A 144,179-nucleotide genomic window follows, 5' to 3' on the forward strand; every position below is an offset into this window, starting at 1 on the left:
AGATTGGTTTTCAATGTTGAAAACTATAAATAGTAAAGAAAGGTTGTATGCCATTGTGCAAGAAGTGAATACTAAAAAAAAGCCTTGATTTGCATAGTTATTTTTAGTCATACATAAGACTCTAGTAAAAAAAAAAGTAGAAAAAATAAGAGATAATATAAACTGCGAGACAGAAAATAATTTTAAAAGTTAAAGTTCCAACAACGTACACCTTCTTTTAAAGGATTATTTTTAAAATTTTGCTGGCAGAAATTATTTCGAAATGACCACAATTTGGGGGTTTGTCCTTAAATGTGGACAAAAATATTTAAAGTGGCTGCTTATACAAAATGGGCAGAGTTACTTTTGATGTATCCAAACACTTTTCTTATGTTTCAAAAACATTTATACGATCAAAAAAAATAAAGGATAGAGCTAAGCTTTAAATATGTGAAGGTAGCTTGTTTAGACTAGAAAACTGCTATTACACTGATCAGCCTAAAAGAAATTAGTATGTGGTACACATACAATTTTCCTATATATTATACATTGATATGATTATGTATAAAATCATTTTTTAAAATAAAATACTTCAGACGGAGAAGTTAAAAGTCCATCCATCAGTTTTTAGGTTGCCACTTTCCATTTATAAATGATAGAAAAATAATACTGCTACTAATTTTTACACAAACTTAAGATGGAAATATTTTCAACAGAATGAGACACCACAATGAAGGCTTCATGAATAATTTATTCCATTTGAAGTTTTGTTTTTTTTTAAAAAGTATAAACCTTTTCATATCCTCAATCACAATTTGTACAACTCAGTGTTATGGCATTCGGCAGCAATAGTGTTTGTTCCTTATTCTTTTTTTGTCACGTTAAAAAAAAAAAGCAACTGGACCATATTAAATGTCACTGCTAAACAACAACTTTAAAACGCCCCTTCATAAAGTGACCAAGCTATTTTGAGAGAGTTGATGCTGACATGTCCAGTAATGACATTACAATTTGTAGTTTCAACTCAGTAACTTTAAGGTCCACAAATCCAGTTTACTTTGAAAATTAAAGCTATTTTAAAACTTTATGAACACATCAACCTGAGGAGTACTTTAGGTCCCAAATCCAGTTTTCTAATTAATACTCCACAAAAAAGAAAACACATATATAAAAATTTAAACCACAGTTCTGGGCCCATTAAAACACCAAGAAAAACCGAAAGGTTAAGATTTCCAGCTGATTTTGGGGGGGGGCAGGGGGGAGGGCAGGCAAAAAAAAAATGTATGTCAGAAACATTTTTCCTTAATTTAGACAAACCAAAATCTCAAGAGGAAACCCAGACCAAAACAGCACTCATGCAACATTAAATGTATTAATAGACTGATATGCGATGCCATAGTGGATAAGTAGCAAATTATATGATGCAACAGCATTTAAAAACTTCCTTTTAATGTATTCAATTTGAACATTTTAAATAATGCAACATAGTATTTTGATATTACAGTATTAACATAGTGCTTGATTAAAGATCTGCAAATCTTTGTAGTACACATTAAGTTAAAAAATTACCTCAGAAGGGTAAATATGAAGACAAAAGGAGAATATTTTAATACAGTAATCTGTGCCATACTGACAATTGAGTACGAATACAGCTGAGGATAGTTGACTAAGTAGTAAGAGCTTAATTTTAGTGGTTTAAGAAAACTTTAGAAAGATTTAAAAATTACAGCTACTTTAAAATTTAAAGATTACATATAAGTACACTTGGTGGCCTTCTGGCCAAACAATAAGGTGTACAGAAATTTATTCATACAGTGTTAATTCACAGTCCTGATAACTGAATGGCTTGCATAAGAAAGGTATGGCTAGATGTTTCTCACTGGTTGGAAGCAGACATTATATAACTAATCTTTTAAAATGCCAAAATACTGAACTTCCACCCTGCTTTGTAATGGATAACTGCACAAAAAAAAAAAAAGACATTAGCACTGTAGCAAAGAAGTCAAGGTGTTGGTCATCAACTGGTATAAGGTGTTGGTCATCAACTGGTATAAAGTATATTATTTTGCTTACCTATTTAAACAAAACAAAACTACCCATACTTGTCTGTGACAGTACATTAGTAAGTCAGATCCATCATCCTGCATAAAAGGCTTAAATTTTTTTTTCTGAAATAAGTCTCCTGACCTTTTCTAATGGCTATTTAATAATTTTCTATTTGAGTGTGAACTGACATGAAGGGAAGAAAAAAAAAAAAAGCTTATCAGTCAATCCTGTCTATTTGGGAACTACTCCCTGATTCCCAGATAAAAAGGAATTGTATACTAGGTTCCTTCCTATGGCTCCATATAAAAGAAACTGTCAGGGAATAATTTTTTAAAAATCTATTTTCGAACTGAGGTGTGGTTACTATAGGCTAGTGATTTTAAACAACTGAGAATATAGCTTTTATTTAAGTCACTATTGAGCTAACTATATAAAAATGGTACTCTTTATATAGAAATTCCAAATAAGCATCTTTTCCCTCAAATCTCAGACAAGTTTTTTTAAATAAGTACAGAACATCTGTAGTGTGTTAGCATAATTAAAAATGAATGCAGAGATGTGATCTTTAAATTTTAACTTCAAAATATGCTGACCATTGGGATTGCATTATAATTTTGAAAAAATGATTGAAAACTTTTGTCACCAATTGTGTTTTCTTTATAGAAAAAACAAGACTTGCTAATGTTTCAATATACACAATTTGAAGTTATATTGTTCATAAGAAAGTGATATTTAAGCCAAGCATACAGTATTTACAAAACAAGGTTCAGTAAACAAAACAAAACAAACAATACCAAATTACAGTTTTGTAAATACAATTGATTTTGTCCTTGTAGAGAATTAGTGAACGTACAAAATCAGAATTTTGCTAGACTGCTTCCAAGAAAGATAGGTAGACTTGGTGACTGTGAATTCAAGTCAGCAACACAGATAGGAGGCTAACTTGGACTCTCTTGTGAGCAGCACTGTAGAAAGGATTTTTCAAGGGAGTAAAGCCTGCATAAAAGCAGTTATCTTGGCATGTGCAAACAAGAAGGGGGAAAGCTGTATTGAAGGAAGGGGTGAATTAAAGTCCCTAAAATTCAAGTCCCTTCTTTAGGGAGGTGAGAACCTCCTTGGCATATGCCCTGCCTTAATCTGAGCTGTGATACAGAAAAGTACAGACTCTGGTGTTTGGGACTGCCATCTCCAAACCAAGAAAATTAAATAAATAAAAAAGGCAAAAGGGAACAGGTTAAGTTTAGAAAATGGTTCTTTAACTAGTGGAATAGAGTCTGAATACCAGAATTCACTGAGAATCTATTTACACCACAGTTTGATTGCACACACACACCCATACATATGCATACTCTCACATACATTCCCAATCTTTAATTTAAAAAAAAAAGTCAAACAATCAAGAGTGACTGCTCTTAAAATAATTTGTAAAATGCCTAGAGCCGGGCTAAATTTCAACCTTAAAGCAGATCCTGAAGATAATTTTCATAATTAATAATATTCCCATGCCTAAATGTGCCACTGTTAAAACTGAAAACATTTTAAGCATGTAACATTAAACAACAAAATTAGTTTAAGCATTCAGTAGCAAATGTTTTTCTTGTAAAACTAAGTTTCTTTCACTGGAAATGGCCTGAAATATTAGTCATAGCCCTAAACCATAGTACAAAATATAACTGAAGAATTCTCATTTTATTCTAAGTTAAACCAACTAACAATATCACTTGTATATTGCCATCATGTTATTCTGTAAAGGTGTGATATATAAAATGCTGTAAGACCCAGTACCTTTTCGATTTATAAACACAGTGAACTTCATTACTGTACATGTACTCTGCAACTACAGCTTAGCTGTAAATCCTCCACACACAATGGTATGGACATTATTCCCCCTCTATCCCCATTAAACTGTACATCAAGACAATACAAATTTACTGTCCCACCCACCCCCTTACAAAAAAATAATACTCTAAAAGCAACCCTACTGCAACTTTTTAATTAAGACGATTACATATATTTTAGACCAATTGCTTTAAAGCAAGAAGGCAGTATAAACCTTCTAGGAAAATTTTTATAAAAGAGGTTAAGAAATATAAGACAATTTATACATTTAAAAACTTACAATAAATAAGAGATGCAGGCATTTTTGAATACTAGATACTATAATCCAATACAAGAACATCTTGATGTTCTGAAGCCATATGTTGAAATTCATTGTTCCTCATGTTTCCTCTCCATGCTTTTAATATTCATTTAACATGACTGGGTACTATGGCTCATTACTTTTCACAAATACTGTGACTGGAAAAAAAGGTTAATTTTGCTACGAAAATGTTATAATACGTTTTGTATGATCAGTCATCATCCTAAAGAGTTCATATAGTCAATGAAAAATAGCAGAGTTATAGCCCCCCCAAGTCAAAACAATATTTGCTGAAGTAATAAGAATTAGACCCATCACAAATGACTTTCACTGAAAAGATAACTGTAACTTAATCTTGCAGTGAAATATCTTTTTTCCTTGTTCTTTTCTTGCACAGTTCCATCAAATGAAGATCACAGCATATTCATGATAAAGTTATATAACTGATTCAGCACCACAAAATGAATTGGGAGACATGAGCGTCTGTCCTGGATTGCAGGGTCACAGGTTAGCCAGGAGAGTGCATTGTACTGTTCCAAAACAAACCTGAAAAGCAAATAAACTGTATAAGTCATGTATTTATTTACACTGTAGATTTTGGAAGCAATTTCCAATTATGGCATCTAAGAGTCAAAGTCACTTAGGTATAGAATAGAGAGTCCTTGGGGAGATTCAAGACAACTAATTTTCATAAAAATTATTCTCAAAAGTATATTACATCTGAATAGACCAATCACAAGTAAAGAGATTGAAAGAGTAATCAAAAACCTCCCAAAAAATAAAAGTCCAGGACCAGATGGCTTCTCTGAAGAATTTTACCAAATATTCCAAGAAGATTTAATACCTATCCTTCTCAAACTATTCCAAAAAATAGAGGAACATGGAACACTTCCTAACACATTCTACAAAGCCAACATCACACTGATACCAAAGCCAGACAAGGACAACACAAAGGAAAATTACAGGCCAATATCGCTGATGAACATAGATGCAAAAATCCTCAACAAAATGTTGGCAAACCAAATACAGCAATACATTAAAAAGATCATACACCATGATCAAGTGGGATTTATACCAGGGACACGGGGATGGTTCAACATCCGCAAATCAATCAATGTGATACACCACATTAACAAAATGAGGAATAAAAACCACATGATCATCTCAATAGATGCAGAGAAAGCATCTGACAAGACACAGCTTCCATTTATGATAAAAACTCTCAACAAAATGGGTATAGAAGGAAAGTACCTTGACATAATAAAGGCTATTTATGACAAACCCACAACTAACATCACACTCAGTGGGGAAAAACTGAAAGCCATCCCTCTGAGAACAGAAACAAGACAAGGGTGTCCGCTCTTGCCACTCTTATTCAACATAGTACTGGAGGTTCTGGCCAGAGCAATTAGGGAAGAAAAAGGAACAAAAGGAATCCAAATAGGCAATGAAGAAATGAAACTCTCGCTTTTGCAGACGACATGATTTTATACATAGAAAACCATGAGGAATCCAATGGAAAACTATTAAAAATAATCAACAACTCCAGCAAAGTTGCAGGGTACAAAATCAACTTACAGAAATCAGTTGCATTTCCACACTCTAATAACAAAATAACATAAAGAGAACTCAAGAAGACAATCCCATTTACAATTGAAACAAAAAGAATAAAATATCTAGGAATAAATTTAACCAAGGAGGTGAAAGACCTATATACAATGAAAACTACAAGACATTATTGAAAGAAATCGATGATGACATAAAGAAATGGAAAGATATCCCATGCACACGGATTAGAAGAATAAACATAGTTAAAATTGCTACCTAAAGCAATCTACAGATTCAATGCAATCACAATCAGAATCCCAATGACATTCTTCACAGAAATAGAACAAAGAATACTAAAATTCCTATGAGGCAACAAAAGACCCTGAATAGCTAAAGCAATACTGAGAAAAAAGAACAAAGCTGGAGGCATCACAATCCCTGACTTCAAAATATACAACAAAGCTATAATAATCAAAACAGCATGGTACTGATACAAAAACAGACATACAGGTCAATGGAACAGAATTGAAAGTCCAGAAATAAAACTACACATATACAGACAGCTAATCTTTGACAAAGGAGCTAAGACCATACAATGGAGAAAGGAAAGTCTCTTCAATAAATGGTGCTGGGAAAACTGGACAGCCACTTGCAAAAGAATGAAAGTAGACCATTATCTTTCGCCATACACAAAAATTAACTCAAAATGGATCAATGACTTAAAGGTAAGACCTGAAACTATGAAACTCCTAGAAGAAAACATAGGCAGAACACTCTTTGGCATTGGTCTTAGAGGGATCTTTTCGAATTCCATGTCTACTCGGATAAGGGAAACAAAAGAAAAAATAAACAAGTGGAACTTCATCAGACTAAAGAGCTTCTGCAAGGCAAAGGAAACTAGGAGCAAAATTAAAAGACAACCCACCAACTGGGAGAAAATATTTGCAAATCATATATCTGACAAGGGGTTAATCTCCATAATATATAAAGAACTCACACAAATGAACAACAAAAAAACAAATAACCTGATCAAAAAATGGGCAGAGGATATGAACAGACATTTTTCTAAGGAAGAAATACAGATGGCTAATAGGCACATGAAAAGATGTCCAACATCACTAATCATCAGCGAAATGCAAATCAAAACTACACTAAGATATCACCTTACACCCATTAGAATGGCTATAATCAAGACAAAAAATAACAAATGGTGGAGAGGTTGTGGAGAAAAGGGAACCCTCATTCACTGCTGGTGGGAATGCAAACGGGTACAGCCTCTATGGAAAACAGCATGGAGATTCCTCAAAAAATTAAAAAGAGAAATACCTCATGATCCACCTATCCCACTTCTGGGTATTTATCCAAAGAACTTGAAATCAACAATCCAAAAAGGCTTATGCACCTCTATGTTCACTGCAGCATTATTCACTATAGCCAAGAAGTGGAAGCAACCCAAGCGTCCATCAACAGATGATTGGATAAAGAAGATGTGGTATATATATACAATGGAATACTACTCAGCCATAAAAAAGACAAAATTGTCCCCTTTGCAACAACATGGATGGACCTGGAGGGTATTATGTTAAGTGAAAAAGCCAGACAGAGAAAGACAAACACTGTATGACTTCACTCATACGTGGAATAGAAACTAACACACGGACAGAGAGAACTGTATGGTGGTTACCAGGGGGAAGAGGGTTGGTGGTGGGCACAAGATGTGAAGGGGTGCATCTATATGGTGACTGACAAACAATAATGTAAAACTGAAATCTCACAATGTTATAAACTATTACGACATCAATAAAAAAAAAGAGAGAAAAACAAACCAAACCAAAAAACAACACAAAAAAAGTAGATTACATGTTAGAAAGAAGATCACTCATTCTGAATGATATAATTCATGCAGAGATCCAAGGGTACCCAACTGTAAACTACTGCCAAAATAAGAAAAATATATAAGGATCAACATATTCTTTCAAAGTTGTAATGGAGAACCCTTAATGGTAAAAAGAGCCGTACCTGAGGACATCTGAAGTCTGATTTGAGTCAAGTGGGTGGGAGTGTTTACTGTGAAGCAGCTCGTCAGATTGCACTGAAGGCACGTGGAGGTGCAAAGAGGCCTACAAAAATAACAGGTAATCAGTCAGCCAAATGGAAAAAACTTATTAGTTTTACGTTATTCTCCCAAGGTTTCTTCCTTGATGAAATACGTTTTAGACCTATGTAACGAATAGGGGCCACTATAAAGATGCTTGTTCTCGTTTAACTAATTCACAAGTAATTTTTAAGTGTGTAACTTATATTGAATCTTACTTCCTTTTCTTCAGCTTTATTGGTTTTGAGACTACATAATAATCCTAAAAAAAGAATTTCCAATTATTTTCTAAGCGTAACCTGCCTAGATGTGTAAAATAAATGTTTAAGGAAGCACTGAACTGATAAATCTGAGTACATCCTTCTCTAGGTTACACAGAACTTAGACTATGCAGATATACCTATGTCTAGCACTGAAAAAAGCAAGAGGAGTAAGCATATGCAAATATTTTACTTATAAAGCTATAAATCTTAAAGCTACTTTTGGTGGAATTGTGAGCACTCTAAGTAACACAGTGCACAGCTGCCTTCTTTTGCCCACTCAATTTCATAATGGAGGTTTAGTAACAACTGGCAAACCCATTTAGGTATGGCAATGAAGAGTAGAAGAAAGGAATGTGGTACACTTCTCCACATTTGAATTAAAGAAAGTAAATCATTTTGTTTATAAGTCAATATATATAATAATATTAAAAAGCTAAGACAAGAGCCAGCCCCAGTGGCCTAGTGGTTAAGTTCAGCCTGCTCTGCTTCAGCAGCCCAGGTTCGTTTCCCAGGCATGGACCTACACCGCTTGTCTGTTAGTGCCATGTTGTGGCGGTGGCTCACATACAAAAAGAGGAAGACTGGCAGCAGATGTACCTCAGGGCAAATCTTCCTCAGCAAAAAAAAGCTACAACAAGATGGTGGTATTGACTGAAGAAACTCTTGGTAGATCTCATTCTGTATACTGTAAAAGATGCTACAGTCATGTGTTGCTTAATGAAGGGGATACGTTGTGAGAAATGTGTGATCAGACGATTTCATCCCTGTGTGAACATCATAGAGTATACTTACACAAACCTAATACACACCCAGGCTATATGGTACTAATCTTATGGGACCATCATTGTATACTTGGTGTGTTGTTGACCGAAACATCCTTATGTGGAGCGTGACTGTATTTTATATTTAGGTGCTCTCTCCTCCACAGCTGAAATATATGTATAAACTCTTGAGTTGTATATTCAGGAATATAACCAAAGATATATATGTTTCAACTGCCCATAAACTCTATGAGTTATAAGCAAAAGTCTCATGTGGCAGATCACTACAAATTAAATGAATGTAATCAGTACTAGTGCTCTAATTTCTTCGATAAAAAGATTTTTCAATCATCTAGGTAACGATCCATTATTTTTCTAAGCAAAGAGAAACATTCCAGGTGGTTTTATTGCCTATGGTATAGAAATAAAATGAGATGTATGAAAACAAAAAGTGAACAAAATTATGGTAAGTTATGCCTTACCTGGTAATTCAGACTAGAAGTCCTAATCTTGTTACACTGTATCTGAGGGTGAATGCCCACTTTACACTATCCTCTCTGCAAATAAATATTGAGTAGAAAAGAATCTGGATAGTCTCTTGGACTTTCTGTAAAGTGGTGTTTCCTAAAAAAATGTTCCGTGAAACACTAAGGTCATGAACTATTAATACGTGTTACACAATCCTTTTCTTATGTATTAAAGCAAGTTTGGGAAATGGTAGGTAAACAATGTATTTGCTGCTGTTTTTCAGAGTCTTTAATGTGCATACATGTATTGTAACAAAAAAGGGGACAGAAAGCATATGCAGCACTTCCCAAAGGACCAAACAACCCTTTGTTTTGTAGAAACTCCAAGGGCTACTATTCTGAAGAAACCGCCCTGGGAATACATTCTCGGAATGAGATCTGTATAGACCACTGCACATATATTGGAAGGGGAAGACAAGTCATGATTAAACTATTACCTTGGCTGACACTCTCTAAATATATTATCTCATTAATAGTCAATTCAGATCAACAGCTTTTGTATTCTTCATGAATATGCTACAGAAGTTCATTGCTTAATGTCAAATGTCAGATGTCATTGACTCAATGGTATGTAGGCCAAGGGTATCAAGATTTAATAGCAACAGGCTTAAAAGATACCAACAAGCCTATGTGTTGAAGTACCCACTAAAATATAACCCCAAGAAAGTGAAGTATACTATCCAACTTTTACCCTACAAATAAAAATAAATTGGCAAGTAGTTAGGTTAGCATGACTAATGGAATAAAACAGTTAACTTCTGGTGGGTTTATATAAGAATAAGTGAATCAGAGCCGAATTTATTTTGGAAAGTAGTAGCAGCAGCAGTAATAAACTCTGGACAGGGCTTTCAAATCTCATTTTACCATTTTATGATTTATCTCAACCTTGTTATATCACTTGCTAATGAATTTGTCTTGATAAAATAAGTCACTATGGGTCTAAGAATCTCATTACTTGAAAACCACTCAATAGTTTTAATACAGCAATTTACACAAAGCTAGAAAGCTTTTTTAAGGAGGTAGTAAGTGGATCTAAATATCAAGTATTCTTACAAAGATTATGAATCCTTTAATCCTCCAAATAATGTGGCATAATAGGAGTACAGTATGATGTAATTCAAAGAATAACATTATAATCATTAAAAGATCCAGGTTTTAATCTTTAGTCTACTACCAATTTATGACTTCAGACAAATGAGCTTTTCTGAACTTGAGTATGAAAAGGTAGACTAAAGGTTATATAAGGTTTCTCCCAACTCTAAACTTCCATATGTGCAGCTGAAAATAATAAGAGCAAGGGTCCCAGGAATTTGACTTAAGATTAATTAAAAGTTCAAACTAAATATGAATTTAAAAATTAGAGTTGTTTCATAATTAGATAATTCTCTTTGTGATGTAATCTAGAGAGTCTTTTTTTTTTTTAAAGATTTTATTTATTTCTTTTTCCCCCCTAAAGCCCCAGTAGATAGCTGTATGTCATAGCTGCACATCCTTCTAGTTGCTGTATGTGGGACGCGGCCTCAGCATGGCCAGAGAAGTGGTGCGTTGGTGCGCGCCCGGGATCCGAACCCGGGCCGCCAGCAGCGGAGCGCGAGCACTTAACAGCTAAGCCACGGGGCCGGCCCAATCTAGAGAGTCTTATGTGGCAAAGCATTTAAGACCTTTGACAAAAGCTACACACTTCAAAAAACCACTTCTATATTTCTTAGGACTTAAGTCATCAATTAGCATTATTCAAGCTAGGAACTGGCATAGAAATGGTAATACCTTAAGAAAGAGGGGACACTGATATTGTGCTTGAGGACATGCTGACCAGAACCAGTCAGGTAACGGACCCGCTTTGGCAGTTGATACAAAGTAACCAAGGGCCAATGGTTGCTGAAGAATATTAGTTACTTCATCATGAGATTCTGTTGAAAGGAGCCGATCAGTACCCTGACCCTTAAAAGGCAAAATTAAAAGTGTGTTAGTTCATTTGACATATCTAGGCAATAGATATAAACACAGAATGGTTTATGACAATCAGTCTCATTATCTTATGACTTCAATTTAAAAAATTACTGAAGGATATTGAAAAAAATCAATTGCTACCTACTTAGAAGAATATCACATTAGTAATAGCATTAAAAGAATGAGTTTTAAGAGTTGCATGAGGAAATGAATATAACTGTTTAACAAGTTTGTACTATGATGCCAAGGCTACGTTCAGTGGGGGGTGGGGGGGGTGGGGTGTGTGTGTGTGTGTGTGTGTGTGTGTGTGTGTGTGTGTGTGTGTGTGTAAACCTTTGTAGCTGACTGAAAAATACAAAACGTCCAATTAAATTTCTAGCTTATTTCCTAATACTCTCTCAACTAATTCCTGAACACCACACCCCAATCTAAAAGGTAGATTAAATTTAGCTTTGTTCATCTAGCAATATCTATAAAATGCAGTTAACAATGTTTTAGAAAGCATTATGGCAACATGAAGGGACAACTATTAAGTGATGCTCACATCCTTTGGATTAATCAATGTATTTCTTGGTATGTATTTCAAGGAAATTGATAAAAAGAAGAAAAATGATATGTATGGAAATGTTCATTGCAACATTACCTATAACAGAAAAAAAATAAAATACTTTAATGTCTAACATTTCGGGAATAATACAATAAATTATGGTAAAACAACAACGCAATATTAAAAAGCTGGTTATACTTATTGAAAGCTGCAATATAAATACATCTGGAAGGAAAGTAATTTGCTAAAAGTAAAAATGGTTTTACTAAAGTGGTCAGATTATTGGTGTTTTCCATATATATATATATAATAATTTCATTTCTTTCCAGTTAAAAAAAGGAGGCAAGGATGCAAGGTAAGATTGGACAAATAATTTTCCTTATCTTAAAAAGACAGGTTCTAAACATATGCATACTACAATAATCAAATAACCACTATATATAATTTCACTCAAATAAAGATATTATTCAAATGAAGCCCAATTAGTTTTGAGTTCAAACAGAAGGACAAGATGGCTTGCTTCTATAACTGCTAAAAACAAAAGGGGAGGGGTGGTCACTGTTTTTTCTGTACTTATGAGAAAATTAATGTTTTTATTATGTTCCTTGTCACAGCCCTGATATGAACGGCAGCACTTAGCACAATACACCGATTCTCAGATAATCTGATCCTATACCTGAGTAGAAGCTATGGTGAAGTGGCAGGAAAACGACAATGGCAAGTAGTCTAGAAAATATGAAGTCAGGTAAAATAGCATCTTAGAAACCCTCTTAATAATGTATAATTCAAAGTATTGATGTCTATAAAGCAGAAGTGCATGAATGTATTATTAATCGCACTTATTGCCAATTTCCAAGGAAAAAAGTGTTCTATTTCATGTATCAATCCATTACTAAGTTAATGAAGGACATTTAGATAAACTGAACTTTTTATAACAGGGTTACCTTGCCAGCATCACCTCCATGGGGGTAATGAGATCCCGGAGAATGTACAGGAGACCCCGTTGGAGATGCAGGAAGAATATTAATGATATCAGGGTCAAGATCATCTCCTGTATCTAACAAATCAAAGATACCCATTCCATCTGCTCCATCTATAGAGGAGAAAGAAAAAAAATTAAATACTCCATTTTTCATATCCCATGGTCATTTACAGCAGAGGGTTAAAATAAATTAATGAGGGCCGGCCCCGTGGCTTAGCGGTTAAGTGCGCGCGCTCCGCTGCTGGCGGCCCGGGTTCAGATCCCGGGCGCGCACCGACGCACCGCTTCTCCGGCCATGCTGAGGCGTGTCCCACATACAGCAACTAGAAAGATGTGCACCTATGACATACAACTATCTACTGGGGCTTTGGGGGAAAACATAAATAAATAAATAAATAAATAAAATTCTAAAAAAAATAAATTAATGAACTTTAACCAAAATGGGTTAATTTAACAACATCTACTGAATGTCTACCATGTGCCAAGTACTGTGCTAGGAGCCATATAAACAATTATGCATAAACGAGCATGTGGTAGTCTGAATAATGGCCCCCCCCAAAGATGTCCCTGTCCTAATCCCAGGAATCTGTGAATATGTTACCATAAAGAACTTTGCAGATGTGATCAAGCTAAGGTTCTTGAGATGGGGAGATTACTCTGGATTATCCAGGTGGGTCCAATGTAATCACAGGGGTCCTAATAAGAGGGAGGCAGCAAGGTTAGAGTCAGTGAAGGAGATGTGACAATACTACACCGCTGGCATTGAAGATGGAAGAAGGGGCCTTTGAGCAAGAGATGCAGGTAGTCTCTAGACAAGGAAACAGATTCTCCCTTAGAGCCTCTAGAAAGAACCAATCCTGCAGACACCTTGACTTTAGCCCAGTAAGACTGAATTTGGACTTCTGACTTCCAGAACTGGAAGATAATTAATGTGTATTGTTTTACGCCACTAAGCCTTTGGTAATTTGTTACAGCAGCAATAGGAAAATAATACAAAGCAAACACACTACGCTGGAAACGAAAATGTATTTAAAATGAGACTATTCACAATTAACGCCAAAATTCCTTATTATTAAGTAAAATATTCACGTTATTGTATAACACACTAAAATTAATTAATTAATTAAAAAATTAATACCCATACTTGTGACTTTAGAGATGTGCCATTTTCTAAGGTTACTTAGAACAACAGTGGAATATCATTTATTTTCTCGTCTGCTTAAAATGCAATCTGTAAGTTCATCTAGAAAAGTTACATCCCTACTCTTGCAGTTTGTATAAATTACTATATTATTTTGGTAAATCAAGATAGATAAAAATATAAAATGAGCTGCAAAGTTTATTTATAGGTAACTCAACAATACAGGCACAAACCTGTACAAACGTTTTATGATCAATGATGCCTTTTAAAACAAGTAAATATTTATGGGATAACTCATAGCACCAGTTCTGATATTATTAAGGTAGAAGAATGGTTGTATTCGTTTCCTGTTGCTGCTTTGACAAATTACCACAAATCTGTTGACTTAAAACAACACACATTTACTCTCTTATAGTTCTGGGGGCCGGAAGTCCAAAATCAGTTTTACTGGCCTGAAATCAAAGTGCAGGTCATTAGGCCAAAATCAAGGTATCGCCAGGCTACTCTCCCCTCTGGAGACTCCAGGAGAAAATCTGTTACCTTGTCTTTTCCAGCATCTAGAACTGTATTCCATGCATTCCTTGGCTCATTGCCCCTTCCTCTATCTTCAAAGTCAGCAGCGTAGCATCATTTCTCTCTGACTTTGCTTCACACTGTTTCCATCACAGGGCCTTCTCCTTTTTTTTTTGCGTAGTCAAACTTCTCTCTGCCTCCCTCATACATATGGATACATATGATTGCATCTAAGGCCCACCTGCATAACCCAGGATAATCCCTCCATCTCAAGATTCTTAACTTAGTCACATCTGCAAAGTCTTTTTTTGCCATTTAAGGTAACATTCACAGGTTTCAGGGACATTCACAGGTTTCAGGGACATTCACAGGACATGGATATGTTCTGGGGGGGCATTATTCAGCCTACAATCTGCCACCATCATCAAGACTTATATTTGTACACTTTTAAAGAACAATTCACCTACCATTGTTGGGATTGAAGGCTAAGTCCAAATTTTCAGTGGTATAAGTAGCTGAAGCTACTTGCACAGAAGCAGAAGTAGGGAACACAAGTATATGAGTACATGATGTATCCTGTGGGGTATTTAACTGAGACGTCTGCATGTTTAGAGTGGTGCTTCTTCCAAATACAGAACCAGTTGACACAGAATCTGAAAAGAAAATGAAAGGTATTTTTTTCTTTTAATAAATGAAGAATCAATTTTACATACTACTTCGAAACTTAAATGCATGAAGAATTAAATCTGATATAAACTAAAGACAGCTAACCTGGCATAATAATAAAAGAGCCTTGGGGTTCCATTGCTACCAAGCAAGCACTGAGAATGCTGGGAGAGTCTGCAGCAGATATACCACACATTCTACACATGTCTTTGAGCCTTTTACTTAGAGACTGCAAGTTTCGACGACTCAGCAAACAGCTCCAATCTGTGGGTATCAACAGTAAAAAAAATAATATCCAAAGTAACACCCTTAGAACCAAAGTTAAAACATAATGATTTTAAAATTGGTGTATTCCTCAAATAGAAGTCATCGTTAAGCCAAAAATCTCTTACTGCTGATGTTACTCACCATCCTTTATCCCTCTAACTTGAACATAAGCTAATAATAAGTACTATCTGCCGAATAGAGGATGAGTTGAATAATAAGCAGAAAAGGGAAAAAATGCAAGACGACACAAGAGAATAGTAGTAATAACACTGATATTAAAGTTGCAATATATGTAAAATGTCCTTTTAAAACTTGAATTAAGCCATTTGTGGCCTAGACATAGGTGGTTTCTCTTTAAAAATGAAACAAAAAACTACTTTTTATAACCTTTACATTTTATTCAGTACATATACCTAGATGTGGTCCGAACAGTGTACGAATTAACATACAACAGAAATTTAAGTACTAAATAATAAAACTACAATTTTACCTTTCAATTCGCCATGACCAATCCTTCCTAGACGGCCAATTACAACTCTCCATGGTAATGAACTCATTTGTACAAGTCCTAAGCACCACTCCCAAAGTTTCTGTAGACCAAATCTTCTAGCAGATCCTTTTTTCCGACGAGCCCTGTATGGAATAAAGAGACAGTCATAAATATTTCTAAAATTCATATGATGACATTTCAAAAGAACTCAAATTTGTGGAAAATTGGTCCCTTAATTTTAATGCTTAACACTTTTTTTATAAGCAAGACTATATACAAAACCACAGTTTGGCATACTAGTCTTTTGTGTTCTTTTAATACTCATTAAAATATATACTTAGAATGAAAAATTGTTTATGAACCACCAAAATTCACCAGAAACATTGCTCTATACCAGAGATTGGCAAACTTTTTCTTTAAAGGGCCAATATTTTAAGCTTTGCAGGCCATCAAGATTCTACTGTAACAATTCAACTCTGCTGCTGCAGCATGAAAGCAGCCATAGATAACACTTAAACAAATGGATGTGACCAGATTTGGCCCATGGGCTACGGTTTGCCAACCCTTGCTCTATACTTGACGTTGAAGAATATTAAAACACTACACTTTCTCAGACCAAACAACACTGCTGTGTCTTTTGCATGCACGTCCTTTATTAGGCAAGTACGTAACATAAGCACTCTGTGGCTGAGCAACAGTAGCTACCATTTATTGAGTACTTACTACATACCAAGCATTATGCCCAATCCATTTACATTTATCTCATTTCAACCTAACAACCCTATGAGGCAGATAAAATTATCCTCACAATTTTACAAACAAGTAAGCTGTAGCTCAGCTGGCTAAAGTAATTTTCTCAAGATCACACAGCCAATAAGTGGCAGAGTTGGGATTTGAACCCAGGTCCCTATGACTCGAGAGTTAGACCTCTTAACCATTATCCCACTTCAACTTTCAGTAAAATGGCAATACTGTCTCATCTGTTGTGACCCATAGCCTTCATAAATAACTGGCCAATATCTAGAAGAAGAAATCTAAAAAGGCCACCATTTCCAGAAGACACTTCAACATTTAATTGGTAAAATCTTCAGTCAACAATTTGAGTAGAGGAAGTTAACTCACTGAGTTAATTCGGGACTATATCTTAGATGGTACATGAGAAAAGTAAATGTTCTAGGATGCTTTACTAGTTTTTTTTTTAATTGCAGAGGACTTTCTAGTTCCATGTCTCAAAATTCTTCAGGCTAAAATCATTGCCTCAAGCTTTAATACACAGAATTTAGGGACTTTAATCTCTTTTGTCTGTGTAATCGAAATTATTTTTAATTCTCTTAATGCTACAATATAAATATACACTACAAAAAAGTGAAAAGCACCTAAAATCCAAGACTTAATATTTTAATATATACAACCTTCCAGTTTTCTATTCATTAAAAATAAAACATAATATGTGTGTGTTTATCTGTGTGTGTATGAATTTTTTAAAATGGGATGATATAATGCTACATTTAAGGAAATAGAAGTACCTATTTGGGACATCGATGTTAATGATACAAGTTTCTAAAAGTTCTCCATATAGATCTGTGCAAGATGCAAGAATCCATCTTTGATCATGAGATAAACAGTAGCCCACGAAAAGAACATTATATTTCTGTCCAGCTTCTCCAAATGTTTCTCCTAGCTCTGTCTGTTTATCCTTCACTGGAGCCAGAATAAAAGGAGGTGTATAAAGTCGAATACACTCTGGTCTCTGTAAAATAAAAAATTAAGGTACTATGGTACTTACACAATCATAGAAAAATCTTTTATTGAAAATGTGATATATTATCTCTACTCAATTATAAGATAATTGAAAAATGAGAGCTAAACAGAAAACTGCACTTAGTTTTGCATAAAACCATAAAATGTACAGTCATTCAATAACTTTGGTCATGGAAAACATACTTACATCAGGACTGCTAAGAGCAGTTTCCATGGCTAAACCTGGACCAAAGCCAGTCAATGTTTTCACATTGGTTGATGTTGGAAGTGGTCTCCGACACTGGGTAAAGGCCGAAAAAGCCAGGGATTTTAAATGCTGGGTATAGATTTGTCTATCTTCATGCTTCACAGGTTGTAACAGGTACTGACAAGGAACAATCTAAGAATTATAGGAAAATATTACAACTGTTAAAATTCCAACAAGAGAATAAAAAGAACTGTGAGTCCAACACTCTCAAAAATTACTAGAAAACTTAAACAAAACCTAATTAAAACAATCGAAAGAATTATATTTTCTTATCTATTATACAGGTTTTCGATAAAGTCAATTTTATCAATGGCTATGTAAAAACCTTTAAAACTTTCTACATAACAGTTATATTAATTAATATTGCCATTGACTAGTCCTGTTGTAGTCTATAAAGAAATAATTCAAAATCTCTGCAAACAACTTAATATGGTTAATTTCTTCCTACTTTTACTTGCAACCTTGACTTAATTTAGAACTCTAGCTTATATAGGTCCATGCTCTATTTTTCTATTTAAGCTTATGAATTTAAAAACTGGCTTATAAAAGTAACACAGAAAAAATACTTAATGTACTTAATGCAATCTTTTAATTCTCCATTATTACTGTGGTATGATTGTAAAGTTTATCTTTTATAAACTAAGATTTCTATCCTAATATCACTTAAAGTAAAATCAATATAATAGAACCTGCCTTTTTGAAAATCAATTTTAACACAGAATATTATCTTTGAAACTTCTGTCAACATCAAACTGTTTTATGTAAATTTAACTTGCAACGTTTATCAGTCTTACCTGTACAGAAACAGTACTCTTAATATGAGAAGGAAGAGTCTGGACCATCTCCAGAAAGCATCGAAGTAACCCCAAAGTCCATACATTAGAAGAATTAGTGCTCTCATCTTTATTTTCATATGTAAAAGGATCAATTATATAAACGACAATAGCAGGTGGGTACGTGATTGCATGTGAATCACCATCTGTGGGGATGCCCACTTTATCCCGATCCATTGTGCTAAAATTTGAGGTAGAAATAAGACAGTTAGAAAAAAAGTTGTCCTGTACATTTCCCGGGGTAGCATCAAAGCAGGTTCTTAATATCTTTTATCTTTTTTTGGTGGGGGTTGTCACAGAGCCTCTCTAAAAATGAGGGATATCTCTCTCCAAAGAGAACCGTAAACATTGTACACACAATTTCACAGTGTATAAAAACCCTTCAGTTAAGAGGTCTTGCACGAAAAAAAAAATTCTTAAAACCACAGAGTCAGAAATGCCAGAGAGGGGGCTGCTCTGGTGGCGTAGGGGTTGAGTTCGTGTGCTCCGCTTCTGCAGCCCAGGGTTCCTGGGTTCAGATCCCAGGCGCGGACCTACGCACCACTCACCAAGCTATGTTGTGGCAGGCGTTCCACGTACGAAAAAAGAAATAGAGGAGGATTGGCACAGATGTTAGCTCAGGGCCAATCTTCCTCACCAAAAACAAAACAAAACAAAATTAAATTAAAAAATATATATATATAAAAAAAGAAATGCCAGAGAGGTTAGTGTTTAAGTGATAAAACTGAGACACGTAAGTTAAATGAGCTGCCCAAGATCACAAAGCTGGCTAGAAGCAGAGCTAGACCAGAAAGAAACGAGGTTTCCAGACTTAGTCAATGTTCTACTACGTTGTTAGAATATACACATTCATTTTATACTTTATAACTTCAATGATGAATAATAAAATTCATTCTTTGATAGTGATATGATTTTTTTAAAACTCCAAATCTATTTAGACGTTCAAGATGAACGGATCAATCTGGGTGATTAATAGTTTGTTTTTACTCACATAAATGAGTGTAACTTGGGGCAAAACTGCATCTGGGTAGCTGAAAGATATAACCAAGGGCAAGCTAACCTAACCTATAAATCAAAAGAGAAGCTCACTCAATACCTTCTTCATAAAATGAATAAAGAGAGCTGTCATCATCACTGTTGTCATTATAAATAACTCAAGTGTTTGGAAGCATTGTGTGAAGCAATTAACGTACATTATATCCTACTGCTCCCATTTTACAGACAAGAAAACATGCTCAGAGAAGTCAGATAACTTTTCCAAAGTCACATAGCCAGTAAATGGCAGGGCTGAGATTTAAACCTTGGTATGACTCTTATTAAACTTCTGAATAGGCTGGTTCGATAGTGACTTCTAAATCGCTGGAGTGATGTGCTTAAGCAAATCTGCTTTACACTATGTCACAGAACAGATTCAAATATCATAAAATAGTTGGACTAAATGGTTTTCAAGGTCTTAATTCCTACCCTGAGATTCTGGGATTCTATGATAAAGACTTTACAAAGAGCCTTTATTATAATTTTATAGGTAAAATATTCAAAATTATAAAAACTAAAATTTCAGGGATAAGACCAAAAAGCTCTTTATGTTCATTCACAATGACTATCTTATTTAGACAAAAAAAAGCATCATATATTTATATTTCTGCAAAGACTAGTATATTTAAAGGTACCTTTCAGCCACATCAGGATGTGGCTGAGTGGGAAGTGAAGACGACTCTCCAGAAATTCCAGCTGTTTGTAGAGCTGAAGACTGTTGCCCTCCTAACTGGCCACTCTGAACTGTACTCGCTTGCGTAGACATGGATCCTGCAGTACTACCATTCATACTGCCAAAGGGTGGAAATGAAGGTAGTTTATTTGATGATACTCCACTATTCAAGTTGGAGGATGATGAAGATGAAGTTGAAGTTGTGGTCAAAGTTGAATTAGCTGCAGCAGCTGAAGAAGACATGGCAACACCTGAAGACACTGTCATAGTGCTGCTTGCTGCAGATGCTAGGGTTGCAGATGGAGTATTAGCATTTCCAGTATTTGTCATCTGAGGTGGAGTAATCAAAGACTGACTTGTAGGGGCAACTAAATTTGGCTGGGAAAGTAGAGAGCTGTCCAATGGCTGGGAAGCAAGATAAGGACCTAAAGATAATAAAAACAGTCAGGATATTTAATTCTTTATTTCACTGATTGGTTCTTTTTTTATTCTACCATATGATTAATAATATCTAGTTGATGCTTTTTTGGTAATTACCCTCCCCAAGTTGCTTGCTAACAGTGTAGCAGATGCTAGCTTTCTATTTCCCCTAGAAACTGAAGAAACAAATTTTAAATGGAATTGAAAAAGTAAACTAGCATTTTCATACAAAATTAAGAAATGGTTTCCATGAGAGTATAATAAAATTTTGTTTCCTAGGCATAATTAATTAAATGTAAATAAGAGTATCTAGCAAATTTTCATCAAACCATTCAAAGCGTTCCTAAATCACAAGTTGAATAAATACTGATTACACCAGGAGCTAATTAAATATAAAATGAAAGAATGTTACCATGGGATTCAAATTACAGGAATGTCTAAGGAGATTCAATATTTTGGTTCTGTGTTTCTTTGGATTAAGTCTAAATTCAGTCCACTGACATTTAATTCAAGGGTGTTAAAAGCAAGTCTTAAATAGTTGTCATTTTTTTTTTCTATTTTGTGTGTGTGTGTGTGTGTGTGTGTGTGTGAGAGGAAGATCAGCTCTGAGCTAACATCCATGCCAATCCTCCTCTTTTATTTTTGCTGAGGAAGACCAGCCCTGAGCTAACATCTATTGCCAATCCTCCTCCTCTTTTTCACCTTTTCTCCCCAAAGCCCCAGTAGATAGTTGTATATCATAGTTGCATATTCTTCTAGTTGCTGTATGTGGGACACCGCCTCAGCATGGCCGGAGAAGCGGTGCGTCGGTGTGCGCCCAGGGTCCGAACCCGGGCCACCAGTAGCGGAGCGCGTGCACTTAACTGCTAAGCCATGGGGCCGGCCCCAGCTGTCATTTTCTTAGTTCCAACAAAGAACTGTTTCTTGGTGTTGTAGAGGTAACTGCAAGTTACTTCATCTCTGAACCATTAACAAATCAAGAATCTTAATAAACTTAAATAAAAACATAAATTCATCAGATCCTACAGAAGCAACAGAAAATTGTTTATAACCCACAATTTCTTCCTACCTAGTGAGACCCCTATTGCAGGGATCAGCAAATTTTTTCTGTAAAGGGCCAGATAGTAAATATTTTAGGCTTTGCGGGTCATATAGTTCTCTGTCACAATTACTCAGCCTGGATCTTGCAGCACAAAAGCAGCCGTAAACAATACGTAATTAAATGAGCATGGCTATGTTTCAATAAAATTTTATTTACAAAAACATCTGGTGGACTGGGCCATACTTTGCTAACACTGGCCTTATACAATAAATACAAATTCAATACCTAGGTCATATCTGCAGACTTGTGCATAAAGCTTGAGTTTAGAAAATGCTTCATTGTTACCATCAGCTGCCTGAGAAAACCATTCTGCTACCAACTTTTCTGATAGTTTCTTTGATGCAGTAGATCCAACTCTCATGATCCCATCTGTCAACAGTCGAGAAATAGGTCTATGTTGACCTAATCGACAGGACTACAATATACATATAGAAAGCAGAATTAGTGAATTTCTTATAGTATTTAAGTACGTATTATAAAATAAAGCATTTAAGCTATTTAAAATAAGCTTTATCATTTATAATTAACATTTGGGATAAAAATGTCAAGGGTGAAATGGTGCCATAGGTCTTTTTCCTTTTTACATTAGAAACCTAATAAATTTCTTTCAAAATTAAAATATCTCCAATGAAATAAAACACCTAGATAATAATAATGGCACTAGAACCATGTGGTCTGAATAATGAAAACCCGCAGAATACAGAAATAACTGAGCATAAAAATGCAGTCATTTTAAGTTGTACATCTACCCCAATTCATGTATATAAATACATGTATTACCAAGTCAAATCAAAATAAAAATTGGTATATAAAGACACTATATATATGCCAGCTCTCCCTCCAATTCTGTGGGCCACTGATGTTTGTTACAAGAAGCCCAATATCAAATAAGTTAGCAATACTGGATTAAGAAAATTTATACAGTGGATTTCTTTACTGTAAGACTTTCAAAGGCTTTAATAATACAATATGAATAGCGAATTTCTAAAAGGTAATACAATACCCAATGTTTTCCCAAAGCTATTTAACTATGGACTTTTTTCTGGGAAGATTTTGTAGGACTAGTGTTCCAAACAACACTCTTTGGGAAATATTTATTTCTACAAAACACACTACAGATATCTTGTAATTAAGTGGAACATTTATAAGGAGCTAAACCAGCACAAACTAACAACTCAGATTGTAAAAGAAATTACATTTTGAAGACTGAGTTTCCAAGCATTTATGGGAAAAGGTATAATGAAATAAGACTTTATGTCTCATAGCACTTAAAATTTGTAATCACTGCATTCAGTGATGGATACAACATGAGAATTATAACTTAGAAGATCAGTCAAATATTTCAGAAATGAAATGGATCTTAGAGAGATCTAGCATAGCTTTATTTTACATATGCGAAAAGTGAGGCCTAGTGTCAGTACCTGAGGTCCTAGAGAATCAGGACCAGAATTTTTATAAATGTAATTTTTTCCTGGCTATTTAATAATGCCACCCTTTGTTTCAGAAAAAGATTATCTTAAATGGGACATACATATATGCTCTCAATGTTTTTTCTCCAATATGGTGATTTCCACTGTGACCCGTGGCACATACATCTAACAAAGGGTCTGGGTCAAAGGCTAGTATGAGAACTAAATATCTAGTCTGACATCATTATTACACTGTCCCAATCAACTGAACTGCCCAGTATAAAACATACAAATCATAAGGTAGTTTTAAAATGCCACCTCTTTTTAAACACCTACCTCATATATTGCAGTAAGATCTCTAAAAAAGCTTTTGGCTCCATTTAACAAGGCTTCATTTTCTGGACATAGTACAACATAGGCTATATCTCTTTGAGATCCATAAGGTTCCAGCATAAGTCTCTCCCAATAAGGGAGAGCAAATGGAGAAAGCACCAGAAAATCATAATCATAACCCAACAAAAACGTGGGGATTGGCAGTGGTTCTGGGGATTCATCAGTTCCTAAATAAGAAAGATATAGTTTAAGAAAACATTTAAGAGCAGTAAATGTCTTTTTATTTAAATGTCAAAGGTTACTAAAGTCATTATTAGTAGTAAAAGTATTTGATTAAAGACAAAAATAGCTAAAGACAGTGATTGAGACTTCTCCACAGTTAGAAATTTGCTAAATGGTCTTTATAAAACCTATGACTTACACCTTCACTTAAATGTAAAAAACTTAATTTGAATGAAAAAACTCAGAAGTACAAAAGAAAACACGGAAGGGGAGTTTTATTTTATTTTTAATAAATTTGGATTGGGGAAAGCCTTTCTAAGCATAACATAAAACCTGTTCATTTAAAACCTGATTAATTTGACTATATAGATTTAAAATTTTGGCATAAAAAACCACTACAAACAAAGCCAAAGGATTAAAAATTGGAAAAAAATTGCAATGTATATGAGAAAAGATTGATTTCCTTACCATCTATAAAAAGGACCTATTAATCCATAAGAAAATGATCAAAAACCTAATAAAAAATGGGTAAAGGATATGAACGAAGTTGACAGAAACAGAAATACCTCATATATAAAAAGATTCAAGAGAAAGCAATTTAAAATAATTAATAGTAAATTATAACATTTACTATGTGCTAGGTATTGCTCAAAGATCTTTACATATATTAATCCATTCAATCCTCACAAAAACCTTATAAGGCAGATACTAACATTAACCTCATTTTAGAGATGAAAAAGTAGGAATGGAGAAGTTAAGCAACTTGTCCAGTATCACACAAGAAGTGACAGAGGTGGGATCAGAACCCAGGAAATCTACCCTCACAGTATGCACTATTCTCTCTCTCAAACTATAACGAAACAACCATTTTCACCCATCTACTCAGCACCTTACTGGCACGAGTGAGGAAACAGGCATTTTACTGATGGGAGTTTAAACTGATACAGTATCGAGTAACATGGCAATATTTTTTTTTTAAATACACACATGCTTTAAGCCAGGGATGTGTGCATTACAGAAAAATAGTTGTAATGATAATGATAGAAACAATCTACATGTCCATAAACAGTAGACTAGTAAATAATATCACATGTAAACAACAATGGAATATGTGCAGCCATTGAAAAAAAAGGAAGATAGCGCTATAGGTACTGATCAGTAAGGTGCAGAATAGAGTGTGTGTGTGTGTGTGTGTGTGTGTGTGTGTGTTTACTATTTTGGTTGTAAAAAGAATGTAAAAATATTAGAATTAACCTACAATTTTCACTGTTTTTATGAGATTTAAATAATTTAGCCATTTAATAAAAGTAGGAAAAGGAAAATATGAGCAAATCTACTACTTCTGTACATAATGTATTCTAAAACGATGCACAAAAGTCAAAGATTTCAATGTTAAGAACTATTATTCCAAATATATTTTAAAAGCTCCATTACATCCCACCTTTCAGAGCTAATCTTCAACAGAGAGTTTAAGCATTTTGAATGTTCTTTTCCATTACAGTTGACCATAAACCTACTGTGCACCATATTGAGAGTATCCATTTGCTACTCTTGTCCTAACTACCAAATTTCTGTCACTGTTATTTTTTTTTAAGGGTAGACCGTAAAGCCTTTTATCATTAGTATTACCCTCTCTTTTATACCCCATTTTTCATTCAATTATGTAAAATGATAATTTACAACAAAAGTGGTGTTGAGTCTTCTTGAAAACTTTGGCATTAAGATTCTTTCTTCACATAAAATCTTACTGGTCAGTCTAATACATAAAAATGGATCTAAGTGAAGCTGTTCTTTCTGAAGTGGGGTTGGAAAACCTAGTAAATTGAATGTTGGAAATGTCGCAAGTAAGAAAAGCTAGGATTGATCACACTGACCTTAAGTCAAGCATATGCCACAAAAATATTTAAGGAAGACAAACGTGCTTATTCAAGTTGGGCAAAGAAACTGAGGACTGATATAAAATCCGTCAATACACATTACTATAAATTACTTACCATAAGAGCCTCGGCCAGCCATTTTATGAAATTGTTGCCAAGTGAGAGGACCTTGAACCCCCCAAGGTCTTACTGTTCTTTTTTTCTGAATAGCATCCTGAAGAACTGGCTGAAGGGACAGGAGCATTCGAAGTATATCCTGTGAGCACTGCATACTCACATCTACAACATGAAAAAAAAAATGAATAAGAATTGCTAATGCCAGCACAAAGAAATAAAATTTTAAGATAAAAAATACATCTAGGCAAGTTCAGCTCTTCATTATTAAGATTAAGCATTTGCTTGTGCAGAAAACTGCATTAAGTTCTATTTAAAATGATCTGTAGAGGGGCCGGCCTGGTGGCACAAGTGGCTAAGTGCATACGCTCCGCTGCTGCGGCCCAGGGTTCGCTGGTTCGGATCCCGGGTGTGCACCGACACACCGCTTGTTAAGCCATGCTGTGGCGGCGTCCCATATAAAGTAGAGGAAGATGGGCATGGGTGTTAGCCCAGGGCCGGTCTTCCTCAGCAAAAAAATAAAGAGGAGGATTGGCATCAGATGTTAGCTCAGGGCTGGTCTTCTTCACAAAAATAAATAAACAAAAATGATCTGTAGAAATGGTTCTTCTAGTACTTAAAACTAAGCAAGAGATATAATAACAAAATTGTAACTCGTCTCCATAAAAAAGTTATTCATTAGCTCATTAACCAATTTACAAATTAATCAAATAAATTTCTTCCTTTTTGCATTTATTTTGGTTATTTTTGGTACTTACAGGTATTCTACCAGAAAGAACTCTGTCTCACACTGAAATGAGTTATAAATTATCTTAATTACCACCACTATGGTAAAATAATCAGATAAGACTGGTTACAATGATTAAAGTTTAATTTGGGAAAAACAGTAGACTATAACAACTCTGAAATATGGAACTTGTACAGTAACAGATAAACTTGATCGCACTGCTAAAAAGTGTTGTAATATCCACAGATATTTTATACACCTAGATTTATAGATTATCAAATTACTATGACCTGCATTTCTGACCAACTATCAGAATGGGTATGAAAGGTGCTGCTGCTAAATGTCAAATGGCTAAAAAAAAAAAAAAAAAAAATCACCAAATGTTACTGATATAATTAATCTGCCCCCCAGTATGGTTCAGTTGTACCATTAAACCTGTTTGAGCACTGTTACATTAAATCATTCACTTTAATTCATTACTATTATAGCCTAATTTATTATTTTTGGCTTTAATTCCCTATATCTAAATGGTGTACAGAATTAGAAGTAATTTAATTTTAGATATATTACTTAATGACTATTATGCTTAAACTATTATATACATGATAGAACACTACGTAGTCATTAAAAGTGATAACACAGCTATCTGAAATGGACTAATGACTAATACACTGGTAAGTAAAAAACAGGTTATAAAACTATCTGTAGAAGATATATACAAACAGAACTATGTGTAGATTCATATATGAATAGTCACATAAAACAAAGTCTAGAAAAAGCTGTCATTGGCTAAGGTTGTTTATCATAATCACATGGGGAACTTTTAAAAAACATATATGTAGGAGGTCGGCCGGGCGGCATAGCGGTTAAGTTCACACACTCCGCTTCGGTGGCCTCGGGTTCACATGTTCTGATCCCAGGCACTGACTGACACACCGCTTACCAAACCATGCTGTGGCGGCATCCCATATAAAGTAGAGGAAGATGGGCACGGATGTTAGCTCAGAGCCAATCTTCCTCAGCACAAAAAGAGGAGGACTGGCAAAAGATGTTAGCTCAGGGCTAATCTTCCTCAAAAAAAACATATACGCAGAGCTTACCCTGAGAAATTCTGATCTGGGTGAAGCTCAAGAATTTGTATTTCGATTTTAATTCAGAGAGACTCTCGTAGATACTCTATCATTCTTTTAAAAAATATATTTATTGAAGACCTACTATGGGCAAGGAATTATGCTAGCTGCTGGGAATACTGTGTAAAACAAATTCTTATTCATGTCTTCAGGGATCTTATAATCTTGTGGAGGAGACTGACATGAAAAAGAATATAAATGTGTACTGTGACAAGTGCCAGGCCTCTATTTAAGCTAAGACCTGGATGGAAAGCAATAGTTATTATATAACTATTATATAAAAGGATATATAATGATTTTTAAGAGTGATCATGGAGGATACACATATAGATCAACAGAACAGAACTGAACATCCAGAAATAAAACCTCAGATTTATGGTCAATTGATTTTTGACAAAAGTGCCAAAACAATTTAATGGGGAAAGATACTCGTTTTCAACAAATGGACAATTGGATATCCACATGCAAAAGAATCAAGTTGGACTCCTTCCTTAATCTATATACAAAAACTAATTCAGAATGGATTACAGACCCAAATATAAGTGCTAAAACTATAAAACTCTTAGGAAAAACATAGGAGTAAATTTTCACGACTTAGGGTTAGGCAAAGTCTTTTTAGATATGATACAAAAACCACAAGCAACAAGAGAATAAATACACTGAACTGCATCAAAATTGAAAACCTTTTTGTTTCAAAGGATACCATCAAGGAAGTGAAATGAAAATCCAGAGAATAGGAGAAAATACCTGCAAATCACACATCTGATAAGGGACTTGTATCCAGAACATAGAAAGAACTCTTATAACTCAATAATGAAAAGACAAAATACCAAATTAAAAAATGGGCAAAGAATATGAAAAGACATTTCTCCAAAGAAGATATACAAATGGACAAGAAGCTCATGAAAAGATGTTCAACGTTATTAGTCATCAGGGAAACACAAATCAAAATCACAATGAGATAACACTTCACACCCACCAGGATGACTATAATCAAAAAGACACATAATGACAAGTGTTAATGAGGATGTGGAAAAAGTGGAACCCTCCACATTGTTGGTGGGAATGTAAAATAGCACAGCTGCTTTGGAAAACAGTTTGGCAGTTCCTAAAAAGGTAAAACCAAGTTATATGAACCAGCAAGTCCAGCCAAGAGTAATGAAAACATACATTCACATAAAAACTTGTACACAAATGTTCAGAGCAGCATTATTCATAATAGCCAAAAAGTGGAAACAACCCAAATGTCCATCAACAGATGAACGGGTAAATAAAATGTGGCATACTCATACAATGGAATATTATTTGGCAATAAAAAGGAATGAAGTACTAATACATGCTACAACATGGACAAACCTTGGAAACATTATGCTAAGTGAAGAAGCCAATCACAAAAGACCATATAAGGTACGATTCTATTCATATGAAATGTACAAAAGACGCAAATCTACAGAGACAGAAAGTAGACTGGTGGTTGCCTAGCACTGGGAGGGTGCAGTTGGAGGGAAATAGGGAGTGACTGCAAATGGATAAGGGTTTCTTTTTGGGGTGATGAAAACGTTCTAAAATTGATTGTGGCAATGGCTACACAACTCTGTGAATACCAAAAAACATTTAATTGTATACTTTAAATGGGTAAATTGTATCATATGTCAATAAAACTATTAAAGAAAGAGTGATCGTGGAGTGGTGTGATGATGCGGGTGAACGGAAATAGGGGCAATTTTGACGTTTACTTTTCTGTATTGTCTAGATTCTTAACTTTCTTTCCAACAAGTATGTATTTTCTTTTTTTTTTTTTTTAAAGATTTTATTTATTTATTTTTCCCCCAAAGCCCCAGCAGATAGTTGTATGTCGTAGTTGCACATCCATTCTAGTTGCTGTATGTGGGACGCGGCCTCAGCATGGCCGGAGAAGCGGTGTGTCGGTGCGCGCCCGGGATCCGAACCCGGGCCGCCAACAGCGGAGCGCGCGCACTTAACCGCTAAGCCACGGGGCCGGCCCTGTATTTTCTATAATTAGAACAAAGCTTTTTCTATCTTGAAAAAATAAATGTTACCATTAAATATACAAACTATAGTTTGTAGACTTTTAATTCCTTCAAATAAACACCTTGGACACCTACTACATGCCAGGCACTGTTCTAGGTATTTGGGATATTATCAACAAACAAAATGGACAAAAACCTTTGCCCTTACACAGAACTTGCATGGGTGACCTTAATGCAGTGAGAGACAATAATTAATCATTAAATTAGACAGTATGTTAGAAGGTAATAAGCAAACCCTATGGAAAAAAGTCCAAAAGACACAGGATGTAGAGCACGAAGAGGGGTTTGCAATTTTATATTGAGAATGTGTCTCACAAGATTTAAAGGAGACAAGCGAGTTACCCATGTAAATATCTGGGGGAAAAGCATCCCAGGCAGAGGAAACAATTAGGGCAAAGGCCCATTGTAGAAGCTTGCTACTATTTCATGATGCTGCTATAATTTAATGAAAGTATTTCAATATTGCATATTTAGGTTTTCAATTATATCCCTAGGTTATTTTGTCTTTATATTGAAAATTTTTAATTAAAATGTAAAGGCATTTCTTTTTTTATTGTTTGTTCTGAATTATTTTAATACAAGTTAGGATGAAACATCTTTATGGCTAAAGAGTTTTCTCTTTACATCAATGTTTACTGTTATACAAAAAAATATACACGAGGCAAGGCTCAATATTTTCTATTATTTGACAAATAAGTTGGTTCCTTTTTTTTTTGAAGTATAATTGATGTAAGCTGGTTGTTTTTTACAAGACCAGTGCTCTAACCTCTGAGCCATGGAGCCAACAAGTCGGTTCTTTTTTAAATTTTTTTTACTGAGGTATAATTGACATGACATTATACTAGTTTCAGGTAAACAATGTAATGATTTGATATTTGTATATATTGCAAAATGATCACCACAGTAAGTTCAGTTAATATCCATCACCATACATAGTTACAAAATTTTTTTTTCTTGTGATGAAAAGTTCCAAGATGAGTTGGTTCTTTAAAACAAATAATAATACAAATAGAGTACCACTATTGCTACTGCTGCTGCTGCTATTACTTCTATTGCTACTGCTAATATCTGAGTTCTTACTTTGTGCCAGGCACTGCTCTCTGTTTTATACATATTAGCTCTCTTTTATACGTTTGATCCTCTCAATACTATTTGAGGTAAATACTATTATTGATTATTTTAAGAAACTGAGGGCCGGCTCTGTGGCTTGGCGGTTAAGTGCGCGCGCTCTGATGCTGGCGGCCCGGGTTCGGATCCCGGGAGCGCCCGGAGGCACCACTTCTCCGTCCAACGCGAGGCCGAGTCCCGCGTACAGCAACTAGAAGGATGTGAACCTATGACATACAACTGTCTACTGGGGCTTTCGGGGAAAAAACCGAATAAATAAAATCTTTAAAAAAAAAAAAAAAGAAACTGAGGCATAGAGAGGTTAAATAACTTGCCCAAGGCCATAGTTAGTATATAGTGATGGAACCATGTTTCAAACCAAGAAATTTACTTCACAGCCTATGTTTTTTTGTGTGTGAGGGAGATTAGCCCTGAGCTAACATCCGATGCCAATCCTCCTTTTGCTGAGGAAGACTGGCCCTGGGCTAACATCGGTGCCCTTCTTCCTCTACTTTATATGGGACGCCACCACAGCATGGCTCAACAAGTGGTGCATCAGTCCATGGCCGGGATCTGAACCTGCGAACCCCGGGCCGCTGCAGCGGAGCGCAGGAAGTTAACCAATACGTTACCGGGCCAGCCCCACACAGCCTATGTTCTTAACTACTATCTATGGCTGAAAATAATCCTGTCCTTTTTTTGAACTTTGACATTTATTTACACCTTTTCTTTTTTAATTTGGTCCTGGAGTATAATGAGTTTGAAGAATCATCACACTATGTCATGAACAAAATATTAACCAAGGGTCCATGCACTGCCCTCTTATCTTATTTCACAAATTTTCATTAATAATAATATAATGAACAACTATGATCTCACTGCCCAAGAAGTAAAACACTACCAAAACAATCTTAAGTGGTTCTCCCTATCCTCTCCCTCAGCTTTTAAGAACTAACCACTATCCTGAATTTTATGTGCATCTAAAAAATACATTTAGCTTTGCTTGTTTTAGAACTTTATAAAAAAGTATCTTACTATACGTAATCTTCTGGGACTTGTTCTCTCTCCCTCCCCTCAATACTATTATTAAGATTTATCTATTCATTATATATAGTTTTATTCATTTTCAAGGTTTCTATAACATTCTATCTGTACTATCATAATTATTTATCCATTCTCCTGTCAATGGGCTTTTGGGTTATTTTTACTTCTTTCAACCCTGCACTGTAATTTTAGCTCTCTGAGTAGTCTGTAAGCAATTTAAAGGTAGGATATTTCATATCTCCTAGAATACCAAGCAAATTGTTTTGCACACGTACAAAAATGACTGAATTAGCGAATGACACGAGGACCAAATAAAAGTTATTATATGGCACATACTACCTAAGAACATAGATTCTTACCAAAAAACACATTTTGAAGGAGGCTAACTTTCTGAATAATAAAAAGTTAGAAAAGTTATTCAGTGGTATATTGAGACATCTTAAAAAAAGTATAGGTTGGCTGTGCCTGAAAGAAAAATATCTCATTGATGATTTTAATAATAATGGCAGCTTATATTAATTCAGTACTTACTAAGCCAAGCATTGTGTTAAGTACTTAGTATAGATTAACTCATTAGAGCTCTATAACTCTACACAAATATTTGACATTGTATCTGATATTTGACATTGATGATCATTCTCTCCTCCTTCAAACATTTCCTGTATGTGGCTTCCAGGACACCATCCTTTCTTGGTTTCCCTCCTACCTCCTTAGTTTCCTCTCCTGGATCCTCCTCTTCTTTCCCACCTCTAAATGTCAGTTCCATCCCTGGACTTCTCTATCTACAATCACTCTTTAGGTTATTTCATTCAGCTCCATACCTGTTTTTTTGTGTGTGTGTGAGGAAGATCAGCCTTGAGCTAACATCTGCCAATCCTCTTTTTGCTGAGGAAGACTGGCCCTGGGCTAGCATCCATGCCCGTCTTCCTCCACTTTATACGGGATGCAACCCCAGCATGGCTTGACAAACAGTGCGTCGGTGCGCACCTGGGGATCCAAACCCCGGGCCGCTGTGGCAGAGCACGCGCACTTAACCGCTGCACCACCAAGCCGGCCCAGCTCCATAGCTTTTAACAGTGATAACTCACACAAAAAAATTTTTAATCTCCAGCCCCAACCACCTCTCTGAATTTAAAACTCATATCTCCAAATGTATACTTGACCTCCTCCCTCAATGTTCCCCTCTATAATTAGCACCATCATTCACCCAGTTGCTCAAGCTATCCCTGATGTCTCATCTTTTCATATATATATATATATTCGCAAATCCTGTAGGTTCTATTTCCCACATATACCTAGAACCTACTGCTCACATCTCTATTGCTTCCAATCTTATCTAAGCTACCATCATCTTTCACCTGGACTACTGTAACTGCCTCCTAACTGATCTGCTTCTATTCTCACCTGCACAACCAACAACACAACAGCCAGAGTGTTGTTTTAAAAAATAAACAAGGAGGACAGCCCCGTGGCCGAGGTTAAAGTTGCATGCGCTCCGCTTCAGTGGCCTGGGTTCACGGGTTTGGATGCCAGGCGCAGAGCTACTCCACTCGTCAGTCATGCTGTGGAGGCATCCCACATACAAAAAATAGAGGAGGACTGGCACAGATGTTAGCTCAGGGCTGAGCTTCCTCAAGCAAAAAAAAAAAAAAAAGAGAGAGAAGATTGGCAACGGATGTTAGCTCAGGGCAAATCTTCCTCACCAAATAAATAAATAAATAAATAGAAAAAGGATCATGTTACTTCTCTGCTCAAAATTGTCCTATAGTTTCCCTATTACTCTTAGAATAAACTATAAAAGCTCTCTACATGGTCCAAAAGACCCTACATGATTTTGGTGCTTGGCCCTCTCTTAAGACTTCATCTCCTACCAGCCTCCCCATCACCCAAGTTCAGTCCATCAATACTGCCTCCTTACTGGTCCTCAAACATACTAAGCACACTACTTCCTTAGGGTCTTTGCACTTTGCACTGCCTGAAACAGTTCCCTCAGTTAGCCACATAACTCACGGTCCCCCACTTTATGTATGTCTTTGCTCAAATGCTGTCCCTCAGTAATATCCTCTCTAACCATACAGCTAAAATAGTATATTCTTATCTGTTTCCACTCTTTTATCCTGTCTTTTTTTTTTTCTTCAAAGCACTTGTCACTATCTGACAGTACATAACTATTTTTTTTTTATTTTGTCTTCTCCACTAAAGTATAGGCTCAAAAAGGGCAGGAAATACGTTTGCTTTGTTCAACACTGTACTTTACAAAACAACAGTGCCTGGCACATACTAGGTGCTCAATACGTATTTAATAAATAAAAGAATGTTGACTAAAGCAGACAACTAGTAATTTTCTGCTAATTAACACGTGCAAAGTGCCTTTTATACTCCTACATAAGTACATAATTACAGACTTACAATAATCATACTTTACTGGTGAAATTAAACTGCTAGGAAGTTCTCTCTTTAAAAATGTCATCCTTAAAGGAGTTTTAAGTTCAAATTTAAGTGTCTCTATTAGCTACAAGGGAAACTGCCTTTAATACTTTTTCCTAAGAAAGGAAAGCAAAGTCATACAACTAAATGAAAATAAACAGAAAAATTATTCCATTAGCATACCTACCATTTCTTTTGGACCAGGGGTGTAAGCATGAACTTTTCACAAGTGCTTCATCAACTTTTCCTCCTGACATATTATCCATGAACTGACGCCCATGTTCTAATGCAAGGTAGCAGTCATTGCAACAGTCCCGCTCTTCAACACGTACCCAATTGCTAATTACACCTATTTTGGGAAAAGGATCTTGGTCTGCTGCTCCAAAGGGTGAAAATAAATTAGTGCACTGATCTTGTAGCAATAATATCAACTCATCAGGCAATTTTTCAGATTCCTTTAGTCCTCCATTAACATTAACATGTTCAGCAGAAGTAGCCCTGAGAGCTTCAAAACGTTTTTCTGCTTCTTTGCCACACTCTGTGTTACGTCCTATGATATCTAGTTCATCTTCAAGAAATAATCCTGAATTGTTTCCAAATTTTCTGTTCATGACAGCACTGAAGCCACAGGTACACCTATACTGTGCTTCCTGCGTTGGATCTGGAATATAAACTCCAACATCGGCACCCTTGATATTCATGTTGCAGACACAGATACAGCAACTATCAAAGTTACAGTCTTTAAACAAATTCATAACTGATTCTGAAAGAATGAGGTTTACATAAAGACTGTGTGCTTCAGGGATGGAAGGAACAGTTGCAGGTTCAACAGAATTAAGGGGTCTGCAGGTGGATGGGGTGGAAGCTGGTGAATACAAGTCTGAATTTTCATATTTCACTGAACCTTGAGCACTAGCAGGGCCACCAGCTCCACGAGGAGTCCTTGGAGTCCTTGGAGTCCTTGGAGTTGGAAACCTAGGGGTAGATGGAGAAGGAAGAATTCCTGCTCCACTGTTACTAGGAGGTGCGCTGCTAGGAGGCATCCCAAACGAAGTATGAGTTTGAGGTGTATAAGCAGGGCCATATTCTTGATCGACAGTACTTCCATCACTAGCATCACCAGGGTAAAAGAAAATCAAACACATACATAAAGGAACATATTAGTAATGTCAAACACAACTAAAAATGTCCCAAATGTTTTTCAGTAACAGTGAAAATTATGAAAGCACAATTAGTGCAAAAATTACAAGCAGAATTAAAATGTATTTCTTGTTAATACATCCACTCTAGGTGATAATACATCCACTCTAGGTGATTATTGTGGGCTCAGAACCAACCAATTAGTTCCACAATTATAAATAAAATCTGTATACACTTAGTCACACCTAGACATCCACATTCACTATCTATACATTTTTTGTACTACAAATACTCATATCTCATTGATTCTAAGATGCCACTGATTGAAAAACAAAAATAGAAAAGAAAAAAATCCTGATTTTAGACATGTTTATGTGTAAAAAAGGGACAAAGGCAATTTTAAGATGCTACCAATTATATGACACCTAAATTTCAGAGATATTAAAATATGAAAAGTGAGTGAAATGTGGCAAATGTACAAATGGGAGTGATTTAGAATTTTAGACCAAAATAAAAGGTTCTTCTGAAGACAAATAATCAAAGCATAACGGTCTTCAGTTTTCCAATAGTTTATCCATACCCAACTAATAATATTATAATCTATTAATCAGAAAACAATTTTTAGAATTTTCAAAATCAATCTCTTTCTCCAGGTACCAGCATATCAGGTACTTCTATGAAAAAAATTAAAGCTTTTTAAGCATTCACATACTACACCAATAACATAAATCTAAATCATACCCTTCTTTGATGAATGGCAATGCAGGCCCTGAAGGAAGCAATTCCAATTTTCCAACAGTCCAACTTTGACGGTAAATACACTCTTCTGGCAATTTGATAGGAGGCAGACATTGGCTTGGTAGAGTTTTTAGAGGTGCAAACATGGAACATCCCACTAGAACTTGACAATTTTCAGGCTTATAGACATAAGAAAAATCCTACAATATAGAGACCGTGACTTTCAGCATCTTATCTTCCAAGAGAAAAAGAACAAACTGACTCGAGCCCTTTTTCTCTTTCTTTAAACAAAATAATAAAATGTAACTATAATTCTATTCTTTTCTTAAATGCATTCTTAATAGTGTCACCACAATTTAGTCTTCAAGTTTGTTAACTACAAAACTAGAATCAGTATAAAAGGATTTTTGAATATAGCCAACAAACTAATTCTATAAGAAAATATAGGAAGTGAATTATTTTTCTAGAAAAATAAAATACTTACTTTAATTTCCGAAGGTTTTGGGCTACAGAATCCTTCATCAACCTCAATTTTGAACTGTGCTCCTGCACTAGAACTATTTCCTTCTAGAACAGTTCCGCCAGGTGTTGTATCCATACTACCATATTCTTTATTATTCATATTCATTGGGGAAAATCCCATAATATGTTGTTCCAATGATGGTGGTGTCGGATACATTTTATGAAGATCTGCAGTGCCTATATTTAACAAAACACACATTTTAACATAATATCAAAAAGAAGTTAATCTGTGTTTAAAACAAAGGGGTGGGGAATTTTGCTGAGATTAAAAGTTTGCAGATTTATCTGGAGCACAGATTTGGAAAGCTTACTTATGCAAGATAACGGGTCCAGATTTCCTGTCTTTGATTCCTTGCAGCTGGATTTATCATCTGATCCATTCGCTGATTTTTTAGATCCAGGCTATTAAAAAAAACCCACATTTTTATCTGAAATTTTACATCCAATGTGATCTCAAGATAGTAATCATTCAGATGTAACTTGAAAGTAGACCCCATTCATCAAAAGTAATATTTTGAATTTGTGCTAGAGCCAAAAACATACTAGATACAACTTAAAAACATAAAACACATTTTAGGCAATGAACCCAGATTAGTTTCTCTGTCTATTTCATAATCCTCCAAATTAACAGAGGGAAAAGTTCCTCCAAAGAAAATGACCAATACTTTCAAAACACACAGCAGCAAGAATAACCTACCACTTAAAACCCGTTAAAGTAAAAAAAATAAGAAAACCGGCAATAAGAAAGGTTTGTAATTAACATCAGAACTGTTTGTAAATGATACCCATAAAGCATTTGTCCCCTTAAATAAAAGACATTAAAGTTCAGATATAATCAATCACCCCTCTGAATTCTGGTTTACACTTTAGCCTTGTTTCATAATCTCACCTCTGCAAAAATGCTACAACAGGTAAAACTTAAGCACAAACTTCAGGAAGATCTCATATGATAAAACAATAAGAGCACAAACTTCAGGAAGATCACATATGATAAAACAATAAGATCTCTAATTAAAAGTAAGTTTTAATTCATTGAACATACCAAGTTTTAGCATCACCAATCTGTCACCAATGTGTTTTGTGCTGACAACTTGGTTCCATGTGTTTTGTTAGCCACTTTTTCATAAATACATCGACTGAGCTCTGATTACAACCTTTTTACCTCAGAAGAGCCACAGCTGACATATGAATGGTAGCAAAGAGCAAGTATAAAAGAACCAAAGGATCTATTTACCTAGTACATGGCACCCTAAAATATGAAATATTATGGGATATAGAGGAAAAGTTTCTGTTTTAAGCTATAACTGTCTTTAGTCACTTAATTGAAGACACCAAATGCGCATACGTGTGTGTGTGTCTATATACACACATATATATGATCAGAGAGGATTAACGGTATATATTATATACAACAAGAAAGATCAAATGTACTATAGAAATTTCCAAGCTACCATTATGCAGATGAAAAAGGAATTCTCTTTTATGATAATGCAGCACCCAATTCATTAATTTGCCAGAGACTTGACATTCTAGGGAATCTCATTTTAAGCTTTCTTTCATTTTATCTTCACCTTTCTCTGCAAATGGGTGTTAAAGATTAAATATTACTTTTTCTTCCTCTTTCATTATTATAATATGTAGCTGTCTTATAATAATGGCTATGATGCCAAATTCAAAAGTGGTAATCCTTAATAAATTGACAAGGCATATAATTTTAATGTTAATTACTTATTATTCTCTAAACGAGTCAATTCCAGGGTCATTTCTCAAACTAGAGGATCAAAGAACAGGAAAATAATTCTGCTTCCTAAGGACTGCAGAAAAAGAACATATGGCAGAGCTCAAATTAAGCTTAATCATACGTGTCCTTCAAATATACAAAATAAAGGAAAAAACCTCAGAGTTTATAGGTGACACTTTGTCAAGACTGCTCGAACATGGGCCAGCCCCATGGCTTAGCGGTTAAGTGCGTGCGCTCCGCTGCTGGAGGCCTGGGTTCGGATCCCTGGCGCGCACCGACGCACCGCTTCTCCGGCCATGCTGAGGCTGTGTCCCACATACAGCAACTAGAAGGATGTGCAGCTATGACATACAACTATCTACTGGGGCTTTGGGGGGAAAATAAATAAATAAAATTATAAAAAAAAAAGACTGCTCGAACATAAGGTCAATGAAAGAAACCAATTAATGAAATTTTATTCCAAAACATTTCCTATTGTTCTGGGCTAAAACATGGCATTCAAGTCTGACATCACTTCCGAAAAATAAACATATAAAATCAAGAAAAACAAATTATAACCTTAATCATCAATAGAATACTCACTGTTAGTTCATCTTCATCAGAATTGAAGAGATTATCAAGGTCAGTATAAGAGACAGCCAGGTCTGAGTCATAAATCAAACTGGTTGATGGAGGACGAGCATGACCGGTAGGGCGTGGAGCATCTACACGTCAAACGGAAAAACAAAATCAAAAATTTCACTACTGACCAAACAAGTATTATCCTCTTTATTTAAGCTAGATATATAACTTTAAATTTTTTTTTATTTTTATTTATTTATTTTTTTCCCCCAAAGTCCCAGTAGACAGTTGTATGTCATAGCTGCACATCCTTCTAGTTGCTGCATGTGAGACGCGGCCCCAGCATGGCCAGAGAAGCGGTGCGTCGGTGCGCGCTGGGGATCTGAACCTGGGCCGCCAGTGGTGGAGCGCACGCACTTAACCGCTAAGCCACGGGGCCGGCCCTATAACTTTAAATTTATAAGGGTGTTATGCAATAAGAAATCATGATTTGTTTAAAATCTAGAATTTCTTTTCATAGAAATAAAGTTGTAATTAAATTGTGGTACTTTCCCCAGGAAGCTCACCAAAGGCTATGTAATCCATAACGTAGCTAAGTACTCTACATGAAAAATATGTCAAATATAAACACTATTAGGCAATAGAATTAAACACTCACATATTTTTATTTTTCTATCTTCCTTAAATGTAAAGGAAGCATAGTACAATGATTAAGTGCTCTGGCTCTTGAGTCAGACAGACTATTAATTTGAATCCTAACTCCAACACTAACTGTATGACCCTGGGCAAGTTACTTAACCTCTCTAAACCTCAGTAATGGCAAGAATTAAATGTGATAGAATGTAGGTAAAGGACTTTGTCCTGTGCCAGGCACTTAAGTATTCAATAAATATTCTCTCTTAGTTAAGCTTCATTTTAGTTCTAGAATTTTATTTTTCTTTTAACTTTTTTTTTCCAGTTTTAGGAAAAAAATACATGATTATTTAAGAAAACATATAAATGGAAGTTAAATTCCTCTTATATTCCCAGACAAGAAAAAAAAAAAACAATTTGCAGTGTGCTGTATAACCTTCTAAAGCAACCTCAAGATGTCAAATGACTTGAAATAGCCCTCACTTTCGGAAAGATGAAAGTCACTTTCCAAGTGCCTCTGAACGTCAGTTCTAAAGATTCACTAGCACAGTAGTTCTGAAATTTTAGACTGTGTAAAAACCATTTAGGTTACTTATTAAATACCAAGGATTTCCCAGCTCCACCTCGAAAGACGCTCCAGAATGTGGTAGATGGTCCACATTTGAGAAAGCCAGATCGTAGGCACAAGAAGGTGATTACACATTCCCTATATCCTAGGGTATGTAAATAGGCCAAAGAACCCAAATTGTTAACTCACCAAGCTACTTAGAACCACCAACCACTTAATTTATTTCATGAAAGACCATCTCTTTTCTATTCAGATGGACATTGGTCGCACAGAGGCTCACCCTCTCTATTTATTCCAAATATTAAAACAAAGCTTTGTCCCTAAAAAACACATAACAAAAGACGACTTCCTTTGCCTCCATCAAAAGTGAGATTTTGTAAAAGGACTAATATACTGTGTCTCTCTGTTCCATTCACAAGGAGCACAAGTCAGACACTTTCAAAGTGGAGTCTTGACCCCACTGTATCCCCAGTGACAAGAACAGTGCCTACACATCATGTGCTCAATAAATATTTGTTAAATTAACGACCTCAACAATAGTTCTTCTAACTTGTGGGGGGTGGGAGGGGAGGACAACAAAATTACAATAAAGTCTAATTTATAAATTGAGTTTTTAGATCTGAGAGGGACTTTAAGCAATGATCTCATCCAATCTCATTTTACAGATGAGAACTATTTTTATTTGTAAAAAACGAAAGAAGTTCCAATAATTGATAACAGAATTTCTATCACCTGAACTTCCTTCTCCCAGTACAAAATAAGCAATAAATCCATCATTTTAAGATAGGTCCCTTTCTATGAAACATATGAATTATGCAAAAAATGAACACTAAAAGTCCAACAATATCAGATTAGTTTATAGTAACAATCCTGGAATGTAATATTTTGATTAGGAAATAAAAGTTTTACCTTGTTTGACAGAGGGACTAAATAATGACATAGCATCTTCGTCATGTGATAACACTGTTACACTAGATGGCCCATCTTCTACCTACAAACAATATTACATATTAGGCTGAAATATATAATTTACCAATAACAAAATCTACCAATTACTGAGTAGCTATGTGTCAAGCATTCTGCTAGGTGTCCTACAGACATTATTACACCTAACCTATATGATAAGTAAGTAGTACGCTCATCTTACAGACAAAAGGTAGTTCTAAAGATAATCCAAGAAATACGGCTGCTAAGTAGTAGGAACTGGAGTTTCAACCTAAACCCATCAAATTCCAAAGTCTACATTCTTTCTGCAATACCTATAGCCCTCCCCACTACTACTGTTTTCCTATCTACAAAAGAACAAAATTTCAAGTACCTGGCACATAGTAAGGCTAAATAAAACTTTGTGAAATGAATTCCTTGTATTAAACATATTATTGGGTCCTTTTCACAGCTTTCGATTTCCCTATTTTGTATTTAAGGCAAAATTCTTATCTAGCAGAATTATCTTGCATTTAATAGACCCTAAAATATTTGATTTTTAAAATTTTAATCAAATAAATATTTCTGTGTCCCACACTATTAATATAACATTTTTCTTTTAGGGGCACTATAAGTTCTTGACTCATATATTCAAAAATAACACGTATTTTATAAACTCATCAATGTGTATTTTATTCTATTTTCGGAAACTGGTAATTCACTTACGGCATATTTTAACTCACTATCAAAACAGTTTCTCTACCTAAACGTCCTGATTTCAATATAATAGAAGTTAATGTACTCTTTCTCCAATCCAAAAACGTTTACAGTAAACAATAAAGATCTTTTCATTATCAGAGACCAGACACAGTTTAAAGTCCATACAAGCTCTTAAATTTTGTACAATGTGCCTGATTTATCTATTTAAAAAATGTTTTTCTAAGTTAAAACAATAAATCTGTTCTATTTTAAAAGAAAAAAATGAGAAGTGTGGTACTATAAGCAGTGCTACAAACAGTCAGTGACCCTTTGGTGTACTCTGATTTCTTTTACTCACCTTGTGCTTTTTTCCAGCATCTCTCTCGCTATTTTGTCTATCTTTCTTATCAGGAAAAAGGAATTCTTCATCTCCTTCAACAAATGCATATGGATCAATTTTAGGTTCTTGTTCTGCATCAGATGCTATTGCTGAAAGATACTGATTTTTAATTTGATATTGCTGCACTAATTCATCAGAAACTTTTAAAGGTTTCTTACATTGCACCATTAACCTGCATAAAAAAATAAAATCAGAAAATTAGTTATATTTCTTCTGCATACAAGCATAAAAAATTTCCAAAACGAGTTAAGTATCATAAAGTTTTTAGAATTATTTAGAGATGATCTAACCTGTAATCCCTCACTTTACAAATGAAGAAACCGAGGTATAGAAAGTTACATGATTTATTGCGGTCTCAAATTTAGCAAGAGAGAAATGGAGCTAAACTCCAGGTCTCCTATCTATAGGTTCTTTACACTAAATTATGTTGTCTTTTGGTAATCTACTCTGTTCCCAAGTCCTCAAGCACATTAACTTGTCCAAATTTATTCACTGAAAGGGACTCTAAATCTCAACTACTCCAGGACCAAAACTCTCAAAACATGGCCTATATCGTGAGACAAGACTACCTTTATACAATTTATACATTTATACAATGAAAGTGATTATCCTTTTCCTATTTCCATGAGTGGATATATTTTAAGGTAAAAAAATTTAAAGGCCCAATTTGTGTTTCGTGATAATAACATTATTACCATTATTAATTATTTAAAGATGTTTTACAAGGGCAAGTGAAATTTCAATGCAAGTACCTCAGAGGTTTTTTCTAATCACATTGGAAAAACCAATTTTTACATTATCAGTCTTCTGGTTTCACAAAGTTTAGCAGATAAACATGTTTCTCTGTACTTTCCTAAAATAACCAATAAAATGACAAAGGACAACAAAACGAGAGGAGACAACAATGAAGTTGAAAAGATCAACTAGTGGAAACACACAGACCAGAGAAAGCTGAAATCTAAGGCTAAGAGAAGGAAGCCACAACAAGGTGATCGGCACCACAGAACCCTAGAAAGCATCAGGACTTTTATCTCTGAAGACCAGTGTGCTTAGTGAGCGTGAATACAGAATTTGTTTTTGATTTGTGTAAAACACTTTTTAACTTCCAAATTCATGTTCTCTATAATTTGCAAAGCTGAGATTCCCATGCTTTCAGAACAGTGGCATCCAGGCTTCTAGTCAGATCATGCTCAAAATTGTGCAATGACTATTTTACTCTGAGTAAAAACCAAAATCTTTATAATATCCTACCAAAGCCTTCCATGATCTGTCTCCTCTTTTCCTCTCCAACTTTATCTTCTACTATTCTACTCCTCCTTCCTTCACTCACTCTGCTTCCAAGGGCTTCCTTGATGTTCCTCAAACAAGCCAGACACACTCTTGGCTGTTCCCTTTGTTTGGAACATTCTTCCTCCAAATATCTGCACGGCCAATTCCCTCACTTACTTCAAATCTTTCACTTATGAGACCTTATTTAAAATTGCAATATGCCCAATTGCCTTAAAATTGATCCCCCTTACCCTACTCTATTTTTCCCTTCATAAAACTTATCTTTTAACATACTACATAATTTGCTTATGTTCATAGTTGACTGTCACTCCAATAGAATATAAGCCCTTAAATGCCAGGGATCTTGTCTTTGTTCACTGAATTATCCCAAATGCCTAGAACAGTGACTGGCACATAGTAGGTGCTCAGTAAATACTTGCTAAATGAATACATGAAATCTAAAAGCCACACAGAATTGAGATGTTGTGCTTGCATTAATAACCCTAAAATACAGCATCCTGTACTTTGAAATAAACCATCTTTATTCATTAGCAAGTAATACTGCTGCCACTGCTTATCTGTCTTGAGTACTAAGACAAAAAATTGCTAAGGGAGGTAAGATTTGGAAGCAATTAAGGTATTTGCTAGCTTATAAATTCTTTGAATGACAGGGATATCATACCTTATTAATCTATTCACCAATGCCCAGCACTAGAAGCACTCTCTACTCTACCCTATAAACTAAGGTTGAAACAGAGGCCATCAAAAGAATAACTGTTTTCCAAACATGCTATCCAATGTCAGATATGTCACTGTTATTCCCAATATACCCCAGATTTACCCCTAAAACTAAAATCTTAAGTCTACAAAAACTTTCTTCCTTGAGAAGACACAACTGTCTAACACAACTGTCAACGGTGATATGTTTTACAATTAATTGTTAAAATAGCTCTTTTCTATAAATGAATAAACATTTATTTCTTAAGAATAGTTTTGTACCTCACCACACCAGACCCTAAATAACTGTTTGCTAAATTGTCTATCAGATACTAACATAAATCTTTTCAAAACAGTATTTCCATCTGCTTTGACATGTATTCTATTTAATACTTAACCTCATAAGAGCAAACGGAGGGTATGCTCTCTGACTTTGATGTGGAACTTACGTATAAAGAAATGGTTTCCTGAGGTCACAGAGTGGGAGAATTAGGGCTGGAAAGATTTTAAGTATTCATGTTCACATAATATTCATAGGGGAAAAGTATAAGAACCCACTACCCCTCCCCCCACCAACCGGAAAAACACTACTACTTCGTGTAGAGGTGAATAAAATAACTCTGTTTTTCATATTAAGTTGTCTTCCAGCAGAAGCATTAAAAGGACCAATCCTACTGCACAGGGCTACATTAAGAATAAATATGAGTAAACCAAATGCAATGCCTAAAGACGACTTTTTGTTATTTTATTGAATGGTTCTCATAGACATTGGGATATGCAAAGAATTTAAATGTAGTCAATAATATCAAGAGTATCACGTCACAATAAATTAAAAGATAGAAATTATTTACATTACAATCCTCCTATATTTAAAACTGATAAAAAAATTAGAAATAAAAATTGCGACTTTTAAGAGACGCCAGATTAAAAACTCAAGTTATCATTTCGTCACTATCCGATTATATAGTGTACACATACTTTTGTGAATAGGAACAACATCTCTCTTTTTCTAAGAGGAATTTTCACATATAGCCAAATAGTTAACTACAGAGATAGTTTCAATCTGATATAAAGCTAAATACAGACAAACGGAAAAAGGATTAGGTACAGCCATGAACAGAAAGTTTTGCAAAGCCCAAAGCAAATCAAAATTACCTTTTTATTATTCATTAATTATATCTCCTTCCTTTTACTATGACAACAGTAACATACTATCCTAAAATGTACTTGTAGAGAATTTAATATGGCTTTTGGTAGCATATGCCTTTATTCAATAAAAATTCTTCCACACAAGTTATGACAATATTTTAGGACTGACAATTATAAGGAGGTAAGCTATAGAAGATAATGTTAAGGAACAAATGATTTTAATAAATCTCAAAAATCCTCTTTTTTAATGGTACCTTCTCCAGTACCATCTCCAATATTCAGAATCAATCCTTAAATTGAGTCAAGCTAGCTGTCAAAAGTACAGCTTTATTGCATTAAAATAAGAAATCAAGTAAGAGACTTACTTAAATGAAAAGATTTAGAATACAATAAATCAAAACAAGTTCATTACATCATAGACTGCTATGAAACAAAGTAATCAGAAACTATCTTTTATAGATCAAATAATGCATTCTATAACTATATAAACACAATAAAAATCTGGTATATCACACCAATACAACATAGGAGCTAGTTATACTGATGAAAATTATAGTTACGATATCATGATATATCCTTACTACTGAACAAGACATAAGAACTATGCTCAAGTACAGTTCTTTCCTTGCTCAGGGTTTAGAAAGGTTTCCCTCTGAATCAGAATAGCAGACTATTGTAAACAATCACAAATTCTACTAAAACTAAGTGCTAAACCCTTGAAAAAAGATATTAAAAAACAACTTCAATGTTTCTTGGCAGAAATTTTGCTGTCTTTAAAACGTATAAGGTCTTAAGTCACTATTCTGAAATAGATACTATCATTAGCTAGTAGAGAAACTAAAAATAATTAGAAACAAAAAGAAGATAAAGGTATTTGCCACAGATGTGTATATCCTGTATGTGGGATATGCTACATTCCATCCCCAACCTTTCTCTCCTTCCAACTAAATTCTAACAAATTAGAAAAGGAATTTTGCTTTAAAGAAGCTGCTAAAAAATTTGGTATCAAATGCCACACTTGGCAGTCTACGAATAAGGGAGGTGCTTAGAAATGATGAATTCTATTACTCTGTACTAGTTAGGCAACCATCACCATCTAAAAGTGATTAGAAAATTCAAGAGTATTGCTTTCTTTCATTTATCCACCTATTATGAAAGCATAGTGCCACCATTTAACAGCAATCAGTGGAACACTTCATTTATTTATACCAAATAGAAATTGAGTTTTCACTTAACATAAATAAAACAAAGGTCTAAATTTCTCCTCCATCATTTTCTAAAAAGGCACACATCTGTTAAGTCAACTATTACAAAGAAACCACTTTTTTATTTCTACTGACACATTCTTGCCCCTCTTTGCATTCTGTATCTACTGTTTTGTCGCCTAAGCTTCAGACACATGATCACAACTGCCCGATGGAATCTGTCTAAGAAGGCACCTCAAACTGAATTCACAATTTTACAATATATATGTGTTACATGCACATAGCTAAAAGTCATATAGTATACGAAGGGATAGGTGAAATATGTAAATTTCCCAATCCCTCTCCTTGAAGGTAACAATGGCTTGTTTATACTACCTAATTAGGGTGGGGGAAAAAACTATGCATTACTGCCATGTATGTATGTATATATCATGTACCTCGTTCCTAAACTTTATAATATATCCCAGGATCTTCCCATATCAATGTACACAGACTTCCTTTGCTTTTTTAAGTGAATATGCCATTATCACTTAGCCAGCCTTTACTTCTCTAACAAGACCTTACTTTCATAAGGTACAACAACAGTTACTTCAAGGTACTTCTATTTTTGAAACGCTACTTTAAAAAAATCATAAAACTTCAGTTTAAAATTTAGTCTAAAGTGGGTAAAAAGGGTAGTAGAGAAGTCTTCAAATCTGTTTTTCCTTATCTTTCTTTTTCACGAAATAAATATGCTCGTCTTTAACTCTCCTGTTACTCCCCTACTTTATCATTCAACTGGCTGTAAAGTTCTTCAGTCTACTCGACAACACCTATAAAACTCATACTTCCCTATTACTTCTTTCTAATTTCCTAGTGAGGGCCCTGTATCACCCCAGGTCTGAGCTATTCAAACAGATGTCCACACTAATCTTCTTTCATACACATACAGCCCTTCATTTCAACAACCTTTCAATAAAGCTACTTGATTAATATTTCTAAAATCCTTATCTTCCAAAACCCTGTTATTTCATCTACCTCAAAAAACTCTCAACAGTGCCCCTATCATCTCAAGGAAAATATATAAGCTCATAAATAATATTTTGCCATTCCATTATATAGCCCTTCCCCACTCTTCAGGTCTCATTTCTCATCACAAATACCAAACTACTAAGCAGCACCCTATAATCTATCCATACCAAACTACATCAGGTTTCTGGATATCCATAAATGAAATGAAGACTCAGGCTCTCCATCCCTACTGTATTTTATATATACCTCTATTAGAGAATTTAATGTTATTTTCCATTAGACTACAATTTCATTTAGGGCCAGGACCAAATTTATTTTATACCGTAACAGTGCCTTACAGCATCTTGCACATTAGAGACACTTGAGTTTTATTCAAACTGATAAAATCTATCTTTGAGGAATATGAATTTAAGAAGGATAACCTCCCTAAGAAAGGAGAAAATGTAGGAGTTGTAACAGCCCTCTAATTAACCTCATTAGAATTAACTGCTGTACATTTAAATACACTTTCAAAACTCAAAGTATGGAAAAAGATAATAGAAATTTACAATGACTGGGTAATATGAATTCACAAATTTACTTATATAAAACAAACCAGGCTTCTGAATGGATTACTCTATGACTAGAAAAGTGTTTGATCATACTATATCTTTAAAACTATAGTATGCTTCTATAAAGTATTTAAGAAGATGGCTTAAACACCATCAAGAGAGCATAATAGTAATTCACAGAATTTATTTTAATGACAGGGGACCATTATCTGACTTTGTCAACTGGCTTTGCCACTTTCTATAAGGAGATGACTGATCCTCATGAGATCCTTTATCTCAAGTAATATTAACAGCAGGTACCTGAATTACTAAGTTATTCCAACAAGACCCTTTTAACTGTGAAAGGAAAACCTTTTGTTTTAGCATAATACAAACAATGAAGACCACAAGTCAGGTATTATACTGTGGTCTGGGGGGCTAAAATAGTATGGGGGATCTCCCTATGAAACTAATCAGTAAACATGTTTGGCCTATTTTATAACTTATTCTAGAGTTCAAATTTCTGTTAAAAGTTATTTGTGACATTAAAGCGCCTTAACGCTATTAACATTTTGGGCTGGATAATTCTCTGTTGTGGGGGACTGTCCTATATATTACAGGATATTTAGCAGCATCCATGGCCTCTACCTACCAGACACCTGTAGCACAGCCCCAGTTTGTGACAACCAAAAATGTGGCTAGACATTGCCAAATATCACCTGGGGTGTGTGTGTGGTGGAGGGAAGGGGGAGATAAGAAATTTGCCTGAGAACTAATGCCGTAGAATAGTAACTCCAGGAAAAGGATAGAACCATTCAGATGATTAAAACATAAAATCAAAAAACTTCTAACCTACCAAGTATAGAACAATTATATTCCATAAATGTTTCTTATTTCACATAGCAGCTAAGCCTCTGATGGTTGACTTCTTGTGATATTTACCATGTTCTAATTTACTGTTACAACACAAAAATGAGAATTCTATCTAAAAGTGAATTATGACACAGTACACATTTTAGTAACTAGCATAACCAAAACAATACTCACATGAGACACAGAATTAAAAAAAACCCTTTTATTCGGTCTTTTTTCTCCTTTTTATGAGGCAGAAAAAATGGTGACCAGGAACAGGTAGAAGCATGTTATTTCCTTAATTTACACAATCATGACCCAGCACCATTCTACTCTGTGTGCTACCTTTCTAATTATGCTTCTTCTTTCTCATTCTTATTCCATGAGAAAAATGTCAAATAATTTTAGAACAGATTCTAAGGTTAAGCTGTATTAACTTCTAAGAAACTTTCATTTCACTTACAGATGCTCATGCGCACAAGCAACCAATACACTTATTTAAAGTTATGGCTATTCTTGGATCTTATGAACATAATCTACCCATAAAAACTCATTCTTGAAGTTTTTAAAACTGAAAATATTCACTACATTTTTACATACATTAAATAAGAAAATATAACCTAGAAAGAAAACAAGTTTTAAAATCATAAAGTAATCTAGGGCCATACTGTTGTTTCATTAATCTAAACATTTGCCGAATGTCAACTATGTGCTTAGGATTGTTCTAGGGATGTGGATGTGTGTGTGTGTTTATGTGGGAGGAACACAGCAGTAAACAAGACAGTTCTTGCCCTCATAAAGCTTACATTCTAATAAGAAAAAAAAATACTAACAAATACATAATATAATTTCAGATAATGATACATATAAGGGAGAAAATGAAAGCAGTGTAGAGGATAGGTAGTGATTTAGGGAGTGAGGAGAGGTCACAGTTTAGATAGAATGGTCAGGGAAATACCTCCTGAGAAGGTAACTTTTGAGCAGGACCGAATAAGGCCTGTTCCCCGAATCTGCAACCCAATTCTAAAGGCCATGAGGAATGAGGGTGACTTTTTGAAGGAATAGCAAGAAAGCTGGTGTGGCTAAATCAGGAAGCAAATAGGAGAGTAGTAAACAAGAGTGAAGAACCAGCTAGGCAGAAGACTATGTAGAATCTTTCAAATGAGGAAAAAGGGTTTGGATTTTATTCTAAGTATAAAGGGAAACGACTGAAGGGTCTTAAGCAAACAAGTAACATAATATTTAACTTACAATGATCACTCTGACTGCTGTGTAGAGAACACATGTGAAGGAGAAGTACAGAAATAAGGAGACCAACAGTAGTTTCAGGCAAGAGTTGAGGCTAGCTTAGACTTTTATATTACACCCAGCACAGATAAGATTAGGATCTTTTTAAGACTTGTTTCTAAGACATCATTTGCTTTCTGGAGACCCATTAACTACTAAATAAGCTAGTTGTTTTCCATGATAGTTAGGGTATCCTGAAGTCCCTCAATTTCAAATCTATATTAATTTTAATTTAAAAAGATCATACCAGAATAATTTTAAGATTCAAAGTGCTACATGAAGCACCTAGGTTTGTCTATTAAAATAATAATCAAGGAATTTTAAAAGAGAATAAATCTCTAACAGTAGGGAAAATGAGAAAGAGGCCAAAAATGGACCATATTTTACTTACCCTCAGGGAAGCTCAAAAATCAATGAAAAGCAGCAGAGAAAGTTCACAGCCTAGAATATGCAAGAGAGGGCTATAGGCAAACTATATAACAATAGGAGAGCAAAACTGCCTAGAAAACCAGAGAAAATCTGCACATACATCTCTAGATAGAAATGAAAAACAAGAGTTAAAAAATGGAGGAACAGGAAGGGTTCCTTTTCTTAGAAAAATGAATAAGCTATATGGTGAATACCCAAAATCTGGCATCCTCTTCATTCTGGAATTTTAGGCATGAGGCCTCCCCTCTAAAACATCCCCTACCCCTTTATCATAAAGCAACATGTCTGGAACTGATACATAGTATATACTAAAATACTTATTGAATGAGTAAGGCCTGCCAATCAACAAGGCTTTGCCTATATACACAGAATTTCCAATGAGCTCCTGCATTCCGTCATTCTAAAATGTGTATGGAGAAACAATAATTATAAGAAATACAATGAGAAGCAGCACAGTAAAGAAAAAGACTAAAATAAAACAAGTAATTCTAAAGAAAAAAAAATTACAAGACATTAAACAAGAAGGGGATGGTATTAAAAAAAAAGTTTAGAAATGAAAAACCATGAGAAACAAATATTAAGACTTCAACAAAGGGCTAGAAAAAAAGCTGAGGAATCCCCTCAGAATACAGAGAAAAAAAGACAGATGGAAAATGAGAGAAAATATAGAAGCTCAACATCTGAATTACAGAGGTTACACAGAGAATGGAAAAAAACAAAACAAAACGGAGATATTATCCAAGAAAAAGAGAATTTCCCAGTAGCAGGATAAAAAAAACTTCAAGCTGAACTAGCCCTCCTCAAATGCCCAGTACAAGGACTGAACAAAAGATCACTATACCTATACATATTCTTGTGAAATTTCAAAATTTTAAGCTCAAGAGAAGATTCTAAAAGCTTTCATCGAAAACGGATTGATAGAGAAGGAAATGTAATCTCTGCACACTACTTGGCCTTGCATTGATAAACAGGCAGACAGTTTTAATGAATATAATGGTGTTTTCTTGGTTGATTTCCACCTTTTAGAAAAATCTCTAGATAAAAATGCAAAAGGCTCATGGGACAGACTAGAAATGTAATCAGAACAACAAAGAAAGTAAAGGAAGATCTGAAAAAAGCCTACTTCTGCCCAAAGTATGTCATACATAAGGTGGACAAAGAAGGCAAGCCACAAAATGAAGATATTTGTAGCACATATAACTAATATAAGATTAATAGCCAGAATATGCAAAGAATAAATCAGGAAAAGAAAAACGGACTGAAAAATATGATGTATAGGCAATTCACAGAAAAGGAAATCTAAATGTCTAGTAAACATTGTAAATGATGCTTAACCTCACTAGGAATCTGGAAAACGTGTATTAAGACAGTAAGATGTCATTCTGCAGGCAACAGATCAGCCAAATTACAAGTTTCATAATACCAAGTACTGAGGAAAATGTGGAGCAACAGTCATTCTCATACTCTGCTGGTTGATGAGGGTGTAAACTGATATAGTTTGAGGAGCAACATGGGAACAACCCTTAATGTACATACCCCATGGCCCAGCAATTCCACTTTTAGATGTATTCCCTATCTTAAACAAGTGCATAAGGAAATGTGTACAAAAAAGTTCACTGCTATATCCTTTATAATTGTGAAAAACTGAAAATAACTAACATGTCCATCTTCAAGAGAGTAGATAAACAAATTATGATATCTTTACAACAAAGAAATACTATAGAGCAATTAAAATGAATTAACTAGAGCTACATGTATAAAAACATGTATAGAAATGATAAATACCAAATTCAGGACAGTGGAAGGAAGAATGGAGGAAGAAAAATAGTACACAGGAGTTCTAATTGTATGCAAAATCCTTAAGTTGGTTGATGGACCAACTTAAATCCTTAAGTTGGTTGATGGATAAGTATTATTATTTTCTCCACTTTTTTGTGACTAAAATATTTCATAATAAAGAGGTTCCCTGAGGAAAAAACACAGTAAAGAAATTATGCAAAATTAATACTCAAAGGATTTATTACTATAAATCCTACCCTGAAACGAATTTTTGAGTCCTAATATTAAGAACTTACATCATTTCCACCCTTAAATTATAATAGTGACTATTAAAAAAAAATACATACTCTGTAACTGATGTTACACTTTCCTGTCCAAAAGGCCCAACTGGATCATCCTTGAATTTATCATTTGGAAGTTGAGGTGGTAAAAACTCTATATCTTTTTTCTTTGGGACCTTGTAATACTTCCAGGCTATATTAGCTTCATCTTCTTCCAAGTTTACTGCTGTACCAATATATATTGTAGGTTCTACAGCTTCCTGGAACTGAGCTGGGAAAGACTGGGATAAACTATCTATCCTATCTTCCATTGGTTTAGAAGGAACCAACGGATCCGGTGTTGGCATTTGATAAAAATGTTGACTTTGAGGAGTTGAAGGTGTTTTAGTCACTCCTTCATCAACCACATCACATGGGTGAGGACTAAGTGGGGGTGGTTGAGGTGAATTCGTCATTTCAGTGCCGTGCATCTGAGGAGTCTTTGCTACATCATTAGTTCGAATGTTTGAAAATCTTGCTTGACTGTCTGGAGCAGAGATCACAAGTCTTTGGCTGGCTGAATCTGTGTCCATGCCAACATCATCGCTAATAGATACACGATGGTGAAAAGGAGTCAAGGGGCGTTTCTGTGGTTTTTCACTCTTTTCTTGCTTTTCATTGGTCTTGTGCTTAGGAAGTACTTGTTGTTGCTGACTTAAAGATGGTGCCTGTCCTTGTTGTCCAGGATTTCTTGGTTTGACACTTTTGTGCCTGAAAAGTTAACAGAAAGGTTTAAGGTTTAATATTTATAGTATCACTACCATATCAAAGTACACAAGTTAACACTATTAGATATTTCAGATATCATTTGTTTTTCATATACAATCCTAAAAGTAAAATAATCTGAGGGTATAAGGAAAAAAATGGTTTCTTTAGTAACCTAAAACTAAAAGCATACAAAAAGATTCATAAAAGCCAATTCTCAACATCTCATTTAATAGCTATGTGAGCAGATGCCAAGGACGGTTTGCCTTATATAATCTAAATACCTTAGTATCTGAACAAATATAGCAGTAAGATTTTAGTTATTTTAAGATAAAAAGGTCTGAAATTTATTCATTTATGAATATACCTGATATTTCACAGTTAGTAATTATTATAAATCAATGGCTTGGCTGAGCTCAGTCATTACCTACAATCCTACAGCAACTGATAGAAAACTTATTCTACTGGACTGAAATAAGATCAGTCTGGATAGCACTGGAATTGACTGATTGATGGGCCCCACACCATACCTACCTTCCTTCTCTCAAGGCTTACCACTACAGAAAGAAACAGCTGACTGGAAAAGAAAAAGAAAATGCCTAAAAGAATTCTTTCCTCATAATGTGAAGCAATTCTAAACTGAAGAACTTAACACTATATACCTAAAAATCTAATAATTTTGTTCAGAGTTTAAGATTTCTTTCAGTGTAGTAAAAATACAGTGCATTTCTCAACTGATACTGATGTATATAGAACATTTTTTTAAACTAAAACTGGAAAAAATGTGTAGAAATATGGAGTTAAAGCATTCAATATGCATTAGGTTTTTTTAGTTTTCTTTTTAAATTTATTTTGTTAATGGTTTTGTTATATCAGCGATAACTAGAAAGAGTATTAAAAAGCAGTGGCAGGCACTTTTTCAAAGAACCTTTTCTATTGAGGAAACATGCTGAGACACTCTTTTGTAGAAAGCCTGGCACATCTTTTTGTGCAAGGGGGAAAAAAAAGCATGAAAGTTATCAAAGAAAACAGGAGTTATGTCAAAAGGACACAGGAGAAATCTACCATTACCCTGATACCAAAATCAAAGACATTATAAGAAAAGGAAATCACAGATTAATATCCCTCAAGAACACAGATGTAAATCTTAACAAAATACTAGCAATCTAGTAACATATAAAAGGATGATATATCATGACCAAATGAGATTTGTCCCAGGAATTTAAGGTATAACCTTCAAAAGAAAAAAATCAGTATTATTCATTATATCAACAGAATAAAAGAGAAAACCATATCTCTTAATAAATATAGAAAAATATATGACAAAACTCAACACCTATTCATATAAAAAGACTCAGGGAGCAAGGAATAGAACTTAATCTAATAGAAGACATCTATGAAAGACTACAACTAATATCACACTTAATGATGGAAGACTGAATAATTTCTAAGACTGGGAACAAAGCAAGAATATTAACTCAACATTTCTACTCAACAATTTTATTGAAAGTTTTAGCCAATGCAATAAGTCAAGAAAAAGAAAGAGATTAGAGATTTCAAAGGAAGAAGAAAAACTGTCTTTATTCATAGAAACATGATTAGAAACTTTACAATGAAGGGGTCAGGCTGATTACCACCTTCTCAATCTTAACATTATTAAAAGTGGGACAATAAGACATCTGTCTCTTCTGATGTGACACATTACAAAGCAATCCAGCACCATCTATGAAGTTTTCTCGCCAAAAATATTGAAACTGAATCTAATCAAAAGCCTCTAGATCAGCACTGTCCAACAGAACTTTCTGTGAGGATGGAAATGTGCTATACATGGCTACTGAGGACTTGAAATATGGCAAGCGTAATTGGGGAACTGAATTTTTAAACCAATTATTTTAAATAGCCACTGGTGGTTACTAACACAGCTAGTATTAGACAGCACAGCTCTAGAGCTACTTTCCATGTACAGAAATGCAAGGGATAAAGGAAGAAGTTAACACTAAAAGAACAAGTTAAAATACATGACAAATTGAAAAATCCAGAATGTGGGACATTCTAAAGGACAACTGACCTAGTTTCTCCAACTAAGTCAATGTTATAAAAAGGGGGTAGAGGATTACAAGAGAGACCTAGAAGATTTAACAACCAAATGTATACTCCTTGTTTGGATCCTAGTCAAACAAACTACAAAAAGATACTTCTGAGACAAATCTGTAGAGGATTATCAGATGATAACAAGAAAATACTGTTCATTAGGTGTGATAATAGAATTACAGTATGTAAGAAAATATTAACATTCTTTAGAGTTGCACACTGAAGTAGGAGTGAAATGATGATATTTAAGATTTTCTTTAAAAATCTTCAGCAAGAGTGAAGTATAGGCGACCGCTCAAATGAAGTATTATATCTTCACAGTATTATGGAGTATTATGAACTTAAAAGAAAAAACAGTGTGTGCTAACATGGAAAGATATCAAAAAGTTTCAAAAAAAGTTTCAGAACAGTATACATAGCATGATTCCATCTGTGTGAAATAAAGCAAACAGGCAGATCTACATACATATATATGAGGGAGAACTGGTAATTTTTAATTTTATATTTGTGTCCATTGTTTAAATTTTTAAATAGCAATTTAAAACCAAACCAAAAAATAATTTAATAAAGGAATTGGTCATTAAAAACAAACAGCGGGGCTGGCCCAGTGGGCACAGCAGTTAAGTGCGTGCGCTCCGCTTTGGCGGCCCAAGGGTTTGCAGGTTCGGATCCCGGGCGCGCACCGATCTACTGCTTGTCAAAGCCACGCCGTGGCGGCATCCCATATAAAGTAGAGGAAGATGGGCACGGATGTTAGCCCAGGGCCAATCTTTCTCAGCAAAAAGAGAAGGCTTGGCATCAGATGTTAGCTCAGGGCTGATCTTCCTGACAAAAAAAACAGCAAGTTGTACCCAATGTAGGAATAACCCCTTCTCTGACCATCTTTTCCTCTGAATGTTTTCAACAACAAGGACCACATTACCTTATAAGAAAATGCATCTCATCATCAAATAGCTCCAGTTGTTAGAAAATAATTTATGTGAATAGAAACTTGCCTTTTCTGTATCTTCCAGTCATTATTCCTAATTCTAACTCTTATTTCTAAAGCTGTGCTGTCCAACAATGGTATCCACAAGTCACATGTGGCTACTAGGCACTCGAAATGTGGTTAGTCCAAATTGAGATGGGCTGTTAAGTGTAAAATATACACCAGTTTTTGAAGATATGTTATGAAAAAGAGAATGCCAAATATCTCATCAATGTTTTATACTGACTATGTCAAAATAATCATTTTAAATAAGCCAAGTTCAATGAAATATATTAAAATTTAAAAAAATCTTCAGTAAGAGATCTACATGAAGCAAATGTAGTAAGTGATTATGGATGGTTGATATACAGGAGTTCATTGTCCAAATCTCTTACTTTTATGCATGTTTGAAATTTTTTACAACAGAACATGGTAGCACTAAAAAGCTAAAAAAAAAAAAAAAAACATGGAAAATAACTGGAGCAAGATTAAAGTGTTCCAAAGTACTTGTTTGTTCCATAAAGAGAACAGAGACATTGATTAACTTCAGACTTTAAGGAAAGCAAACACAATAAATGTTTAATTCAATTAACAAAAGAACTAAAATATAATACCTAACTTCTAAGCCAGCTGAAGAAAGGAAAAAAGAAAGACAGTCAACAATAATAGCAGGAAAGGGTAAGGAAAGCAAAGAAAAAAAAGAAAAAAGAAAAAGAAGGTAGGAATAAGTACATATCATGACAGTATCATTTATTATTCAAATATTTTAGCGGCTACTACAAAAGTTCTCCAAGTATGGTCCATGAACTTTTTCAGGGGTTTTACGGGATTCAAAACCATTTTCATAACAGCACCAATACACTAGTTGCCTTCTTCATTATGTTGATATTCACAATGATGGTGTAAAAGCAATGGACAGGACAACTGCTGGCAACTGAACATGAATCAAGGCAGTAGTACTAATTATTATTAGTAGTAGTCACTGTTTTCTTCACTACCATTCATCTAGTTTGTTTTAGGCCAGTTTCACTTAAGAACGTTCTTCATGAAGACAGTAAAAACGATTAACTTTTATTAAATCTCAATCCTTGCAGTCACAGCTTTTTATATTCTACACAAAGAAATAGGAAATACACATAAAGCACTTCTGCTACATATCAAAGTACAATGGCTGCTTTCAGGAAAAATACTTGCATAATTGCTTGAGATACAAGCTGAACTAGCCACTTTTTTCATGGAACACCATCTTTATTTCAAAAAACAAATGAGTGACTAATAAACTATGGTTATCCAGATTTGGTTATTTGGCAGACTTCGTTATCTGGTTCTCAAAAATGAACAAAATGAGTCTGTCATTTTAAGGAAGAACAAATGATAAAATCTGAGCTTTTAAGCAAGATTTAGAATTTGGAAAATTATATCTGCCACAGTGAGCTTGACAGCTTTCCAATATATAAAAAGTTTTTCTGAAGAGATCGTTGGTGATATTAATGAATACAATTTTTTGATACTGTAATAACAAAATGTGCCAACATTCAGACGATCTGCATAACTCAATGAACTGGTGTTTTTCAAATGATCAATATATGATGTTACAAAATCATGCATACGTAAAAGATCCATTCAGTTATTAGTGAAGTACGAGAATTTCATTAATATGGCTTCCGATTCCACATTAAGACTAACCTTTAAGAAACTACCACTTGTCAAATTTTGGTATAATATCAAAGACTATCCAATTATCTGAAAAAGCTATTAAAATACTCTTCCCCTTTCCAACGGCACAGCACATGAGGCTGCATTTTCTTCGTATACTTCAATCAAGACAATATACAACAGAAGATTGAATGCAGAAGCAGATGAGAATCCAGCTACCTTCTATTAAGCTCAACATCGAAGACGTTTGCAAAGCTGTAAGACAATGCCACTCTTGTAATTTTTTTTGGAAAATATAGTTGATACCTATAAAAGTATTTTATTCATGTTAATATGTACTGAGTTTATTATTTTTTAATAAATTAAGTAGTGCTTCAAAATTTCTCTAAAATAGACATAACCTACAAAAATAAAAGCACTTTGGGGTTTTCAATAATTTTTAAGAGTGTAAATGAGTTCTGAGACCAAAAGTTTAAGAATTGGTCAAATTATGCAAGGCACTAAGGAGAAGCTGGATCTGCAATAATCTGATGTAAACTACTTGGTTATACTCCAAGTATACAAGAGATGTGAAAAGTAAACAGCCACCCATTCACTTATCCTTCTATAAAAACAGGAAACTATTAATTCGGGCTATATACTAATAGCAGTGGCTCTCTAAAATTTTGCTAAGATTAAATGACAGCCCCTTTCCTTTCTTCTATATAGACCTTTTTCTAAAAGCTAGTCTTTTCTGGAGAAAACTGAATTTCATACTAGAACTCAAACAAGTTGGGGAATCTTTCTAAAAAAGAAGTTTGTCTTAAAAGTACAATTTTTTGTGCTTTCAGATTCTTTTTCCTATTGATTAAAGTTCCTAGTATTTTTTTAGTGTTAACATTTGAAATTTATTGTACTGCTTATTTACACAGCTTGCTAAGTGCTAATTTTCTTATGAACATTCCACCAGACTAAAGCCTAAAATCAATAAACGTGCAATATTTAATCTCATTAATAACTGAAAAATGCCAACTGAAACAATTTTATGCTTTTCACTTACTATAATGACAAATCATCTTAAAGACGGTTCTCAGATCAGTGAAAGCACAAGAAAAATCAGCACTCTTTATATACATAAAAAGTGGGAGTAAAACTGGTAGAATCTTTTTGAAGTCACAAGAAAAGTAAATAGCCTCCTCACCCACAACTCTCCATTGTATCACCCACCTAGTTTTACTTCCTTCCTAGCTCTCATCACTCTTAAATTTTAAAAGGATTAAGAATTCTTCTTAAAAACAAATTAATTATCTGCCCCACTCCTATTAGAGTGCAGGCTTCATAGTAGCAGGAGCCTTGTTCACTAGTGTATCCTGAGACAGAACATCTCCCATCACACAGTAAGTGTTCAAAAAAATCTAATAAATGATAGTCACAGAAGTATTATTTTTTAAAAAGTAATCACAAACAAAAAAACCTTTGGAACAAACCTATTTGTCCACCAAACCCAGAATAATTAAAAACATTATGGTACTTCCATTCAGTAAAATACCAAGAAGTTTTTTTAAACAATAAGGCAGATCTACAAGTAACTAGAATGGAAAGATCTAAAGCACATTTAAGTGAAAAAAATAAGCTGCCACATACATCAGTATTATTTTATTTATGTGTTGGGAGGAAAAACACATATACATACAAAATTACAAAAGAAATTGTGGAAAGATAATACCTAATTGGCAAGTAGTCCTTTCTAGGGAGAGGTAGTAGGATTTGGAAAGAGACAGAGAGTGATCAAGGGGAACTTTAACTTTATTTGTATAATTAAAATTTCTTAAAAATCATATATACTTGGGCCGGCCCCGTGGCTTAGCGGTTGGGTGCGCACGCTCCGCTACTGGCGGCCCAGGTTCGGATCCCGGGCGCGCACCAACGCACCTTTTCTCCGGCCATGCTGAGGCCGCATCCCACATACAGCAACTAGAAGGATGTGCAACTATGATGTACAACTATCTACTGGGGCTTTGGGGGAAAAAAATTAAAAAATAAAATTAAAAAAAAAAATCATATATACTTATTATATGACTATGCAATTTTTTTCAAATCAATTTCAAAGAGAAGCCAATATATCAGTCAGGGTCCAGTCCAGTCTTTCACACAGAGAAAATTTACTATAGAAAATCAATTACAAAAAACAGAGGAAAGTCAGGCAAACCAGAGACTAGTAACAACAGGGAGCTTCTATGACTTCTAGGATTGAAAGGACAATAAGATGAATTAGTCTTACCAGATCAAAGAAGCTTGGGATGGTACTAGAAACATAGCAGGACCTACCAAGTGGTAACTGGGACCACAAAAAAAGGGGTTGTTGGGGCCGGCCCGGTGGCGCAAGCAGTTAAGTGCGTGCACTCCGCTGCGGTGGCCCGGGGTTCGCCGGTTCGGATCCCGGGCGCACACCGAAGCACTGCTTGTTAAGCCGTGCTGCGGTGGCGTCCTATATAAAGTAGAGGAAGTTGGGCACAGATGTTAGCCCAGGGCCAGTCTTCCTCAGCAAAAAAGAGGAGGATTGGCATTGGATGTTAGCTCAGGGCTGGTCTTCCTCACAAAAAAAAAAAAAAAAAAAACGTTAATGGGACACAGAGTTGCTGCCTAAGAGGTGGGGAATACTCTAGCCTCTTCCCTCTTCTCATCAATCAATCTTCTGTTAGTGCCTTCCATTAGCCAAATCCAGAAAGCAAGGGAGCCTAATCTAATCATTATGTTGTATATATACCTTAAACTTATACAATGTTATTTGTCAATTATATCTCAATAAAGCTGGAAAAGAAACCAAGCACATGTAGAAAGCAAGGGAGCCTAGGAAATCTAATTAATGCAATACAGAACAGAGCACGGAAAACGGGATAGATTTGAGAGCAAACTGACTGACTAACGCAGTCAGTTATCAATGTGTGCCATACCTCCTATATTCTATGGTAGGAGAGGATACACACATATGGCGGCTCAAAGTCTGTTTCAAGCCTTATTTAAGAACTAAATAAGAACCAGATTTGGGGGGAGTAAAGGGGGAAACTGAAGCACAAAATGCAATAGTAAACAAAAAAAAAAGTAAATGATTAGAAACACTGTCTTTACTAGAGGGGTAATTTTTTTTTTTTGGTGAGGAAGATTAGCGCTGAGCTAACATCTGCTGCCAATCCTCCTCTTTTTTTGCTGAGGAAGACTGGCCCTGGGCTAATGTCCATGCCCATCTGCCACAGCACAGCTCAGTAAGTGGTACACAGGTCTGCACCCAGGGTCGCCGAAGCGAAGCACATGAACTTAACCACTATGCTACTGGGCTGGCCCCTAGAGGAGTAAATTTACCAAAGCAAGTCTCGTGTATAGATTATACAAAATTTCATTATATCAAATCTCTATATGCCTGGGAGAAATTTCCAGAAATATGAGACCGTTTTTAAAAATAAAAGTTCAGCTTAGAGACCAATAATTTAAACTTAAACTTACGTTTACCAACACGCATTTTGAGTGTCTTCCTCTAAAACTATTTTACACAAATATACTTAAAACACACATCTTTCAAAAAGAATAAAGCAAGAATATAGGTTACGAACTAAAAAAAGAAGAGCTGCTTGATAAAAATTCCAATATAGGGGAAGAAAAGCCTAATTTCATTTAAACATTCTATTGGTCTTAGACCAGGGACTGGCAAACTTTTTCTGTAAAGGACCAGATGGTAAATATGTTAGGCTCTAGGGGCCACACAGTCTGTGTCACAACTACTCTGTGAAAGCAGCCATAGTTAACATGTAAATGAACGTATGTGGCTCTGTTCCAATAAATCCTTATTTATGGACACTAAATTTTGAATTTCACATAATTTTCAGGTCACAAAATATTCTCCCTTTGATTTTTTTAAACTATTTAAAAATGTAAAAATCACTTTCAGCTCCCAGGCCATACAAAACAGGCAGTGAACCAAACTGAGCCAATGGATCATAGTCTGCGACCCCTGGTTTCAGATAATGTCATGGAGTCCTGCATTTCAAGACTAGGTTTGGGTTTCTTTTCCCCCCTAGGTGGGTGTGGTTTTTAACTATTTTAAACTGTTAAATAGGAGCTAATCAATCCATGTTTTTATTCCAATCTCTATCAACACCAGAAGCAACTTTTCAACAAAGTTGCCAGACTTTAAAAAATTATAGTCTCTAATCCAAAGAATATATGTAAGAACATCTAATCTATGCAAAAACATACTAGAACACTCGAGAGTCTGTCACTGTATACAATCAAACAGAGCTAACGTAAGAAAAACCTTGGCCCTAACCTGCAAGCACTCCATTCCTTTGGCTCACATTCATGACAAAAAACGGTGGCCAGCTATTTGCTCACAAGTCCTAGTTAGGGATGTCAGTGCCATTATTTGTTTGATTGCAAAAGCACATGATCTACCTTTAATTTGTAGAATAAAATAATAAACTCTATGCAATATAATCTTAATGCCTCTGATAATCAAATCTCATCAAAGGCCCCACTATATAAAATAAATACAACTACCTAAAGAATTCCAAGTCTATCCATTCTTCTACCAATCTTTCAACCAATATGGTCTATTAGAAAGCTTGTATTTTTACAGTATCAGCTTTGGTTCCTTGTAGAATTGTATTTTCTGAATCTTAGTTCAGCATTTCACCTACAGCTTGCCCAAAGGGGTGTTATAAGAAATTGCTGCACAAAACCCAATACTGTATTTACTATAAAAAGATTGTGGAAATTTTTATCTAGTATACAATGTATCCTTTTTTTATGAGAACCCTTAGGACAGATTTCTCACACATAGTGCCAACTATGAACACTTTTCTGAAGAGACTTGTGTGCTTTTTACCTTACAGATGCTATATATACCATAATCCAGTATTAAATTCTCTCTTATTTGGCTGCGAAAACAAGCTTTCAAAGTCCAACACTGGTAACTGTATAAGAATTTAAGGCATACATTTGTATGTACTTCTATAATCAGCTCCAAATTACTGAATTTTTTCTCCTCAAATTTTTTTCTTTTGAAAAAAATCCTAACACACTATGTGTTTACAGAAGCTACTTCAAACAAAGTGAGGTATAAGTATTCAATAGCATAAGAAACTACCACACACACATATATACAGACATCAATCAACTGAAAAAGTATCTACCTCAAACAGCTGCAATTCGTTCTTTGTGTGGCTTCAACAAAATCCCAGGATGCTACTTTATCAGCTGTCTCTTCTTCACACAGACCACCTGATGAAGCGGAATACTTCCTCCTGACATTTGAAATTATACAATTCTTTAGAATTCATAAAATTTTCTCAAACTTTGAGATGAATTAAAATTGAATTTTAAAACATCAATTTTTTGAGTTAAAGTCATACAAACGACTGTTTATACATTAAATATCTCCTATTCACACATAATTACCAGCATGCAATTTTTAAACTTGAAAATGAAAATACATACTTGTTCTGTGCTCTGTTCATATTGCATTCTTGCCAAACTCTATCCACCACATGATTTGCTAATTTTCTGGGTATTTTCCCACCATGGTGGCTAGTACTATCTGAGCTGAAGCCATCAGATACTGAAGACAATTTGACCCACTTCTGGGCAGACTGAGGATCAACTGAAAACAAACAAAAAAGAATAGGCTGTAGGAGAATAAAGATAGGTTTAAAGTAACATTATTTTTCTTTTTATTATTAATTTGTAATACAACTTGCTCTAGCTATTTGGTAAGCCTACTTATATTTTGAGGCAAAAAGGTGTTACTTTACTCAAAATACAGAAAGCAAAAAATTTGAACAGGGTTGTGAACTGGATGGTAGTGTTATATCAATGTTGAACCTAACCTGAAGGATTAAATAGTAGTTATATAGAAAAGTGTCCTTAATTTGGGGAAATACATTGAGTACTTAGAGATGCTGGGGCATCATGTCTGCAGCTTGTTCACAGGTGGTTCAGAAAAACAAATGATAATGAATGTGTACATATAGAGAAGGTGATGGAGAAAACGTTAACAGTTTGGGAATCTGTAAACTCTTCAAAAAGTTTGAAATTATTTCAAAATAGTTATTTTTTAAGTGCTTACTGTATTCAAAATTACAGATTTCTCACTAGAGCTAAGGAAACAAATTAGTACAATACCTGTTTGGACTTCCTCAGGAGATGTAGGTGGTGTAAGAGTAACTGAAGACATAGCAGGATCTCTTGTGGAAGCAGGCACTTGGTGGACACCCAAGCAAGAAGCTGAACAGTGAGAGGACCCCACAGAGCTAGGAGTAGGAATGTCTGACTGAGGGACTAGAACAAAGCACGCTGGGTAGATCATTCGGACACCAGCTGAAAGGAAAAAAAATGGACAGGAAAATCGATTACTATTGTAATTGTAGTGGGATTAGTTTCACTTAAAAGTATTGTAATGGAAAAGTAGATACAATATGATCACATTTGTTTAAATAAAAATATATTTAATATATTTTTATAAATATATGCTCTTTTTGGCACAATATTTTTCTGGAAGAAACCACAAGAACCTGTTAGTAGCAGTTACCTTTGGTGAGAGAGACTTAGAAGAAAGCAGCTTTCTCTTTTCATTTTTGGATTTTTATAACCATGAATGTGTATTAGTTTCTTTTAAATCTTTATTTGCAAATGTGACCAACCATAATATGTATTACTTTTTAAAATTTATTTTAAGAGTTTAACAAAAGTAATCTGGGCACTAGAATTATAGACCTTTTTCTGTTTTCTTCTTTATATGTCTCTATTTAAAAAGCCTAATGCGTTTTGCTTCTGTTTTTGTCACAACTACTCTCGTAGTAATGTATTTATTGAAACTGAATATTGGTATTCTTTTTATTTAAAAAAAAAAACAACAAAACCTCAAATAAGGCAATCTTCATATATAACATTACCATATGATTCCATTAAACACACTGTTGCAGATTCTAATCCCAATTATTTGCTCAATTATACATTCCCCACACCTCCCATGACTCTCTAAGGGGGAGTATACATCTTCACCCTATTGTTAGGCTTGGCTGTGTCACTTGCTCTGGAATGTAAGTGCATGTGGATATATGCCACATCCCAACAGGAGCTTTAAATGTGCTTGCAGGATCAGTGCAGCCTCTCTTACTTCTGTCCTCCACCTTGAGATTACCATGTCCCAAATACAGTTACCTTGTTCACCTGGGTCCCTGAATGAGAAGACATATAGAATACAGCCAATCTGAACAGATCTGTCCTGGGTAGAGCAGATCAAAGCCACAAGTTCTTTAGGTACATTTTCTGCCTTTCAAGTTATTGGAGGTGACAGTTTTGCAAAATGTTAAAATACTACATTAACACAGGTTGTCAACTTTCCAGCCTCCAAATATTATTCATTCACAATTATTTTCTTCCCACTTTTAGCAGGCTTCCCTCTACGTGGAATATATTTATCCACCCCAATGATTTTGGCTTGGCCATGTGACCATGGAGTGTGAGCAGATGTAACATACACCATAAACTAGCAGAAGTTTTAAATAAACTTACATAGTAAGACTTGGTCCCTATCATTCCTCTGTTCTTGTAAGAACAGCATGTCCCAGATACTGGGTACTCCTTGAACCTAGGTTGCAGAATGAGAAGAAACAAGGAGCCAAACCACAACCAAGGAATGGATGAACAGGAAATAAGGAAGAAATACACGTTTGGTGTTGAAAGCCACTAAGGTATTAGAGTTATTACTCATAGCAAAATCTAACTAATACATACAATCACATATTTTCCCCTTATGATTAATACTCAGAATCCATACCAACAAGAACTTCTACTGCAGCTAAAGAATCATCTTCCCAATCCATATCTTCCTGTTTTTCTTCAGACATCTCCTTCAAGCAAGATGAGATAGGATAGAATTGTTTCCATTCACCAATCAATTTTTTTGTAGCTGAATCAGACATCTTGAATGCCTGTCCTGTGAGAGTGCCATTCAGTCCAAACGGGCTTAAGATAACTAGTAACCCAAAACAGACATCAAGTAAGTAACTAAAGACTGTTACACAAAATAAGATCACATTGAACAGTATGGCAAGTAATTATGCAATTCCAAAAAAGTAAGAAAAGAAACCCATAATGATCCTTTCTAGAGAAAATCAATTTATTGTACCACATTATTGCGAAGATAAAGTGAAATACTGAGTTTAAACTTAAAATTTTGTCTACCCAAAAATCTCAGATGGATAAATTTCAACATGAACTAGGAATATCTGTATATCCTTAAACTTCTCTTGACTTCCACTAAGGAAAAGCAGTCTGAGAAAAAACAACGTGTATATATACATCTAAGAACTTACTATGTACTGCTACACAAATTTCAAAAAAGCAAACATTAGGCTTAGAATTAAAACAAGAACACACTGCCAGTCTTCAAAGCAAATCAGCAATCTTATAAAATATTTCCTCAAGTTCAACTATTTCCATGGTATAAATTATATCAAAAGTCCCTGTGTACCTATGTTAAAAATGGTTTATGTGACCTAACACACAAGATGACCTTGAAAACACAAACACATATATGCTAAACGCTATTTAAAAGAACACTTTAAAATATGCTACCATTCATGTACAAGAATTTTTTTCATAATATCTGTATCAAAAAACTTATTTCATTGACATAATACTCTAATGGGGAAGAAGAAAGTAAATTACATCAGAATCATCATTAGGCTAAAGATCAGGGGGAAATCTCATTAATCCCAAAATGTAAAATTACCAATTTCAATAAGAATTTTCTTGAAACAATAATAAAAGATCAAACACCTATGCCAATAAAAAAAATCTACCTTGAAATGGGCTATTAGACTGTTGAGCAAGGCTGATATGATCTTCACTAAGAAGGTATACAGGTTGATGTTGGTTAATTTCCACACTGGTACAAACATTGCTATCTCCATGTAAGAAAAAGGTGAAAGAGCAGGACAAGTGTTCACTAATAAAGAAGAAAAAGTTACACTTTAGTGATGATTAATAGTCAAAAAATAAGTTAACTTGCTTTTCTTTATTATCAAGTTATACCACAAAAATGCACAATTCTCTTTAACCAAGAAATTCTACTTCATTATCTGAAAGAAAAAAAAAATCACAGATACGAGCAAAGATTTAGCTGTAAGAAATGTTCTTCACAGCACTGTTTATAGTAGAAAAAGCTGCAAATAGAGGAACCAGTTAAACAAGGTAGTTACGCCCACACATACAATTATAATATAGCCACCAACATAAGTAAACGTGGGGGAGTGGGTTTAATGGAAAGGGTAGACTACCAAAATAGTATAGTCTCAATTTTTTAAAATGAAGAAAAAAGAAAGGTTTCTTTAGTGAAAAAAGTCTAGGTGTGCAATAGAATTAAGGTTGACCTAATTTTTATTTTTATTTTCCCCTCTATCTAAGAAATTAAATACAAATATATTTTCTCATTTTACTATTTCTGAAATTGGGCTGCATGCAATCAATCAAGCATTTAATGTACTGTCCTCCCCTGACCCCCAATGAAAAGTTACTTTAAAGCAATGATGGGTCTCACAATTGAAGGCATCCTAGAATCAAAGTTATATGCAAAATAGAACATCTTATGAAACTTAGATATGGCTGGGTATACAGGTTGGAAAATAAAAGTTCCCAAGAGGAAAGCACATGTATCCTTAAGATAAAATTTAGAAAGGTCAAGTAGCCCAGAAGAGAGATTGTACACTAAGAAGAATCCACTTTTCTTATTCCTTCTCCAAACATTTATCTTAAGAATTAATCTTAAAGAACCAGTTCTTTAAAATACAACCATTAATAAGCTCAAAACCTGTTTTACATATCTATAGGCCCTCAAATTATTTCCAGAAAAAGCAACGGCATAATAAATTAAAATTAAGTTACAAAACTAACACTATAGCTAACAGAAGTGGGGAAATAAGAAGGTAGGAAAGAGGTGAAGAGTAATGCAGAGCTGAGAATTTCTTCATCTTATGTATACATATTAGGGAGCCAACATTTAGATGTCTAAAAAGTTGACAGAACAAGAAATTGAAATTTAAGCATATCATTCAAGTTAAAAAGGTAACCAACAGAAATCTGAAAATAATATAACTAATAAAACAAATCTTATCTATCATGGTAAAGAATCAGTAGATACTGTCAGTTCATCAATCAAGGCCTAGAGGTATAAGCATATCTGGAATTATGGCAGTAACCACCAGAAGTAGTAAATAAAGTTAAAAAATAAAAATAGAAAAACAAAACTTGGTTATTTCCAGGGAATGGGACTAGAGCAATTAAGTAGGGAATCTTTAATTTTTCTAAATTTATAATCCAATTCTGTACTGCTTGAATCATACTACTTTTAAATTTTTAAAAATTATGAATTTTATAGATTAGTCACAGAATACTGTATCTTTCCCCACCCCAGTAGCTTTTGTGGCTTTTTTAAAAAATAAACTTGTTTTTGGAATAATGTTAAATTTAAAAGTTGCAAAGACAGTATAGAGAGCCCCCATATACCCTTCACCCAGTTTCCCTTAACGTTAACATCTTATATAATTATGCTACATTTGTCAAACAAGTAATTAACATTTCGATTTCACCATATTTTCCACTCATGTCCTTTTTCTGTTCCAGGATCCAATCGAAGATACCACACTAGTTGTTGTTTTTTTCCCAGCTTTATTGAGGTATAATTGATAAAGCCAATAGTTTTTAATAAGAAATAAAATTAATATTTAAATTATTTAATAAATAAATTTAGCTTGTTTCTCCTCTGATCAAAAGACTAATCCTATTAGAAAAGCTACTGGTTGAGTAATTACAAAGAGTACAGACATTTGCTTTGGTATAAGAGTATAAATCTAAAATAATCACCAAGATAAGAAACTGTTAACTAATAACTTTGAGAACTGTCTATCCAAAAGCAGACCATTGCTAATGCTCATTTAAAGAAAACTCAATTTTATTATTGTTTTCCAGCAGTATTTTCCAGCAGTGGTTAAGGTACCTACACTGCAAAACAGACCAAAAACCTACCAAACACAAACCTAACTCCAAATGCTTAAAACAAAAAAAACCACACATACATATTCAAAAGAATTCTGCAGTAAACTCAGTATTATATTCAGATCTAAATGCCTTATATACTAAGCTACTAAGTTAAAGCAAGTGTTATTCCCTTATTCAACAAGTATTTTATGGCTAAGCACATGGCACTACAGTAAGTACACAATTATTTAATTATAGTTATAAGTGCTCTAACAAAAACCTGGTACAGGATGCTATGACAACGTCTTAACAAGACCTAGACAATGAAAATACTTTTAATTCCTAAGGGGAAAAGAATCAAACTTGAGTAATGTCATAAAAGTTATTCTTATATCCTATGGTGCCTTACACTAGCCAACCCCAACACCTATTACTTCTCCAACCTCATCTCTTACTAGTCTTCCTCTAATACTTTCCCTTCTCCCTCAACTGGCCTCTCTGCTGTTCCTTAAACACACCAGGCCTTTGTACCTACTGTTACTAGATCTAAAACATTCTAGATATCTACATTCATCTTTGTCGGGTTTGTTTTTTTGTTGTTTTGGGGGGGTTTTTTGCTAAGGAAGATTCGCCCTGAGCTAACATCTGCTACCAATCTTCCTCTTTTTGTATGTGAGCCACCTCCATAGCATGGCCCCCTGACAGACAAGTGGTGTAGGTCTGCACCCAGAAACTGAACCTGGGCCGCTGAAGCGGAGCGAGCCGAACTTAACCACTAGGCCACTGGAGCTGGCCCAACCACTGTCAGGTTTTTATTCAAGTATCTTTTAGGTGAGGTCTTCACTGATTACCCTACTTTAAATGGCTCCTCAATTCCTCTTCTGGGATTTTTTTTGTTTTGGCTAAAGAAATAATCACAATCTAACATATTATACAGTTTACTTATTTCTTATAGTCATCCCAGAAGGTAAGCTCTATTGAAGGAGGAATCTGTCTCCTTTGTTCAAGGAGGTCCTTGAACACAAGGTCCTTGGCACATAGGAAGTATACACTAAATACTGCAGAATGAAGTCCATATCTGAACTTATTTCTAACCAAACATATTCCTTTTCTTATCAAGTCTCTATCTACATAGTTGCCCAAGCCAGAAGTATAAATCATACTAGATTTTTTTTTCCCTAAAACTCCCTCCATTCAACTAATCTATCACCAATTCTTACTGATTCTAACTCTTAAATATCTATGATTTGTCAGTGCTTTGTCCTTTTAAGGTCTAAATAACTGTTAAAATCTCTAATTTATCTTCTTGCTTTACACTGCTGCCAGTGATCTTTCTAAATGTTAATTCTGATCATGTAACTGGAAGGCTCAAAATCAACAGTTCTGCAATGTCTTTAGGACTAAATAAAAAAAACCTTACCATAGCACTTTAGACTCTTCACAGTCTGATCCTTACCACACTCTCTAGACACTAGAGACACCAAGAACTCCCCTTTTGCTTACCACAAATTTCTCCCCACTTCTTAATCATTCCTTAATACTTCTCTAAACATTATCTCTGTGCTCCCATAATATTCTATTCTTATCATAATATTTATCATAGCACTTTTATTTATTAATTGAACTCGTTCCCAGCTTGTAAATTCTTTGATAAAAGGAATTATAGCTTTAATATCCATGGAAGATTGAGTTATTGGTCCCAATTCTTCTCCCCTTTCTCATCTTTTTAATCATGGTAAAAAACATAAAATTTACCATCTTAACCATTTTTAAGTGTACCATTCAGTAGTGTTAAGTATATTCACACTGTTGTGAAACAGACCTCCAGAATTTTTTCATCTTGCAAACCTGAAACTACATCCATTAAACAATAATTCCCCCTTTCCAACTCCCCCGGCCCCTGGCAATCACCATTCTACTTTCTGTTTCTATAAATTTGACTACTTTAGATACCTCATATAAGTAGAATCATACAATATTTGTCTTTCTGTGACTGGCTTCTTTCACTTAGCATAAAGCCCTCAAGGTTCATCCATGGTACAGCATGTGACAGGATTTTTTTCCTTTTAAAGGGTGAATAGTAATCCACTGTATGTATATAACACATTTTGCTTAACCATTCATCCATCAACGGACACTCAGGTTGCTTCCACTTCTTGGCTATTGGGAATAATGCTGCTATGAACATGAGTGTGCAAATATCTCTTCAAGATTCTCCTTTCAATTCTTTTGGATATATACTCAGAAGCAGGATTACTGGATCCTACAGTAGTTCTATTTTTAATTTTTTGAGGAAACTCCATACCGTCTTCCACAGTGGTTGCACAATTTTACAATCCCACCAACAGTGCTCAAGAGTTTGAATTTTTCTATCTTCACTTAATTGTTTTCTGTTTTTTTGATAGTAGACATCCTAACAAATGTGAGGTGGTATCTCATTGTGTTTTGATTTGCAATTCTCTGATTAGTGATGCTGAGCATTTTTCATATTCTTGTTGGCCATCTGTATATCTTTTTTTTTTTTTCCTGAGGAAGATTTGCCCTGAGCTAACATCTGTGCCAATCTTCCTCTATTTTTTGTATGTGGGTCACTGCCATAGCATGGCTGACAAGTAGTGCAGGTCCATGCCTTGGATCCAAACCCACAAACCCGGGCAGCCAAAGCAGAGCATGCAAATTTAACCACTAGCCCGCAGGGCCGTCCCTGTATATCTTCTTCGAAGAAATGTCTATTCAAGTCTTTTGCCCATTTTTTAATCAGGTTATTTAATTTTTTTGTTGTTGAGTTGTAGGAGTTCTTTATAAATGCTGGATATTAACCCCTTATCAGATATATGATTTGCAAATATTTTCTCCCATTCTGTAAATTGCCTTTTCACTGTTGATTATGCCCTTTGATGCACAAAGGTATTTAAGTTTCATACAGTCCCATTTGTCTACTTTGCTTTTGTTGCCTATGCTTTTGGTGTCATACCCCAAGAAATCACTGCCAAATCCAACGTCATGAAGATTTTCCCCTATGTTTTCTTCTAGAAGTTTTCTAGTTTTAGGTCTGATATCTATGTTTTTAATCCAAACATTTTGTGTTAATTTTTGTATATAGTGTAAGATAAGGGTCCAGTTTCATTCTTTTGCATGAGAATATCCAGTTTTCCCAACACCATTTGTTGAAGAGACTGTCCTTTCCCCATTGTGTGGTCCTGGCACCCTTGTCAAAGATTATTTGAACACACACACACGAGTTTATTTCTGCACTTTCTATCCTATTCCATTGGTTTACATGTCTGTCTTTATGCCGGTACCACACTGTTTTGATTACTGTATCTTTGTAATATATTTTGCTCACTCCTCTCTTTATCCAGGATCTTTGGTGGGACTTTGTAATTCCTCCCATTAGAGTTGAAATGTACTTCCCCAATCCTTGACTTATGCTTGCTTTATGACCTGCTTTGGCCAAGCAGAAGCCTAAAATATACTTATGCAATTCATCTTGCCCCCCGGTGCTTCCTTCATCGGCATAAGAACACGCCCTGACTGGCTCGCTGGTCTAAGGATGAGAATCATATGGAATACACACCTCTACCCAAGCTACAGTTTACAGTGTGGACTAGGTTAGCTAACACCCAGTTGACCTGCAGACAGATACATTAATAAGAATACATAACTGTTGTTTCAAGCCTCTATGTTTTGGGGATGGTTTCTTGCACAACAATAGCTGATACAGAAATTGGCACCAAAGGTGAGGTGCTACCATGACAAAAACCTAAATATGTGCCATTGGCTTTGGGACCAGATGATTGGTAGCAAGGAATATAAGACACTGAAACATGGTGAGGAAATTATGATGGGGGGCTGGGAAAATAGTGACCCACGTTACGTAGTGGAAAAATACTTCGTAGAACTGTTGCCTGAAATAATCTGGAAGAGAGAAAATGTGCCTAACAAACTTACAAAGTTGGGGGAACAGATCAAGTGTAAGTCTAATTTGGTTGTTACTAGCTATACTTGATAAAGTACTAATTAATTCAGAAATTAATTCAGAAAAGAACTTGCTGGTTTACAAGCATAATTTAGAGAGAATACAGACAGCCCAAAAACTGTAGGGCTGGAAAATAAAACTGTTTCTCAACAAAGTGATGGTGTGTCCTATACTATAACACAGCCTCAAGGAAAAGACCAAATCAAGAGTGTGACTCTTATCTCCTTTATAAGAATACCAAACACGATTCTTGATACCAGATGAAACACCAGGATTTTAAAACATTATTCCTAAGCCTCCATACATTTATTTTTCTCAAAGAGGGTATCTCAAGTAAACGAACCTATAAGCAATGAATTTTGTTACTGTATATGGGAATGAATATGTAACCATATTTGTACTTTTCTTTCCTTTGAGTGTCCTCTGTTCTGACATAATTCTTCTATAATTGTTAACGTTGAGTTATAGAGCATATAAAAACATAATATAATTTCTAAATAGTATTTTTATCTTAGCAAACCACTAATGTTTAGATATGCCCATTATATATACTGATGTAAAACAGGCAGAAATCAATTTTCAAAGCATTTTTCTCAGGGGCCGGCCCCGTGGCTTGGTGGTTGAGTGCACGCGCTCCACTGCTGGAGGCCCGGGTTTGGATCCTGGGGGCGCACTGACGCACCGCTTCTCCGGCCATGCTGGGGCTGCGTCCCACATACAGAAGGATGTGCAGCTATAACATACAAATATCTACTGGGGCTTTGGGGGAAAAAAGGAGGAGGATTGGCAATAGATGTTAGCTCAGGGCCGGTCTTCCTCTGCAAAAAGAGGAGGATTGGCATGGATGCTAGCTCAGGGCTGATCTTCCTCACCAAAATAAATAAATAAATAAATAAAATTTTTTTAAAAAAAGCATTTTTTTCTCTAAACAATAAAAAAGAATATGAGAATTAAAATCAGGACAAAATGCTAAAAAAAAAGTTAAGAAAAACCCATATTCAACTGGTTAAAATGACTATTTTTTAAGATTATAAGCTTTTTACAGGTTTTTCAGGAAACTTTTAGAAGACATATTTCTTGGTAAAGGGGGCAAAATTTAAGCGTTTAAAGGGGAATTACTAACTAGAAATACTTAAGTCAAGGAAAACATTTATTAAGGAAGTGACTCAAGCAAGAATAATCTATGACATAGAGAAACTGTAATTTATTAGTTTTAGGGATCAAGTAAGTATGCTATACAAATGATTATAAATGCTGTGTGCTTACTCAGTAACTGAATAGCAGATTTTAAAATCTGAATTGCAAATACTTCCAATAATATTTGCAAGTATAAGCAACAACCTAAAACAATCTCATATTCTTTATCCTTAAAAAACAAAGAGGCTAAGAGACCTCAATTTTATATCCTCATTATTTTGGGCTTTTAATCAGTGAAGTATAGTTCTTAAAAATACAGATTTCAACTCTGTGTTTCATTTCATACCTAAAATATTAAATTAGAATTAAAAAGGACACTCAAAATGGATTTTTGCCACGATATAAAAAGCAAATAATATGACTAAAAATTTTGCTAAAGAGATTATTATAATCCAGGAACTGTTAAAAAGAAATGCATTACTTAAATTCTATTAAATATTATTTAAGAAAATAAATGTAATCTGGTATATCCAAAAATCATGGCTCATAAAATGAAGAGGCCCATTACAGCCTTTCCGTACGTCCAATTGAGCACCTAACCTTCTTAACCTTTAACTCAGAAAAGAAAATTTGACTCTTGGATGTAAAGTGATAAATTTATCTCCAAGGGTTCTTTGTAAAAACTCAATATTCCAACATACAAAACATGTGATCAATCTCTCAGCTCCCTCTGTTTATCTGCACTGCCCTACTTACCAGCGGTTCTCAATTTCAGTTGCCTATGATTAAAGAAAAACATCATCTCCTATATTGTAAGCATATGTTCCCAATATAGTCTGATCTGATTGTAATATAAAACAGTTTAAAATAAAGCAAGTTTGCACAGGGTATAGGAGGAAAAACTAAACATTCTAAACATGGGATAAAACTTCTGAAATTCTTATATTAAAGTCAATATTCCAGAGCCGGCCCTGTGGCTTGGTGGTTAAGTGCGCGCGCTGCGATGCTGGTGGCCCGGGTTCGGATCCCGGGTGCGCATCGAGGCACCACTTCTCCGTTCATCCTGAGGCCGAGTCCCGCATACGGCAACTAGAAGGATGTGCAGCTACGACATACAACTATCCACTGGGGCTTTGGGGGGAAAAAAATAAAATAAATAAAATCTTTAAAAAAAAAAAAAAAATAAAGTCAATATTCTAGCCAGAAAATACTATAGGACAAAGAGAATGTTAGGTAATAGTGCCATACTAAATTCAAAACAGCATTTCTTTCAAGGAGAGGTATCATTTATAACATCGCCTCAAATATTTTTGGTACTCAGCACTTAGAAAAATTGAGTTAAAGCAAATACGTGTAACTACACTAAGAATCCAAGGTAGTATTAGCTACAATCAAGTATTACAGAGAATACCCCTGCTCTCTAGGAGCTTATACTGTAATAACCCAAACAAAAAGGTATGACTGAGGCAGAATTTTACAGATGAAACGTGAATAATCTTCTATTGTAGAAAAATTTTCCTCATTTAAGTAGTGAAACAAGATTCTTTATTTCTAAGAAAATGAAAATATGCTTACAGATTAAAGTTAGCTGTTCTAATAACATAACAGTTTAACATGTATATTGTACTGCTTTAGGCAGTGCCATATCTAATCTATTTTTAGCACTTCTGTTAGGTGGGTACAGAAAGATGATATCCCCTTTTACTGGTAGGGAATTCAAGGCACAGAGAAGTTAAATGGTTTGTCTTAAAATCATAACACTAGTTAAAGGGAATGTTGACTTAAAACCCTGGTCACCCTGCCAAAGCAATCCTGAGAAAAAAGAAAAAAGCTGGAGGTATCATAATCCCTGACTTCAAAATATACCACAAAGCTATAGTAATCAAAACAGCATGGTACTGGCACAAAAACAGACACACAGATCAACGGAACAGAACTGAAAGCCCTGAAATAAAACAATACAATCTTTGGACAGCTAATCTTAGACAAAGGCACTAAGAACATACAATGGAGAAAGGAAAGTCTCTTCAATAAATGGTGCTGGGAAAAACGGACAGCCACATGCAAAAGAATGAAAGTAGACCATTAACTTACACCATAACAAAAACTAACTGAAAATGGATTAAAGACTTAAACGTAAGACCTGAAACCTTAAAACTCTTAGAAGAAAATACAGGCAGTACACTCTTCGACATGGTCTTAGCAGTCTCTTATCAAATACCATGTCTACTGAGGCAAGGGAAACAAAAGAAAAAATGAACAAATGGGATTTCATCAGACTAAAGAGCTTCTGCAAGGCAAAGGAAACCAGGAACAAAATGAAAAGACAACCTACCAACTGGGAAAAAACATTTGTGAATCATATATCCGACAAGGGGTTAATTTCCAAAATATATAAAAAACTCATACCACTCAACAACAAAAAACAACCCGATTAAAAAACAGGCAGAGGACAGACATTTTTCCAAAGAAGATACACAGATGGCCAACAGACAAGAAAAGATGTTCAACGTCACCTTACACCTGTCAGAATGGCTATAATTAACAAGACAAGAAAAAACAAATGTTGGAGAGGATGTGGAGAAAAGGGAACCCTCATACACTGCTGGTGGGAATGCAAACTGGTGCAGCCCCTATGGAAAACAGTATGGAGATTTCTCAAAAAATTAAAAAGAGAAATACCATATGATCCAGCTATCCCACTACTGGCTATTCATCCAAAGAACATGAAATCAACAGTTCAAAAAGATTTATGCATCCCTATGTTCACTGCAGCATTATTCACAATAGCCAACACATGCAAGCAACCCAAGTGCCCATTAAAGGATGAATGGATAAAGAAGATGCGGGATATATATACAATGGAATACTACTCAGCCATACAAAAAGACAAAATTGTGCCATCTGCAACAACATGGATGGACCCTGAGGGTATTATGTTAAGTGAAATAGGCCAGACAGAGAAAGACAAACACCATATGATTTCACTCATATGTAGAAGATAAACACATAGACAAAGAGAACCAATTAGTGGTTACCATGGTTACCAGATGGGAAGCGGGGGAGGGGGGAGGGCAAAAGGGGTAAAGGGGCACATATGTATGGTGACAGATAAAAACTAGACTATTGGTAGTGAACACAATATAGTCTATACAGAAACTGATATGTAATAATGTACACTTGGGGAAAAAAAAACCCTAGTCACACTAAAAACCTTGGGGAAAAAAAACCCTAGTCACACTAAAAACCAGTTAAATTAAAAATCGGCAAAGGACTTAACAGACACTTTTCCTAAGAAGATATACAAATGGCCACCAAGCACAGGAAAAGATGCTCAACATCACTAATCATAAAGGATATGCAAACCAAAACTACAATGAGATACCACTTCACATCCATAGGGATGGCTATTATTAAAAAAAAAAAGAAAGAAAGAAAGAAGTGTTGATGAGGATGTGGAATGGAATTGGAATCCTCCTGCATTGCTGGTGCGAACGTAAAACGGTGCAGCCACTGTGTACAAGAGTATGGCAATTCCTCAAAGAAAAGATCAAACACAGAAGATCCAGCAATACCACTTCTAGGTACATTGCCAAAAGAATTGAAAGCAGGGATTTGAACGTATATTTGTACAACAATTTTTCTAAAAGCATTATTCACAACAGACAAAAAGTAGAAACAACCCAAATGTCCATTGACAGGTAAAGGGATAAACAAGGTGTGGTATAAAAATACAATGGAATATTATTCAGCCTTAAAAAGGAATGAAATTGTGGGGCACACTACAACATGGATGAGAATCTTGAGGACATTATGCTAAATGAAATAAGCTGCATACAAAAGGACAAATACTGTATGATTTCACTTAAATCACAGAATTCTGTCAAACTCACAGAGACAAAATAGAATGATGATTACTAGGGGCTGGGAGGGGCGAAAATAAGGAGTTATTATTTAATTGGCAGATTTTCAGTTTGGGAGATGATGAAAAACTTCTGAAGATAGTGGTGATGGTTGCACAACAATGTGAATGTACTTAATGCCACTGAACTGTACATTGAAAAATGGTTAAAATGGTAAATTTTGCTGTGTATATTTTACCACAATTAAAAAAAACCCATCATTTTAATTCCTAGATTTTTATTCCATTAATTCAATAGTTTCCAAATCTGTCTTTCCTTACAATCACCTGGTGATCTTTTAAAACTTTCCAAGCCCAGGCCACACTCCCAGGTTAACACAGACATCAATATTTTTTTAATCTCTCAAGGTGATTCCACATCCAGACAAGTTTGACAACCACTGCATTAATCTCTATTTCTGTCGCCCTCATAGTAATTTTTTAAATTTCTTACATTTACAGGTATAATTTCAGTATCAGAGATGCTTAACATACCTCCATGAATAAAAGACCTATATTAAAATTCAGAAGATAACACTTTATCTGTGAATTCTGTATATACTTATGCTCACTTAGTGAACACATTACTTACATTATACAGTAAAGAATACTTAGAAAGCAACAACATATTTTGGTTTACAACTTCAAGTGCTCTGCAAATACTCTTTATATGCTTGTATTTCTCCAATATAAGTAGTTTTTAAGTATTCTGTTTTACTATTTCCTATCACTTTAAAAAGATGTAGGTATAGGAGATACAGTGAGACAGGATCCACAATCTGTCTCATATTTTTCAGGACCTATAATCTAGCTCCAACACTTGCAAGCTGTATGACCTTGGACAAGTTACTTAACCTCTCTGTGCTTCAGGTTTAACAATTGTAAAATTGGACTAATAATAGGGTTGTTGTGAGAATTGAGTTAATACATATTAAGCCCTAATTTCAAACACTGCCTGGCCAGTTTTTTGTGTTTTTTTTTTTTTTTTAAAGATTTTATTTATATATTTTTTCCCCCCAAAGCCCCAGTAGATAGTTGTATGTCACAGCTGCACATCTTTCCAGTTGCTGTATGTGGGGGACGGCCTCAGCAAGGCCAGAGAAGCGGTGCGTCGGTGCGCACCCAGGATCCGAACCTGGGCCGCCAGTAGCGGAGCGCGCGCACTTAACCGCTAAGCCACGGGGCCGGCCCTGCCTGGCCAGTTTTGCTTAGGCAAAAGTTTCTCACTCCCCTCATTCCCTTCAGAAAAAAATGTCTTTATCATCATTCATATCTGAAACCAATAGTTCAAAAAGACACATTTGCATGAGTCAGTAGTAAGAATCTTAGTAAAAATTAAGTAAGAAAAGCTTAACGGGGAAGAAAAAAAGAGAGAGAAATCTTTCTTAGGACTTAATTTTTCTCATAAATGCTTCTGGAAAGCATGAAAATATGGAAAACTGACCATGCAAATCCTAATGACTCAGGCATCATAGAGAAATTTCATGGGTCCTAAGTACTATTATATCATCACTTAAGATTTCAGAAACAGAATGCATAAAATAATCTTGATGACAGACATTAATGACAGATCAGCATAGACAGGTTGCAGGGAGGGAAAAAAAGACAGTAACCATGCCAAACTTGGGAAATAGTGGGTACCTTCACATAAGGTGAAGGTTTCCCCTACCTTTGAGATTCTAGAGCACACTCACAATTTAACATACAATTTTAAGAGGGTTCACAGACCAGAGAGATTCTAGAGCACACTCACAATTTAACATACAATTTTAAGAGGGTTCACAGACCAGATACAAGATATCTTTTATCAAAAAAACACTACCAAGCTCAGCTGGGCATAAAGCCTTAGAACTGTGCTGTTAATGCAGTAGCCAATATACACATGTAATTATTGAGCACTTGAAATGTGGCCAGTCCAAATTGAGATGTACTCTAATCATAGAATACATATTAGATTTTAAAGACTTAGAGGAAAAAAAAAAGTAAAATACCTCATTAATACCTTCTGCATATTTAATTAATGCTGAAATGATATTTTGAATACCCTGGTTTAATAAAATCTATTATTAAAATTAATTTCACCTGGGTTGTTTTTCACTTTTTTAAATGTGTCTACTAGAAGATTTAAAATTACATGTGACTCACATTATATTTCTATTGGACAGTGCTACCTTAGAAAACAAGGAGAGGAAATGAGTCCTTAGAAAATTTAATAGTGATAGCTCTTAGCTTCCCTAGAAGTTCGTGTTTTCAGAGGTGTTAAGAAACCCAACCAAAGGACATCCTAAAGCTATATAAAATGGCTACTAATATTTCTCCAGAGGAGACTTAAATCTTGTGGTGCTTATATTTAATTAAATGTTGGAGATAAAGGGACCGTGTAAAAGCCACAGGTGTGGCAGAAGACAGACATAGCCTTATGATTAAAATTTTAAGTATATTCTTTCATCTACTGACTTAAAAACAAAAACAACCTTGACTAACTCCTTTAGTGAAGCTCCTAAAATATCAATTATAAGCGTAAATGCTCTGGTATAAGCAACACCACCCAAAAGAACTTTCTGCAATGATGGAAATACTCTACATCTACACTACCCAATACAATAGCCACTAGTCATATGAGTACTTGAAATGTGGCTTGTGCAAATGAGGAACTGAATTTTTTTTAATTTGCTTTTTTATTCAGGTAACATGGTTTATAACATTATATAAGTGTCAGGTATGCATCATTATATTTCGACTTCTGTATAGACTACATCATGTTCACCACCAGAAGTCTAGCTGCCATCTGTCACCATACAAATGTGCCCCTTAACCTTTTTCACTCTCCCACCACCCTCCTCCCCCTCTGATAAATACCAGTCTATTCTTCTATCTATGTGTTTGTTTGTTATTGTTGTTTAATTTTGTGAATTAAAACTACAATGTGGGGGCCGGCCCAGTGGCGCAGCAGTTAAGTGCACGCACTCCGCTTTGGTGGCCCAGGGTTTGCAGGTTCAGATCCCGTGCGTGCACCACTGCACCGCTTGCCAAGCCATGCTGTGGTGGCGTCCCATGTAAAGTAGAGGAACATGGGCATGGATGTCAGCCCAGGGCCAATCTTCCTCAGCAAAAAAGAGGAGGACTGGCATCAGATGTTAGCTCAGGGCCCATCTTCCTCACAAAAAATAAAAATAAAAAAAAACTACAATGTGAATTTTTAATTTTATTTTTTTCAATTAATTAAAATTTAAATAGCCACATGTGGCTGGTGGCTACTATACTGAACAGCACAGTTCTAAAACTTCTCTACAAGAAAAACAAAAAACATTAAATTTCCTTATTTTTCCCTAATATTCTAGTTACAACTAATTCTGTACAAATACTTGGGGAAGTGCTCCTCTCCTTCCTGTGAACTTTGCCTGTTTCATCCCAAGACGAAAAATCTCTGTGGATCAGGTTCTTTGCTAATACTTAAGCCTTAATTTCAGGACCCCAAACAAGGGGTTAGAACATATGGAACCAGACATTTGAACCTATCTTCTTTATGTTATATCCAGCAAGGATTTATTTATTCTATTGTATCTATCCATCTATCTATATCCTATATTGCCTTTTAAAATTGAGGTTAAAGACAACTATTTTACAAAGCAGAGTAAAAATCTCAAATCAGATTTACCAACTGAGCAATACACTGTTTCCACAGAAATTAATTATATGGCTACATCTGTAGTGGAGCGAATGGCATAAAATTAAAATAAATATTAAAACCAAACATGTTCCCAATTAACTTATTTCCCTCCTATACAATCTCAATTGCCACTTAGTTAGCAGACCTCTTATGTCAATACATACTGTAAGATACTGGACTAGCTGTCTTAAAAAAAAATTCATTACTAGTATCTTTCTACCCTGTGTACCTTCCTAGAAGCATTTAAACTCTTCCTAAATAAATATACAAAATTTAACTGACCATTCAGCTAAATTGCTATAATAGATTCAACATTACAAAAAGCTTAACCAAACACAAACTTAAGATAGTTCTTCAAAATAATCTGATTCAAATGTGCTCTCAAACATCACAAGTTCGTAACATCTTTTACTAGGAGAATATTTAAAACCTACAGTAAGTCATTGGTACATGACTTACATAGGTACAGCCCATCTCCCTGTGGTTTTACTAGCAAACACAGTGACTGTCATCTGATCCAGTCCCCTGCAGTGTAGGAAAACACCTAAACTGCTCAAGACAAAATATTAGTCATTCTTTTAACTAAATATCTGAAGACTGGTACTTCTTTTAAATTTCTTGTTAAGTTTGTTTCAGTGGTTAATTACCCTTATAGTTGATGGGTTCTTTACAGCTAACCTAGCTGTACCACTACATTTAATTCTATTTCCTCTCTTTCAGTCCCTCAAGACTGCCACAGTTAACCAGAAAATTAACTACATGGAAGTCCGGATTATTAGAAGATGAGAATCTATACTTCAGAGGGGAAAAAATGGAGGAAGAAGAAAATAAGAAAAAGGTCAGGAATATTATTTTCTCTTTTGTTCAAATCAAACCGGTTTCACAGCACAAATTTTCTTCCTTGACAACTATGTTAATTCCTTTTAAGAATGTTTATACAAGTTTAACAAAAAGTGAATCGACCAGTAAACAAAAATAGTATATGATGTTCCTTAATGGGTTAGATTCATAATGGGCTAGAAATGCATTAATTTATAATCCAATCTATCTACCTTCCCAATATCATTCCATTGAATTCAATGGAAAAGTAGGTAGTCGCAAATCATAATTAAAAGAAATTCAGAGGGCCGGCCCCGTGGGTTGGCGGTTGGGTGCACACACTCCGCTGCTGGCAGCCCGGGTTCGGATCCTGGGCGCGCACCGACGCACCGCTTCTCTGGACATGCCGAGGCCGAGTCCCACATGCAGCGACTGGAAGGATGTGCAACTACGACATGCAGCTATCTACTGGGGCTTTGGGGAAAAAAAAAGAGGAAGAGGATTGGTAGTGGATGTTGGCTCAGTGCCGGTCTTCCTCAGCAAAGAGAAGAGGATTAGCATGGATGTTAGCTCAGGGCTGATCTTCCTCACAAAAAAAAAAAAAAAAGAAAGAAATTGAGAGACTTATCTGCTTGATTTTTTCTACTTGCTTTTCTAAAGGGAGGAGAGGTGGCAGGTAAGCTGCTATGAAAAAAGATTTGAGAACCAGCATTTATCTTTCCTGGATAAAGTCAGTTTTGTACCACAACTACGCTTCAAGAGCAATTCACAAGAGCATATACTATTTCTGGTACCACTCCACCAACAAAAACACGATTTAAATTCAGCTCCCCTTCTAAATGGGTCAGCCCATGGAAAAACACATGGTTAAATAACAAGTAGAATCTGTTGGATTCATGGAAATCTCCAATATGAAAAGTTCTATTTTCCATTAATAACAGCCCATTAAAAAAGTTTCTTTCATAAAGAGAAATAAAGATACATCCAGTATCTTACATGGCTGATTGAACACATTCATTTACCTCTACTTCTGTGTGAAACCCCCTCCATATACACCAGGGGAAGGCAAGGGGGGGATGGGAGTTGGGGGGAGGTAACATAGTTAAACCATCAACGGATCAATCCTGAATAACTGAAATAACTGGAAACTCAATAAACATGTTGGGCTGGCCTCGTGGCTTAGCGGTTAAGTGTGCGCGCTCCGCCGCTGGCGGCCCGGGTTCGGATCCCGGGCGCGTACCGCTTCTCTGGCCACGCTGAGGCCGCGTCCCACATACAGCGACTAGAGGGATGTGCAACTATGACATACAACTATCTACTGGGGCTTTGGGGGAAAATAAATAAATAAATAAAATTATAAAAAAAAAAGAATAAACATGTTACTTGCTTCTAAAATTTTAAGCAGGTAAATTAAAAGGGACTGCCTCTGAAGAGCACATCTGGTAGTTGGGGCTCAGGATTGCAGCTTTTCATTTTAAATCTTGGTAATCTATTTGACTTCTTAAAACTATATAAATGTATATGGTGAACATTGCTAATTGCGTACCTGGTATCTATTTCCCCTTCTTCTAATTGCCTACCTAATATCTATTCTCCATTTCTTCTTACTAACCAGAAGCCTTATTTTGTTCACAGTGGCAATGTTCCCACAGAAAAAATACTTGTTTCTCTCAGTATAGCCAATAATATGCCAGCTAAAGTTTCCAGAAAAGAATCTACTTTCTGATGCAAGGGACACCCCTTTTCGCTTCCTCCCTTCCTTCCTCTTCCCCCTTACAATCCACTGTGAGTGAGATCTGGAGGTGCTACACCCACTGGGACCATGAGGATAAAAGCCAGAGGCTAAAGATGACAGACCAGAAAACTCCAGGGAACCTGAGTCCTAAATAATGACATTACTGAAGAGATGCACCAGTACTGGACTATCTACCTCCAGACTCCTCTGCTACTGAGAAAAAACAATTCCTACATAAACCAGGTAGTTAGGTTTTCTGCCATTTGCAACTGAATGCATTCCTAACTTGTACAACTAATTATTTTGTTGACAATAAAGGTTTATTTTAATTTTCAAAGAGAAAAATGAAAAAATGAAAGAGCCTTGATTTGTTCAGGTTTATCTACTCATCCATTCTACTAAAACTAAAAAAGGAAGTTTGAAAAAACTCCAGGTGCACATGAAAAAAGATATGTACATATGACATAAAAGATGGCATCTCAACAATGATTACAATCACAACCAAATGTTTACTTCCTATTCTTACATCTTTCAGGGAAAACTAATAAATTTCCTTCATTTTTCTCTTCGCCCACATCCGTTCTTACTTGCCACTGTTTCATCTCTCTTGAAGCCTCACTAACTCCACAACTGCTTGGGACTGAATCTTGTAACAGATTGTGCCTTATATTATTTAAATCACAGAGAATCGTAGTAACCTGCATAGGAAAAGAAGGGATCAAAGTCTTCTATGCCTCCATCTGCAGCTACTCTACACATTAGTGTCATAAATTTGCTTAACTCAAAGTTCAAGAAAATTATAAACACTCCAAGAGTAAACATGTCTTATATAGAAAAACACAAATTTAAATTACTTTAATTAAAGTAAAATGAGAGTTTTGGGAATGAGAAGGGTTAACAACCCAAAACATAACTATACATCACTATCTTTAACAAGGATTAATATTATTTAATTTTAACAGAGTACCATGAATATATTCCCACTAGTACTAAAAAAGCATACTTCAACGCATAAGCCTCTGTTTTCATCCCACGTTTTTTTCTATCATCCTAAATCAAAACTTAGGCCACTGTACTGACACACAACCTCTTCCACTGCAAGAAAACCCTTAAACTGTGTAAAAGAAATGGTGAAGTGGTCAAAGAAAATTGAATACTTATAGTACTTTGCCAAAGTTAATGTTTGTATGATATTAGCTTATTTTATTCCACATTTTCTATAAAGCCATAAATTAACAAGCCTAAAGAAATATCAAGTAAGAGTTTAAATAAGATAGCTTACCTTTTATTTATAGGTTTTTCATCTTTTTCATAAGGCTTTACAAACCACTTGCCAATACGTACAAAGTTCCGGTTCATTAAACACCGTTCCAATAGATTGTGAACTGCTTTGAAAAGCAGAGTACGGCATTCATAGGAAAGTCCATTCTCCCACACTCCATCTTCCTCTTCTACAACAGAAATGAAACAAAAAAGTAGTGGCACTTTACCTACTCAGAGCCAAGTAACAAGTGCTACAGTTTAAAATTTAAATTCATAAACCCTACTTCACCTCATAACATTGAGATACAATCACTTTGATATATTTCTAGACATTAAAATATCAAATTTCAAAGTTACTCCATAAGGAATAAAATGCCTCAGTGCCATGTATTCTATTAAATTACCTGAAAATTACTTTCCTGCTGTATAAAAAGAAAACACTATATTGCAAAAACACTGATTTGGTTTCTGTATCAATGAAAAGGACATGTAATAAGCTGGGAAATATTAAACATACTCTATACCTAAGATACCAATTTCTAAGCTGGCTCATTTGTTACTTGTCCTAATTCCTCCAATCATTCAGCCTGCCAAAAGAACCAGCCAGTTAATAATTAAATTCAACACATTTTATGTCCATCAGCATTCTAATCCACGACTCAACTATAAAAATAAGTGATGAATAAAAAGGAAGCTTTTGGCACAGAGCCTAACAAGCAATGCATTATCAGCCACCTTAGGTCTCATTTCAACCAAATGACTCCCATGATTACTATTCAATATAGGATCCTCTACTTGGAGGAAAAATTCAAAAATTTAAAGACAAATTTTATTTATTTATTAATTTTTGTGTGTGTGTGAGGAGATCAGCCCTATGCTAACATCTGCCAATCCTCCTCTTTTTTTGCTGAGGAAGACTGGCCCTGGGCTAACTTCCATGTCCATCTTCCTCCACTTTATATGGGACGCCACCACAGCATGGCTCGCCAAGCAGTACGTCGGTGTGCGCCCGGGATCCGAACCGGCAAACCCCGGGCCGCAGCAGCAGAGCACGCGCACTTAACCACTTGCACCACCGGGCCAGCCCCTAAAGACAAATTTTAAATGGCACTTCTGATATAAAGTTACAGCTATCTTCACTAACTATTCAGCCTCAATTTTGCCAGCAAATCTATTAACCACTCCAAGTTAACTCACCAAACAAACATTAACATAGTCATCTTAAGTCTGGACGTAGTTCAGAAAAAAAAATTTTTCACTCTATCCATTTCATATCTATAATAACGCATCCAATGAATCCTGCTACAAATGACAGATATTACTTCAGCATTTTAATTTTTATCATATTTTAAATTGCTATTTCAAATATATTTTAGTATTCTTCTATAGCTTATATACCTTTATAAACATTTTATAAACACAGTTCTTTTTTTTTTTTTTGTGAGGAAGCTCAGCCCTCAGCTAACATCTGCCAATCCTCGTTTTTGCTGAGGAAGACTGGCTCTGGGCTAACACCCGTGCCCATCTTCCTCTACTTTACATGGGACGCCGCCACAGCATGGCTTGACAAGCGGTGCGTCAGTGTGCGCCCGGGATCCGAACCCGGGCCACCAGCAGCGGAGCGTGTGCACTTAACCGCTACGCCACCAGGCCAGCCCTCTTCTTTCAATGTAAGTAAAAATAAATGACAAAACCTTTTTTAATTCAACACTAAAAATATATACACTACACCCACAGAAAAATAATCAACTATGATGTTTTTGAATAAAAGTAGAGACATGTATTAAGTGACATATGGTTTATATTCATAACACACAACAAATGGGTAGAATAAACATTAACTAAAAAGCATGACAGTGGACTTTAAGTGCACTAGAAATTTGTGCCACTACAAAGACTGATGTTGATTTTATGTTGTTCTTTAAAGTGTTCCCTAATTATAGTCAAGTCTTTCAAATCAACTAATTGTGTTTTTTCTAAAAAGGTAAGATTTTAAAAAATGAGGTAAGCTTTAGAAAACGACAATTCTTGGGAGTTGGAGTAAAATAATTTTTAAATCATTACTATTAAATAGAAAAAGTTCTTCACATTCTATTATATTGCAGACATCCTTATCTACTTCCATTTAAAGCCAAAACTTTATGAGTTTCACTTTATTAAAGAAAAGAGTAGGCTAGGAGAAAAGAGAAGTGGCACATAGTGACTTCACTTTAATTACTTAAAGGTGGAGACTGCAAGCATATTTGTGAACTGCTGAGAGAAAAAAAATGAATCTTTCTCAATCAGTCTGCTTTCAGCTTAATCAGCTTCTATCATTTCAAAATTAAATAGCTACATTAAGGGTTTTACCTCAAATTATGTGACTTATGACTACTAAAAATATACATGTTCTTAATTCCAAGAGAATTATGCTGAGAATATCTCCCAGTTCTTCACTTATTTATAATCTATTTCGTATACTCTATTTTTATTGCCTCTTACCTCAAAAATCCTTACCTTCTAAGAAGCACAATGGTTGCAACATTTTTGTCCTACACAAATAGCCTTTACCAAAATCTTTTTTCTAACTACTGTCTTAAAGCATTGAAGATACCAGACACACAGTTACCCTCATATATCAAAGTTGTACAATCACTATAAACTTCAAATATCAGAAATGTATTCACATAAGAATTCAGAGTGAATTTGCCTTCTTCCCAAAAAGAGTAAACATAAAAATCTCTGGAATAGGGGCCAGCCCCGTGGCTTAGCAGTTAAGTGCGCGAGCTCCCCTGCTGGCGGCCCAGGTTCGGATCCCAGATGCGCACCGACGCACTGCTTCTCCAGCCATGCTGAGGCCGCATCCCACATACAGCAACTAGAAGGAAGTGCAGCTAATGACATACAAATATCTACTGGGGCTTTGGGGGAAAAAATAAATAAAATTATATATAAAAAAAAAATCTTTGGAATAGTAAAAGCTGTAATATAATTATATAAATTTTCACATAAAATTCTGAAAATTTTATGGTTTTATTTTAAAAATCTATTTCAGTTAAACTTGTAGCTAAATGATTTAAGAATACTAAATATAGTTTAGAAAATTTATCAGTATTAATTTTCAAGCATTTCTCCCTCACTGTTCTAAATTTTATCTAGAGAAACTCAGGTGAACTTAATCCTCATTTTACATTATACCCTCAAATGCCCACAATTCTCATTAACACTAAATGGGAGTTATGCATAAAACAAAGAACAGACCACCTGTTAGGGTTTTCTAAAGCCAACAAATCTCTGAAGTACATTTTCACCTATGTGGCAAGCGTGTTAAGCACGTAACGTAATAAGCGTAATAAGCAACCATTACGCTCAAGTAACATAATTTCATTTTTCATTGCTGAGGAAATAATAAGTCCTAATAACACTCAATGAAAAGCCTGAAGATTTGGGGGGGGTGGACGTGGACGGGGGGCAGGGTGTCACTTAGAAACAAGAAGCCTACTGAGCCAAGCTTCTGATATCCTAGTGTTATAATAACCATAATGAAAGTACTTCTCTAACATGTTGTATTCAGAGATATGAAAAGTGAAATGGTATAACGCACCCACCCAAGACATAGTGATATGCACCTCTTACACTAATTAAAACAAGTCCTTGAATCTCAACACCAGCATTATAATAAGAAAAGGAGGGAGAGAGGAACACATGGCAAATCTTTACCTAGCTCTTTTGAACTTAATCAACCATAACCTAATGGAAAAAGTCTGCTTAATGTATTTAAATAAACGTTTTCCTCCTCTGGTATCTGTATCCCCAGAAAAAATAGTTTCAATTCTGTGTTTTTAGTACTTTTCTGTTACTATTAGCATTAGAACTCTTAATCATCATTACTTGAAAAAATTTTACAAAGTATTTATTGAAGAAAACAATGCAAAAGTTCAAATGCTGAGTTTGATTGCCAGAAAATATTTTTTTCTGAGGATACAGATTATAGTGACGCCAAAAGTATGTGATAGGTCATCAAAATAATTCTCCATGAGTGGGGAAAAAAATTAAAAACAAAAAAGCTGATACACCTAGTATTCATACTCAATATTTTTTTCAAAACTGACATCTTTAAATATCTCCAGTGATAAGCTGGTAAAAAAGGAATCTTTTCCTAAATAGCTCTGCCAAGCTACTAAAATGCAACATACACTAATGAATAATAAGTGGGTCAAAAATTATCATGGTAGAAAATACCATGTATTTCCTTAAAGAATAAAGAGAAATGTTTATATGTCTAGTTCAGGGTTTGTCTTGAACAATAACTGCCCATTCATAAGCCATTCATTCAACAAATATTACTGAGAGCCTTAAGTTGGCAGCATCATTGATCTATGGCAAAATCTGAAAAACTCTGGTTTAAAAACAGCCTAATATGTTGATGATTATCTTTGAAGATTTAAAGGATACACTTTCTTGCTCAAAATGGACAGTACACAGAAGAAATATGGCAAACAAGGCTGTCCACAGAAGACTAGCCAATATAAAAAGTTGGGTCACAAGTAAATCATGGAACAGAAGATAGAAATGAATTAACTCTCTTCAGGCTACCGGGAGCACACAACAATTTTTTACTTTGACTGACACTAGATTCCTATACTTGGCTGTTGTTTATCTATTTGTCAATCCTGTTTAAGCTGCCACTTAAGGTTAAATTTCACTATAATTAATATCCTTCAATAAAAGAATCCAAAATTAAATTCTAAGACTAACCAATGGTCCATTTAGATTGACAGTATTATGATGAAATTCCAGTATAATGAAAGTATATGGACATGTCACTAAAATCCCATAAACAGACCATAGGAGCCAGGAAAAATAACAAATATTTTTAGCCCTGACTACGTCTGTTTTTTTAGTTCTCAAGGTATCAGTTTCCTCAAAGAGTCTCATCACATTCTAGCTTACTATGATTTTTTTAGGATGCAAACCTCAGGGGAGTATTTTTTGTTTTTATTTTTGTTTTAAGGGGAAGACTAAAAGCCAATGATGACAGCAATAAAATTCCAAAAAGGTTAAGGCACAGAATAAAAATACCCAGAAAACTCTTCTCCTTCAAGGACACACTAATGAAAATGAAACAATTTTACTTTGAAGCAAACTAACAGTACACTTAAAAGAAGCAATTGGTCCTACCCACTACAAAGACTTTTGACCAGAGTTAATGGATTAAGCTAATATTTTCCCACTACCGATTTTACACTTCTATCACACAACCACTAAACAAGATCTACTACAAAGTTTAAATTAAAAAAATAAAATTAAAAAAGTTGTAATCAGAGAAGAGTTTTGTTCCCTAATCCTTTTTCTATCAAAACATATCAAAATTGATTCAACTATCCATTCTCTGGGAGTACAGCAAAAAGTTAAAAAAAAAAAAAAATTTGGCTTTCAGATTCAAGGAATATTTTGAACAAATATCTTTCTGGAATGTTACACTTAGGCCAATACCCATTAGCACAAATCCTGACCCAAAAATCAAGTCCTTGCAAATTACTAAACAGTACTGATTACTGCTACAAAACAAGTAACTGAGGGTTTAAAGTATGTGTCAAATCAGATTTGGTTTGCTATAACAGATTTTTACCAATTAGCAACAAAAAAAGTTTCCATTCTGTTTCTACACATTACCTAAACTTGAAAGGAAGGTGATTCAAACACGTGCTACATGATATGAGACAGGCAGAAATTTAAAACACACTATGGAACCTGACTAGATTCTTCAGAACTATCAAGATCATCAAAACCCAGGAAAGTGTGCAAAACTGTCACAGTCTAGAAGAGCCTAAGGAGACATGATAACTAAACGTAATGTGGTATCCTGGATGAGATCATAGGATAGAAAAAGGACATTATGTAAAAATAAAGGAAATCCAAATAAAGTATGGACTTAATACTAAAGTATCAATATTGGTTCACTAGTTGTGAAAAATGTACCACTCTAATGTAAAATGTTAACAATAAAAGAAACTGGATGAGAGTTATACAAGAACTCTCTATACTACCTTTGTAACTTTTATGTAAATCCAGAACTATTTTAAAATAAAAAGTTTATTTTAAAAAATACACTGTGGATGACACAAAGGAGATAAGGGGTTGGCCAAAGGCAATTCTGTACTTTTTATTATTGAGTACTTGTTAACAACAAAAACTGAGAATTCTAATCTTTGCAAAAAGGAATGCCTTCTCTCCTTCTCCCACTAAGATGGGCAATATTATCAGCATAATCACAAACATTTCAGCAACAAGATGTGGTGGTGCTGAACCAAACATAAGGACACTGCCTGTGAAGAGCTAGCTCAAAACTAAATTAACCAGCTTTTTAGTTACCACCTGGGTCCTTCCGGTTCCCCTTTTCTCAGTGCTATACCTCCACTTGGAACCCAGGACTGCCTCCTGCAGCTGATGCCACCCCTACTGTCCAGCTGCTCTCTTCTCAGGGGAGCTTAAAAGAAGGGAATAGAGTGCCACAGATGGGAAGAAATGAAAAAGGGGTTAGCTAGAGAGACAGAGGCAGACTAATTACCCCAAAAGGGAGGCAGACGGTGTCCCTGGAGCAAAGAAAAGGGCAAGACAAATATACTCCATCTGAAAAGACCTTATTATTCTTAAGATATGTCTGATTTAAATAAAAACATTCTAAAGAAAATGACAGGTTAAAAAAAAAGCTAAAATATTATATAAATACTACTGACCACACAAACTGTTTAAAATAGTACAAGACAGGCTTTAGAACAGTAAACATGATTACATACTACTCCTAATATATTTTGGTTTACAATTTCAATTGCTTTCACTCTGATAAATTTTTAAAAGTTATTTACCATTCAATGGCATTCAGCAAAAATCTGACAATTAAAATCTAATCTTCCAAAATCACTTTCATTCACATTCAAGATCAATATTTTAAAGTACAGATATACCACTTTTTTAAATCATGCTAAAAAAAGTTAAACTAGAGAATAAATTTTTAAACTATAACCCAGTTTCAGGAGAAAACATATTAATTCATAACATGAAACTTAGAAGAAAAAATATCCACAGTGTTTTAATATACATCAAAACAGCTCACATTCAACTTAATAGGCTTTAAGTTTCAAAACATTAGTCCTATGATGATAATTAATACTACACACTGTTAAAATTATCTTTGATTCCACTTAACGTACTTCATGGAATCTGGGGGAAAAAATGGTCTGTTCAGACGCTCTGCCAACTTTATTAAAAAGACTGAAATCCCCAAGTCAGCATTATAGTTTATCAACAATTATAGTTTATTTATAGTTTATAGATAGTTTATCAACAACATTAAAACAGTCTCCAAACATTTTAGTAAGGTTCTTTTTATGACCAGCTAAAATAAAGATTAAAATAACTCTAGCATACCCAAGTCAATGAAAGAAAAAGAAAGCCGGCACACAGCTTTTGGCACAACAAATTAGAAAGCATCATCTTGATGCCATAAACAAATTGTATATATCCTAACATATATCCATATATCATACATATGTCAATATACATATTGACATGTATGTCAATATGTCACCATTTCACATATTTAGAACTACATTACACACTTGGTACTAAGAGCTAGACTCTCCAGCAGGGATCTTATTAGGAAAGCTGGAAAGCATTTATCATAAAGGAATTGAAACCACTTTCAAAAATAAGAATTAACAGTGAAGGGCTTGTTCATTAGTAGGTAAAAAGCAACTATCAAAACAAATGTAACACAGGTAACACACACGTTCCTGCACAAACGTTGGTCCTGCTAAGTGCTTGTTTGAGATAACCACCTGGATTACATTACATCCAAAAATAAAATAGGTCCTATAGGTCAAATGGACAATAGAAACTTCAGAGTACTCAATTTCAAATAATGTATAAGAACACTTTTTTAGTTATCTAAAAATCCTAAATTTACCTGTCAAGAATCATTATCAAACATCTTGCTAAACTTTGGTACCTTGCAGCAAATAACCAATCATTTACATTCCTATCATTAAAGATTCAGTTAATGTTGACTCCTACAGCCTAAAGTAAACACAAACTTCAGTAATTACATGAAGAGCTATAGTTTCTCTTTCCAAAGTAACATTTGGTTCCTAAAAGTCAAGAAAATAAGATGGAAGTAATCTTAGTGATCTGCTCATAATAAAATTACTTCTGTGTAACTTTTTAGATTACGACCCCCGTGTCCTATAAAAGCTAAACAAGTTGGCAGTCATCTCATGTTAATGATAGTCTTTGATAGAACAGCATCTAAAATAAAAGAATCACTTTCCAAGAATAACAAAATTAACATATGCCTTCATATGTTAATAAAATAACAACCACAAATAACAGTAACAAAAATAACTACATGCCTTGAAAAAAACACATGAGAAAATTACAATACATTTCTAGATACTCCTACAATTGTCTGCATACTTATACAGAAGAGGGCAGTGGCAGAAATGACTCAAAGGTAAATTACACTTGGCTTCAAAAGTATTATATGACTGCGTTAGGAACTTGATGCTCCCCGATTCCATTTTCCTTAGGTTAATGTAACATGCCTTCCTTGGGCCCTAACTGCAAGAAATTCATGAGGAAGGTGGGTGGTGGAAGAATAAAGTTATTCAAGGCTTAAAAAGTCTGCCATAATACGGATAATTTAAGTAAAATAAATAACCACAGCGAAACAAAACATGAAGCTGACTTTTTATCTGGCTTCATACCTACGAGTGTTCCTCCAAAAAAATCTTAATTTGTAATACAAATGATTTTTGGGTAACGTATACAACATTGCTATATCATTAATTAGAAATGATAAGTTGCTTTCACCTGATAAGTCATGGTGAATAAGGTCAGCAAAATTGGGGTCTTCACCCCACCAAAATATCCACAATTCTCTTCTTCCAGGTCTTTGATCTCGCCGCCAAACACCAAGTACATCTGCCTTAAGGCAGCGACTAAAACTGCTCAAAATGGGGTCTTCCTCAGTCACCGCAAACAGAATAGGGGCAGAAGTTGGGCCTTGCCATACGTATCTTTTCCATTTAATTCCTGTCAAGTCAGCCTGAAGGAAAGAAAGCATGATTTTTTTATTATTGCACATTCACTCAAAAAAGTCAACACTACTCACTCTTAAAATTCCTTATTTCATTAAGACATTACAATTTTTCAATATGTGCTTAAGATATTGAAAACAGATTGACTAATTTAAAAAATGCTTATTAATTCTGATAATTTAACAACCAAAAATTTTAGGAAAACAAAACAGTTAAAAAATTAACACTGACGTGTCACTGAATAGCAAGTCAATAAATGTCCCAAGGAGAAATAAAAAAAACTTAAAAATTTAAATATAAACGTGTACTTGAATACTGCACACACAGAAGACATTTCCTCTCTGTCCTAAATTCTGTTCTAATTGGTCACACTTATTCCTTGGTGTCAAATTTGTAACAGAAAATTAATTTTTAAAGATATGATTCCATGTTTATAGAAGTCATGGCTCTAATGAAAAGAAATCTGAACTATAACGGAAAAAATTCTTGTTAACTCTCCACATATCACTTTTAGGAAACGTCAAATAGGTGTTCACAAAGAACTGTCAGATCTGTGCTAGTCTATCTTCAAAGAACCTGATCCCAAAAGTGCCAAAAATAGACTTGAGTCGGAGAACACAGAAATGTAAAACCCGCTGTATGTCTTACTACATCTGAAGAGATGTTGATTAATGGACATTGTACAGAAAACATCTTATAGGGAAAAAGGGAATTAAGGATCTCAACTTAGCATCATGAAGGAAATTAGACAGAGGGAATTCACTAATTCTTTAATCTAACTTAAAAAAGGTGCAAAGCATAAGGTGCCAAAAATGAAACTGCTGATACATGACTGGCAGTTTACACTTGCCAACTAGTTGTGCTCCGCCCACTCAATTCACTTACCTATCACACACTCTTGTCAGTATTTCTCATAGCACAGGGAAAATGAAAAAAGAAAGTCACCGAAACTTTAAATCATTGATGAAGCTAAGCTACTGTCCAACTGAGGACTAAATATTTGCAACAGTTGGTACTTCTGAAAGTCTTAACAATTGGATCTTCCCAGACCTGGGCCAACCTACACAATTGTCATCTCCATAGCCAGCTTCCCCAGACTTTTCAATAAAAGGAGGAGCATCCTGCTCAAAACATTCTAAAAACGCAAGCAAAACAGACAAATATAGCAATATCTAGTGCAAAACCATAGCACCTCCTCCATTAGTCCGCTCCACTCTCACACAAACATAATGTTCTAATAAAAGCAAGATGGCCAGAAATTGTCAAAATGGCAAACTGTTTTCAAAGTTTAAAGAGAAAACATATGAAACGGCATCTACTGGTTTTTACACAGAGATCTGAAGTCATCCAAGAAAGAAACCAACCCTCTGTTTGATTCATATAAAAAAAAAAAAAAGTAAAACGAAAAGAGGTTTTAGTGCATAAGTTCCGGGGTCCTGTTTATTGGGGGAACCCAAATTACCAAAGTGAGGCAGAAAGGCAGTGGGAGAACGGGTAATAATAGAAAGTGTGAAGAAGGGATACAAAGTCAATAAGGAGAAAAGCAACAGTTAAGCACGAAACAGAAGGAAATGTTAGCGTCCTGCCAGATAAGGACCCCAAGTTGAAGACAAGACTACGGTGAGAAAAAAGAGTCAGAAACAAGACAAGAAAAAAAGCCAACACCGCTAAAACAGAGCCCAGGGCAGAGGGCGAGCGAACGCGCCTCCCGGGGCCGGTGCGGAGCTCCCGCGGCGCCGGCTCGGGCCGGGCCTAGCCCGGGGACTCGGGATCTGGATCCGACCCGGCCCCCCTCCCCCACGGCCCCAGGGCGCACCTCGCAGCCCCCTCCCCCACGGCCCCGCTCGCCGCGGCCCCCGCCCGCGGCCCGGGCACTCACCAGGCAGAAGAGGTTACAGTGACAATCTTCCAGGCTGGCCCCGTTCGGCACGAAGGAGGAACTCATCGTCCCTCACAGCAGCCGCCGCCGGCGCCACAACCCACCATCCGCCATTACCGCCGCCTCCGACCAGAGAGAGAAACACAGACACCGGGGAGGGCGGGGGGGTGGTGGTTGGGGGGGCGGTGGAAGAGGAGGCCGCCGGGCCGCCCGCCCTCCCCACCCACCCCCCCCCCGCCGCGAGCAGCCCCCGCCGCCCGGCACCCAGCCGCCCGGGGCCGAGGGCCGGAGGCGGGAGGGCCACGCCGCGCTCGCCCCGTGGGCCGGACTGCGGCCGCCGCGGAGCCCGCGGACGCTCGTCCCTCTCTGGGGGACAGAGGGGATGTGTGCCCCTTCCACAAGTAAAATAATAAATTACACAATAAATAATTAAAATCAAGTCCGAAAGGGCAGAGCCCAAGCCCTGGAGGGTTCTCCTGGGGCGGGAGGCGCCCGCAGAGGGGCGGGAAGGGCGAGAAGCCGGAGAGAAGCCCAGGCCCCCGGCGCGGCAGCGGCGATGTCCTTAAGCCCAGAGTCTCCTCAGTGGCGGAGGTGGTGGCGGCGTCTGCGGGCTCAGACCATTCTCGGGCTGTCTTCGTGTTGTCCCTGGGCCAAGCTGGCCTAACGTCTGCGCTCCTGCGGCCTCACCGCCCGGACGCCGTAGTCTCCCCCATTTTGTGGGCCCAGCGGGCGGTGTTTTTCCCCCTTTAATCCGAATTCACGGGTTTTCCCTTCGCTTTAATGGCGGCCACAGGGACCAGCTCGCCCTCTCTGCTCGCCCATTGGCCGCCTTGAGGTCACGTGGGCCCGGGCTCCGTGGGGAGGGGAAGAGAGAAGGGAGTGAGGGAGGGCCGGGAAGCTTTCGGCAGAGGCGGTGAGCCTCGGGGACGGGGCAGCCCGCCGGTGGCTGCTAAGATAGCGCCATCTGCTGGGTGCTCCGGCCAGTGTAAGACGATCGGGGCCTTGGCCCTAACTTTCTCCTTGCCGGGGAATTTACAGTACAAGAGGGTTCACATCACAAATCGGAGAATTACGTGGAAATCAGCTTGAATTCTTTGGAAGAGAAAATGTTGCAAAAATTCTACGGCATTCTCATTTATTCCACGAGGCCGCTGGGGTACAGCGCAAACCCCTGGGCCTGGGACGATCTGAGATAGGACTCAGCCACTTAAAAGTTGTGATATTAAGAAAGAAACATAAAGGAAACAATATAACCTTGTGGTCAATAGCCTGGGAGTTAGAGCCACACTGCCTGAGTTCAAAACTTGAGCTAGTCACTTACCTCTTTGAGTCTCAGTTTCCTCATCTATAAAATGGGGAAAACATACCCCCTCCTCATAGTGTTGTTGTGATAATTGAGTTAATACAAATAAAGCACATAGCCCAGTGCCTGCCACAGATAAGCATTGTTAAGAGTTATCTATTACTGTGTCATCATTACCTCACGTGGTTATCGTGAAGAGTAAGTGAACCAGTGCATGTAAAGTGCCCACTGGAGTGTAATCTCCGTTGGAACCGGGACTTTGCTTCGTTTACCTCTGTATCTCTAGTGCCTAAAAAAGGTTCCTAGCACACAGTAGGCGCTTGATATTTGTAAATTTGCAAATGAATGAGTGGTAAGAAGTAGGAACCAAATACATAAAATGTTAGTTCCCTGCTCCATAAAACACTCAGTTCTTGACTGGATTACACTTCAATGCAGGAGTTCAAACATTTTCCCTGGGAGTTTGAGAAAGGAGAGAAGGAAAAAGACAGAGAGAAGGGAAGGAAGGGAGGGAGGGAGGGAAAAGGAAGGAAGGGAGGACGGAAGGAAAGAAGGAAGGAAGGAAAGAAGGAAGGAAGAAAAGAAAAACTAAAAGTGACTCAAAAGTTAGAAATAATGAGTTAGGACTTACCATAATTTTAAATCATAATTGCCTCTGTAAAATAAATGGTGGACTCTTCCATGTCACTTCTTCAGCCGTGGAATGAAAAGCATTCCTCATCCATCCGAGATCTTGAAGCCAAAAGCCTGTAAAAAAAGTTCTGCCACTTACTGGTTGATCTTGGATCCAATTTGATTTTAGATCAAATTAATTTCTCTTACTCTCAGTTTTCTCATTGTAAAACGGGGGTAATAAAAGTACTTTTCTCATATAGTGCCTGGAAAATGAAACAGTGTAGGTATAGGGCTTGCCATAGTGCTTACTAAATGTTAGCTATTAATAAACTTTTAAAAATCGTTATTGAGCACCTGCGTGCTCAACTAAGTGTGTTCCTGGTCTGTGCTAGGCCTGGGATACAAATACGGATAAGACACCTGCCTGTCCTTCAAGGTTCCTGAAGAGAGGCAATAAAGGAACTATTTCCCACAGAATAAGATAAAATACAATGGAAGTAATTGCTTGAATAAGGTATGTATCAACTATGGCACAATGGAAGTGCAGGACAAGGAGCACCAAAGTCAGAGAACGTGTCTTAAAGTAGGTAGCACTTGAAATCAGATTTGAAGGATAAAATGAATTCTTATAAAGCCCTTTGAAGCAGTTAAATCTTATTAAACCTAATTCAGATCCAAAGGCCACATATCAAAGTCAATTATACAACCAGGACTAATTCAATTCAGGAGCTCAAATCAACTAAGGTCCACATCCTTTCTAACTGAGTGCCAGCACCAGGAGACAGCAATCCCCAGACCCAATAAGGTAAGAGCCCCTCTGCTCATCTCTCTTTCCCTGAAAGAATCCTCAGACCTTTGTGCCCACTACTTTTGTCACTCTGATATGTACTCTATCTACCACCTCTTATTTTATCCAAAATGTAGCCATCCTCTTTAGAAGTCTTGCCGTCCATTACCCTGCCCCCAACTTGAGCACCTGTCTCAGGACTCCAGAGACAGATAGAATCTGCCAGAAAACCACGAAGAGCAGAGTAACATTTGATTGACCTTTCATTTGAATGTCAATCTTCTCAAAAAGAAGGGAGAGATAGGAAACAAGAAGGGAGGAAGACCCAGAGGAAAAAGTCTGAGAAAGGATCACGGAAAGGAGCAGGACAGAGAGAGACAGAGGGAGAGGGAGGGGGGGAGAGAGAGAGAGAGACGAAAAAGCAGAAGAGAGATTGAGAGAGAGAATGGAGAAGTGCAAGTGGAGAAGAGGGACACCAACTGTGAGGGGAATGGAAACATCATGGGGAGAAAAGCAAAGAGCAATATCAGCACACACAGAACATGTCAGTAACCAACTACATTCTCTTAAAATGACATTTTGTGTGATTTAAAGAGTAATGGAAATAAATAAAAAACTGTATATGCACATTGTCAAAAGTTTGGAAGATACGGAAAAGTATAAAGATGAAAAATAAAATACATAATCAAAAAATGCCCATAACATTACCACTCATAATTAACCATCTTTTAACATTTTAATGTATTTCCTTCCAGACTTTTCCATATATATATATTTTTTTCTACATGGTTGAAGTCATACTACATATACATTTTACTACACATGCTTACTGACCATCTAGTATGTGTCACGTCATGTATGCACAAAGCACAGGATATATGAGGAGCTCCTTGTCTTGCTAGATATGGCACTTGGACAGTTGGACCAGCTGGGGTCAAAACTCCACACCACGCCTGCTAGCTCCCTAACTTCCATTTACTCATTTGTAAAATGTGTATGTAATAATAGCACCTAAATGTTAGAGTTGTTGTGACAATTAAGAGATGATCCAAGTAAATAAGAGAGCCAATCAGGAATGTTAAGGTGAATCTTAGATGTTGCCTTGGGTCAATAATCACCTATTGTCTTCAACATTTTGAAATGTGGATTCGCTCAATGATCTACATTTAAAACTGTTTCTTTAACTCCTTCAGCCTTTTAAGGGCGCCATTCTGAAAGGGATAGTGGAGGCACCTGGCCTCCAGAAAGGGTGACAGAGTTACATCACTTGAGACAGAGCAAGTCCAGGAAAGGGCAATGTCTAACCTTAGAACTAAGGCTCCCCACCTGATTCTGAAAAATCCCAGGATCTGGAACAGCACTGTGTAGTAGAAATAACTAAATTTTTTTCAGTAGCCACATTAAAAAAGATAAAAAGAAATAGGTGAAAATATTTTTAATTATATATTATATTTATCCCAATGTAACAGAAATATTATTTCACAGGTAGTCAATATAAAAAATTATTGAGATAGTTTGCTTTTTTTTTTTTACCAAACCTTTAAAATCTGTGTGTATTTTCACATATAGCACGTTTCAATTTGGACTAGTCATATTTCAAGTGCCCAAAAGCTACATGTGGCTAGTAGCTACTGTGTCGGATAATACAAGTCTAGAATCTAAAGCTGAAAGCTAAGGACAAATTAAGCTGTGGAGTGAGTGGTCTTGAGCCCGGGGACAATATTGATTTTCCAAAGGTCATGTTAATGGTTTAATGTTGTACTTAATTCAATAGAAAAAAAAAAAAAAGGCCGAGGAGTTACAAACCATTTTATTTAGTGAATGCATAGACACTACTTCGTTGAATATAGAAATAAACAGAAAAAGTAAATTAGCAAGCTGCGACAATTAAGAAAACATTTCAGTTCTAGGCGTCAAATATCCTGAATTGTCTTGACAGTTGCCCTGGCTTGCCATTTTTCTTAGTAGTGTGGCATCTCCTCTCAACCCCAAGTTTAGTTCTTGATAAACATTTTATTTTAATATTAGATTTGAAGTCAGTTCCTCCTTGATTCCTCACTTTGAAATTTGGTTTGTAAATTTGAATATCATAAGCAAATCAGATATCCCCCTCCCCCTATCTTTATTCTACTTGAGCCCATTGTTTGACTGCTCTGGGTCTTCGGTTTCTCAAATACGATGAAGAGATTGGATTAAATAATTGCTATGATTTAACATCTAATAGGTAACACTTAATATACGTGTCAGGCACTGTGCTAAGTATTTTGCGTTAATTATCTATTATCCTTGCCACGAGCTTCTGAGGTAAGTACTACATTGTCCCAATTTTCTAGATTGGGATACTGAGGTATAGAGAGCAACTTGCCCAAGGCCAAAGTGGTCTGTAAAGTATGCTAAGGGAGCCTACTCTATCCTGAGGGGCTCAAGAGAAACCTCCCAGAGGGACAGCTGAAACTAAATCTTGAAGGAGGAGTTGAGTTGAGCTAGGAGGAGATTCAGGTGAGAGGGAAGGGAGAGAGGCAGAAGGAAGCGGGAGGGGGAGGACTGGAAAGCGTAATGTCGGTAAGAAAGGATTTGGCCAAAGAAGTATCCCAAGGCCAAATCATGAAGAGTTTGGATTCCATCCGGAAGAGAGTGAGTAACCACTGAAAAACTTTAAAAAGGAGAGTGCCGAGCTAAGATATGTTTTTAGAAACAAGACGCCAGGAGACTTGTTGGGGGCATTGTGGTAATCCAGGCAGGAAGTGAAGAAGCCTGAACTAATGAAGAGGAACTTATCTAAAAACATCCTTTCTGTTTTGCATTTATTCCCTCTCTCAAGGCATCAGCAAGGAAGATAGGGAAGTAGAGGGAATCACTTTTGCAAAATGCTGAACATTCTTTTCTTACAGAACAGATGATTTTTCTCAGAGTAGCCAAAGTTGAGAGAGGAGACAAGTGCAGTTCTCTGAACCTACTTCTGCTAACAAGTTCCAGGCAGGACTTTGGTCTCACAGGATAATTATTCCCACCCAGATACAAACCGGTTTGCAATTTTATTGTTCTCTTCCTCCAAGAAAAGGTTCAAAGGAGTTCAAAAGATGTGACCAGCCAAGAAAATAGAAAGATTATTCTAGAATCTCTTGGTTCTACCAAGAGTATATAAAGGATTTAATAGTAATATAGACAAAGGTAACAGAGTTTTATGCCATTTCTACTACTAGTTTTGATACTCATTCATTCATTCACTTAACACCTATTGATATTTACTCTGAGCAAGGTTCTGTGCTAGGTGTTAGATTATGGGGCAATATGCAACAGTGCATCAGAAATAGATCTGACTCTCAAGAAGCTTATTAATTCTCAGACAATAAAACATGCACTAAATAACTATAAATTGAGTTTGAAAATGCCTAAAATGATTGTAGATCAAATGCTGTAGAACTGAGAGAACCTGGGGCTACCCCAGGTAATGGGAAACAAAAGGTTAGTGGAGAAAAACTTTGTATTTAAAGTGGATAATAATTGATGGATGAGATTTGGACTCGCAGAGATCTGGGGAAGAGCAAGTCAAGGCCATTGTTTCCCAAAACGGAGTTTGAGGACAAGGTTCTGAAGAATATTATTGGGAATTCCATGTAAAAAGAGTTCCTGATTGTGGTGGTAATTTGCCTATTTGTTCTCAGATTAATTTCCTTCTCTCCCTCTGCCTGTTTTGTATTGCGAGAGGTTGCTCCTTGCAAATGACATTTCTCAGGCTCCCTTGATTTCCTTGTGGTTTGATTTGGCCAGTGGAGGCAAGGGCAGATGAGGGGCCATGAAGAGGCTAGGTCTTTCCTTCTCTCTCTGCTTCAGGCAGTGTCTCCAGTAGTGGCTGCATCTTCTTTATGGCTTCATGTGCAGATGGACAGCCCCTCTCTCTGTGGTCCCAGCTTCTGCTGGGCCGTCCTAGATCTCAGGCTGGTGTGTTTGTTATCTATTGCTGCATAATAAATTACCTCAAAATTTCACAGCTTAAAGCAACAAACATTTTATGATGTCACACAGTTCCCATGTTTACAGCTGTGGAATTTTCTCAGCCTGCTTCTCACCAATAGAACTTTGAGAGTCCAAAGGCCTCCTTTTATTTTGTACTATCTCTATCCCTTTTGGTCCAAGGTGACAATGTTTCTGCATACATACTTCTTGAAAAACTCTTATGAGTCTTCTGTGAATCTTATTGCGGTCCACCCCATTAGACAAAGCCACACCTACAAATATCTTTCAGATAAGCTCTTCTCTACCTTGGGCTTCCAATGAGATGGCTGAGGGACAATGACTTTAAGCTTCCCAGACACTTCATCATTTTATTGAGAGACTACGTGAAACATACCTTTAATGTCCTTAGAGGACCTTTTGTCTGACTGAATAGTACTCTGAAGCACAACCTTAAATCTTTGTGAGATTTTAACAAAAAATTTTATAGTCACACCCTTGACTTTTTCTTTGAACCATGTTTTACTGACAGTGCCCTGGATTCAATCTTTGCTCAGAAGCTATATCTTAATTTTAACATTTTTTGCCATTTGGAGAGGCTAAGAATTCTCAAAACCAGGAAATTCTGTCCCCTTTTTGTTTAAAAGTTCTTCATTTAGTTTATCTCTCTCCTCTTACATTTTACTGTAAGCAGCAAGAAGAAACATTTGCTTGGAAATATCTCTAGCTAGGTCACCCAGTTCATTAGACACATTTTCTACCTTTCAGTTACTGCAGGCAACAGTGTTGCTGAACTTTCTGCCACTAGACAGTATAATAAGTATCTCCTTTTCTCTGGTTTCATAACATTACCTCATTTTCTTGCAAGCCTTCACCTGCAGCCATATCAAAGATCAAGATACTTCTATTGACTGTTTTGTTAAGGTACTTTAGACTTTCACTAATTCTCCCCAAAGCCCGCTGCCCAGTTCCAAAGTCACTTCTGCATTTTAGGATTTTGTTACAGCAGAATCCCACTTCCAGGTACCAACATCTATATTAGTTATCTATTTCCATGTAACATATTATTCTGAAAGTTAGCAGTTTATTTATTTATTTATTTTTGAAGAAGATTGGTCCTGAGCTAACATCTGTTGCCTATCTTCCTCTTTTTTCTTCTTTTTTCTCCCCAGAGCCCCAGTACATAGTTGTATATCCTAGATGTAGGTCCTTCTAGTTCTTCTATGTGGGACACCACCTCGGCATGGCTTGATGAGCGGTGAGTAGGTCTGCATGCAGGAGCTGAACCGGCGAACCCCGGGCCACCGAAGTAGAGCACGCGACCTTAACCGCTATGCCACTCAGCCAGCCCAAAAACTTAGCAGTTTAAAACTACAAATATTTATTATCTTATAGAATTTCTGAGGATCAGGAATCTAGAATCTGGCTTAGCTACGTGGTTCTGGCTCAAGGTTTCTCATGAGGATGCAGTCAAGATGTCATCCAGGGCTGCAGTTATCTCAAGGCTTATTTGAGGCTAGAGAATCTGCCAAAAAATCTTTTACCACATCTGGGCAACACCACCTCTTCCTTTAGTCCATCCAGCCCTAAGGGTAGCATCTCCCTCATGTTGCTCATCTCTGGGATATCCCACCATCCTCCCAATGACCCTCTGAATTCCTCCAAAAAATTTTAAACTAGTTTCTCATGTTAGATTCCCTGTGCTGAACTCCCCAGCATAGGTGCTGTTTTCTGTTCTGGATCCTGACTCATAAGATGGTCAACTAAGTCTTGTTGAGTTGAACAAAGTTTTGTTTGAGTTGAACAGATTTCTTTACTGTAGGACTTCTCAGAGCTTTTAATATACTAATATGCATTGTAAATCTCCCCAAGGAATCTACAACATACAGTATTTCCCAAATTCTTTTGATCACAGACCCTGTTTTTGTTGTGTTTTGTTTTTACATGCACCTAATAGCTAGGATGCAAAAGCCGTGAATTAGAAACATCATATAGTTTAATTTGACTGAAACAATGAGTATGTAGAGGAGAGCAATGGAAAATATGGTAAAAAGAGGGTAGAGGCTGAATCATCTAGGGCAAGATGTTTGAACTTGATCCTGTAGGCACTGAGGAGTCATTGAAGGTTGCCTCCTGCTGGGTGAAAAGTTAGAATTGTTGAGCTAAACTGTTTGATCATAGTAATATATGTTATTTTCCTTTTATCTGCAGAATTACCTAGTACAATCAGGGAAAAAGAGAAAAGAGAATTACATGTTAAACCTTTCTCTTTCTACTGCCTTTTTCTTTGGTTCAACAGGTTGAAGAACCTTGGCCCAAACTTTAGGAGTCCCATATTGTTTGGCTTATGTTTTCAATACGGTAGAAGAATTTGAAAAAGAAATGGGGAGGCCCATTGGGAGGGAAAAGAAAATGTTTCACCACACTCCTCTAAAAAACAGCTTTGTAGAGAAGTTAAAAGATGGAGGAATTCTTTTGAAAAGAACCAGTGATAAGAAAGGAAGGTGGGGACCGGCCCCGTGGCTTAGCGGTTAAGTGCGTGCGCTCCGCTGCCGGCGGCCCGGGTTCGGATCCCGGGTGCGCACCGAGGCACCGCTCCTCCAGCCATGCTGAGGCCGCGTCCCACATACAGCAACTAGAAGGATGTGCAGCTATGACAGACAACTATGTACTGGGGCTTTGGGGGAAAAATAAATAAATAAAATCTTTAAAAAAAAAAAAAGAAAGGAAGGTGGAAGTATATCTCGAGAAATAAGGAGCTGGTAATTAGAAAGAGAACAGACATCCTTTCTGAAAAGCAATATTTAAATGGTAGTGTGTATATGAGTTATCTATTTCTTTAAAACAAATTATCCCAAAACTTTGTGGCTCAAACAACAATAAGCATTTATTATCTCTCATAGTTTCTGTGGCTAGACTGTTCTAGCATAAAGAGTCCCATGAGGTTCAGTCAGATGGCAGCTGTGACTACAGTCATCTGAAGGCTTGACTTAGGCTACCAGATCTGCTTCCAAGGTGGCTCACTCACATGGAAGGCAAGTTGCTGCTGGCTATTGGTAGGACACCTCAGTTTCTCTTCACATAGGTCTATCGTCAGGTGTCGTTGCATCCATGGTGGCTGGCTTTCCCGAAAGGAAGGGATCTAAGGGGCGAAGGCAGAGGTGCAATGTCTTTTATTATCTAACCTCAAAAGTCCTACACTGTCACTTCTGTAGTAATCTATTCACACAAATCAGCCTTGATTCAGTGTAGGAGGGGAACACCAAGATAGGAGGATCGTTCTAGGTTATCTTGGAGGCTGGCTACCACAGCATATTTTCTACCTTTCTAGGTTCCTTTGTTTTTTGTGTGTTTTTTTTGGTGAGGAAGATTAGCCCTGAGCTAACATCTGTTGCCAATCCTCCTCTTTTTGCTGAGGAAGACTGGCCCTGGGCTAACATCTGTGCCCATCTTCCTCTAATTTATGTGGGACGCCACCACAGCATGGCTTGACAAGTGGTGCATTGGTGCGTGCCTGGGATCCGAACCTGCGATCCCCGGGCCGCCAAAGCGGAGCGCGTGCACTTAACTGCTACAGCACCAGGCTGGCCCCTCTAGGTTCCTTTGTTAATCTCTTTCCCTCAACACATCTATAGTCATGCATCTCTTAATGATGGGGATACCTTCTGAGAAATGTGTCATTAGGCAATTTCATCCTTGTGCAAGCATCACAGAATGTACATACGCAAATCTAGATGGTATAGCCTACTACGCACACCCAGGCTATATAGTATGGTCCTAGGCTGCAAATGTGAATAGTACATTACTGTACTGAATATTGTAGGCAATTGTAACACAATGGTATTTGTGTATCTAACCATATCTAAACGTAGAAAAGGTACAGTAAAAATATGTATAAAACATAAAAATGGTTCACCTGTATAGGGCACTTACCCTGAGTAGAGCTTGCAGGACTGGAAGCTGCTCTGGGTGAGGCAGTGAGTGAGTGGTGAGTGAGTGTGAAGGCCCTGGACACTACTGTACACTACTGCAGACTTTACAAACACTGTACACTTAGGCTATACTAAATTTTTTTTTAAGTTTTCTTTCTTCAATAATAAATTAACCTTAGCTTACTGTAACTTGCTTACTTTAAAAACTTTTTAATTTTTTTAACTTTTTGGCTGTTTTGTAATGACACAGCTTGAAACAAAAACACATTGTACAGCTGTACAAAAATATTTTCTTTCTTTATATCCTTAAGATATAAGCTTTTTTCTATTAAATTTTTTTGTTTGTTTTACTTCTTAAACTTTTTTGTTAAAAATTAAGACACAAACACACACATTAGCCTAGGCCTACACAGGGTTGAGATCATCAATATTACTGTCTTCCTCCTCCACATCTCGTCCCACTGGAAGGTCTTTAGGGGCAAAAACACACATGGACCTGTCATCTCCTATGATAACAACGCCTTCTTCTGGAATATCACTGAAGGACCTGCCTGAGGCTCTTCTTGAGGAGGTGTCACTCTTTTCAGAAATATGTCCATGGTGGTTTGCTTAGTTTGTTTCTTTTTTTCATCACAGAGTTGTTTGTAAGCAGATTATGTACCATGGACATTCTTCTCTATTAATGAAAACCTTTTGGTGTTAAAGGTACATGTTTCAAACTTCTTAAGGAGCTTGTTGAGGTCTGCAAAAGCTTCTGCTACACCCTTCACTGTGAATTTTCTTGGCAGTTCTTCTTTGTCTTCTCCTGTAATTTCCTTTTCTCTGCCTCTTCTTCAGCTATGTGTTCCTGTTCCAGTTCCAACAACTCCTCATCAGTCAATTCCTCAGGAACCACCTCTAGGAGCTCCTCAATGTCACCCTCATGCACACCTAGGTTCAAGTTGTTTGCCATCTCAACCACAGCCCTGTTGATTTTTGCAACCTCTTCAACCTTGGCAATCCTTTGAAGTCGTGGACAAACCTCTTGAGTGTCTTTGTCCAGATGCCATTCATACACACCTTGGTGACATCACCCCAAGCCCAAGCAAGGTTCTTGATGTAGTCATAGATGTTGTGATCCTTCCAGAATTGCATCAGTGTCTTCTCAGTGTCTTCCTCAGTTGCAGCAATAGCCTGGGGAAGGTCCTCCTCAGAAGCATGCCTTAAAAGCTGCTGTAACTCCTTGATCCATTGATTGGATCAAAGAGGTAGTATTGAGAGAAAGAAATACTGCTTTAATATTGGGATGAAGATCACCAAAAAAAGAAAGCTGTCCAGGAGCATTATCAGCAGTAAGCAAAAATCTTGAAAGGTAAGTTATTCTCCAAACAGTGCTTCTCCATGTTGCTGGCAGAGCAATTCAGGAGGACATCTTGGAAGAGGAGCTAGGTCATCCATGACTTCTTATTGCTCCTGTAGTACATTGGCAGGGTGTGCTTACTGATATGCTTGAAGGCCCCGGGTTTCTCACTGTGCCAGATCACAAACGATTTCAATTTGTAGCCTGCAACATTGCCCCCAAGCAAAACTGTTATCCTGCCCTTAAAAGCCTTGAAACCCGGCCGGCCCCATGGCTTAGCAGTTGGGTGTGTGCGCTCCGCTACTGGCGGCCCAGGTTCAGATCCCGGACACGCACCGATGCACCGCTTCTCTGGCCATGCTGAGGCCGCGTTCCACATACAGCAACTAGAAGGATGTGCAACTATGACATACAACTATCTACGAGGGCTGTGGGGAAAAACAAAGGAGGAGGATTGGCAATGGATGTTAGCTCAGAGCCAGTCTTCCTCAGCAAAAAGAGGAGGATTAGCATGGATGTTAGCTCGGGGCTGATCTTCCTCACACACACACACACAACAAAAGCCTTGAAACCTGGCATTGACTTGGCCTCCTTTTGGATGGAAGTCCTTTCAGGCATCTGTTTCCAGAAAAGGGAGTTTTCATCCATATTGAACATTTTCTCTGGTAGGTGATTTTCCTCCACAAGCAGTTTATCTAGAGTTTCCAGTTTCTAGAGTTTGTCTAGAGTTTCTAGATAAAACCAGAATTTTATCTAGAGTTTATTTCTAGAGTTTATCTAGAGTTTATCTAGAGTTTCCATAAACTAAGTTCTAGTTTATCTAGAGTTTATCTAGAGTTTATCTAGAGTATCTAGGCAGCTTCAGCTGCCTTCACATCAGCACTCATAGACTCACCACTCACTTTCACATTATGTAATGAATAGTAATTCTTGAATTGTGTAAACTACCCAGAGCTAGCAGTAAATTCAAAGTCATAGTCAGATCCAATCTTTTCATTCAACATGGCAAACAAACTTTTTGCTTTGGCCATGACTGTCATGGTGCTGAGAGGGACACGCTTCTGTGTCTGTTCTTCAATCTAGGTCATTAGAAGTTTCTCCATGTCTGATATAGATCCTTCTCAAATTATTCTTAGTCTCATTGACTTCAATGAAGCAGATCCTCTAACAGCTTCTGTCACTTTGTTCTTGTTCTTCAAGATCGTAGCTATGGTGGAATGGGACATGCCTGACTGGCGAGCAATAACTATCACTGATTTTCCACTTTGTAGTCCTTAATCACTTTTAATTTTGTTTCCAGGTCAATCACTTGACGTGGCCTTTTACTGGCAACATTAGCAGTGGATTTTGTATGCTTAGGGGCCATGACGAACAAAACAACATGAGATTAAATCAAGCAAAAGAGAAAATGATGCAATCAAGAGATTCAGTAAACACAAGATATATGAGGCTGCTGCCAGCATAACATAATATACTGTTGTATAGTAAACTTCCTTTTTTAGTAAGTAGAAAGAGTACAAAAGTATGGTATAGTAAATACGTAAACCAGTAACATGGTCTTTTATTATTATTACCAAGTATTATGTACTGTACATAATTGTATGTGCTACACTTTTATACAACTGGAAGCACAGTATGTTTGTTTACACCAGCATCACCACAAACACGTGAGTAATGGGTTGTACTATGACATTAGGATGGCTATGACGTCACTAGGTGATAGGAATTTTTCAGCTCCATTATAATTTTATGGAACCTCTGTTGTATATGTGGTCTGTCGTTGACCAAAATGTCGTTACTTGGTGCATGACTATACTTTCAAAATACATACACTTTGGGTAGCCAAATCATGTATGCCATGCTGAAAACATCATATTGTCTTGTCAAATTTTAAAGAATTTCACTGCAAGTTTGACCAGTCTTCTGGATTTCTCTCTTTTCAAAAATTTATGGAACTTCCTATTGCAAAAGTTAAGCAAGTCAGGAATCTCTCAAGAACAAAGATTGACCCAAAGGCTGAAAACTCATCATTGATGAAGAAAAGTAGTTTGTGATACAAGTTATTTCATCTCTCTGCTCATCATAAACAAATTCATCTGTTTTTTCTGGGACAGGTATGTGTAATATCTGACATGCTTGATTTTAGAAGGCTTCTTTTTAAAACACATGAAAACTATGTAAATAATCAGTGACATTTTTTATTTAAAAACCCAACCTGCATTCATTCAAAACCTTTATCTTTCAATGTGGGATAAGTTACTAAAAGTATATGACCAGAATAGATGTTACATTTTAATTAATAAAAGGACTTACATTCTTCTCACAGGAATGACCTCAACCTTTATATAGCTTTCCTCCATGAGACTATTCCAAAGGTAAACCACTGCCCTTTCCCTCAATGATTTGCCAAACAGAGGCAGTGTGGTATATGAAAAGCATAAGATTTGGAATTAAAGATTTGTATCCTGACTCTGCTAGCTGTGTGACCTTGGTCAAGTTACCTAACCTCTCCAAATTTCTGTTTACTATTCTATAAAATGGGGGTAATAACACCAAACTGTCATGAGGATTAGATGACACAATGTAGTTATAGTCCTTAGGACAAAGCCTGTTAGAGTAAGGGCTCAATGAATGATAGTTATTATCAACAATGTGGGCAAGCAATGCTATCTACCCATGAGAAGTTCACCTTCCGGTCTTCAGTTCTTATTTACTCTTAGTTCTCCGTAGCATCCATGATTAGTGATTTTCAAGTGTTGAAATGAAGGAATTACAAAAATAACAATGATTAAAAAGCTCAATTTATGGGTGTGTTGCCCTTTACTTTTAAGTTTTCTCTAGGTGCAAAGTAGTCCATTCAATACCCAATTCAAATATGAACTAGAATTTTTTTTTAATCTGCTTTTTCTTATAATAATGACTTTCAAGAAAAATGACACTGCAACATGATGACACGATCATTAGATTATCAGTCTGGGCTTAATTCTCCAAAAGACTTCAGAAAATAAAATGCTATAAATCTTGAGACATTTTGAGAAGTATTGAATGAACTTTTGAGGTGTTCACCTTTGTAAGACTCTTTTCCTCTATTACCCAAATGCAAGAGGGAGTAGGATAATACTTTCCAAAGCATTTTTTGTATATTCAAATGCAGAATAGCCATGATCTTGAGATGAATTACAAAGAATAAACAGGAATCTAAATATGTACATATTTTGAATCAGTAGTAAATGGGTTTGACAGTTTTCAATGCCAAATTATTTCATACTTCATATATATTTATACCCTAAACTTTTTATATAATTTTTAAAACTTAAGAATAACACTGAGAAAACACAAAATGAGCAGGTCCACTTTTAGAAAAGAAAATATGGGTAAACCAGATTAAGAATATGTGATTTTTAAAACATAATTTATGAAGAAGCTGCAGACATTAGTATTAAAAACAGTAAACACAAAGTATTAGTGGTGGCTTGTTTTCTTTCTTTGTGCAACTCAAAATGATAATTCACAAAGGATCATAGCCCATATGGATATGATGGAATGCCATGTAGCTACCAAAAATGACAAGAACCTGGCTTATATCCATACACGGAAATGTGTATATAGGGTAATGTAAACAGAAAAGAAGAGGCACAAATTAGCATATATACTCTGATTAAACTATGTAAAAATGTATGTATGTATAAAGTACTGCAGTGGAAAACAGTGGGAATCAGAAGAACTGAGTTCTAGTTGTGACAGGGCCTTCACCTGGCTGGGTATTAATATTTGAGCAATTGATCTGCTTGTTCTTAGTTTCCTCATCCATGAAATGAAGGAGTTCATCTAGACTGATTCCAAGGCCATTCTCAGTGCTAAAGTTTAGTGATTCTATAGTTCAAAGATTTGGAGTGACCTCAATAGTTTACTGTTTATCACCCTCTTTCCCGTAAAGTTGTTTAGGTTAATAATAATATTAAAAGGACGCCACATGTCTTCAGTAAGACATAGGAGAGAAATAATATTAATCAATAAATAAGATTAGTGACAGATAAATACACTATTTTCTTTAAACTTTGCTATAAAAAAGAAAAGGGTAATAGGAAGTCACTGAAGGTTTTGGAATAGAAAAGTGGCAATGACAAAAGTAGCATTTTAAATCAGGCAGTGGTGTGCATTATACCTGAAAACGAGAGAGAATGAAGGCAGAATGACCCATGAAAGGGCGATTGACAACAAAGTGGGCTTGAGGCAGTGAGGGCTTGCACTTGGGAGGGAGCGGTCATTTATTCTTTTATTTATTTGGCTTTTATGGACCCTCACTGTGCTAGGTGCAAGGGGAACAAAGATACTGTGAGTACACAATCATTCTCCATCCCTTTTCCCAATTTAATTTTCTTCATAGAATTTATCATTACCTGAAATTTTGTTTGTTTATTTATTATTTTACTGTCTGTCTCACCCTCCAGAATATAAGTTCCATGAGGGCAGACAGTACCATGTATATAAGTACTCGATAAATACCTGCTGAATGAAACAATCAGTGAAAATTATAGTGAATCTTATAGACAAACATCTTTTCTGATGCCTTTCTATAGCTTCGTAGCTTCAAGCTAATTTAGCACCCAAAGCCCTTACAGATCCTCCTGCTGTGTTTATGGTAAAATTAACTTAAGAAATTATTCCTATGACTATCCTCCTTTCAGCCTATTCCTAAAGTATTTCTCCATAAATTTTGCTCCCCTTCTGTTCAGAAATTCTTCTTTTTCTGATACAAATAAAGCTAGAAGGAAGAGATGATTATCTGTGCTTTTCTCTCAGCTCTTCTTTCTGAATTACTTGTATCTAGATATTAGTTTATTAATTTAATGCAATGGTTAAATACTCATTAGCTCTTTCCTTGCAACTTCAGTTCACAAATTTGGTTGAAGGTAAATGATACCAAACACCTTCTCTCTCAAAGCTGTTGGGAGATGGGACAGAGGTGAGGATCAGAGCCAGGGTGGAGAGCTCACACGGTCAACAATTAGCAATGGTCTCTACCCGAACCTCTCTGTGGTTTTTACAAGTCCCTACTGTCTTCGGCTTTAAAACTGCTCACCTCAGCCCTGGAGCTCTAACACCCCTCTCTCTGAGCAACACTTGTGTCTGCTTCTCTTAAAAATAATAGCATTTCACATTTGTAGAGTGCTTAAACATTTACAAAATGCTTTTTACCCCCATGATCTTACTTAAATCTTATTTAATCTGTTTGTTCTCAAACATTGTACTACATTTTTTTCTAGGAGAACTAAGGGGAAAACTAGAGTAACAGATGTGGGAGAAGGAAGTTTCTAGATAGTGAGCTATAAACTGGCTAAATTCAAACACGGTAATCATGATGAGACCAAAGCTGTTTTAATTGGCTCGGGTTATTCACTTTGGGTAGAGTTGATTTATTACCTTTCAGGGGCTGGTTTTTTCTTTTGTCCTCTGCTGTCTGGATCATCCATAATTAGTTGTGTCAGAAGGTTGATACTTGGCCGGCCCCGTGGCTTAGCAGTTAAGTGCGTGGGCTCCGCTACTGGCGGCCTGGGTTCGGATCCCAGGCACGCACTGACGCATCGCTTCTCCAGCCATGCTGAGGCCGCGTCCCACATACAGCAACTAGAAGGATGTGCAACTATGACATACAACTATCTACTAGGACTTTGGGGCAAAAAAATAAATAATAAAAATAAATAAATAAATGATTTAAAAAAAAAAAAAGATGGTTGATACTACTCCAAAGGGAACGTATGTCCCATTCGTCTCTCAGTCTGGTTGGTACCTGGTTCTGTCTTCCTTGCAAGCTGAAAACTGGCAGCTCCTCATCTCATTCTCCCCTCCAGGTAATCTCTCTATTACCTTGGCCTTATTGCCTGTTAGGAGCCTGTTGCTGACTAAGAAATAAATAATTCTTCCTTTTGTTTCTAATTCTCCTCTAAATTCTTTCTCCTATTCATCTAACCTGACTACTTCCATTTTTTCTTGTTGTAGTTTTTCTGATACTTCCTGTAACTGCACTTGTTGATTCTCTTTGTATCTTATATGTGGGCAGCTGATAACTGTTCTGTCCCTATTATCTCAGGTTAACAATTCCACCCACTCTCTTGGGCATTAATCACTCAGGTGCCCTGGGGAACGCTGACTTCCCCAAGTCATCTCATTACATTTTTCCAAGGGCAGCGCAATACCTTAGGAACCCTGGTAATAATAAAATGATAATAACAGTTACCATTATTGAGTACTTACTGACACATAGTGCCAGGCAATTAACATAAATGATTTTATTTAATCCTCCACATAACCCTACGAGGTCAAATTTGAGCAGGTGGGTCAAGAGAGGCTTTATTTGCATGACTGTACATTAAACCACATACAAAAGATAGTGACTGCATATGTTGGGATATATGAGTAGCCCTATACACTAAGACCCCCGAGATCTCAGGAAACACTTAATGGAGATTGTGCCATATGTAGAAAAGACTTACCCTGAGTAGGGAGAGAGGTAAATCTCGGTGTATATTGACTAATTCTAGAAACTGCAAATAAAATTTATACTAACATTCTTATGGAAGTCAGTTACATTGATGGCCTCCAGTCAGCCACACTTCCTGGCATTTATACCCTTATGTAGTCCCTCCCTTTGAATCAGAGTTGGCCCATGACTTGTTTTAAGGAATAGAATGTGGCAGAAGCAACACTGTGCCTGTCCCAGGCCTAAGCCTTAAGAATGTCTGGCAGCTTCCACTTTTATGCTCTTAGGAGGCTTGAGCCACCATTTGATAAGTCAATGTGGAGAGGGAAAGGCCCTGGGACTACATGGTGAGAAAGAGAGGTCTCGCCTTGCCAGCATCCCAGCTGAGTCTGGCCTTCCAGACATCACTGACAAAGTGTCAGACACGTGAGTGTAACCATCTGGTGATTCTAGCCCCAGCTGCCGTCTGACTATAGCCATGTGAGAGACCCAACAGAGACCAGCAGAACTGACCAGCAGAGCACAAAGCAGTCAATCCACAGAACCATGAGAAATTAAAAAAAAAAGATGGTTGTTTTATTTTATTATTATTTTTTTAATAATTTTATTTATTTTTTTCCCCCCAAAGCCCCAGTAGATACTTGTATGTCATAGCTGCACATCATTCCAGTTGCTATGTGTGGGACGCGGCCTCAGCATGGCCGGAGAAGCGGTGCGTCGGTGTGCGCCCGGGATCCGAACCCGGGCCCCCAGCAGCGGAGCGCGCGCACTTAACCGCTAATGCACAGGGTCAGCCCCAAGATGGTTGTTTTAAACCACTAAATTTTGGAGTGGTAAATTAAGATAACCAAAACACTACTAATATTAATAATGTTAAAGGTTATGTTTGGTTTGGAGTCCCATTAGATAATATTAGGTTAATATGTAAGAATACCATTATCCTACCTTAGACCACAGCCATCCCCTCTTCAAGGTCCAGAGGGAAAAATATACACAGGAGACAGTAGCAAAGGAAAACAAGTAACACTTGAATTTTAGCTAGGCTTGCACTCTCTGATAAGGTGGTCTGAGGTCACACGCCTAGAGCTGGAAGCTTACAGGGCCTTTTCCAGTGGTAAGGTTAAAAATATTTAACCACCAGGACAGCCAGGACCCTGCCTAATCAAAACAGACACTGGCTGAACCAGGCTGCACCTTTACAGTGTAACTACAACCTGGCTGTTCCCTCTCTCTAAGCCTGAGAGCAGGCCTGGGTTGGACTGTCACTCAGTCCCATAGGGAAAAAGAGAGAAGAGACTAGAGGGATCCATACCCATGAGCGTGATCCAAGCACACAGTGCATGACTCTGACTGCTGGGAAAAATGGCCTGGTCAATGTCTTGGAATCTAACCAACCAGATTAGCCACTTATAGAGTGCAGGGGGACACGAAGGGTGATAAGGAAGAAACTGTGAAAGTGTCCCCTTCCCTAGACTCTTTATATATTTTTTTTGAACAAAACAAAGATTTTTATTTCTTGCAGGTAGTAGATGAGATTGACAATAAGAACCCCTAAAGCATGAAGTTAATGTTACCCTTCAAGAATGAAATTAGGAAAAGTTAACATGAAACAAAATCATTTGGCTAATGGGGATGTAATTATAACTAAGAAATCTTAAGTATAACAAATCATATCATACTTTGACAACTGTGACGACTGTTAGTGTAAAGGGGATGTCTAGACCCTTTACATTTTATCTCATTTCATCCTCACAGTAATTCTGAAGGGTATATATTTTTCTTGCCAAATTACCCATGAGAAAATTAAATATTAGAGAGGTTCAGTAACTTGTTTGAGGTCACACAGTTAGTAAGTATTAGGAATTACAGGGGTGGGTTGCGGAAAGTCAACAATGAGAGATGATTTTTGAGTATGGCACATTGTGAAGTCACTCACATTGTCATCTCAGTTGTTTTTCGTTCAAGTGAAAAACAAAGTCAAATGAAAGTGCTGTACCGTTAGAGGCACCCAAGAAAACAGGGCCCAAAGTCACCCTTTTTTGTGGCTTGATTATGGAACAGGTGGGAGGAAGGCATCTCTCTCTACTTCAGCAGAGAAGTGGCTGCACGCCAGCTGTGGTTGGTGAAATGAGTCAGTGAATAGCCACTCAGAAATGCATGTGAGACCTCCCCTCCCCCCACATATCCTTGAGAGATACAGAAAGGACCTGAGGTTCCAACGATCTCCTTGTGGAGGCTGCTACTGTCTATATTATCCAATTGTACATTCAAACTAGAGTGGCCTGGAGAAATGTGTATTACACAAACATTACATCTCTGACAGAAAACTCCATACTTGTTCCACCCCCACATTCTCCATTCAAGTTCCCAGAAGTTTGCAATTATCCTCAAAAGACGTTTCCGGACAAGGCTTACTCAGCTTTGGTTTTCAGTAGGATGAGATTATTTTGCTTTGTTTTTCTTTAAACTTGGCTAACCATTCTCATTCCATCCCAGGCTGGTGTATAAAGGCCAGTCATGTTCCCATTGGCTCCCATTCACACCCTGTTCCCGTTCACTCTTCACCTGCTGCTTCTTTCTCTCCCCATGCTGGATTCCTGGTCCTATATACCAATTTGATATCTGCATCTCCCTCTTTCTTTGTGTCTTTTTTTTTCCTTGTTTCCTTGGGGGGGGGGGGCGTGGCAAACAGATCTTTATTTCTGAGGCTAAAAATATGCATGCTCCTCCGACCTGGCCAGTACTGGCCCGACTCAAGTGCCCCATCACACTGAACTTGGTGTCCCAGGACCTCCAGCTCTGAGTTGCGTATGAATGTGAATATGGAGGGGACTCCTGGGTGACATCTGGAGGTAGCCCAGGGGTGGGAGGTTCTCATGGGTGCCCTGTGACAACCTCCAGAGGTAGGCAGTCTCAGGCAGGGTTTTGTTTTTTTTGTTTTGTTTTGTTTTTTTGTTTATTTTAATACAGTTCGAGTCCACTTCTTTTTCCACTGGACTCTGCTTTCTCCTTCAGACTGCTTGGACTTTGACCTCTTGCCCAGTTTTCAGCTGTACTAACTCCTCTGACTTGGTATGCTCAACTCTGACTTAGCTGAGCATCATCATACTAAGGCCCAGTATTGCAGAATCCTGCCAGCCAACTGCAGCTGGGTGGCATGTATTTTCCAAGCCCTGTGCCTTGGGAAAGAAAACTACTTGACAAAAACCATGGCAGAAGAGAGGGAAGAGTTGCTTTTAACCTGTACTTGCTGGCACTGCCAGCCAAATTTCTACCTACCTGCCTCTGCACCTCTTTCCTTCTGGCTCCAAGAGATTTAGGAAGGATTAGAAAAATGTCCTTGGTTACAACAACTTTGGAAAACCATTTGGCAGTATCTACTAAAACTGAACATATATATACTTTTACTGAACAATTCTACTCCTAGATACATACCCAACAGAAATGCATACATATGTTCACCAAAGACATGTGTAAGAATGTTCATAGCAGGACTATTCATAATAGCTAAAAACTAGAAACAATCCAAATCTCCAACAGCAGTAGAATGGATAAAGAGCAGTATATTCATACAATACACTATATAACAACAAAAAAGAACAGACTACTGCTATGCACAACAACATGGATGAATCTCACAAACACAATGTTGACCTAAAAGAGCCATACACAAAAGAATACATAATACATGTAATATATTATTATAATTGTATCATAATATATTTAATCCATTTAAACAAAATTCTAAAACAGGCAAAACTAATCAATGTTGTTAGAAGGCAGAAGAGTGGTTACACTATGGGGAATGGTAACTAGGTGGGGACATGAGAGGATCGGATGCTGATAATTTTTGTTTCTTAATCAGGGTACTGATTAAACCAGTGTGTTCACGTTGCAAAAATTCATCCAGCTGTACACTTGTGATTCATGTATTTTTCTATACATGGTATATATGAATAAAGTGAATGCCAGAAAGAAAAATTTTCTTGCTTTCTCCTGGAAATGTAGTTATAAAGGACACTCAAGGTTAGTGGCTGGGTAAATGGGTTTTCTTGTATTCCTACTTGTCATTTTGAAAAACCTAGCAATTCCTATTAACCTACAAAACCTATAGATTCTTCTGCTATAATGGAGACATCCCCCCAACTCCAAGTGGACATAATGGTATTGGGCAGGACATGATCTGTGGTATGGCATACAGTCAACATTATACAGGTCTCCACCTCTTGGTTCCCAGGAGGAATGGAAGGGACATCACTGTGGGCCTAGCTCTGAGAAGGATTCAGGGGGTGTTCTGGGATGAGTTAACCAGGTTTCCTGGATGAGACAGCTTTCAGGCTGCAGAGCATGGGATCACAGCAAATCCAGACATTGTCAAGGGTTGAGGCTGGAATAGAGGACCAAGGAGATTATCTTAGTGAATTACCTAGCCAAAGAGACTAGGCAGAGCAGCAGAGGGTAGGTGTAGGACAATGGGATGCAAATGGAGACCATCGGGACAGAGCAAGTGGTTTTGGTAGAAAATGGAGCATGAGAATGAGCAGCCACAGGCTTTCTTTAGGGCATTTACAGCCTCAATGGATTGGGAAAGAACTATGAAAGGGCTGAGCTGTTCTAGACAAAAATTCTATACTCTTTCCATGACTCTACCCATCCTTCCTTTCTGGGCTCTTTGTTTTGGTAACATCATCCACTCACATCCTACCTCAGACTCTCCTTCTAGCTTCTACAATTTTGGTTCCTTGAACATTTCTCAGCTCTGCTGGCTTCTATGATTGGGCATCTCCCATTGTTTTGGGTGAGAAATTTCACACCGTAGCCAACAACTTCCTGCCCCGAACCCCTGACTTTCCCATCCGCTCACAGGTCAACCATACCCCTCTCCTTTAGTCACCATCACCTCACTAGGGTGGGGATCCTGGATAGAAAGAATAAGAGCTGCTGGAACCAAGCATGCCTATCGCCTCAGAACTCAAGATCATTTCTTTGCTGCTGGAGCCACCATACACCTTCTCTGAGACGCTGTCCCTGCTCCAGTCTGTTTTCCTTCAGACTGTGTTATTGTACTTGGCAAACCCATGCAAGTTGGGAACCTTATAAAAAGGTCCACTAGATTCTGTCTTCCACCGTGGGAATTCCTCTAGGCTATAGTCCTTTCTGTCCCCTTTGCTTCTACTTATTCATTGGCTCCCCTTATTTTCCCACCCATATTGATTCTATAGCTTGGCACCACTAGGATAACAGGCACTCTGTCCTAGTCCCTCCAGGATGCTACCCTACTTGGCTACCTTTGTCCCATTTTATCCTATCAGGAGAGAGTAATTAAAATTCCTTTTGTTTCTATGGTATCTCTGGCTATTTACCTGGCTATTTGATATTCTCTTTCCTAAAATGTTGCAAACATTTTAATAAGATCTGAACCAACAGCAGCAATAAAGGGTAGTGGAAGTCTGCATTTTGGAAACTGATAAAAAGGAGTTGAATTCTTGGGTCTATCCATCACCTACTAGCTAGGAGACTTTGAACAAGTTACTTGACCTTTCTAAGTCTCAGTTTCCTCATCTGTAAACAGTGGTCTAGTCTTGGAGAGTTGTTGGGAAGAATAAGTAATATTATGTGAGGATAACATCTGACTTATATGAACTATTTAATCAATGCTGATTGTTATTGTTGGAAGATTTATTACAAAAACGGTCATTATGCACCTTCCCAGTTACTGAGTGGTGTTAAGGAGTCCAGCTGATCTGAAAAAGAAAATGCATTTGCTGAGAAGTACACAAATGAATCCCTCTCTATGAGTGTCTACCAAGAGAAGCAAAAACAACAAGCTCTGCAAAGAAGCACATTCTGAGGTGCAGAAGAATGCAATTCAAGAATACAAGCACCAAAATCACATTTACGCATTAAAAAACACAAATATTAAGAAATTGATAGAATCAAGAAAAAGTCATAGTCCTTAGATATTGCTGATCTCAATAAATGGCTTTTGACTGTGGAAGGGCCTAATGGAAGCTGGCTCCAAAGTAGTGTATGTCTGGTCTACCTAAATAGAATTCTAGAAGGAAATAGTATTCATGTTGAATGTGGCAGCAGGCTGACAGCATGACAGAACAAGGCGGCAAGAAGACATGCAAGGGTTTGGGCAGCAGTAAGACAAAGGCCAATTGATCAACAGAAATCGAGAGTGAGTAAATAAATATCAGAGGGCAGAACAAGATAGGATGACCAAAGTACATGCAAACAGTCTGCAGGGAGGAGAGCTGTAGATCAAACAGTTGGCCTCAGAGAGGGCCACAGGAAATGTGGAAGAGGCAGAGTCTGAGGGAGAATACAGTACTGAGACCCAACAGAGATGGACTCTCAATACAGAAGCAACATGCTCTCTTAGCCCCAACAGCCATTATAGTTTTCTCACCCTGATGAGAATGCATCTTTAGTGAGCCTGGTCTATAATCTTGCTGGTAATAATAACTGGATGGTTAGGAGTAGGGGTGAGACTTGACAAGGTTCTCTAGAAAAGTATTTCAGGGCTGTCTTTGCTGGCTTCTTGGATGCAGGTTTATTTGAGTGTCATTGACGGAAAGAGAGGACTTGATTGGAGCATGGATCTGATCAATCAATCAATCAATAAATAAATAAATCTGATCAATCAGTAAATCCCCATGGGCAGTCCTCAGATCCACAGCCTTCCCAGTTAATAAAATGGCAGGATTATCCATGGTCTCTTTCTGAGATAACTATGTAGTGTGTCTAGCAGTCTGCCTTATTAAACACCACAGTGGGGAAATAGAGGAAGCATTCTGTTCTGGGAACATGTTTGCCTTTTAGATGTGCAATGACAAGTACATCTTTAAAGAGTCCAAGAAGGTCAGTCTTAAAGCCCCTGAAGGAATCTTTTGTCTGGTGGTGTATCAATTTTTATATAGATGAGCTAAGTTCCGCAGAAAATTTGGGAGGCCATGTGACAGTGGAAAGTGCACGAGTTTTAGTGCCTGACAAGTCTAGTTTGAATTCCAGCTTTTCCACTTAGCTATGTGACTTTGCACAAATTATTTAACCACTCCAAGTCTCAGTTTTCCCAACTGTAAAATGGAGATAATATCTATTGGAAAGAGTTGTGGTGAAGGTGAACTGAGATAAATATATATCTCACTATACCTGACACATTGAACCTAATGGCACTCAATAAATGGTAATTCTCTTTCCTTTCTGATAATCTTTGATGGACAAAGTCATACCTTATTTATTATTGTAAGGTTAACATCTAACAACCTACTTGGACTTTTTAGACATATTTGACTGCTGTCTTGATCCTAGATGTTCTTATAAGAATATAAAAGGATTTGTAACTACACTGTGTAACTACAGAATAATTGCTGCCCCCAAATGTCCATGTCCTAATCTCTGTAATCTGTGAATATATTACCTTACTTGGCAAAAGGGATTTTGCAGATGTGATTAAGATTAAAGACCTTAAGATGGGGAGATTATTCTGGATTATCCAAGTGGGCCCAACCTAATTACATGAGTCCTTAAAAGCTGTGAACCTTTCTCAGCTGAGGTCAGTCAAAGGGAGATGTGACTATGAAGGAGGGTAAGACAGATGTGATGTAAAGAGGACTCAACTCGCTATTGCTAGCTTTGAAGGTGGAAGAGGTGTACCATGAGATAGGGAATGCAGGCATCCTGTAGAAGTTGGAAAAGGCTAGGAAATAGATTCTTCCCTAGAGCCTCTGGAAAGGAATGAAGCCCTCCTAATATCTTGATTTTAGACAAGTGAAGCCTGTGTTCAACTTCTAACCTACAAATCTGTAAGATAATAAATTTGTGTTGTTTAAGCCACTAAAAGTGTGGTAGTTTGTTAAAGCAGCAATAGAAAACCAATATACAGTCATCCCTCTGTATCTGTGGGGGATTGGTTCCAGGATCCTCCCTCCCCTCACACCAAAATCTGAGGATGCTCAAGTCCCTTAGTCAGCCCTCCATATCTGCAGATTCTGCATCCACGAATTCACCCAACTGTGGATGATAAACATAGTACACTGTAAGCATAGTGTACAGGCACCAAAAAAGGCTCAGGACCATGGGGGTAATTGATAGTGTGGCTGTCCAATTACCCAATTGATGATTCATAATAATCAAGCAGTAATTATTGATGATGATACGATGAAAATGATCTCCATAATTCGTCATAAATATTATTCTAAAATAATATTTGTTTTCTAATCTTTGGTTTTAAAATGCAGATATGGCCAAGCAAATCTGATTGCCCTTTCTCAAGAGTGATAAGAGGATTTTCTTAAAATGTAGGGTAGGGGCAGGCCCGGTGGCGCAAGCGGTTAAGTGTGCGTGCTCCGCTGTGGCGGCCCGGGGTTCACCGGTTCAGATCCCAGGCGCGCACCAACACACTGCTTGTCAAGCCATGCTGTGGCAGCGTCCCATATAAAGTGGAGGAAGATGGGCATGGATGTTAGCCCAGGGCCAGTCTTCCTCAGCAAAAAGAGGAGGATTGGCAGATGTTAGCTCAGGGCTGATCTTCCTCACAAAAAATAAATAAATAAATTGATTAATTAAATTAAATAAAATGTGGGGTAAAAAAACAAGATACGTATGGGAAGAGTTCTAGATTGAGCCTGAGCTGTGTCTCCACACTGAATTCAAGCATGTCAGGACATCTCCTTATGGCCTGACCACCATTCTATTCACAGAAAGGGAAAATTGTGTTTCCTGGGAAAAATAAAAATAATAACTGGATTTCTTGGAGCTCATGTACTGTCCTCAGGCTTCCCAAAGATGAGACTCCCATGAAGTGGCAATTCACTCAAGTTACCTTTAGAAGTAAATAGTTTATTGTAAAGATACGTATTCATGGAAACCCAGGGAAGGATGAGCAATCAGCGTCAGGAAGAACAGGAATAGGAGGGTGGCTACGGATTCAAGGCAGTTCTAAGACCTAAGCCACAGATTTTGTGAATCTTTACTCTTAAATGACTCAGCTACTCCCTGTGTGTCTGCCACACTCCCTGCTCACTACTGCCTGGCTTTCTTACCATCTGCTCTGTGTGTCTTTTCTGCATCATAGGTTCTGCTTACTCAAACTTGGCTTACTCATAACTTGACTTAGTCAAACTTTTGACTCATTCAAGTCCCCTCCTGACTTCCCCAACTTCTCTTAACCTCATAAGCCTTTTGGCTTTATTCATGAATTTATTCATTAATTTTAAAAGTACCTATTGAGTAGCTACTATGTGCCCCCCATGCAGTTTATTGTCTAGAGAGAGAGAGATTAATCAGATAATCACAAAAGTGCTTCAAGTGTATTCTGATTGCCTCAGCTTATTTGTTCAAACCAGGTCTTAGGACCACTTGCTGGCTGCTCCATGAAACGGCTGCCTCCAGGAGTAGCAGCAATAGGCTGTCATGTTTATTATTAAATGACCCTTCTCTTCCCCCAACATCCAGTCAGAGCTGATTGGAGACTAAGAGTTGGCATTTGACCAAGGACAATTAATACATTGGCTGGCCAGCAACCTGCAGTTTAACTCAAATTAATAAGCTTCCCTTAGAAGGAAGAAATTACAGTGTAGCAGACATTATATAGAATTGACATGTTTATCATAGGAGGATAAACTTTACACTCCAGAGCAGTAATATAACCGGAAGGATTTCATCCATAGGGAACTTTCTCATTCATGAGATAGAAAGTTAGAAGACACTTGTTGAATCAGGGACTCCGAGCACGGAGCAGGGCAGAGAGCAGCGGTGGTTTTGAACATACTATAGGGCTGTGTTCATCACTCAAATGATGGCCAGAGTGAGGCTTTGGGAAACTGCCAAGTTCCTTGCAGGAAGGTATCATAGCCTTAGATAGGGGTAAATCAGCGATAGTTTCCACGAGGTTTGTTTCCAGGGCTGACTGGGAGAAAGTGGCAAGAGCAAGGGGCCTTTGGATTCTCCGGGACAGTCCATGGTCTGGGCCTAAGTGCTGTAGGTTTGAATATAGCACTTACGTCAGAGTCAGGGTCATCGTGTTTACCTTAGGCAGTTCTCAATGAAGCATTTTAGACAAGCCATGGTATGCAAAGGCATCATGGCATGACTGTAGCACATGACCTTGAATTCTCCTGCTGGAACCCACAGATAGAAGTTTATTAGGAGAAAGTCAGATTGAGGGGCAGCCCCCTACACTGTTGCTTGTGGGTTGGCAACAAAGTCGGCATGGCTTAGTTGGCTATAGGTGCTATGTTGTATTACTGGTGTGTCTGGAAAGGAGGTAAGGCCCCAGGGATGTTGAACAGTAACAGCATTTTCTAGGAGGCAGATTGACTAAAGAGCTGGTGGTTCCTGGGAGTCTGTATATTTTGGTTTTTAGAACAGGATGTTGGCACATTTGTTCTGTTGTCTGAAGATAGGCTTGATTTTGAAATAAAAACACACAGAGAACTAAGTTTCCTCTGGGGCCATCTGGTATTGTGTCCCAAACCTGACTTAGAAGAGAAGTACTTGGTGTTGGTCCAGAATTACTTGAGGTTATGGTGGTTCGTGCAGACCCTAGTCATGGTCCTGGAACACAGAAGCAGGAATCCAGGAACTGTAGCTCTGCCAGGAGCAGGAGAACACTGACCAGCAAGTTGGATGTATTGGTATTCACTGTGAAAGCCCAGGGATTGAGGACGGACAGGCATGAAGAGTACTTCAGTGTCTGGAAGACCTCTGGCTGCCAGAGACCACTGGCATCCCCACTTTGTACTACCCTTTAGAGGCCATCTGCTTCCGCTTTCTCATGTTTCTGGTGTAAATACTAAGGCCTAGATAAGCCAAGTTACCTTGTCTACTTCAATTAATGGTTGAAGCAAGAATAGGACTCATGGGATGACTTCCCTTTTAAACAAAGTCTGGTAGGGAATGATCATGATCAAAGCTGAAAAGCAGACAATGAAATGTCTTTCATGTGAGCATTACATTTACATGCATGCTGAGAATCTATTTGTTCAATGGTGTCTTAGCATGTAGTGACAGTGTTGATAAAACTGTCCTAGATCCATCCTCTGTACTGACTTTTGAGTGACATCATTTAATCATTAAGTTGGGCAAGCCAGAAACCTTAGTGGCCCTTGATCCCCAATCCATATCCAGCCCATCGCCAAGTCTTTTCAATACCACCTTCTATCCACTTCTCTCCTTTTTCTCCATAACCACTCTGGTCTGAGCTACCATCGTCTGTTGTCTGGACTTCTGAGACAGATTTGTAGTAGTCTGCCCACATTTCCTCTGCCACAGCAACCAGTGGTCTTCCTTCTCCCTCCTATATTTTTTAATTAATTAGTAGACTTTATTTTTTAGAGCAGTTTTAGGTTTACAAAAAATTGAGCACATAGTACAGATTTCCCTTATACCCCCTCTCTACTTTACTCCCAGGTTCTCCTATTATTATTATCTTGCATTTGTGTGGTACATTTGCTACAGTTGATGAACAAATGTTAATACATTATTATTAACTAACGCCCATAGTTCATATTGGGGTTCACTCTTTGTGTTGTACAGTTTTACGGGTTTTGACAAATGCATATTACCATGTATCCACCATTATAGTATCATGCAGAACAGTTTCACTGCCCTAAAAAAGCCGCTGGGCTCCACCTATTCGTCCTTTGCCAGTGATCTTTTCAAAATGCAGATCTCACCCTGTCACTCCCTTCATTCAGCCTCACCTTGCTCCATTCTCTTCTAGTTTTCTGTCTCCAACCATGCAGTAGGTCTTTTTGTTTCATTTCCTCAAACCACACTCCATTCTGCCTCAGAGTTTTGCTCAGGCTGTTTCTCCTCCTGAAATGCCCCTTTCTATCTCCCGGTTCCACCCCCAGGTCTTACCGTGGTTTGTAATTATATTTATGTGTGTGATTATTGGACTCGCCTCCTTCTTGACTGTGAGCTCCTCACTGGCACACCTGTACCATTATATCCACAATACTTAGCACATAGTAGGTGTGTATTAAATATTTGTTTACTAATATTAATGAATAAATTAATAAATGAACAGAGAGTTTCACCTGATTATCTGGAGCTTGGGAAGAGTAGTAAAGGTTTGCAATGATTGCAGGGGATGAAAAGGAAAGCTGCTAGGAAACAAAGAAAAGGGTTTATCCAATAGGCTGAGAACACAGCTGAAAATCTGTAGAGACCTCAGTCCATCAGATCATGTCAGAGGAGAGAGCAGGACAAGTAGATATAGTGATAGAGTTTACATTTTCCAGGGTGGAACTGTTCCGGTGGTGACAAAGTACAGGGTGTGGCCACAGAAATACACTGAGGTGGACCGGAAATGAAGATGCTGAGTTTGAAAGGTCAAGGAACTAAGAAGCTGGGCCACTGAGTGAGTGGTCCACAGAGTCAGCAAAATCCCCCTCCCCACAGGATGAAAGAAATGAGCCAGGCATTTAATAAATGTGAAGGTGTAGCCAAGTTGGTAGAAGACAGAAGACAAGGTGACTAGTTGAATGGCATGGACCTCAGTGGGGCAGAGGTTTTTCATACTAGAATAGAGGAGAAACTGCTTAGAAAGGTCTTGGGGAGCTAGAAGAATGTTGCTAGTGCCTCTCTGTATGGGGGGTATAGGGGAATAAATAGCTTCTACTTGAAAAGACTGCAGGGGAAGTGGTAACCTCAGGGGAAAGCTAGGTTTCAGTTCAGGCCAGAAGGTGGTGGGAGATTAGCAAGTCTCTAATTGCATGTAACAGAAATCAACTCTAGCTATCTGTGGTCAGTAGGGAGTAGAGGGTTGGGGGAGTATCCAAGAGTATCTTGGACACATTGAACAAGATGGCTGCCATAAGCCTACTATTATGAGTAAGGAGAGGTGCTATGAAGGGCTTTGTGAGCTGTGAAGGTACTCCAAAAAGTGTCTACTACAGACAGTTCTGTGAAGAAGTTGAGGAAGTAGGGGAATTTATTCACCAACAGACAGGGCTTCCATAGGACACAAATAGAAATGTCTGGTAGGGTAAAGAGAAGCAGAAATACAGAGAAGTATGGGGATTAGAGTGGCTTGTGGGTTCCAAATGGTGGTGTCAGGAAGGCAGTATCCAGAAAGTAGCTATAGGAGGACCTGTAAGCACATGGTGACAGTTGTTCCATCTGACCACTGCCTGAACTCCTATTCTATTCCAGATGTCTGTCTGCTCCCTGATTCATCTTCACCCGTTGAACTTGAATTTTTGACCTCCCCCACCTCATCCCCTTCCTCTGCCCCAAAACATCTCTTAGATCCTCACTGTGCCACCAAACCTTCTGCTACCTCCCTAAGAAGCTGCATCCTGGATTATTTATTAAACTAACACCTAGTCTGATGCTGACCCAGCCTGCCTTCCGAGCCCTGTCAAGCCTCCTCTATCTTCTAATTTACCACATTATATTGTAATTATTTTTACACGTCCTCTCTTCTTCTGATCTGAGTTTCTTCAGAATGGGGGCCATTTTTTGTTCTTGTTTATAGTCCTCCCCTCTAATGTTTAACACATTGCCTGTGACCTAGACAGGGGTTAATTTGTTGGATGAATGACTGAATGAATGATTGAGTGAGTGAATGGACTTTGATCTCTTCTTGCCCTGTTCCTGTAGCCTAGTAGTTGGGATTCCTAGAGGTGACCCCTCTGGATGAGACTTTTCCATTCTTGCCCAACCTCTTCTATGATTACCTATTTCCTGGCCTTGATTCCACACTTGCCAGACATAGACCACCTGCGGGCTAGACAAGTCCAGCTCATAAGACACCCTATCCTGATTCTTCCCGGCCTGCCTTCCCCACATCCTTCCAGAATATGGGCCTGACACATACTGAGGGTTTTCTCTACTTCCTAAAATGACACCCTTACAACATAGGGTGAGTCCCCATCCCCAAACACCTGGATTAGAGGATCACTTGGTCCACATTGCCTAGACTGATTCTTTTCCCATCCTCTACATCTCTACCATTCTAGCAGAGGGGAAGCCCAGGGTAAGTGTATAGAATGGCTGAGAATTTACATGGCCGTGATAAGCCCTGATTTCGGGAAAGTGATTACTTCCGGAATAGAAGCGAGATGGGATGAGACCAGGGAAAGGCTATGGGACCTTCAACTGTATAGATGATATTTTATTTCTGAAGATGGGTACATAAGCATTCATTATTCTTTATACCTTTTTGTAATTCTGAAATGTTTTAATTAAAAAATTTAGAATTAGAGGTACTCAACTTTTACCTTAGTGGAATGCCTGCAGGTGGATCTGGGAATAGAGAAAGCACTGGCTGATGGACTCTTGAGGCTAGGGGAAATTCAATCAAAATGTTTAGCAGAGAGTGGACAGAGGAGCAAAGGAGGGCTTCTGGGCTCAAGGCCAATATCTTAGACCACAAGACTATAAGCTCAGTTTGACTGACTATGAAAGCCTATGAATCTGTTGTGTTTACCAGTTAAAAGCCTCAAAATAGGCAATTCCTAGCTTATTAGTTTATTTGTCAGTCTGTTGTCTGGAATTGGGAGCAAATTTTCCTATAGAAACAATATTACAAATGGTGGGTCTGCCCCAAGGCCAGCCCACAAAATCTTACAGAACCCTAACGTACATAAAATACTATACTAATATTACTAAAGACCCTGACCACTGTCTATAATAGTATTTCTGTGGGAAAGTGCATTTAGAGTTTTAGTGTTGGTAACACATACTCCCCAGCCCTGTGAATCCTCTGGACTCTTGACCTTATTCCCACAGTGCTGATTCTTATCAGAATGGCTCTGTATGTGGTGGAGGGCAGATTAGTTGCTTTCTGTTGCTACAGGATTCAAGCTGGAGTTCCAAGCAATTTGTCTCCAACCCCCGCCATATACCCTGGCCCATGATGTAAGTTTAGCCTCCCAAGCACAAGACAGAACCTCTTATTCGTACATGCCTTGCACATCCTATCACAAGTTGACACTTAAACTCTGTCATATTAGGGACCTCATTTGCATGTTTCTGGGACATCGGGGGAGACGGCCGGAAGTCCTCATTTCGTGAGAGAAATGGTATGGGAGACTTTGGGACTAGTACAATTCCTGAAACACTGGGAAGAGAGATAAGCCTGGGACAACCTTTGAACAGGGGATGGAATGATCAAGAAGAGAATTCACCCTGATTTTGGTTAGAATAAGATGAAAAACATGCCTCAGGTTAGGACACTGGTGGCTTTGGCAGGGAGAAGTATTCCTGAGTGTGATACAGAGGAGTGCACTCAAATACTCTCACTTGGAGAACTGAAAACTAAAAGAGCCACATGGCATTTGGGGGCCTAAAAACAGAACTATCATTTCTCCACAGGCAAAATGTCTTGCCTGTTGGCTATAAAAGTTGTAATTGTAGGAAACCTTCTCATCACATCCAGGGTCCCAGCCACAGTGGTGGAGGCCAATGACATGTCGTGGTCCTGGTGACCAGGAGAAGTGGTGAGGATTCACACTTCTTACCACACAAGGCTTATTTTGGTAATAGCACTTTGAGAAACTGCCTTCCCCCACTATGTATAGTCTTGATGGAACTATAAATCCAACTGCCTTGTTCTCCCATAGTCAAGGAGCTACGCAAGCAGACTCTCCTGGGATGTGAATTTTGAATGGCATGACCTAGACACTGAAAATCTGGTTGGCACCCATTGTCCCAACAGCTGTGCCTTCAGATTGTCAAGGACTTCCTGCCACTTAAACTTCTAGAGATGTTCTTGTTCCTGTCCTTCTCTAGTAAGATTCCCTAGCTTTCCCATTAGTCCCATTAGCTATTATCCTTCTAAAAAATTCATTTTCTACTCAAATTTTCCAGTGTCTATTTCTATTGTGTACAATTGAGGAGCTCTAACTAATACAGACCCTAGAGGCAGAATATTTATAAATCAGGACAAATCTGCCACTACGACTTGTAAAGTAACTCAAAGCATAAGTCTACTGAACGCATAGTCATAGCATGTCATCCCCACATATAAAAATGATAATTCATATCATTGGGATGTAATGGGCTCTCCCTTTACCTGAGAAGACAAAAGTGGGTGGGTAGAGGGAAGATTAATACAAACATTACCCTGGGAGCAGGTTACCAATTCCTAGTCCTGCACCATGCTATTTACCATGATGACATAATAAATATGATGGTTGTAAACCATGGTTTTGTCTCATTTATTTACAGAAATAAACATATTTATTTATATTAATAGAAAGATTTTTAGGAAAACAGGCTAATTGCAATGCCATTCCTTTGTCATCATTCAAAATGACTGAATTAAGATTCAATGTTAGATTAAAAATAACAACTAAAACAAATGTGTCTGGAAATGTGTCTGCTTAATTAAACCAAACAGTTGGCCAAATAAAGTGAGGTATGTTTCAGCTCAACCAGTTGGCGTTTTCTATTCGCTCCACGATTGGCAGGCTGGGTGGCTGGGCTTGTCTGAGAAAGAGAAGGCTACTTTATCCATTGACGCCTGGTCGAAAGAGGTTCCATCCACCCCACCAGAGCGGGGGGGCAGCCTGGTTCTTAGGCTCGTGAAGGGATGTTTCACATCCCAGTGGAGCACAGCTTTCTGGGTTCCAGTCTTCAGATTGAAACAATGATGAACTCAAAGGGGTCAAGCAGCTTTCTCTGGTCTAGCTAGTCTGTCTCTCACCTGACATGAGGCCACTGCAGCATCGATAGAACCTGGGGGCATTCAATGTACATGCTGCCCCTAGATTTCCGGCTCTTACTGGAGACCCATGACCCAACCATGTCCTGGAAAACCCACTCCCTCTCCCCATTGTCATATTTCTGTCATCATTACAGCCTGTGCCTCCCCTCGCTCCCACCCCCAACCAAACCCTATCTCACCAATGATCTCTGTTTCCAGAATTCTGGTTGAGCATGAGACCTTCAGGGAAGTGCTTTTAGACACAGAAGTATAGGAGCCTCCCTGCTATGTAAGTAGGACCGTACAACAGATCTGATGTCATGTGATGATCCTTCATGTATATTTTAATCAGAGTTAGAGTCAAAGACCTTTAGCAGGTGTAATTGACCCCCTCCCTTTTGTGACAGTTTTATCAGTCTCTCCACCTCCTTCATCCCAGTCCCAGTGCCCTTTGTAATAAAGAATAGAGAATTCTGCCTTTGGAGAATTAGCACAACTTCTACAAATTCTCCATCTGAGATCATTATCTGCTCCTACTGATCTCTGACGTCTGGCACAGGTCTTTACAAAATAAAAACTTCAAGGAGTCTACAAGTTCTCCCCAATCTGGAAGGAAAATGAAGGAAAGACTGCCTTATGATTAAGTCTAAATATGTGACATTGCCGTGTTGCCTATGCAGTGTCTCAGTCATTTAATGAACAGGAACCTGTATGAACTCCTGGAGGTCATGCTCTATCTGCACAATCTCCTTAGATACTTCCCCAATCTGACATGAGCCCACAAACGAGGTTCTTTGACCACGGGCAATAGCACCAGTCCACGCCAACTCCAAGAATTGTGTTAGAGATCCCCATGTTTGTCTACGTGGTGGCCTTGTACTTTCTACCCAGCCAGGTTCACCAAAGGCATTGAGTTATTCCTGGGATTCTCACAGGTCTCAGCCTTTACTGGACCAAAATTAACCTTCTCAAAAGGAAGGAAATGTTTCCCTCAGATCCAGAGTTAGATAAAGCATTATAGCACTTGAAGACTTGCTTGTCTCTTTCCCAACTTTGACTTATCTTGATCCAAACAGCTCTACACCATTGAAACCAATGCCTTTAACAGCGCAGTGGGGGCTATGTTGCCCCAGGATAAGAGAGCCATGGCTCTGGCAACAATCAGCCCTTGTGGAGGAAGCTGGTCTGGTTGATATCAACTACCTGACTTAAGAATAGGAATCATTTATCATTGTGGCTACCTTAGAGATTTGAAAACATCAAACTGGATACAGGTATCCAGCATCCTGTGACAATGTGCTTGGACATTAGAGCCTGGAGTAGCTGAGATAGATCCAGGTGAGCCCTCTTCTTTGAGTGTTTTGATTTTATCATCTCTTATAAACTAAGCAGTGAAATGGCCAGGTGGGTTCCCTATTTCAAAGTACCAGGGAGTAGAGAAAACATCTCTACTCTTGGAAATCCTCTTGTGGCTACAACTAACAAAAGCAATCCAATGTCTGATGTTCATGGTGCCTAGCATAGGCACCTAGCATAGAACTAGAGTCACCAAGGAGTAAGTTAGGGAGACCCTGAACACTATGAAGCCTCTTCACCAGGACTGGTGACTGTATTTCACAAGAAGAAAGCCCTGTGACAAGTACTTTGCCTTACTATAAGGGTACACCGAATCTCACCTCAGATCATACGTCAAAAGGAAATCCTACTGATTTAAAGCATTAAATATAAGAAGATAAAATCTTAAAATACTAAAAGAAAATGTAATGAATATTCATCTGGTCTCTTAGATAAGTAAAAACTTTGTAATTGTTAAATAAGTAGATGAAATGCCAAATAAATAAATAAATTCAATTACATAAAAGAAATATCTTCTCTATAGCAAGATATCATAATAAAAATAAATGCCAATAGTTAATATGACAAAAGGTTAACGTACTTTAAATATTTATTATGTTGCATTTAAATAAATTCATTTAAAAAACACTGTGATCCATATTTAGAAGAACAGGTAAAAGACATAGACAATTCACAACAGATGAAATACAAATGGCTAAAAAATATGAAAAAATCTGCAGTTTTATTAGTATTATTTATCAAAGACGTTAACATGAACTTGAGTAGATAACATTCAATGCTGGTGAGAATGCAGAGAGAAATGTAGTTTGACCAAATTTTCTGTAAAACAATTTGACCTTGTATATCAAGAGTCTTAAAATGCTCAAGCTCTTTGAACTAGTAACTTTATTTTCAGGAAGCTTCTAAGGAAATACTCAGAAATGTGAACAATTTTATCCACAAAAGATCTTTGTCAGAGTATAATTTATCATTGAAAACAACTTAAATATTCAATAATAGTGGAAGTGTTAAAATAATTTATGGTACATCCACATGAAATTCACAGCTCCCGTATGCAATCATTAAAAATAATTTTGTTACATGGAGATACTTGTGAAAAGATGGTAGGTGTAAAAGACAGAATACCAAATTGAATACACTCATAAACTATATATTTAAAATAAGACTAAAAGACTGACTAAAACTGTGGGAGTACAAATCATTTTTTTGTTTTATTCCTTATACATTTCTATATTTTCCATATTTTTGAAGCCCAAGAAATGTTTTTCAAGTTGCCTCTGGACTTCTGACTGGCAGTGCTTTCATTTTTTTCCTACAACTTTATGCCGTAATGAATTTTCTGATGGTGCACAAAGAACTGCAGTTTAGATAACAACAGGCAAATACATTTTATCTATTAGATGATTACATATTAAATAACTTGAATATCTATAATCTTGAAGCATGATTAAATTAATCAGTAGAGTTTTTTTTAAGACTGAAATAATCATTTTACAGTTTAGTCTGACCTGGTTTGATGCTTTCAGCAGACCTCTCACAGACGGCAGCCTAGAAGCTCTGTCAAAGGCTCCTGACCCCTGCTAACTTTGCTTTGGGTCAGATCTCTAGGCTCTACATTTGTCTTGCTCACTTGGTCTTGCCTGACTTCTGTATAGGTTCTTCAACCCAAATCTGACTCTTAATCTATTTCAACCCTCTTGTCTCGATGTTTCAACAGTGCCCTGCTTCTCCAGACTGCTCTTTTTGAGACATGGTTGTTTGAGACTTCAACCCAGACCAAGCCCATGCAGAGATTTCCGGAGGCTCTGGATTTTCTCGTCCCAGGTTTCCAGGGTCCCCACCTGACATGCCACCTCCAATAAGCCAGTAAGGCATGCACTTCTTTATTGGCCCTCTTTCCTTTCTCTCTCTCCGCTGGTTCTCCATGAACAGTCTCCTAGGCCAGTGAAGTTGCCTGGACCAGCTCCCCATCCTGACAATCTGGCACCCTCCAGTGGCCACAGATGCATGAGCACTGGCTAGCAGTGAGTTTCAGAGCTAGGTGCCACTGAGCATCCCCAGGCCTGTTAGCGCCCTCCAGTGACAGTTAAAAGGAGTTGCTACTAGCATCTGCTCTAAGATCTTGGCAAGCCTTACTCCTGCCTGGTCCCTTGCAATTCACCTCCTGCAACTTACTGATGGAGAAAATCACCAAAAGTCCCGCCTTCCTTTTTCCTGTAAATGTATTTGTATCAAGATACGCTATGATCTACATTCTCAAAGGAAAAGCCTTTTCTGATTTTGCATTTGGCAGGGAGGTAATAATAAGTACCAACTTAATTGAGTGCCAGATGCTGAGCTAAATGCTTTACATACATTATCACATATAATCTTCACAACAACACTGGGAGGTAGGCATCTATTTTTAATCTGCACTTTACATAGGAAGAAACAGAAGCTTACAGGGGTTAGGTAGAGGTCAAGGTTAAGCTTAAAGGTCAAGATCTCCCTGCTAGTTGATGGCTAAAGTTTGGATTCAAAACAAGTCCACCTGACTTGGGACCCATGCTTCCTAATCCCTAAGCCATACAGTCTCTGTAGAAAATAGGGATGCTCCGAGGTGATGTTTTCTATCACATAGAGGAAGTTAGTCTGTAACAAGAAGAAAGAATAAAAAAAATACAGAGAGACAAGAGGTAGAGCTAGAGTTCTAGCAGGACTTGAGTCCTTGGTTCCAGTTTTTCCTGAGGCCCAGGAGCATCCTCGTCCTTCTCCAGTCTTGGTTGTTTCATCAGACACTTCAGTCCTTCCAATTAACTCCCCCTCAGTTTGATCAGTTTGATGTGGCTTTCTGCCACTTGCAATGCAGGAGTCCTACTAAAACAGGAAACAAGTAGCATACTTTTGAAGATAGTCTAGGTATTAACACCCAGAGCAACATTAGACAGAACAGTGATGAACTGTCTGATCCCTACTGGGTTATCTTGGTTGCAAGAAACAGAAACTAAGTCAAGTCGCTAGAGACAAGTTACTCATTATTCAGCGACAAGTCAAAAGGAGGGTTTATAGAAAAAACACGTGCACTAAAACCTGAGTAAACTGTACCACAAGGCCTCAGGAAGAGTTGGAACTGTAGTAGTAGCACTAGGCAACAGCTACTCCCTCATCCTTCTCAAGGCTTTTTGACCTCTCAGTGAATCAGCACTGCTCTCTCTCTGGACCAGCCTTCTCAGCTCACTCATCTTGCACCTGGCTGTGAAAGTGCCGCTCTAGCCCCAGCACCTCTATGGCCTCCCAGTTTCAGCACATACCAGAACTGCGGCTTCCCTTTGTGTCTCTTATCGCAGGTTCCCAAGAGAGAAGATTTGACTTAGACTTTTCTTTTTAAACCAAAGCACATGAAGCATAGGTCACTGGATAGAGTGTATGGCCATTCCTTTGGACCAGGTGTCCAGTGAGCCGTGGTCATGGTCATGTGGCCCACTGACCACTCAGTAAGGTCAGCGGGTAGGGATTTTACTAGAAAGGGATGTGAGCAGGCCAATAATAATTGAAATGTCTAATCAAGCCCACTTAAATGTAATTTGAACTCTTGCCAATAAGAAAAATTAAACACGTTGCAAACATGGGCAACTCATTCCCCAAAGACCCTCTCTAATTATCTCAAGTTGGCAAGAGAGTTCACCTTCTGATGCTTGTAGGCTTGTGTGCTATCCTCTACCTCAGAGTGCACCTTCTTCAAGTCCCCAGTCCCGCCCGCACCTGCCCTAAACACTCTGCAGTGAGCTAGACTACTCCACTCACTTGGGAGTCTATTAATTTTTTTCTCCCCTTAACCACACTAAAGACTTTGCTTAGTAAAGCATTTTGAAGATTTAGAAAGTGACTGCTCAGTCTGCTTAGGATTTATATCCTAAACAGATGTGCCAAGAAGTCATAGGAATCAAACTGCTGTTCTGTGAGTAGAATAATATATTAACTTGCCTTTTAGTAGTTTCGATTACACAGCTGTACAAATTGCAATAGAGTCTTCATAGCTAAAGTTGCTTTTCTCAAAAACGCATCACTTCTTTACAGCGGAGGTTTTAACATAGCAGGCATCTTGAGGGGCATGCATCCTTCTAAAATATTTCTCATTACTTGAGAGAAAATCATCCAGAAAATTGAGATATGGCAATACTTAACTTATGTTGAGGAATCCTCTGCCCTTTATCATAATAACTGAACTGGACCATTTCATGATGAAAATAAGGAGATTCTAAATAATGATACCATCATCTTACACTTTTAGTCTCTTCTGAGCCTCAGTTTCCTCCACTGTTAAATCTGGATATTTGTACCCATCTTATAGGGTTGTTGTAAGGAGCCAATGAGAGCTTTATAAAAAGCTTAGCAAATTGCCAAACATGGTAAGTGCTCAATAAATGTTAGTTATGTTTCTCATCTTCCTATTTTTCAAGGTGTTTTTCTGGCATAGTTTCTCATTTTATCTCTATAATTTGTGGATAGGTAGGGTGGTAAGTATATCCTCATTTCATAGTACAACAAACAGAAAGAGAGAAGTTAAATAATTTATCCTGGAAAAGCGATTTTTCCAAGGTAACATAGACGATAATTCACGTCTCTGACTTCCAGTTGAGTGTTCCTTCTGCACAGAACTTAAGTTCAGTGATAGAGGCTTTAGTGAAAGGAGAAGCTTAATATTATACTAAAGGAAGAATCCTCCACAACTTTCATCCAAGAATTGTTACTCAACTTGTGTGGACATCTATTTCTAAGCAGCCTGGAAAGGTAGATAACCTGAAGGGCCCATTAGCTATGAGACAATTAAATACTGATTTGAATAAAAACTAATATGCATTTTAACGTTTTGCTGGGGTTCATGAAAAGGGTCAAAACAGAAAAAAAAAGTGAACCGAAATAAGATCAGGGAGCAATAAGCAAACACAGAAGCCAGAGTTGGCATGGGCAAATGCCAGTACCAGTCCAGGACAACGAGACTAAGCTTGGAGGCACACTGCAAGGTGTGGGAACTACACCTGAGATTCCTGCTTTGCGCCTGGTTCTGCAAAAGGGGCTTCAGAGATCCCTGATCAGTCGCATCCCAGACTTCCCCTCAGAATTAAAGGCAAGTACTCTCTGGAGGAAGGCAACTCCTAATTTGGGTACTTGGGATTTCTATAAATTAAGTTCAATAAAATATGAGCTCATAATTCTTAAAAAATCACCAAGCCACCATGCGTTAGGATCAACAGAAATAAGAAACAAAAAATTTATAAGAACTGAACAACTGGAATTGGAGATGTCATTTGCAGATTATTATAAACCTTTTATGAACCATTTAAAGAAATCAAATATAGAATGAAATAGATTAAGAAACAAGAGACTATTAAACTGACCAGAAAGATTAGTAAAAGAATCAAATAGAACTTTTTGGCCCAATAGATATAAATATAGATTTTGAAATTAACAACTCAGTAAATGTTAAAAATAGCTAAAGACAGGGGCCAGCCGGCCAGTGGCTTAGCGGTTAAGTGCACGCGCTCCGCTACTTGCGGCCCGGATTCGGATCTGGGCGCGCACTGACGCACCGCTTGTCCCATGCTGAGGCAGCATCCCACATACAGCAACTAGAAGGATGTGCAACTATGACATACAACTATCTACTGCGGCTTTGGGGAGAAAAAGGGGGGAAAAAATAGCTAAAGACAGGATTAGTGACCCAGAAGTTATAGCTGAGGAAATTACCCAGAATGTAGCACAGAGAGTGCAGGAGATGGAAAATATGAAAGAGGGGTTAAACGACATGGAGAGTAGAACAAGGTTTAACATCTATCTGATCAGAGTTCTAGAAGGAAAGAATAGAGAGAATAGAAGAAAGGCAATATTTAAACAGATAATGGCCAAGAATTTTCCTGAACTGATTAAAGATAAATCCACAGATAGAGAAAGCATAGCATGTATCAAGCATGATAAATAAAGAGAAACCCAGACGTAGACATATTGTGATGAAACAGCATGACACCAAAAGTAAAGACCTTAAAAATCCCAGAGAAAAAAGCCAGGGCACGTACAAAGAACAAACAATAAGCTACCAGAAGACTTTTTTAAAAAGGAAGTATAACAATAATTTATTAGTGCTCACAACAACCCTGTGTAGTAGTCACTATTATTATGTCTATTTTAACATAAGGATACTGGCTGAGAGGGAAAGTCCAAGGTCCTACAGATACACAGCAACACGGACGTACCCTAGAGACACAAGAATGAGTGGGAAAAGTAGGTCATAAAACACTGCTTCAGCCATATGCAACAACATACGAATCTTAGAACATAATCTTAGAAACATAACACTGAGTAAAAAAAAGCAGGTAGCAGAAAACTATATACAGAATATCATTTTTATAAAGTTCACAAACAAAACTAAAAAATATTTTGCTTAGAAATACATACACACATGATTAAATTATTTTTTAAAAGCAAGACAGTAATTGCTATATTTGTGGCTCCCCCAAATTCATATGTTGAAACCCAATACCCACTGTGATAGTATTAGGAGGTGAGGCCTTTGTAAGGTGATTAGGTCATGAGGGCAGAACCCTTATGAATGGGATTAATGCCCTCACAAAAGAAACCTGACAGAGCTCCCTAGCCCCTTCCACCATGTGAGGTTACTGTGAAAAGACAACTGTTAATGAACTGGGAAGCCGGTTCTCACCAGACACGGAAGATGACCATTCCGGCACCCTGACTTCCGGCCTCCAGAACTGTGAGAAACAAATTTCTGTTGTTTATAAGCCATCCAGTCTGTGATATTTTGTTATAGCAGCCTGAATGGATTAAGACAGGAAAATATACAAAATTCAGGATAGCGGTTACCTCTTCAAAGGCAGAGTATAAGAATGGGACAGGGAGAAGCACGTGCTGCCAGGGCAAAGGTAACGTTCTAGTTCTTAGACTGGGTGGTAGGTAACAGGTACTCATTTTTTTTTTTAATATATTTTCTTTTTTTTATTGCGGTAACACTGGTTTATAATGTTATATAAATTTCAGGTGTACATCATTATACTTCTATTTCTGCATAGATTACATCATGTTCACCAACCAAAGACTAATTACAATCCATCACCACACACATGCACCTAATCATCCCTTTCACCCTCCTCCCTCCCCGCTGCAGGTACTCATTTTATCGTTGTATTTACACACGTCACTTCTATTTTTTGTATGCATCAAATGTTACATAATAAAATTAAAATAAATTGCCAAAGGACTGATTTTTAACTGGATTTTTACGATGTATATTTAAAAGCCACTGGTTAATCCTTCTGACTGATGATTGAGGGAGATAATCAGCCTCTAGAGTTTAACTGCCAGATTTCTGTATCGAATCTCAAAAAGGCTTCCTACATAATTAGTAGAAAACAACGATGGAAGTCATTCCTGGCTTAGGATTTTAAATTCCTGGTCTTGTATGTTCTCTCCAAATGGAAGAGTCCATTCACACAACTCTAATAAGTGGTGTGCTATTCACATCATGTGTATGGGTATCCTTAACTTTGTATTCCAGATGGTAAAGGAAAATTTCTACACAAGAAAAATGTGTTTATAGGATAACTATATTAGAAAAAACTAGTTTCATTTTGTGTTTGATGTCACATAATTAAGTTGGTAACAAATGAAAAAAAATTGATGTCTTTTTTTTGGTAGTAGAATTATAAAATAATTTCACTTTCTCCTATCAAAAATTTTATGAACCAGTTTGCTCAATTTTAAAGTAAATAAGGGCTGGCCCCGTGGCTTAGCGGTTAAGTGTGCGAGCTATGCTGCTGGCGGCTGGGGTTTGGATCCTGGGCTCGCACTGACACACCGCTTCTCCGGCCATGCTGAGGCTGCGTCCCACATACAGCAACTAGAAGGATGTGCAGCTATGACGTACAACTATCTACTGGGGCTTTGGGGGAAAAAAATAAATAAATAAAAATTATAGAAAAAATAATAATAAAAATAAAGTAAATAAATACACCTGGGTTTCTATTACAGCTTGAGAGATTTACTCGATAAACTCTATATGGATGTATTTGTACTGGACTAAGTTTACATATTAATAAAGTTCTAATTGCTTTTTTTAGCCAATTTTATGCAAATATATTTACTGCTATTTAAACATTTTCAGAATGTTTGGAAAGTGCCCAAGCCAAATCACTAATTAACAATTAGAAAGCAAAATCAAAATTGTTTGATATTTTCACATTAGATATTAAGAGAAAGAACTCTTTAAAATGATATTATCTTATTTTTCAGTCATTATAGTAAATTCAAAATCACTAGACTAATTTAAAATGATTTCTCCTATTCTGTATATTTCCCACATACCTTAATAATTTGTAACTATCATTAAAAACATCTTTGAGTTGGATAAGTTACCTGGCACCTACATTAAGTTTTACTTGTTTTGTGTGGGTATGTATGTTTAATGCAATAATAGAGGTCTCTGCTATCTTCCCCTAGTCAAAGTCCATAAACTTGACCTTCCCTCAAGAATGTCCCCCCAAATCTCAACATCTCATACTTTCTTAGTATGGGAGAGTGTTTACTAGACATAATATATGCAATTTTCCCTTCATGAAAAATGGAGATTAATTTGTTTTCATAGGAGTAAGACAGCTTAGTGGTTTATTAGGTTTAATGCGCTATGAATTGGAAGATATGATTTAAAAGATTTCTGGATAATTTTTCATTCCTTTGATTAGTAATACAATCTGGAATTAATACTATAATTTCCTGGAAAAGTAAAAAGGATTTTCCCATAGATAATTAAGATAAGTTCTCAAAATGTATCCCTATTGAATCTGTATTTACTAATATGACAGGTCTCAAATTCTTCTTTTACAGTTTTTTTAGTTTTTAAAAGTAATATTCATTAATTTAAATATGCTTATGAACATAGACTTTGACATTTGCAAGACATTTGTCCAGAGGTCTTTATGATTCCCCAAATTTAAAACAAACAAACAAAACAACAGCAAGAACAACAAAAATAAAACTTTATAGAATAAAACTTGATCTATGGAGAGAAAAATCAAGTTGTACTGAGAGAAGCAGAATACAAGACAGCCAGAATCTTGACAGTTCCCCTGTACCCAGTGCTACTTGCTTCCTAAAACCTGGCTGCTTCCCAGCCTGAGATAACCCTTGACCCACATAATAAATTTACTTTTTAGCTTTCAGCTACTTCATGTTGGTTTCTGTTACCTTCATCAAGAATCCTAATACACATATTTATGCTAAACTATCTGGTAATATATATAATTCATTCCATTGCATCTACCCAGTGATTCTTAGCTAATCTTTTTGATATCTTACTTTTGTTAAAGTAATCCTTTCGTTAAAGGGTTTCAAAAGTTGGAGTTGGATTCAATTGAAGTTGGATTCAATCCAACTTTTGCAAACAAGATTTCAGGGCTCAATGAGCATACCAAGTAAGGAGCATCCCTTACAGAAGGCTGCCCCTTTTCATTTGGGTGGTCCACAGCTTACACTGTACAACTAGATTTAGGTGATAAAGGAGAAGAGTGAAACAATTTCAATATACCAGTTCTCTGCAATATAGGTAGTATCTCATTCTTTGAAGCCTAAAACTGAAACCAGATGCTTAGGTTTTTGACTTCCTTCTCTCAAACAAGATAAGAAGAAAAACACACGTAAGTCAGTTAGTGTTATCAGAAAGTGATTATTAGTTTTGCTGAAAACATAATGCCTTTGGAGCTTTGAATGAAAGTACTAATTTAAACCATTTCTGGGATGAATAAATATTAAAAAGAGTAGTATATAAACTTTGCTTGCCTCAGGCTAATGTAAGTATTTATGCCTCTATCATGTATGTTCTTCTTTGGAATTTTTCTCTTTCATCTGAAAAGTGATTCTTTCACCTGGATACCCTTTAGGAATCAAATTTAGATACAAAGCAGTGACAGCTTGGATCTTGCCCTATGTATAATAAACCAATTGATGCAGCTCCTTTCCATTAAGACCAGCTCACTAATAGCTAAGTGAGCATGCTTTCAGTTAACCTGATACACAAGAGTCCAGTCAAGTTGTAAATGCACGGATTATGGTCTCACCATATCTAATTCTATGTTTCATAAGAGTCCCTTAAAAGGTGTACATTTCGTAATTAACATTTTGGCAACATCAGGATTAAAATTACATACAGTGTGTCAAAATACTCTGTAATCTCTTCAGAGCAGGGACTATGTCTTTCCTATCATTTTACCCCCCAGCGCCTGAATACAGGGCTGAATTGGACAGTTGTTTAGTAGTGTGTGGAGTTGGATTAATAACAGTAATGGGAGAGTTGGGCCAGAAAAGAAGAGATGAAACAATATGGAAAGAATGTGGTACCAGACTTAGCAAATGAGTAGAGGCCAAGGGTAAGGAAAACATGGAAAGGACATGAGGGCAAGTATGAAACAAAATTTTGTTAACCCTGAAATACAGTTACACCTGGGATATGGAAACTGGCCAATTTCCTGAGCCCCACTCTTTTGGGAGCTATGTGGATTTCAGGATTAGACTGGATCTACTCAGTAAATCAGAATGGCAGTGAGGGGAGAGAGAGGAGAACGCATTGCTACTAATTAAAGATCTATGATTCAGCTGATTGTGGTGAAGTGAGCATGTACATAGCTCAATCACAAATTCAGGTGTGCAGGGAATGGAAGTTTATTTTCTTATAATACTTAGTTTCTATTATAAGCTTCAATTCCCTCAGGTGTATCCATCAGGACGTAGTAAGAAAACAGAAACCACTGTAGGTGTTTCAGGCAGGAGGGGATTTAATATGGGGAATAAGACGCTTATAACTCTTTGGAAAGGGCCGAGGGAGCAAAGGTGAGGGACAACCACCAATAACCCACAGAAATAAGGAAGTCGTAGAAATCTTAAAAGCTATCTCAGCTGCCTGCATGGCTAAGG

General features: G+C 36.9%; 1 protein-coding gene across 1 annotated transcript; it reads right to left on the minus strand.

Annotated features, from left to right (window-relative positions):
- Positions 1-710: 710 nt before the first annotated feature.
- Positions 711-97,588, minus strand: MED13 (mediator complex subunit 13). Its single transcript, XM_004434806.3, has 30 exons — positions 96,791-97,588; positions 94,685-94,919; positions 85,854-86,022; positions 67,158-67,303; positions 66,131-66,328; positions 64,474-64,668; positions 63,790-63,952; positions 63,486-63,596; positions 52,929-53,612; positions 42,312-42,525; positions 41,240-41,321; positions 39,151-39,272; positions 37,139-37,229; positions 36,790-37,004; positions 36,309-36,505; positions 34,615-35,537; positions 25,945-26,106; positions 23,732-23,955; positions 22,212-22,401; positions 20,427-20,889; positions 18,718-18,937; positions 17,864-18,055; positions 17,442-17,665; positions 15,916-16,058; positions 15,264-15,422; positions 14,960-15,145; positions 12,801-12,949; positions 11,127-11,300; positions 7,733-7,833; positions 711-4,711 (listed from the first exon to the last, which is right to left on the minus strand). The coding sequence occupies exons 1-30, from the start codon at positions 96,854-96,856 to the stop codon at positions 4,579-4,581; spliced, it is 6,531 nt and encodes a 2,176-aa protein (XP_004434863.1). The 5' UTR covers positions 96,857-97,588; the 3' UTR covers positions 711-4,578.
- Positions 97,589-144,179: the final 46,591 nt, after the last annotated feature.

This window comes from Ceratotherium simum, chromosome 16, assembly GCF_057802395.1.
Source record: "Ceratotherium simum simum isolate JZ-2026a chromosome 16, ASM5780239v1, whole genome shotgun sequence".
In the NCBI taxonomy this organism is placed as follows: Eukaryota; Metazoa; Chordata; class Mammalia; order Perissodactyla; family Rhinocerotidae; genus Ceratotherium; species Ceratotherium simum.

Bases quoted from the DNA above. Each gene is read 5' to 3' on its own strand.
- MED13 (XM_004434806.3), bottom strand. From the start codon at position 96,856: ATGAGTTCCTCCTTCGTGCCGAACGGGGCCAGCCTGGAAGATTGTCAC. The intron at 94,920-96,790 runs GTGAGTGCCCGG...TCTTTCCTTCAG, and splicing joins ACTGTAACCTCTTCTGCCTG to GCTGACTTGACAGGAATTAA. The intron at 35,538-36,308 runs GTATGATTTAGA...TGGTGATGCTAG, and splicing joins TTGCCATTCATCAAAGAAGG to TGATGGAAGTACTGTCGATC.